We start from the raw sequence: 144,179 nt of genomic DNA, 5'->3' as shown, positions 1-144,179 counted from the left end.
GGCGAATGACCAGGGAGTCAGGAGTTTGTCTGGCGCAGAGAGGAACCATCAGACAGCCAAGTAAAATCAATGGATTTATTAGATGCAACGCGTTTCGCTGCGCATGCGCAGCTTCATCAGGCATGACAAGGGGAGGCTGGTAACAGGTATATATACCTCCAAGAATTAACCATTAGAGTTGGGGAACACTGTTGGGGAACACTGCCAGCCTATTGTGGAGGGAACACTGCCTACCTAATGTGGGGGGGGGGGACTATGCTGTACCTAATGTGGGCAGAACTATGCTGCACCTAATGTGGGGGGAACTATGCTGCACCTAATGTGGGGGGAACTCTGCTGCACCTAATGTGGGGGCCTCGTATCGACGTTCACTCACGTCGCGCTCCCAGAATTCAAGGTCCTGCGTTTCTAGGTCCTGATGCCGGCCCTAGAGCGTGACGTGCATGAACACCATGTCCACTTTGCTTGGGGCCCCCAAATTCCTTCAAACGGCCCTGCCAACCACGGTGCCTCCTGATGTTGCAAAGCTTCAACTCCCAACATGCCCAGACAGCCATTGGCCTATTTAGTCATGAATTAATATGCTTAAATACTGGCAGAAGTTTTCCCTTAAGTGCTGTCTTTTCTACATAAAGTGTTTTTTATGCTTTATTTTTAGTCCTTTTATAAAGTGCAGACATTAAACCACGAGCTGTGATCTGCTATAAATGTTTCCTTTCTTTTCCAGCACAAGAACAGATCCACTTCTCATTCCGATGCCCGGACTTAATGAAAAGCAGCGGGAGCAGAATAATAAGGTGCTAATGACGGCATTAACACCGCAACGAGCAGAATTAGAGAACGAATTAGAGACAATTACAGATCTGAAATCTATCATTGTCCTCGTTTCCAAAACGGGTGATAATAGGACTGGGGGGGGGGTTATCCGTCTGAACAGGGGAGAGGGGGGTTGCTGGAATTTAAATTAAATCTTAATCAAAGCATAAAATGTAGATATGGCTTATTACCTAAATATATTCCCTCTCATTCTATAGCGGCTTCAGATGCCGATGCATTTTAGATTCTAGGTACTGGAACTTTTTTGGCAATGCCAGGGCTTGGTTACTTAGTTGTAGCAGGCTTCAACTTACTCAGGATACTGACTAGGCCTCAACTTTTTATGTGACCTAGCAGACCGGCCCATCTCTCCACTATTCTGGCCAGGCTTAGCCAGAGACTTCGAGTGTGCGGCCACCGTCAACTGTATCAGTCCGTAGGTGAGATGCTAGGACCTTGCAGACATTGATGTCCCCATAGACGACAATGTCTGTAGAGAGGCAATTCCCCAGAACATTGCCTCGAAAACTGTGCGCGGTGCAGCGGAACCCCACTGCTGTACCGAAATTTTAGAGCGGACTTTAAAAACGGAATTCCGCTCAGAAATTCCGTAGTGTGAACCCGGCCTTAGGCCGGGTTCACACCACCGAAATTCTGAGCGGAATTCCGCTTAGGAATTTCAGTCAGAAACGCCGCTGATTGAAGCCTAAACCCTTAAGGACGCAGCCCATTTTCACATCTAGGACGCAGCCCTTTTTTGCACATTTGACCACTGTCACTTTAAACATTAATAATGCTTTTACTTATCAATCGGATTCCGAGATTGTTTTTTCGTGACATATTCTTCTTTAACATAGTGGTAAATTTTTGTGGTAACTTGCATCCTTTCTTGGTGAAAAATCCCCAAATTTGATGAAAAAATTTAAAATTTAGCATTTTTCTAACTTTGAAGCTCTCTGCTTGTAAGGAAAATGGATATTCCCCAAAAAAAAAAAAATTTTTCACATATACAATATGTCTACTTTATGATTGCATCATAAAATTGACAAGTTTTTACTTTTGGAAGACACCAGAGGGCTTCAAAGTTCAGCAGCAATTTTACAATTTTTCACAAAATTTTCAAACTCGCTATTTTTCATGGACCAGTTCAGGTTTGAAGTGGATTTGAAGGGTCTTCATCTTAGAAATACCCCACAAATGACCCCATTATAAAAACTGCACCCCCCAAAAGTATTCAAAATGACATTCAGTAAGTGTTTTAACCCCTTAGGTGTTTCACAGGAAAAGCAGCAAAGTGAAGGAGAAAATTCAAAATCTTCATTTTTTACACTTGCATGTTCTTGTAGACCCAATTTTTGAATTTTTACAAGGGGTAAAAGGATAAAATTTATACTTGAATTTGTAGCCCAATTTCTCTAGAGTAAGGACATACCTCATATGTCTATTTAAATTGTTCGGCGGGCGCAGTAGAGGGCTCAGAAGCGAAGGAGCGAAAAGGGGATTTTGGAGAGTACGTTTTTCTGAAATGGTTTTTGGGGGGCATGTTGCTTTTAGGAAGCCCCTATGGGCATACCATTTTGGAAACTAGACCCCTTGAGGAACGTAACAAGGAATTAAGTGAGCCTTAATACCCCACAGGTGTTTCACGACTTTTGCATATGTAAAAAAAAAAAAAAATGTTTCACTAAAATGTGTGTTTCCCCCCAAATTTCACATTTTTGCAAGGGTTAATAGCAGAAAAATCCCCCCTTAAATTTGTAACCCCATCTGTTCTGAGTATGGAGGTACACCATAAGTTGACCTGAAGTGCATTACGGGCGAACTACAATGCTCAGAAGAGAAGGAGTCATATTTGGTTTTTTGAGAGCAAATTTTACTCGGGGGGCATGTCGCATTTAGGAAGCCCCTATGGTGCCAGGACAGCAAAAAAAAAAACACATGGCATACCATTTTGGAAACTAGACCCCTTGAGGAACATACCAAGGGATTAAGTGAACCTTAATACCCCACAGGTGTTTCACAACTTTTGCATATGTAAAAATATGCAAACATTTTTTTTTTACCAAAAATGCTTGGTTTAGCAAAAATTTTACAGTTTTAAAAAAGGTAATAGAAGAACATACCCACCGAAATTTGAAGCCAAATTTCTCCCGTTTCAGAAAACACCCCATATGGGGATGAAAAGTTCTCTGGTGGCGCACTACAGGTCTCAGAAGAGAAGGAGTCACATTTGGCTTTTTGGAAGCAAATTTTGCTCTGGGGGCATGCCGCATTTAGGAAGCCCCTATGGTGCCAGGACTGCAAAAAAAACCCCACATGGCATACCATTTTGGAAACTAGACCCCTTGGGGAACATAACAAGGGGTAAAGTGAACCTTAATACCCCACAGATGTTTCACGACTTTTGCATATGTAAAAAATTTTTTTATTTTTTACACTAAAATGCTTGTTTTCCCCCAAATTTTACATTTTTACAAGGGATAATAGCAGAAAATACCCCCCAAAATTTGTAACCCCATCTCTTCTGAGTATGGAAATACCCCATACCCCACAACTGATCACGGCATCTATGGGGTTAATGCTGCCGGGACTGGCGCGATCGCGGCCTCGGCAGCTGCGGTGGGACTCCGGCTGTGATTGACAGCTGAGTCCTGCCGGCGATCTCCTGCGCTGCCCGCTGCAGAGCAGGAGATCGCTGGGACGTATGCATACATCCATTTGCGCGAACGTGTAGTTCGCCTGGACGTATGCATATGTCCAATAGCGAGAAGGGGTTAAAGGGGTACTCCGGTGAAAAACTTTTTCTTTTTTTTAATCAACTGGTGCCAGAAATTTGAACAGATTTGTAAATTACTTCTATTAAAAAATCTTAATCCTTTCTGTACTTATTAGCTGCTGAATATTACAGCGGAAATTCTTTTCGTTTTGAAACACAGAACTGTCTGCGGACATCACAAGCACAGTGCTCTCTGCTGACATCTCTGTCCATTTTATGAACTGTCCAGAACAGCATATGTTTGCTATGGGGATTTCCTTTTACCCTGGACAGTTCCTAAAATGGACAGAGATGTCAGCAGAGAGCACTGTGCTCATGATGTCAGCAGAGAGCTCTGTGTTTCAAACGGAAAATAATTTCCACTATAGTATTCAGCAGCTAATAAGTACAGGAAGGATTAAAAATTAAAAAAATAAAAAAAAAGGTTTTCACCGGAGTACCCCTTTAATATGCAGGTGAATGGGTTTTCTGTGAACCTATTCACACTGCAGAATTTTCAAACAGTATTTTGCCACGGAATTCTGATGTGGCAGCCTCCCATTGTTTTTGATGGGATTCTGCTGCACACTGTGAAAGATCCATGGCAGAATTCCTCTCCGAAATTCTGTAATGTGAATAGCTGAATATCCTAGCACCAACTTGTACTGCCGGCCCCTGCTGTCCACAAAATGCCAGCCCGGAATTTTGCCAGGCAGAGATTCCGTAGTCTCAGTGGGCCCTTACTCTGGTCTACTTAACAGAATCTGGGAAACACCATTTGGTTCCAGACCCCTGGGCAAAAAGCTTCTCAGGCTTTCTAGAAGCTTCTGCATAGAAACTAGCTGAGAATAGTCACATGACCAATGTTCCATGGATTCTTATTCATACATAGGCTCATCAGTGGGGGCAGGAAAGAGAAAAATGTTAATCCTTTACACATACTTAATACCTTAGTGTATAGAGCCACCCAACAACTGTGCAGGGTCAACTTGCAGGTACACAGCCTAGGCTACCTAAGGCTCTCTGTCCCTGTCTCCTGTACACAGCACATGCTAAGCCTCGCCTCTATTTTCTGTGTTCCATCCTGATTTCGCTGTTACTAGAGACAAATTTCTTATAACAACAGGCAGTAAACAGCAGATTGCAGAAAGGGGAGACACCTAGTGGCAAAGACTTTTGAGCAGTATTTCTGGAGTAAGGAGTCATTTTCGGTAAATAAAGTGATTTATAAATATTTTTTTAATCACATAGGCTATCAAAGGGATGCACGTTGCTTAAGATGACAGTGACCACTTAAGTCTTAGTATATATTTAACACTTAAGTGCCCACTTAAGTCGTTTTGTAGTCTTATTGTAGCCCTTGAGGGTGGTGCAATTTGAAAATGTTTAAAATAAAGTTGTGCACTTCTGCCATAGCATTTGCAAGGATCTTTATGATGCATATGCTTCTTTTATGGAGCTTAGAGGAACACTCAAAGATAAACTGATACATTGGCCCTGATTTTCTAAAAGTGGAGTGTAGTTTTCTTTGTGAGTTTTAATTCCCTACATGTTTTTTTCTACGGTATTTACTAATATTTCCCTACATTTTGCACTTTTCCCTACATTTTGCTTTTTTTAACAACCGTTCTGATCTGCAGGGTTTTCCAGAGCTCAAATCCATCACATTTTCTGTGGAAACCTTAATAAATACCGTATTTTTCATCATATAAGACACTCCGGCATATAAGACGCACCTAATTTTATAGGATAAAAATCTAGAAAATAAAGATTCTGAACCAAATACAATGTAAAGTATAGGACAGTGATCTTCAACCTGCAGACTATGCTGGGAGTTGTAGTTTTGCAACATCTGTTAATACTCACGTGTCCCGCAGCTCCGGACCTGTCAACGCTCGTCACCACTGCCCTGGATGTCGCCCTCCATCGCTGTCGCCGCGTCCCCGGGGTGTCCCTGTCACTCCGGAACATCTCTGCTGACGGGTATCCTCGCTCTCCGTCGCCACCATGACGTCGCTACGCTATTAGATGACAGGACTGCGTGCGTGACGACGTGATGACAACGAAGGAAAGCGCCGGCCATTCAGGGGATCCCGGCACGGAGCAGACACGAGGAGGCCGGTAAGGTCCCTCCCGGTGTCCTGTAAGCTGCACAGACACAATTTGTGGCGCAATGCGCCAAATTCTGATGCACAACCCGACAAAACAGGTAGTAAATCAGGGCCATTGTGTTATTGTTAAAACAGGTTTTCCGGGATGGTACCTTTAAAAATTTACAGCTAGGAATTACTTTTGCGCAATGAAAACAACCGGGCGCCATCCAAAACTCTTCTGAAATACAGTACTAACAACAAAAATCAGATGCCAGACAGATCTCCTATGATACGTGGGCATCCTGAGCAGCCTGTTCTCTCAGCCCAGCAGCACATCACAATAATATATTTTTACACTACAAGGAAAGTCGTGGGTTGACCTTTCTAGCTAAAAAATCTATAAAGTATCTTGTGGTTGCTGAAATTTAGCTGAAAACCATGCGGTGTTCGATCAGACAGAATTCTCTTCAGACGCAACGGTTCATCTTATCAGCTTGAACATCGGAAATGGATAAAAAAAAGTCCTTCTAGTCAGAATGAGCTGTCGTTTATCCAGCAACAAGAAAATATATATGTTGAGACAGGAATGGTCATTGTGATCGCTATATTTCCTGAAGATACTTATATATAAACACCAGGTTTCAGGACCACATATTACATCCAAATTAGGTCACATATGGGACATCCAGTAATAGTTAATTCCTTGGCGACACTGGACTTTTGTTACATTTTTTTATCAGGTTTGGATTTTTATGGGATAAAAGGCAGGGTTGGTAGGGGGGGGCCTTTCACCCCATTCCTGGGCCACTCCAGGTTTTTAGACTAACCCAGATCAGCACAGGTGCTGAAAAAAGCTCAACACTAGGCTTTAACCCCTTCCCGACCTACAACGTACCAATACATCATGGTTCAGGTGAGGGGAATATGACTCGGACCTGCAGGTCGGGTCTGTGTCATAACCGGCAGATCCCTTGTCAGGGTCTGGACTGGTAAACAGCGAGGACACTGGTGGTGGATCCTCTGTCAGGGAGGGATTGGCGTGGACCGTACCGGTGGACCGGTTCTAAGTTGCTACTGGTTTTCACCAGAGCCCGCCGCAAAGCGGGATGGTCTTGCTGCGGCGGTGGCAATCAGGTCGTGTCCACCGGTAGCGGCTCAACCTCACTGACTGCTGAGACTGGCGTGGTACAGGAGGACTAGACAGAGGCAAGGTCAGACGTAGCAGAAGGTCAGGGCAGGCGGCAAGGTTCGTAGTCAAGGGCAACGGCAGAAGGTCTGGAATCACTGGTAAAGGCTCTCACAAAACGCTTTCATTAGGAACAAGGCAACAAGATCTGGCAAGGACAGGAAGGGGAAGTGGGTTTTTATTCTCATGGAGCAGGGAAGCTAATTGACACTGATTGGGCCAGGCACCAATTAGTGGTGCACTGGCCCTTTAAATCTTAGAGAGCCGGAGCGCGCGCGCCCTAGAGAGCGGGGCCGCGCGCACCGGGACATGACAGCCGGGGAACGGGACAGGTGAGTAGATTGGGATGCGACCCGCGGGCGGGCGCGTCCCGCTACACGGATCGCATCCCCGCCGGCAGTGACAGTGCAGCACTCCCGGTCAGCGGGTCTGACCGGGGTGCTGCAGAGAGGAGAACGCCGCGAGCGCTCCGGAGAGGAGCAGGGACCCAGAGCGCTCGGCGTAACATCCCTGCTGATATCAGCAGCTGACATCTGCCGGTAATGACTGAAATTGGAGCTCAGGGTCCCGGGACCCATTTGCTGCTCTGTGATGTAATCGCGTGCTGCAGATGGGTTGCCGTTGAAGAACAGGATCGACAATTGCTTAAAGGGGTACTCCGCTGCTCAGCATTTGGAACAAACTGTTCTGAACGCTGGAGCCGGCATCGGGAGCTTGTGATGTTATATCCCCGCCCCCTCACGACATCAAGCCCGTGCCCCCTCAATGCAAGTCTATGGGAGGGGGCGTGACGGCTCGAGCTCCCGGCGCCGGCTCCAGCATTCGGAACAGTTATTTCCAAATGCTGAGCAGTGGAGTACCCCTTTAAGGCTGCATTTGGCAGCCCTAAGCAATAAAGTGCCGAAAACATAGATCATAATACAATAGCATTACATTGATCTATGTAAGCCATCTACCATCTGGCTTTTGATATTTTTCACACATCTTTATGGGTAAAAAAGATGTGAGAAAAAAATAGAAATAAAAAAAAGTTTTAAAAAATATTAAATAAAAAAAAAAATCCTCCCCCTAATAAAAGTTTAAATCACCCAAAAGGGAAAAGGGTCCCACTGTTTAAATAAAACACTGTAAAAAAATAAAAATAAATTAAAGATCATATTTGGTATCGTCGCGTGCATAATTGTCCGAACTATTAAATGATGATGTTCCTGATGCTGCGCGGTAAAAGGCGTAAACGCGAAAACAACAACAAAAGGGTGTTTCCCAGCTTCCAAACAACAAAATTTTTTTTTGGGTCACATCACGTCCCAGAAAAAAAACGTAATAAAAAGTGATCAAAAAAGTCATATATATTCAAAAGTGCCGTTAAAAAATACAGCTCATGGCGCAAAAAATAACATAGCTCTGTAGGTTGTATGTTATAGGGGTGAGAACATGGCATAAGTTATAGGGGTCAGAACATGGCATTGAGCAAACTTTTTTCTTTTTCAAGTTTTCAAATTTTTTTTTTACCTTAAATTGCAACTAAAATTACCCAAGTTTGATATCATTGTAATCGTATTGACCCACAGAATAAAGTTAGCATTTACCATGTTTTGAACCCTGAAAAATATATTGCCCCACAATATTGCGCAATTCCATATTTTTTTTTCAATTCTGCCTTACATATATTTTTTTATGGCTCCGTCATACATTATATGATAAAATAAAGTGAAAGTGAAGCCAATGAAAAGTTCAACTTGTCCAACAAAAAAGAAGCCCTAAAACAACTTTATCAGTGGAAAAATGAAAAAGTTATGGGTCTTTGAATGTAAGGAGCAAAAAAAAAGTGAGCCAAAAATAAAATTGCTTGGTCATGAAGGGGTTAAAGAAGGTGAGAGTCAGTTTGCACTGAGAGGCTGGGAGGAACATCTGATGAAAGTTGGAGTTCCTGAGTTGTGCGGTCTCAAAGGGGACATTTGCCTGATGTGAGTAACCCATTGTTAATGGCTGTTTTGTTGGGTGGCTGGTAGTAAGCCACGTAATTAGATAGGGAAGATTTTCGTGTAGATAGAGTAGGGTAGATTTTTTTTAACCTACCTGTAATCTAATTTCTGGGTATCTTCTTTTCCTTCTCATTGTGTATGAACAGATGTCCTTAGCCTTTGGTGTTCACAGAGAAGAAGGACAGAGCAAAGATTAAAAAAAAAAGGCTCCTTCAGGTTCTAGGAGCTTGTAGACACCAATGCATGTTTAACCAACTAGGACGTTCTAGTACCCTCTGTTACCTTTAAACTAGCAGTGCAGCCGTGAAGCCTATCAACGCCACCAGTGCTGTGCTTGTCTGTGTCCCGGCTGCAGTCTGAGTCAGTATTCATTTATTGGGTGAAAGCACCAAAAGTCCCAGCAAGGCAACAGGGCTACGCTGCATCCTCTCATTCTGCATCATACTGTCTGTGTAATACCATCTGCACCTGCTCAGGAAAGAAAGTTATCCGTAACCTGACGTCCGTGTGTTCCTTTACTCTCCGTGTCTGCCCCAGGAGAAGCTGTCCCCAACCTTGGACCGTGTATATGATAACAGTGCCCTGGCGTCACAAAGTGATAAGTTATTTTCATAGCAGCCCTGTGTGATGGGGGGGCAGTCCGTGAAAGGGGGAAAAAGAACAGCCCGTGTAAGAGGGGACATAAAAAGCAGTCCTTTACAGTACAGTGACCCCCGACATACGATCATTTCAACATGCGATGGCCTCTCAGAGGCAGCATCAACATACGATGCTTTTGTATGTCGGGGCCATCGCATAAACGGCTATCCGGCAGCGCAGACTGCTTCAGCTACCACCGGATAGCCGTTTACGGTGCCCCGTGTGGTCCGCTTCCTCTTCGGGATCCCCTGCATTGTCGGCGCTCTCCATCACGTCACTGCGCACGCCGTCCCGTCATCCAATAGGAGCGGCGTGCGTAGCGACGTGATGGCGGTGACGGAGAGCGAGGATGCCGGGGAAGCAGAGGCCTTGCTGGAGCATCGGGGACACCTCGGGGACATAGCGACAGCGATGGAAGTCGACATCCAGGGCAGCGGTGACGGTCCGGAGCGGCGGGGAAAGGTGAGTACAACTTCCTCTAACAGTGGTCTACAACCTGCGGACCTCCAGATGTTGCAAAACTACAACTCCCAGCATGCCCGGACAGCCGTTGGCTGTCCAGACATGCTGGGTGTTGTAGTTTTGCAACATCTGGAGGTCCGCAGGTTGTAGACCACTGTCCTATACCTTACATTGCACGGATCCCTCAACATACGATGGTTTCAACAAACAATGGTTCATTTGGAACGGATTACCATCGTATGTTGAGGGACCACTGTATGTGGAAGGAGGTACATGAAGAGCAGTATGTGTGAGAAAGGAGGGAACGTGTAACTGTCTAAGAGAGGTAGAGTACCATAGGAGCAGTCTGTGAGAGAGAGAATGTAAAGAGCAGTCTGTGAGAGAGGGAATGTAAAGAGCAGTCGGTATTCCAGGCCAAAACTTTTTTTTATATATATCAACTGGCTCCAGAAAGTTAAACAGATTTGTGAATTACTTCTATTAAAAAATCTTAATCCTTCCAATAGTTACAAGCTTCTGAAGTTGAGTTGTTGTTTTCTGTCTAACTGCTCTCTGATGACTCACGTCTGAGCTCTGATGACTTCTCCCATCATGCACAGCTCCTGGGACGTGACATCATCATTGAGCAGTTAGACAGAAAACTTCAGAAGCTAATAACTATTGGAAGGATTAAGATTTTTAATAGAAGTAATTTACAAATCTGTTTAACTTTCCGGAGCCAGTTGATATATATATAAAAAAAGGTTTTGCCTGGAATACCCCTTTAACTCTATCTGTGCAGGGTATTTGGGCCTCTATATCAAATAGTAAAGGTCTATGATAAAATGAATGCAGCAAGTACTGTAGTAGTACTGAGTTTGTCACTTGGCACAATTCAGCATATGACACATGTACTCCTATATGGTATCAGGTGTTTCCTCCCTGGGACAGAAAGACCCAGTGGCCCTCATTTACTAAAGGAGAACCAATTTTTCTTCTCGGTTATTGCGCCCAAAATTTTGTCGCATCCCGAGTGCGACCAAATCTGCGCCCCAAATTTAGGCGCACAACCTACATTTTCACAAACACTCGGAGAGTTTAAAGGGGTACTCCGGTGAAAACCTTTTTTCTTTTAAATCAACTGGTGGCAGAAAGTTAAACATATTTGTAAATTACTTCTATTAAAAAATCTTAATCCTTCCAGTACTTATTAGCTGCTGAATGCTACAGAGGAAATTCCTTTCTTTTTGGAACACTGATGACATCACGACCACAGTGCTCTCTGCTGACATCTCTGTCCATTTTAGCAACCATGCATAGCAGATGTATGCTAAGGGCAGCATGGTGGCTCAGTGGTTAGCACTGCTGCCTTGCCGTGCTGGGGACTTGGGTTCAAATCCCACTAAGGACAACAATAAATAAAGCATTATTATTATTATAATAATGTCAGCAGAGAGAACTGTGCTCGTGATGTCATCAGAGAGCATTCCAAAAAGAAAAGAATTTCCTCTGTAGTATTCAGCAGCTAATAACTACAGGAAGGATTAAGATTTTTTAATAGAAGTAATTTACAAACATGTTTAACTTTCTGCCACCAGTTCATTTAAAAGAAAAAAGCTTTTCACCGGAGTATCCCTTTAATTTAACCTACAAAATGGGCGTGGTTTACTAAAAAATGGGCGTTAACCCGACAAAATGGAAAAATCACCCTGAAAAACCGAAAATGGAAAAATGGAGTGTTTCTGAGGAAGGGACAGCTGACCATTGTGGTTCATGATTAAATTACTTGTTTTATACTTTAAAAAACCTAACCGACACTCCAGTCTTTGTAAATGAGGGCCAGTGTCTCTATCCTTCTCTATATGATTTTCATAACCCTACTTGGTTATAACCCTACCCCTTGTTTGTCCCTTTGGAGTCCTCAAAGTTTAACCCCTTAAGGACGCAGCCCATTTGGGCCTTAAGGACACAGGCAATTTAATTTTTACGTTTTCGTTTTTTCCTCCTCGCCTTCTAAAAATCATAACTCTTTTATATTTTCTTCCACAGACTAGTATGAGGGCTTGTTTTTTGAGCGACCAGTTGTCCGTTGTAATGACATAACTCATTTTACCATAAAATGTATGGCGCAACAAAAAAAATACTAATTGTGTAGTGAAATTAAAAAGAAAACCGCAATTTTACAAATTTTAGAAGGTTTTGTTTTCACGCTGTACAATTTACGGTAAAAATGACGTGTTCTTTATTCTTTATAAAATGATACCCATGGAGACCCCCGTGATCTTGCATGCAGCACCCCGTTACAATCAGTCCTCGGAGCATGTTCGCTCCGGGTCTGATTACTGGCGATCACGGGGCCTGGGCATTGTGACGTCACACGGAGGCGGGATAGGGGATAAGATATCTTAGCGCCGGAGTACCCCTTTAACCACCCAGAAGTCATCAGGGAGCATCCTCCTCTTTCCAAAGGCCTTATAGTAGTCTCATGGTCAGCCTTTATGACACCTATGCCCTTGGTTGCAGGTAAACCTTTTACTTTGGTGCACTATTATGAGTTAAAGGGGTACTCCGACCCTAAACATCCTATCCAAAGGATAGGAGATAAGACGTCTGATTGCGGGGTTCCCACCGCTGGGGACCCCCTGTGATCTCCCTGCTGAACCAAGCGTTCTTTTAGAGCATTGGGTGTAGCGCCCAAGGCTCGTGACGTCACGACCACGCCCCCTCCTGATGTCACGCCCCCGCAATGCAAGTCTATGGGAAGGGGCGTGACCGTGACATCACAAGCATCCGCCCCGCATCACCAGTCATCCGGGATGGAGCTAAGTTTTCTCCATGTACCGGATGTTTGTGGTGCCACAGCCAAGATGGGGGGGCCCAAAATCGCAGCCAAGCAGCGGGAGCCCCATGATCAGGCATCTTATCCCTTATCCGGTGGATAGGGATTAACCCCTTCATGACCCAGCCCATTTTCACCTTCATGACCTGGGCATTTTTTGAAAATCTGACCACTGTCACTTTAAACATTAATAACTTTGGAATGCTTTTACTTATCATTCTGATTCCGAGAATGTTTTTTCGTGACATATTCTACTTTATGTTATCGGTAAAATTTCACTGATATTTGCATCCTTTCTTGGTAAAAAATCAAAAAATTTCATGAAAATTTTGAAAATTTTGCATTTTTCTAACTTTGAAAGTCTCTGCTTGAAAGGAAAATGGATATTCCAAATAAATTACATATTGATTCACATATATAATATGTCTACTTTGTGTTTGCATTAAAAAAATGACAAGTTTTTACTTTTGGAAGACACCAGAGGGCTTCAAAGTTCTGCAGCAATTTTCCAATTTTTCTCAAGATTTTCAAAATCGTAATTTTTCAGGGCCCAGTTCAGGTTGGAAGTGGATTTTAAGGATCTTCATATTAGAAAGACCCCATAAATGACCCCATTATAAAAACTGCACCCCCCAAAGTATTCAAAATGACATTCAGTAAGTGTTTTAACCCTTTAGGTGTTTCACAGGAATAGCAGCAAAGTGAAGGAGAAAATTCTAAATCTTCATTTTTTACACTCGCATTTTCTTGTAGACCCAATTTTTGGATTTTTACAAGGGGTAAAAGGAGAGACATCACCCTAAAATTGGTAACCCAATTTCTCTTGAGTAAGGAAATACCTCATATGCGTATGTAAAATGTTCGGTGGGCGCAGTAGAGGGCTCAGAAGGGAAGGAGCGACAATGGGATTTTGGAGAGTGAGTTTTTCTGAAAGGGTTTTTGGGGGGCATGTCCCATTTAGGAAGCCCCTATGGTGCCAGAACAGTGGACCCCCCCACATGTGACCCCATTTTGGAAACTATACCCCTCATGGAATGTAATAAGGGGTGCAGTGAGCATTTACACCCCACTGGCGTTTGACAGATATTTGAACAGTGGACTGTGCAAATCAAAAATTTTATTTTTCATTTTCACAGACCACTGTTCCAAAAATCTGTCATACACCAGTGGGGTGCAAATGCTCACTGCACCCCTTATTACATTCCATGAGGGGTGTAGTTTCCAAAATGGGGTCACATATGGATGTTTATTGTTTTGCGTTTGTCAGAACTGCTGTAACAATCAGCCACCCCTGTGCAAATCGCCTCAAATGTACATGGTGCACTCTCCCTTCTGGGCCTTGTTGTTCGCCCCCAGAGCACTTTGCGCCCACATATGGGGTATCTCCGTACTCAGGAGAAATTGCATTACAAATTTAGAGGATCTTTTTTCCCCTTTTACCTCTTGTGAAAATGAAAAGTATAGAGCAACACCAGCATGTTAGTGTAAAAAATTTATTTTTTTACACTAACATGCTGGTGTAGACCCCAACTTCACCTTTTCATAAGGGGTTAAAGAAGAAAAAGCCCCCCAAAATTTGTAAGGCAATTTCTCCCGAGTACAGCGATACCCCATATGTGTCCCAAAACTGTTGCCCTGAAATACGACAGTGCTCCAAAGTGAGAGAGCGCCATGCGCATTTGAGGACTAAATTAGGGATTTGCATAGGGGTGGACATAGGGGTATTCTACGCCAGTGATTCCCAAACAGGGTGCCTCCAGCTGTTGCAAAACTCCCAGCATGCCTGGACAGTCAATGGCTGTCCGGCAATACTGGGAGTTATTATTTTGCAACAGCTGGAGGCTCCGTTTTGGAAACAGTAGCGTACCAGACGTTTTTAATTTTTTGGGGGGAGGGGGGCTGTGTAGGGGTATGTGTATATGTAGTGTTTTTTACTTTTTATTTTAGGTTAGTGTCAGTGTATTGTAGTGTTTTTAGGGTACAGTCACATGGGCAGAGGTTCACAGCAAGTTTGCCGCTGGAAGTTTGAGCTGCAGCGCAAAATTTGCGCCATCTCAAACTTGCAGCACTCACTGTAAACCTCCGCCCATGTGAGTGTACCCTGTACATTCACATTGGGGGGGAGGGGGCAAACATCCAGCTGTTGCAAACTCCGAGCATGCCCTTTGGCTGTCCGTGCATGCTGGGAGTTGTAGTTTTGCAACAGCTGGAGGAACACTGGTTTGGAAACACTAAGTTAAGTAATAAACTTTCAAGTGTTTTGCAACCAAACTTAGTGTTTCCAAACCAGTGTGCCTCCAGCTGTTGCAAAACTACAACTCCCAGCATGCATGGTCTGTCAGTGCATGCTGGGAGTTATAGTTTTGCAACAATTGCAACAGCTGGAGGCACTGAGGTAGGAAACAGACAATGTTTCCCAACTAGTGTGCCTCCAGTTGTTGCAAAACTACAACTCCCAGCATGCCCAGACTGCCCAGGCATGCTGGAAGTTGTAGTTCGGCAATATCTGAAGGATCAGATGTTGCCGAACTACAACTTCCAGCATGCTTGGGCAGTCTGGGCATGCTGGGAGTTGTAGTTTTGCAACATCTGGAGGTCCACAGTTTGGAGACCACTGTATAATGGTCTCCAATCTGTGCTCTTCCAGATGTTAGAGAACTACAACTCCCAGCATGCCTGGACAGACTGAGCATGCTGAGATTTGTAGTTTTGCAACATCTGGAAGAGCACAGATTGGAGACCATTATACAGTGGTCTCCAAACTGTGGACCTCCAGATGTTGCAAAACTACAACTCCCAGCATGCCCAGAAAGCCAAAGGCTGTCTGGGCATGCTGGGAGTTGCAGTTTTGAAACTCTCAGAGGCAGCAGTGAGATCGCTTTACGGCGATCTCACTGCTGCCAATGAAGATGCCGCCCTGCTGCCGGAAACTCACCTCCGGGACGCAGCGCAGCCAGGACCGCATGGAGGACGCCGGGACCGCACGGAGGACGCCGGGACCGATCGGGACACCGCTCCGACGGGTAAGTGACGCCGGGGGACGGGACAGGGACACTTAGCAGAGCGGTGTGTGTCCCGATCCCCGTGATCGGAACTCACACACCGCGCTGCTAAGTATTCTGATAGCGAAACGCTGCTATCAGCTAGTCAGATTTGACCAGCTGATAGCAGCGATCGCTGGGGGGGGGTGGGGGACGAAACCCCCCTTGGTCGCACGGTAAGATGGCTGGCTATCAGTGATAGCCACCATCTTTCCGGGCGCTGCGGGATGCCGCGAGTAGCGGCAGTAATGTCCATGACGTACCTGTATGTCATGGGTCGGGAACACCTTGCCACCCATGACGTACAGGTATGTCATAGGTCGGGAAGGGGTTAAAGGGGTACTCCCGTGGAAAACTTTTTTTTTTTTTTAAATCAACTGGTGCCAGAAAGTTAAACAGATTTGTAAATCACTTCTATTAAAAAATCTTAATCCTTCCAGTACTTTTTAGAAGCTGTATACTAAAGAGAAATCCAAAAAAGAAATGCATTTCCTGTGATGTCCTGACCACAGTGCTCTCTGCTGACCTCTGCTGTCCATTTTAGGAACTGTCCAGGGCAGAGGAAAATCCCCATAGCAAACATATGTGTGGTAGCCTTGGGGGGTGTAGGGTAGTTGGGATGTTGTAGTAGGTAAGGGGTTAATGTTAACCCTGTGGTTCGTGACGCCAGGCTGAGGGCTAGTATACTGAGGTAATCCTCCGGCCTATCGCCGCCCTTCCCAGAAACGATAGGTGCATGTAATAAAATGACTGAAGGTCCACAAGGTACTTGAACTTTAACTTGGATAACTTTACTTAAATGCTTGCGATGCATCCAATGAACAGTAACAGTCTCAGGAATACAGTCTCTATATAGCTCAATGACTGACAACTGTTGCGGACCTTGAAATAGACTAAAGTATCTGAATTTAGGGTAATTATTGCAGATCCGTCCGGATTGAGGGGATAGATAAGGTCCGGTGATCCTGCAGAGTGCGTGGGGATTGATACACTCAGAATTTAGAAGTTATCGGCCGTCGCCGCAAGGTTCAGGTTTAGACTCACTGATCTCAGCAGCGCAGATGCTTCTCGCTTGCTTGCACAGGAACAAGAGAGAGAACATGGCCGCCGCTCCCTTATATGGGCAGGGGGCGGGGCTAATTTGACTGGTCCGAACACCCGTCACTCACCGTTACACAGTGTGATGGGATTGACTACGTCACAAGGACCTCCAAAGGTCCTCAAGCAAAAATACCATAGAGTTCACCTGACCACGTGACCCGCAGGTCCTGCTACGCTATGGACAGGCAATTAACCATTTATTTACATGTATACAATCTTACACATACAAATCCTAAATGGCTACAGGATAAGCACTATAGGGATGAGAGGTGACTAGGGGTGGATAAGACAATAGGGACCCCAACGTCCTAGGGTCTCTGGCTATGGGGACCCACAATAAAAGGTACCGGATAGGATACGGTACCGGGACACCCCATATGCTGCTCTGGACAGTTCCTAAAATGGACAGCAGAGGTTAGCAGAGAGCACTGTGGCCATGACATCAGAGGAAATGCATTTCTATTTTGGATTTCTCTTTAGTAAATAGCCCCTAAAACTGGAAGCATTAAGATGTTTTAATAGAAGTGACTTACAAATCTGTTTAACTTTCTGGCACCAGTTGATTTAAAAAAAAAAAAAAAAAAAAAACATTTTCCATGGGAGTACCCCTTTAAGATGTCAAGGGGCAGAGTACAAGGGCTTGAGTCCTGCTTTTTCCAGAGGAGGAACACTGTCCCTATTACATTTGTCATGCAGGACCGTCCTCTGAATTATTCTTACCCTCCCTCCGTCTCCTCCCCTGGCCCGGACTGCTAGATGCTGGAGATGTAGGACCTGTAGGACCTGTGATGATTTCACCATCACATATTGGGGGCGGAGCTTAGCTGTGGAGGAGAGGAAAGATCGTGGTTGAAGGACCTGTATGATGCTGTGGAGGAGGCGGGGCTGAGCTGGAGGAGACATGTCACATGTCACCCCAGTAAGGTAATTACATGGAAGGAGATTTGTTACAGTGTGTCATCTCCAATAGTAAGGAGATTACATGAGGAGGGGGTTTGTTACAGTGTGTCACCCCAGTAGTAAGGTGATTACATGAGGAAGAGGTTTGTTACAGTGTGTCACCCCAGTAGTAAGGAGATTACATGAAGAGGAGGTTTGTTACAGTGTGTCACCCCAGTAGTAAGGAGATTACATGAGGAAGAGGTTTGTTACAGTGTGTCACCCCAGTAGTAAGGAGATTACATGAAGAGGAGGTTTGTTACAGTGTGTCACCCCAGTAGTAAGGAGATTACATGAAGAGGAGGTTTGTTACAGTGTGTCACCCCAGTAGTAAGGAGATTACATGAAGAGGAGGTTTGTTACAGTGTGTCACCCCAGTAGTAAGGAGATTACATGAAGAGGAGGTTTGTTACAGTGTGTCACCCCAGTAGTAAGGAGATTACATGAAGAGGAGGTTTGTTACAGTGTGTCACCCCAGTAGTAAGGAGATTACATGAAGAGGAGGTTTGTTACAGTGTGTCACCCCAGTAGTAAGGAGATTACATGAAGAGGAGGTTTGTTACAGTGTGTCACCCCAGTAGTAAGGTGATTATATGAGGAGGGGGTTTGTACGTACACCCCAGTAGTAAGGAGATTACATGAAGAGGAGGTTTGTTACAGTGTGTCACCCCAGTAGTAAGGAGATTACATGAAGAGGAGGTTTGTTACAGTGTGTCACCCCAGTAGTAAGGTGATTATATGAGGAGGGGGTTTGTTACAGTGTGTCACCCCAGTAGTAAGGAGATTACATGAGGAGGAGGTTTGTTACTGTGTGTCACCCCAGTAGTAAGGAGATTACATGAGGAGGAGGTTTGTTACAGTATGTCACCCCAGTAGCAAGGAGATTACATGAGGAGGAGTTTTGCTACAGTGTGTCACCCCAGTAGTAACATTATTACATGAGGAGGAGGTTTGTTACAGTGTGTCACCCCAGTAGTAAGGAGATTACATAAAGAGGAGGTTTGTTACAGTATGTCACCCCAGTAGTAAGGAGATTACATGAGGAGGGGGATTGTTACAGTGTGTCACCCCTAGTAAGGAGATTACATGTGGAGGAGGTTTGTTACTGTGTGTCACCCCAGTAGTAAGGAGATTACATGAGGAGGGGGATTGTTACAGTGTATCACCCCAGTAGTAAGGAGATTTTATGAGGAGGGGGTTTGTTACAGTGTGTCACCCCAGTAGTAAGGAGATTACATGAGGAGGGGGTTTGTTGCAGTGTATCACCCCAGTAGTAAGGAGATTTTATGAGGAGGGGGTTTGTTACAGTGTGTCACCCCAGTAGTAAGGAGTGACATGAGGAGGAGGTTTGTTACAGTGTGTCACCCCAGTAGTAAGGAGATTACATGAGGAGGGGGATTGTTACAGTGTGTCAACCCAGTAGTAAGGAGATTACATGAGGAGGAGGTTTGTTACAGTGTGTCACCCCAGTAGTAAGGAGATTACATGAGGAGGAGGAGGAGGTTTGTTACAGTGTTTCATCCCAGTAGTAAGAAGATTACATGAGGAGGAGGTTTGTTACTGTGTGTCACCCCAGTAGTAAGGAGATTACATGAGGAGGAGGTTTGTTACAGTGTGTCACCCCAGTAGTAAGGAGATTAAATGAGGAGGGGGTTTGTTACAGTGTATCACCCCTAGTAAGGAGATTACATGTGGAGGAGGTTTGTTACAGTGTGTCATCCCAGTAGTAAAGAGATTACATGAGGAGGGGGTTTGTTACAGTGACCCCAGTATAAATAGTATTAGAAATCTTGGATGAGTTCCCACCCTTTTTTTCCAGGACTTGACCCCTGCAGAGTACCCCTTAAAACAACAAATCCGTCTCTGCTACATTAATAGTACATACAAATACAAACCATGTTTTCTGGCATTGAGTGATTTATTTTGTTGTGTTATCGAGCTGCGTCTAACTACACATAATAAAACTTTTTAATGTAAGTGTCACGATGCCGGCTGGCAGGTGGTGGATCCTCTGTGCCAGAGAGGGATTGGCGTGGACCGTGCTAGAGGATCGGTTCTAAGTCACTACTGGTTTTCACCAGAGCCCGCCGCAAAGCGGGATGGTCTTGCTGCGGCGGTAGTGACCAGGTCGTATCCCCTAGCAACGGCTCAACCTCTCTGGCTGCTGAAGATAGGCGCGGTACAAGGGAGTAGACAGAAGCAAGGTCGGACGTAGCAGAAGGTCGGGGCAGGCAGCAAGGATCGTAGTCAGGGGCAACGGCAGAAGGTCTGGAATCACAGGCAAGGAACACACAAGGAACGCTTTCACTGGCACTAGGGCAACAAGATCCGGCGAGGGAGTGAAGGGGAAGTGAGGTGATATAGGGAAGTGCACAGGTGTAAACACTAATTGGAACCACTGCACCAATCAGCGGTGCAGTGGCCCTTTAAATCGCAAAGACCCGGCGCGCGCGCGCCCTAGGGAGCGGGGCCGCGCGCGCCGGGACAGAACTGACGGGGAGCGAGTAAGGTACGGGAGCCGGGGTGCGCATCGCGAGCGGGCGCTACCCGCATCGCGAATCGCATCCCGGCCGGAGGTGGTAACGCAGCGCCCCGGGTCCGTGGAACCGACCGGGGCGCTGCAGTGAGGGAAGTGTAGCGAGCGCTCCGGGGAGGAGCGGGGACCCGGAGCGCTCGGCGTAACAGTACCCCCCCCCTTGGGTCTCCCCCTCTTCTTGGGGCCTGAGAACCTGAGGATCAGACTTTTGTCCAGGATATTGTCCTCAGGTTCCCAGGACCTCTCTTCTGGACCACAACCCTCCCAATCCACTAAAAAAAAAGTTCTTCCCCTGACCTTTTTAGAGGCCAAGATCTCTTTGACAGAGAAGATGTCCGAGGAGCCGGAAACAGGAGTGGGAGGAACAGATTTAGGAGAAAAACGGTTGAGGATGAGAGGTTTAAGAAGAGAGACGTGAAAGGCATTAGGGATACGAAGAGAAGGAGGAAGAAGAAGTTTGTAAGAGACAGGATTAATTTGACACAAAACTTTAAAAGGACCAAGATAGCGTGGTCCCAACTTATAGCTCGGGACACGGAAACGGACATATTTAGCGGAGAGCCATACCTTGTCTCCAGGGGAAAAAATGGGAGGAGCTCTTCTTTTCTTATCTGCGAATCTCTTCATGCGAGAAGAAGCCTGTAAGAGAGAATTTTGGGTCTCTTTCCATATGGTGGAAAGATCACGAGAAATTTCATCCACAGCGGGCAGACCAGAGGGCAAGGGGGTAGGGAGGGGGGGAAGAGGGTGACGGCCGTACACCACGAAAAACGGAGATTTGGAGGAAGATTCAGAGATTCTGAAATTATACGAGAATTCGGCCCAAGGTAGAAGATCTGCCCAGTCATCCTGGCGGGAGGAAACAAAATGTCGTAAATAGTCACCCAAGATCTGGTTAATTCTCTCTACTTGTCCATTGGATTGAGGATGGTATGCAGAAGAAAAATTTAATTTAATCTTGAGTTGTTTACAGAGAGCCCTCCAGAATTTAGACACAAATTGGACGCCTCTATCCGAGACGATCTGTGTAGGCAACCCGTGAAGACGAAAAATGTGTACAAAAAATTGTTTAGCCAACTGAGGCGCTGAAGGAAGACCAGGAAGAGGGATGAAATGTGCCATTTTGGAGAATCGATCAACGACCACCCAAATAACAGTGTTGCCATGGGATGGGGGTAAGTCAGTAATAAAATCCATACCAATCAGAGACCAAGGTTGTTCGGGGACAGGTAGAGGATGAAGAAAACCAGCGGGCTTCTGGCGAGGAGTCTTATCCCGGGCACAGATAGTGCAGGCTCGCACAAAGTCCACCACATCAGTCTCTAGAGTCGGCCACCAATAGAAGCGAGAGATGAGTTGCACAGATTTCTTGATGCCCGCATGACCTGCGAGATGGGAGGAGTGACCCCATTTGAGGATCCCAAGGCGTTGGCGTGGAGAAACAAAGGTCTTTCCTGGAGGAGTTTGCCTGATGGAGGCTGGAGAAGTGGAAATCAGGCAGTCAGGAGGAATGATGTGTTGAGGAGAGAGTTCAATTTCAGAGGCATCTGAGGAACGAGAGAGAGCATCGGCCCTAATGTTCTTATCAGCAGGCCGAAAGTGAATTTCAAAATTAAATCGGGCAAAGAACAGAGACCACCTGGCCTGACGAGGATTCAGCCGTTGGGCAGACTGGAGGTAGGAGAGGTTCTTGTGATCGGTGTAAATAATAACTGGAAATCTTGATCCCTCCAGCAGATGCCTCCATTCCTCAAGTGCTAATTTAATGGCTAGAAGCTCTCGATCCCCGATGGAGTAGTTCCTCTCCGCCGGAGAGAAGGTCCTGGAAAAAAAACCACAAGTAACAGCATGCCCGGAAGAGTTTTTTTGTAGAAGGACAGCTCCAGCTCCCACTGAGGAGGCATCAACCTCCAATAGGAAGGGTTTAGATGGGTCAGGTCTGGAGAGCACGGGAGCCGAAGAAAAGGCAGACTTGAGTCGTTTAAAGGCGTCTTCCGCTTGAGGAGGCCAAGACTTGGGATCGGCATTTTTTTTTGTTAATGCCACAATAGGAGCCACAATGGTAGAAAAATGTGGAATAAATTGCCTGTAATAATTGGCGAACCCCAAAAAACGTTGGATGGCACGGAGTCCGGAGGGGCGTGGCCAATCTAAGACGGCAGAGAGTTTATCTGGGTCCATTTGTAGTCCCTGGCCAGAGACCAAGTATCCTAGAAAAGGAAGAGATTGGCATTCAAACAGACATTTCTCTATTTTGGCATAGAGTTTATTATCACGAAGTCTCTGAAGAACCATACGGACATGCTGGCGGTGTTCTTCAAGATTGGCAGAAAAAATCAGGATATCGTCCAGATATACAACAACACAGGAGTATAGGAGATCACGAAAAATTTCATTAACAAAGTCTTGGAAGACGGCAGGGGCGTTGCATAGACCAAAGGGCATGACCAGATACTCAAAGTGTCCATCTCTGGTGTTAAATGCCGTTTTCCATTCATCCCCCTCTCTGATGCGGATGAGATTATAAGCACCTCTTAAGTCCAGTTTGGTAAAAATATGGGCACCTTGGAGACGATCAAAGAGTTCAGAGATGAGGGGTAGGGGGTAGCGGTTCTTAACCGTGATTTTATTAAGACCGCGGTAGTCAATGCAAGGACGTAGAGAGCCATCTTTTTTGGACACAAAGAAAAATCCGGCTCCGGCAGGAGAGGAGGATTTACGGATAAAGCCCTTTTTTAAATTTTCTTGGACGTATTCAGACATGGCAAGAGTCTCTGGGACGGACAGAGGATAGATTCTGCCCCGGGGTGGAGTAGTGCCCGGGAGGAGGTCAATGGGACAATCATAAGGCCTGTGAGGAGGTAGAGTCTCAGCTTGTTTTTTGCAAAAAACGTCCGCAAAGTCCATATAGGCCTTAGGGAGACCGGTTACATGAGGAAGCACAGGGACACGGCAAGGTTTACTGGGAACCGGTTTTAAGCAGTCCTTGGAACAAGAGGGCCCCCAACTCTTGATCTCCCCAGTGGACCAATCCAGGATTGGGGAATGGAGTTGAAGCCAGGGAAGTCCAAGAAGGATTTCAGAAGTGCAATTGGGGAGGACCAACAGTTCAATCCTCTCGTGATGAGATCCGATGCACATTAGAAGGGGCTCCGTGCGGAAACGTATAGTACAGTCCAATCTTTCATTGTTTACACAATTGATGTAGAGGGGTCTGGCGAGACTGGTCACCGGGATGTTGAACCTGTTGACGAGAGAGGCTAAGATAAAATTTCCTGCAGATCCAGAGTCCAAGAAGGCCACAGCAGAGAAGGAGAAGGCAGAGGCAGACATCCGCACAGGCACAGTAAGACGTGGAGAAGCAGAGTAGACATCAAGGACTGTCTCACCTTTGTGCGGAGTCAGCGGACGTCTTTCCAGGCGGGGAGGACGGATAGGACAATCCTTCAGGAAGTGTTCGGTACTAGCACAGTACAGGCAGAGATTCTCCATGCGGCGTCGTGTCCTCTCTTGGGGTGTCAGGCGAGACCGGTCGACCTGCATAGCCTCCACGGCGGGAGGCACAGGAACAGATTGCAGGGGACCAGAGGAGAGAGGAGCCGGGGAGAAGAAACGCCTCGTGCGAACAGAGTCCATATCCTGGCGGAGCTCCTGACGCCGTTCGGAAAAACGCATGTCAATGCGAGTGGCAAGATGGATGAGTTCATGTAGGTTAGCAGGGATTTCTCGTGCGGCCAGAACATCTTTAATGTTGCTGGATAGGCCTTTTTTAAAGGTCGCGCAGAGTGCCTCATTATTCCAGGATAATTCTGAAGCAAGGGTACGGAACTGTACGGCATACTCGCCAACGGAAGAATTACCCTGGACCAGGTTCAACAGGGCAGTCTCAGCAGAAGAGGCTCGGGCAGGTTCCTCAAAGACACTTCGAATTTCCGAGAAGAAGGAGTGTACAGAGGCAGTAACGGGGTCATTGCGGTCCCAGAGCGGTGTGGCCCAAGCCAGGGCTTTTCCAGACAGCAGGCTGACTACGAAAGCCACCTTAGACCTTTCAGTGGGGAACTGGTCCGACATCATCTCCAAGTGTAATGAACATTGGGAAAGAAAGCCACGGCAAAACTTAGAGTCCCCATCAAATTTATCCGGCAAGGATAGTCGTATTCCAGAAGCGGCCACTCGCTGCGGAGGAGGTACAGGAGCTGGCGGAGGAGATGATTGCTGGAGCTGTGGTAGTAACTGTTGTAGCATAACAGTCAGTTGAGACAGCTGTTGGCCTTGTTGCGCAATCTGTTGTGACTGCTGGGCGACCACCGTGGTGAGGTCAGCGACAACTGGCAGAGGAACTTCAGCGGGATCCATGGCCGGATCTACTGTCACGATGCCGGCTGGCAGGTGGTGGATCCTCTGTGCCAGAGAGGGATTGGCGTGGACCGTGCTAGAGGATCGGTTCTAAGTCACTACTGGTTTTCACCAGAGCCCGCCGCAAAGCGGGATGGTCTTGCTGCGGCGGTAGTGACCAGGTCGTATCCCCTAGCAACGGCTCAACCTCTCTGGCTGCTGAAGATAGGCGCGGTACAAGGGAGTAGACAGAAGCAAGGTCGGACGTAGCAGAAGGTCGGGGCAGGCAGCAAGGATCGTAGTCAGGGGCAACGGCAGAAGGTCTGGAATCACAGGCAAGGAACACACAAGGAACGCTTTCACTGGCACTAGGGCAACAAGATCCGGCGAGGGAGTGAAGGGGAAGTGAGGTGATATAGGGAAGTGCACAGGTGTAAACACTAATTGGAACCACTGCACCAATCAGCGGTGCAGTGGCCCTTTAAATCGCAAAGACCCGGCGCGCGCGCGCCCTAGGGAGCGGGGCCGCGCGCGCCGGGACAGAACTGACGGGGAGCGAGTAAGGTACGGGAGCCGGGGTGCGCATCGCGAGCGGGCGCTACCCGCATCGCGAATCGCATCCCGGCCGGAGGTGGTAACGCAGCGCCCCGGGTCCGTGGAACCGACCGGGGCGCTGCAGTGAGGGAAGTGTAGCGAGCGCTCCGGGGAGGAGCGGGGACCCGGAGCGCTCGGCGTAACAGTAAGGCGTGGGATGTAAAAATAGAACCTGAAAGACTCATAAAATTACCCTGGTAAATTATGTTCCAGAACGTTCCTTTAATTAGAGAGAATTCATTTCTTAAGGGGAAACAGAGCTGCCGAGGAGGTTCATCTCTGGTGAGAGCTAAATGCAAGATTGTTGGGAATAGTGAGCGGTATCAACACAAACACAACTATAGGAGATTAATGCAGGGCTGCCATCAGAAAATTTGGGGGCCCCTTACACAGCTCAGGCCTTGGCCCCCTGGATACACCTCCCGGTCCCACCCATTGCACATATCACGTTGCCCATCATATGACGTACAACATGATACCAGTATCAGCATTACATAGTAACATAGTTCATAAGGTGGAAAAAAGACCAGAGTCCAGCAAGTTCAACCTATATCCCTAATGAGTCCCTATTGAGTTGAGTTGATCCAGAGGAAGGCAAAAAAAACCTCATACTAGAGGTAAAAATTCCTTCCCGACTCCAAATATGGCATCAGAATAAATCCCGGGATCAATGTTCTGTCCCTATAAATCTAATATACATAACCTGTAATGTTATTATTCTCCAAAAATGCATCCAGCCCCTTTTTGCACTCTATTACAGAGTTCCCCATGACCACCTCCTCAGGCAGAGAGTTCCACAGTCTCACTGCTCTTACAGTAAAGAACCCCCGTCTGTGCTGGTGCAGGAACCTTCTTTCCTCTAGACGTAGAGGATGCCCCCTTGTTATACATACAGTCCTGGGTATAAATAGATCATGGGAGAGATCTCTGTACTCTCCCCTGATATATTTATACATAGTTATTAGGTCGCCCCTAAGCCTTCTTTTTTCTAAACTAAATAACCCTAATTCTGATAATCTTTCTGGGTACTGTAGTCCTCCCATTCCCATATTACTCTGGTTGCCCGTCTTTGAACCCTCTCCAGCTCCACTATATCTTTCTTGTACACTGGTGCCCAGTACTGTACACAGTATTCTATGTGTGGTCTGACTAGTGATTTGTACAACAGTAGAATTATTTCCTTGTCGTGGGCATCTATGCCCCTATTGATGCACTCCATGATTATATTTGCCTTGGCAGCAGCTGCCTGACACTGGTCACTACAGCTAAATTTACTGTTAACTAAGACTCCCAAGTCCTTTTCCATGTCAGTCATCCCAAGTGTTCTCCCATTTAATACATAATCCCAGCCCGGATTTTTCTTCCTCATGTGCATTACCTTACATTTATCAGTGTTGAACCTCATTTGCCACTTCCCAGCCCAAATCTCCAACCTATCCAGATCCATTTGTAACAGTGCACTGTCCTCTATTGTGTTTACCGCTTTACAGAGTTTAGTATCATCTGCAAAGATTGCTACTTTACTATTCAACCACTCTGCAAGGTCATTAATGAATATATTAAATTGGACAGGACCCAAGACGGACCCCTGTGGTCCCCACTAGTAACAGTCCCCCAATCAGAATAAGTACCATTAATAACCACCCTCTGTTTCCTATCATTGAGCCAGTTACTTACCCACTTGCACATATTCTCCCCCAGCCCAACCCTTCTCATTTTATGCACCAATCTTTTATGTGGCACCGTATCAAATGCTTTGGAAAAATCCAGATATACAACATCCATCGATTGCCCCTGGTCCGGTCTGGAGCTCACCTCCTCCTTGTGTAAACACGATTCCTTTTTGGAGGCAGCTGTCTTCTGGTGTTTATATGCACACATAGGTATCAGGAGCAGCAATGATTTTCCAAGTAACAAGTTTTGTTGCTGGAAAGTTAACCAGCAATGGCTTTTTCCAAGCTATACAAAATGATTCCCATTTTGGGGTGCAGCAATGTAACGGAGCTGGATGTGGATCCTCTAACCTGTGTGGCTTATGACTTGGACCGTATCGGGCTTGCTGTGGCAGGCGACACCCAGGTCACTACACCCGACACGGCTTGACTACATAGGTAGCTGGGCAAGGCGAGGTACAGGAGGATAGGTCAAGAAGTAGCTTAGTCAATGTAGCAGAAGGTCAAGGCAGGCGGCAAAGGTGCGGAGTCAAATAACGTAGCAGAAGGTCTGGATACACGGGTAAGGTAAACAGGCTATACGGAACGCTTAATCTCAGGCTAGGGGCACTGAAGATCCAGCAGGGAAGTGTGGGAGGTGCGGGGACTTTATAAGATAGTGTCAGGTGCAAACAGTAATTATGGGCGTACTGGCCCTTTAAATTTCAGAGCTCCGGCACGCGCGCACCCTAGGAGACGGACACGCTCGCCGGAGCTGAGACACAGCAGAGGAGGCAGCAGCCGTACAGGGTAAGTGACGGGATGGGATTCGCATGCGGGCACGTCCCACAATGCGAATCCCAGCCCCGCCAACAGCCGGGGAAAAGTGAGCACTGCGCTCGCAGCCAGTGCAGGCGGCCAGAGCGCAGGACACAACAAGCAATAGGATTGGTGATCTAGAAAGTGCACAAAAGTAAAACAAACCTTCTATGCACAACTTTTTCACAATTTGTGTAAGACAAAAAACAAAACAAAAAAGACTGGTGCACCTACCTTCAAATGAAAACTGATTTTGCAGTAACAGAGCAGGTGCAGAACACGCTCTGCTGCTTTACAAGAAATAATATATATGTGTGGCTCCTACTTCTGTCTTTGTTATTCACTGCTCACTGTCCCTCACAGAGATCTTCACCTAAAAATGGTTCACCTGAAATGGTTGCTGAAGCTATGTGCATAGGTTTCATAGTTGTCACGATGCCGGCTGGCAGGTAGTGGATCCTCTGTGCCAGAGAGGGATTGGCGTGGACCGTGCTAGTGGACCGGTTCTAAGCCACTACTGGTTTTCACCAGAGCCCGCCGCAAAGCGGGATGGTCTTGCTGCGGCGGTAGTGACCAGGTCGTATCCACTAGCAACGGCTCACCTCTCTGGCTGCTGAAGATAGGCGCGGTACAAGGGAGTAGGCAAAAGCAAGGTCGGACGTAGCAGAAGGTCGGGGCAGGCAGCAAGGATCGTAGTCAGGGGCAACGGCAGAAGGTCTGGAATCACAGGCAAGGAACACACAAGGAACGCTTTCACTGGCACTAAGGCAACAAGATCCGGCGAGGGAGTGAAGGGGAAGTGAGGTGATATAGGGAAGTGCACAGGTGTAAACACTAATAGGAACCACTGCGCCAATCAGCGGCGCAGTGGCCCTTTAAATCGCAAAGACCCGGCGCGCGCGCGCCCTAGGGAGCGGGGCCGCGCGCGCCGGGACAGAACTGACGGAGAGCGAGTCAGGTACGGGAGCCGGGGTGCGCATCGCGAGCGGGCGCTACCCGCATCGCGAATCGCACCCCGGCCAGAGGCGGTATCGCAGCGCCCCGGGTCCGTGGAACCGACCGGAGCGCTGCAGTGAGAGGAGTGTAGCGAGCGCTCCGGGGAGGAGCGGGGACCCGGAGCGCTCGGCGTAACAGTACCCCCCCCTTGGGTCTCCCCCTCTTCTTGGAGCCTGAGAACCTGAGGACCAGACTTTTGTCCAGGATATTGTCCTCAGGTTCCCAGGACCTCTCTTCTGGACCACAACCCTCCCAATCCACTAAAAAGAAGGTTTTCCCTCTGACCTTTTTAGATGCTAAAATTTCTTTGACGGAGAAGATGTCCGAGGAGCCGGAGACAGGAGTGGGAGGAACAGATTTGGGAGAAAAACGGTTGAGGATGAGTGGTTTGAGAAGAGAGACGTGAAAGGCATTAGGGATACGAAGAGAGGGAGGAAGAAGAAGTTTATAAGAGACAGGATTAATTTGACACAAAATTTTGAAAGGACCAAGATAGCGTGGTCCCAACTTGTAGCTAGGGACACGGAAGCGGACATATTTAGCGGAGAGCCATACCTTGTCTCCAGGGGAAAAAACGGGGGGAGCTCTTCTTTTCTTATCCGCGAACTTCTTCATGCGTGAAGAAGCCTGTAAGAGAGAATTTTGGGTCTCTCTCCATATGATGGAAAGGTCACGAGAAATTTCATCCACAGCGGGCAGACCAGAGGGCAAGGGAGTAGGGAGGGGGGGAAGAGGGTGACGGCCGTACACCACGAAAAATGGGGATTTGGAGGAAGACTCAGAGACCCTGAAGTTATACGAGAATTCGGCCCATGGGAGGAGATCTGCCCAGTCATCCTGGCGGGAGGAAACAAAATGTCGCAAATAATCACCCAAGATCTGGTTAATCCTTTCTACTTGTCCATTGGACTGGGGATGATATGCAGAAGAAAAATTTAATTTAATCTTGAGTTGTTTACAGAGAGCCCTCCAGAATTTAGACACGAATTGGACGCCTCTATCCGAGACAATCTGCGTAGGCAACCCGTGAAGACGAAAAATGTGTACAAAAAATTGTTTAGCCAACTGAGGCGCAGAAGGAAGACCAGGAAGAGGGATGAAATGTGCCATTTTGGAGAATCGATCAACGACCACCCAAATAACAGTGTTGCCACGGGAAGGGGGTAAATCAGTAATAAAATCCATACCAATCAGAGACCAAGGCTGTTCGGGGACAGGCAGAGGATGAAGAAAACCAGCGGGCTTCTGGCGAGGAGTCTTATCCCGGGCACAGATAGTGCAGGCTCGCACAAAGTCCACAACATCCGTCTCCAGAGTCGGCCACCAATAGAAGCGGGAGATGAGTTGCACAGATTTCTTGATACCCGCATGACCTGCGAGATGGGAGGAGTGACCCCATTTGAGGATTCCGAGGCGTTGGCGAGGAGAAACAAAGGTCTTTCCTGGAGGAGTCTGCCTGATGGAGGCAGGAGAAGTGGAGATCAGGCAGTCAGGTGGAATGATGTGTTGCGGAGAGAGTTCAACTTCTGAGGCATCCGAGGAACGAGAGAGAGCATCGGCCCTAATGTTCTTATCGGCAGGACGAAAGTGAATCTCAAAATTAAATCGGGCAAAGAACAGAGACCACCGGGCCTGGCGAGGATTCAGCCGTTGGGCAGACTGGAGGTAGGAGAGGTTCTTGTGGTCGGTGTAGATAATAACAGGAGAACTTGATCCCTCCAGCAGATGCCTCCATTCCTCAAGTGCTAATTTAATGGCTAGAAGCTCTCGATCCCCGATGGAGTAGTTCCTCTCCGCTGGAGAGAAGGTCCTAGAGAAAAAACCACAAGTGACAGCATGCCCGGAAGAGTTTTTTTGTAGAAGAACAGCTCCAGCTCCCACTGAGGAGGCATCAACCTCCAATAGGAAGGGTTTGGAAGGGTCAGGTCTGGAGAGGACGGGAGCCGAAGAAAAGGCAGACTTGAGTCGTTTAAAGGCGTCTTCTGCTTGAGGAGGCCAGGACTTGGGATCAGCATTTTTTTTGGTTAAAGCCACGATAGGAGCCACAATGGTAGAAAAATGTGGAATAAATTGCCTGTAATAATTGGCGAACCCCAAAAAGCGTTGGATAGCACGGAGTCCGGAGGGGCGTGGCCAATCTAAGACGGCAGAGAGTTTGTCTGGATCCATCTGTAGTCCCTGGCCAGAGACCAAATATCCTAGAAAAGGAAGAGATTGGCATTCAAACAGACATTTCTCAATTTTGGCATAGAGTTGGTTGTCACGAAGTCTCTGAAGAACCATACGGACATGCTGGCGGTGTTCTTCTAGATTGGCAGAAAAAATTAGGATATCGTCCAGATATACAACAACACAGGAGTATAACAGATCACAAAAAATTTCATTGACAAAGTCTTGGAAGACGGCAGGGGCGTTGCACAGTCCAAAGGGCATGACCAGATACTCAAAGTGTCCATCTCTGGTGTTAAATGCCGTTTTCCACTCGTCCCCCTCTCTGATGCGGATGAGGTTATAGGCGCCTCTTAAGTCCAATTTAGTGAAGATGTGGGCACCTTGGAGGCGATCAAAGAGTTCAGAGATGAGGGGTAAGGGGTAGCGGTTCTTAACCGTGATTTTATTAAGACCGCGGTAGTCAATGCAAGGACGTAGGGAGCCATCTTTTTTGGACACAAAGAAAAATCCGGCTCCGGCAGGAGAGGAGGATTTACGGATAAAGCCCTTTTTTAGATTCTCCTGGACGTATTCGGACATGGCAAGAGTCTCTGGGGCAGAGAGAGGATAAATTCTGCCCCGGGGTGGAGTAGTGCCCGGGAGGAGGTCGATAGGGCAATCATAAGGCCTGTGAGGAGGTAGAGTCTCAGCTTGTTTTTTGCAGAAAACATCCGCGAAGTCCATATAGGCCTTAGGGAGACCGGTTACTGGAGGAACCACAGAGTTACGGCAAGGGTTACTGGGAACCGGTTTTAGACAGTTCTTGGAACAAGAGGACCCCCAACTCTTGATCTCCCCAGTGGACCAATCCAGGGTAGGGGAATGAAGTTGAAGCCAGGGAAGTCCAAGGAGAATTTCCGAGGTGCAATTGGGGAGGACCAAAAGTTCAATCCTCTCATGATGAGATCCGATGCTCATAAGAAGGGGCTCCGTGCGGAAACGTATGGTACAGTCCAATCTTTCATTATTTACACAATTGATGTAGAGGGGTCTGGCGAGACTGGTCACCGGGATGTTGAACCTGTTGACGAGGGAGGCCAAAATAAAATTTCCTGCAGATCCAGAGTCCAAGAAGGCCACTGTAGAGAAGGAGAAGGCAGAGGCAGACATCCGCACAGGCACAGTAAGACGTGGAGAAGCAGAGTAGACATCAAGGACTGTCTCACCTTTGTGCGGAGTCAGCGTACGTCTTTCCAGGCGGGGAGGACGGATAGGACAATCTCTCAGGAAGTGTTCGGTACTAGCACAGTACAGGCAGAGGTTCTCCATACGGCGTCGTGTCCTCTCTTGAGGTGTCAGGCGAGACCGGTCGACCTGCATAGCCTCCACGGCGGGAGGCACAGGAACAGATTGCAGGGGACCAGAGGAGAGAGGAGCCGAGGAGAAGAAACGCCTCGTGCGAACAGAGTCCATATCTTGGCGGAGTTCCTGACGCCTTTCGGAAAAACGCATGTCAATGCGAGTGGCTAGGTGAATAAGTTCATGTAGATTAGCAGGAATTTCTCGTGCGGCCAGAACATCTTTAATGTTGCTGGATAGGCCTTTTTTGAAGGTCGCGCAGAGGGCCTCATTATTCCAGGACAATTCTGAAGCAAGAGTACGGAATTGTACGGCATACTCGCCAACGGAAGAATTACCCTGGACCAGGTTCAACAGGGCAGTCTCAGCAGAAGAGGCTCGGGCAGGTTCCTCAAAGACACTTCGGATTTCCGAGAAGAAGGAGTGTACAGAGGCAGTGACGGGGTCATTGCGGTCCCAGAGCGGTGTGGCCCATGACAGGGCTTTTCCGGACAGAAGGCTGACTACGAAAGCCACCTTAGACCTTTCAGTGGGAAACAGGTCCGACATCATCTCCAGATGCAGGGAACATTGGGAAAGAAAGCCACGGCAAAACTTAGAGTCCCCATCAAATTTATCCGGCAAGGATAAGCGTATCCCAGGAGCGGCCACTCGCTGCGGAGGAGGTGCAGGAGCTGGCGGAGGAGATGACTGCTGAAGCTGTGGTAGTAACTGTTGTAGCATAACGGTCAGTTGAGACAGCTGTTGGCCTTGTTGCGCTATCTGTTGTGACTGCTGGGCGACCACCGTGGTGAGGTCAGCGACAACTGGCAGAGGAACTTCAGCGGGATCCATGGCCGGATCTACTGTCACGATGCCGGCTGGCAGGTAGTGGATCCTCTGTGCCAGAGAGGGATTGGCGTGGACCGTGCTAGTGGACCGGTTCTAAGCCACTACTGGTTTTCACCAGAGCCCGCCGCAAAGCGGGATGGTCTTGCTGCGGCGGTAGTGACCAGGTCGTATCCACTAGCAACGGCTCACCTCTCTGGCTGCTGAAGATAGGCGCGGTACAAGGGAGTAGGCAAAAGCAAGGTCGGACGTAGCAGAAGGTCGGGGCAGGCAGCAAGGATCGTAGTCAGGGGCAACGGCAGAAGGTCTGGAATCACAGGCAAGGAACACACAAGGAACGCTTTCACTGGCACTAAGGCAACAAGATCCGGCGAGGGAGTGAAGGGGAAGTGAGGTGATATAGGGAAGTGCACAGGTGTAAACACTAATAGGAACCACTGCGCCAATCAGCGGCGCAGTGGCCCTTTAAATCGCAAAGACCCGGCGCGCGCGCGCCCTAGGGAGCGGGGCCGCGCGCGCCGGGACAGAACTGACGGAGAGCGAGTCAGGTACGGGAGCCGGGGTGCGCATCGCGAGCGGGCGCTACCCGCATCGCGAATCGCACCCCGGCCAGAGGCGGTATCGCAGCGCCCCGGGTCCGTGGAACCGACCGGAGCGCTGCAGTGAGAGGAGTGTAGCGAGCGCTCCGGGGAGGAGCGGGGACCCGGAGCGCTCGGCGTAACAATAGTGGTTTTGATATCCCCCTATACTGCCTCCTGAATGGCTGGGAGAGCTGATTGAAAAACATTATGGGATTCCCTTTGCTCATTTCTACCTATTATAATGGACCAATCCAATAAACTGTCCCAACTGAATTTTAGTTAACTGTGGAAGGAACCATTGTACAGTCACTACTTAAAATAATTGACTGATCCAACACAGCAGCATATAAGCTTACTCATACTATCTAGAACGTCTGATGGGGGTAGTCATCCCCTTCTGCTTGATCAATTTCAGATGTAAAATTTAAGACAAATTTGTGATCGGGGCTCCATACGTGTACTAGTGACAGGAAAGATTGCCTACATACCTATACAAGATCTTACCCTAGCATAGCGGTCTGAGTTGTGCCATAACCGCGCAATGAGGGCACACCTATAGAGGGCATGCACTATAGTGAAGCAATAAGATAAGGGAGGGTTCCACAAACGACACGTGCTCCGCCCCTGTAGCAGAGGGGGAAGTTATATACACACGCCCCCACCTGTTCCCAATAAGCCCCACCTGGAAGTGCAGGGAGCGATAATTACTTCCGCCCCTTGCACAAATACAGCCCATCAGGCTTTATACTTGTGATCGGGGCTCCATACGTGTACTAGTGACAGGAAAGATTGCCTACATACCTATACAAGATCTTACCCTAGCATAGCAGTCTGAGTTGTGCCATAACCGCGCAATGAGGACACGCCTATAGAGGGCAAAAAGCAACCATGCTAGGATGAATACAATTCCTGAAATAAAACATCCTACATCCAGCATCAATCTTCACATATCCGAAGTAGACTATACCTAGTGTGCTGAAAGAGTAGCTTTGACCAATTAGTGACTACTAGAGGTGGTAACCATACCTTTGAAACCGTGGTAGTAACGTCCATCTGTAAAGAATCAACCTGAGAATAACCTTCCCAGCCAAATATACTAACTGAACTATACCTATCACCATCCCTACTTGTGACATTACTTCAAATGGACACGGAAAGGCTAACTTCATGGCAGGTCTGACAAGCACCAATCCCCTGCTATTTAAGAGGCAAAAACTAAACTGACAGGTAAATGACAAGAAATACCTATCTACCTGATAGACCGTGTGGGTCATGTCACCTGACAAGGTTCACGAAGGCACCTTACCTGATTGAGACAGTAACAACAGACATACCTAACTAGCCACTGTACTGACCCAACTGGACTTGGAAGTGATGACCCGTTGCAGATGACAGCTCCCTGCGAGAGCAACGTACCTGTAGACGTGACCAGTGTTTAGGTGAACCATCATGCCTGTAGACCTGACAGGTCTTTGTGACACCGTCGTGCCTGAACCCGTCACAGGTCCCCGCGGAACCATCGAGCCTGTAGACATGACAGGTCTTTGTGAAATCATCGTGCCTGTAAATGTCACAGGTCTTTGTAAACCACTTTTTTTTTTTTTTTTTTAAATACGTAAGTGTGAAATGCCATATTGAGATTGTATGCTATCTGAAACGTGTCAGATTACCTACATAACCATGTCAAATCAATTGCTCTGAAATGAGACAGCAGCAACCACGATTCAATCCCCGATCCTAAAGAAATGAGTCATGTAACTGTGTATTAAATGCACAATATATCTGCAACTAAATGCTGGCCCTCCTTAAAAGAGAACGTGCAATTATGCCGGATAGTTGAATCTGTGTACTATAACGAAATGATAACGTCATCGAGAAATACAACAGACGAGGTTGTATCTGACCTGAAAACGTGTCAGGTCATAACAAATATAACACACGACAAAATTGCTCTGAAAACGAGTCAGTAGCAACTGGCATTACCCCTTTTAACCTGAAGAGGAGTCAGGCAACAGGGTAACATCATGAGTATTCATGACAAGATACCTGTATGAAGCTGGCGTGTTGTTCTGAAGGCGTGTCAGTAACAAAAATTACCAATTGTGTCCAATACCCTAAGCAAATGATCTACATCCCCTGTGTGCACCGCATGAAACATGTTAACCATATGTACGGCATAACCTGCTAACAGTATACCCAACTACAAGTCGCTACTCAATATGTTATTGCTCTTAGACATGTCTGTAACAATAACCTATGTGGTGCATCCCCCCCTGCAGACGTAGGAGGTTTAAGAATATGTGCTCGATATATCTGCAATGAATGTAAGCACCGTATGAATACTGTAATCGTGTATTGTAAATATATGTACAGCCAGAGGTGCAACTGCTATTCAACACTAGGAACAAATGCACATAATAACCTACCCGCATACAACTATGGTAGTATGCAACAAATGCTGTGTACTGGTGCATGTATCATACATAAGCTGGGAGCGTAAGTACCGTGAAAACGTAAGGAACGTTATGAATTTATGCTCTTACACCATTATGAGTACCGCATACATGCCTAGAAAATAAAGTGTAAACATATATCTAAAAAGATAAAAGACAACGTGCAACTATGCCGGATAGTTGAATATGTACTATAAGTAACTGATAACGTGGTCGTGAAATACCACGGAGGAGGCCGTATCTGTCCTGAGAACGTCTCAGGTCATGACAATGAACCACAATGTAATTGCTCTGAAAATTCGTCGGTAGCAACCGACATTAACTCCTTAAGCTGAAGGAGTCAGGCAAATAGGGCAACATCCTAACAAAGCTGTATAAGCTTTCCGTATAAACACTATGCATGAATATGCAGTATGAAAGCTATGAGCATGAGTACAGTAAAGCTACGGGAGCATATGTGTAGTGTAGACTCTAAGGATGGAAATGCAGAAAAACTATTACCCATGTGCAGTACAACAAAATAAAGCTATGAACGTAACCAGACTATGAGCGTAACATGCAACTATGCCAGATAGTTGAATCTGTGTACTATAACGAAATAACGTAATGGAGAAATACAACAGACGAGGTTGTATCTGACCTGAAAACGTGTCAGGTCATAACAAATACACCAACAGCAAAATTGCTCTGAATACGAGTCAGTAGCAACCGACATTACCCCTTAACCTGAAGAGGAGTCAGGCAACAGGTTAACATTGTGAGTATTCCTGAAATTGGTTGCTCTGAATGTGAGTCAGTAACAACCGCGATTCAACCCCTGAAGGAACGAGTCAGGTGACCGGGCATTGAACAGCCGATTAGTGCCACTAAAATGATGACCACCCTTGAACGAGTACCTGTGCCGGATAGTTGAATATGTGTACTATAACTAACTGATAACGTAGTCGTGAAATACAACAGAGGAGGTTGTATCTGACCTGAGAACTTGTCAGGTCATGACAATAAACAACAATGCGATTGCTCTGAACGAGTCAGTAGCAACCGACATTGACCCCTTAACCTGAAGAGGAGTTCGGCAATAGGGCAACATCCTGACAAACCTGAGTGAACTTTCCGTATAAAAGACTATGCACGAATACACAGAATGAATGCTATAAACATACATACAGTAAAAGCTACGGGAGCATGTGTGTAGTGTAGACGCTATGGATGAAGATGCAGAATAAATACCATTACCCATGTACAATAAACGCTATGGATGTTAATGCAGAGAACATAACAGAATGAATGCTACATGTACACAGAATAAGTACTACAACGTGTCAGCAGGATAATTACTACCATCGTATGTACAGAATGAATGCTACGAATGTCCGTGTAGTGTATTGCTACAATTCTATGTGCAATATACATGACGTGAACATGTCTGTGGTATGAATACAAGCGTATATGTGGTATAAATGCTATGAGCGTATAGTGGTATGATACTATGAGCAGTATAATGCTATGAGTATACTTGCGGTATCAATGCTAAGAGCGTATGTGCCTGATGTAGGCCATGTGTATGTGTAGTATAAATGCTACAAGTACATGTGCAGTATAAGCGTCGAGCATATGTGCTACGAATTAATATGTGGTATGATGCTATGAGGTATGAGTACTATGAGCAGTATAATGCTGTGAACATGCTATGAGCGCGTGGCCACAACTGCACGAAACAGCATGACACTGTGTATGAATGCGGTGAACATCAAAACCATGACCGTGTAACCAATATAACTGCCATGAGCGTATGAACCCTGCGTGTTTGAATGCGATGAACGTGTGAACAACAAAACCATAATCGTGTGACCAATATAACTGCCATGAGCGTATGAACCCTGCGTGTATGAATGCGATGAACGTGTGAACAACAAAACCATAACCGTGTGACCAATATAACTGCTATGAGCGTATGAAACCTGCGTGTATGAATGCGGTGAACATGTGAACAACTTAAGAACCGTGAGAGTGTGACCACTATAACTGCCATGAGTGTATGAACCGTATAATTGCTATAGGCAGTGTACTGCCGTAACCAGTATGAAATACCATTAACATATGAACCGAATGATACTTTGAGCGTATGAACCAGTGATAATTACAAGGTGTTTGATTGCCATGAACGTAACATGGTAGAAAGAACGTAAGACCATGAACATGCCAAGAATATGTGAACAGCATAAATGCCAAGTTTGTGGACCATGTAAAACACCAGCGAGTGAGAGAATAACCATGAGGTGAACAGCATAAACGAGTTTGCACAGTATAAATGCTGTGAATGTATCGTCAGTGAGTATATGTACCGTATATAATGATATTAGCACATGAAACTGTATACATACTATGCGCGTACGAGCAGTGTGCCATAAGCGTATGAATTAACCATGAGAGTAAGGATGATAAGAAACTCATGGAGTTATCAAACCGTGAAGATGCTCTACTCGTGTGCACCTTGTACCAGTAATGCGTGTATGCCCATTATAAACCAAGAGTATGAACCGTATGGATACAATGATCGTGCAAATAACGAGTATTACACTGTGTATACTATGATTTAATTTGATGTAGCCCGTTATATCTCTACAGAGCATTGCACTGTATACTATATTGAAACAAGACAGTCTGCAGAGCACTGCATCACCACACACAGCATATGCTACCCTGCAACGTGATCCTCTGCAGAGTATTGCACCACACCAAACAGTAAATGCCACCCTGTGTTGCAACGAGACCCTTCGCAGAGCATTGCACCACACTGGACATGCTTACTGTAACGACCCTCTGCAGAGGATTGCACTATGCCCTATATAATATGTTGTATTGAAACCATCCCATCTGCAGAGCATTGCACTAACTGTATAAAGTTTGTTTATAATGAGACCATCTGCAGAATATAGCACTATACTGTATATAGTATATATTACATTGTAACAAGACCATCTGCAGGCATAGCACCATAGCTGTATATCATGTATACTATATTGTAACAAGACCATCTGCAGATTATTGCACCATAACTGTATATCATGTATACTATATTGTAACGAGACCATCTGCAGAGCACTGCACTATACAGTACATGTTATATTGTAACGAGACCCTTTGCAGAGCATTACACTGTACCGTATACTGCAAGGGCACCGTATACCCCGCAGAGCACCGCAGCACACAGCAAAAGTTATATTGAAACGACTCTTTGCAGAGCATTGCACCACACTGTATACAGCAAACGTTATATTGAAACAACCCTCCGCAGAGCATTACACTATACTTTAGATTAACGATAGCAGACAAGCTGACAGGACCGCCTAACGAGGACTGGGCAGCTGCCGCAACCTGTCCCAAGAGCATAGACAATTGTAGCTGTGCGGGTGGCGGGCGGGCCACATTTCGCCATGAGGCAGCTAGCGGGCTGCGCGAGATGCTGATGCCGCACCACCCCCAGCACCGATTTAACTCACCTGCTTGCCGCTCCTGGCCCCCAATACCACTGCGGGCAGAGCCAGCCAGCACCATACCTGCCCAATAGTACCTTATAATCAGAGTGAGACACAGCATCCCCAGATAAGACAGCCAGCAGAGCTGCCAGGATGCCGCGCCTGCACCCCCCAGACTCATGATCAGCGAGGCCTCCGCACCGTGAGCAGCAGCTCTGAAGATTTTTGTGGGAGATTCAAACACCAGCCACAGGAAGCAGAGATTCCACAAACGACACGTGCTCCGCCCCTGTAGGAGAGGGGAGAGTTATATACACACGCCCCCACCTGTTCCCAATAAGCCCCACCTGGAAGTGCAGGGAGCGATAATTACTTCCGCCCCTTGCACAAATACAGCCCATCAGGCTTTATACATACCAAGGCATTTTCAAGCTATCTTAAAGGGGTACTCTGCCCCTAAACATGATCGCGGAGGTCCTGCCACTGGGAATCTACGTTGCGGCACCCCTGTCATCTGTTGAATGGAGCAAACTCTGCTCTGTGCCGGATGAACGTCGACCATAGTTGTCACGCCGCCTCCATTCATATCTATGGGAGGAGGCGTGACGGCTATGAAGCTCCAAGCTTCCGTGTTCAGAATGCCGCAGTGCTGGCCCAGAGATCACGTGGGGTCTCAGCTGCAATCAGAAATCTTATCCCCTAGGATAGGATAGAGAGTAAGATGTCTAGGGGTGGAGTATCCCTTTAAAGCCAGTTAAAGTTCTTATGTTTTCCTATGGGGCCCTTGTGCAGCTTATCTCCAAGGCTTGTCCTCTAAATCCTTCCCTCTACATTCTAAGCTTTCAGGTGGCACCAGGTTGAGGTAACGACCAGGACAAGCTCCTCCTTTACTTCTGGAAGGTTCCTAAATAAGTCTTAACCTCTGCTCCTGGCACCAATCGGCATAAGGTCAAAAAATTTAGCACAAAATCTGCGGTTTGTGAAAAGATTTATGGCTTTTTACCGATCTGTACTATACTCTCCAAGTGGGTGGCATGACACAAAAGGGCATGCATTTACATGAAGGGGGCGTGGGTGCCCCTGCCAGCTGAATTTATTACAATTTACACCTGCTAGCAGAAATTTATGTCAGCTTCTATTCACATATATACACGGGCACCATTATTTTTGCAAACTATTAAACATTCTGTCTCTGTTTTTCCGTTTTTCTGTATTTTTGGGCACTTTTTTCCCAGGAGCATCGTTCTGCCACTTTCTCATTTTTTTCGGTGGAAATAAATGTCCTCATGCACAATAGCCCGGGACAATGCTTCCCTCTGAGCGCTGGCAACTGCAGAAGACAAAGTGAGCGCTCGTGACTTCTGACATTCACAATTCTTGACTCCTTAAAAGTGACATTTTCTTCCCACTCCCCCCTTCTGAGTACAACGTTTGTCAAGCTGCAGAGAACTGAATGTTGCGCTGTTTCTCCAAGGTCAACAGGAATGGAAGCTTTCCCAGTTCTCTCATACATCAGAGAACATTGCCCAAGACTGGCTTGTAACCTTCTGCCATCATCTTACTATAATGATTTGTAGAAACTAGCTTTCTACCCGAAAATGGTACAAATTGTATCTTGTTAAAGGGGTAGTCCAGTGGTGAAAAACTTATCCCCTAAGGATAGGGGATAAGTTTGAGATCGCGGGGGGTCCGACCGCTGGGGCCCCCTGCGATCTCTCTGTACGGGGGCCAGGCTCTCCGGCCAGATAGCGGGTGTCGACCCCCGCACGAAGCGGCGGCCGACACGCCCCCTCAATACATCTCTATGGCAGAGTCGGAGATTGCCGTAGGCAGCGCTCCGGCTCTGCTATAGAGTTGTATTGAGGGGGCGTGTCGGCCGCCGCCACGTGCGGAGGTCGACACGCCCCCTTCCCGCGGGCTTTCGGGGCTCCGTACAGGAGATCGCAGGGGGCCCCAGCGGTTGGACCCCCCGCGATCTCAAACTTATGCCCTATCCTTAGGATAGGGGATAAGTTGTTCACCACTGGGTCACCACTGGACTACTCCTTTAAACAGATTTGTAAATTACAAAAATATAAATATATATCACCAGCGCTGGAATGGTTTTATTCCGGCAGCCACAGTATCGCTGAGAGGGTCCTGGCAACTCCTCATAAAAGTATAAAGTAAGTATATATGTGGTTTAAGCGAAACGGCACACAGAACACAAAAATGGTAGCAAGGACTGACTGAATGTACGGCAATCTGCCGTATCCTGGATGTGGAAGAAGTTGAGTGCTGAGAACAGGTCTATACTAAAAAGATAGATGGACAAATATATTTGTCGGTGTATACAGGCACTATTAGTATCAGACGTTCGTAACTGAGTTATATGTACGGACACAGGTATTGAAAAAGACACAAAGTGTCACTTACTTCCGGCTACTGTGCATGTATCCTGCGGTGAAGTTCGGCTGTCTGCTTGTACTGGTCTGTGAGTTTGCAGGTACAGACAGCGCTCAGTATGTGGGTTCCTCCGAGTGGTATCGTGGTCCGGGGTTCGCGATGAACAGGAGTTGTCCGTGATGGAGATGATTCAGTCCGGAGATGGTAGCGGCTGCACGCGCCGGGAGGATCGCTCCGGCCGGGAGCATCTCACCGGTGCGGCGCACGCTAAACGGCAAATGAGTTGTGGTTTTGCCTGGGCGCTACTAAGTGACGTCACTAGTGTCGTAGGGCACAGGGGCCAGATTAGATCCTATGCATTTCAGATAGTACGCTATCCTTCCTCAGGGAGATTTGTAAATGATTTAAAATCTTAATCCTTTCAGTACTTATGAGCTGCTGAAGTTGAGTTGTTATTTTCTGTCTAAGTGCTCTCTGATGACACGTGTCTCGGGAACCGCCCAGTTTAGAAGCAAATCCCCATAGCAAACCTCTTCTAAACTGGGCAGTTCCCGAGACACGTGTCATCGGAGAGCACTTAGACAGAAAAGAACAACCTTAACTTCAGAAGCTCATAAGTACTGAAAGGATTAAGATTTTTTCAATAGAAGTAATTTACAAATCTGTTTAACTTTCTGGAGCCAGTTGATATATAAGAAATACTTATACTCAGTACTCAGTACTTGTGAGCTTCTGAAGTTAAGGTTGTTCTTTTCTGTCTAAGTGCTCTCTGATGACCCCTGTCTCGGGAACCGCCCAGTTTAGAAGCAAATCCCCATAGCAAACCTCTTCTAACCTGGGCGGTTCCCGAGACACGTGTCATCAGAGATTACTTAGACAAAAAAACAACCTTAACTTCAGAAGCTCATAAGTACTGAAAGGATTAAGATTTTTTAATAGAAGTAATTTACAAATCTGTTTAACTTTCTGGAGCCAGTTGATATATATATAAAAAAAAGTTGTTTCCTGGAATACCCCTTTAATGCCAGTACCATATATAATCATTGTTTATTTTCAATAATTTATTTTCAATATTCTCTATATTTTAAATAAATGTAATAAATATTATTAGGCACGGTAAGAAGGCAGCTGGGTGGCTCTACTACTCAGGCGTCACAATCTATGCAAAAATGCCCTTCATCGAAAGCTCCGTGAGAGGGAAAATATATTGGGGGTGCACATGACCAGAAAAAAAAGCAACAAAATGGCAAAAAATAAGAGAAATGATGCCAATGGCACTCACCCATAAAAACTTTTACTTTATTTCTTCATTTAACCCCTTAAAGGACAACTACGGGATTGAAAAATGTATCCCCTATCCTAAGGATAGGGGATAAGTTTCAGTTCGCGGGGGTCCGACCGCTGGGGCCCCCATACGATCTCCCGTACGGGGCCGCGGCTCTCTGCATAGAGAGCGCGTGTCGACCACCGCACGAGGTGGCAGCTGACACGCGCCCTCCATTTACTGCTATGGGAAAGCCGAAGCGCTGCCTTCAGCAATTTCCGGCTCCCCCATAGCAGTGTATAGTGGGGGCGTGTCGGCCGCTGCTTCGTGCAGGTAGTCAACACGCCCTCTCTAACCAGAGAGTCGGGGGCCCGTACGGGAGATCGCGGGGGGCCCCAGCGGTCGGACCCCCTGCAATCTGAAACTTAAGGATAGGGGATACATTTTTCAATCCCGTAGTTGTCCTTTAAGGACCGAGGGTTTTTCCGTTTTTGCATTTTCGCTTTTTCCTCCTTGCCTTTAAAAAATCATAACTCTTTAAATTTTGCACCTAAAAATCCATATGATCGCTTATTTTTTGCGCCACCAATTCTACTTTGTAATGACGTCAGTAATTTTGCCCCAAAATTTTGCCCAAAAATCATAACTACATGCAGGAAAATTTATACGTTTAAAATTGTCATCTTCTGACCCCTATAACTTTTTTATTTTTCCGCGTATGGGGCGGTATGAGGGTTCATTTTTTGCGCCGTGATCTGAAGTTTTTAGCGGAACATTTTTGCATTGATAGGACTTATTGATCTTTGAACTTTGGCATTTTTTTGCGCGTACGCCATTGACCGTGCGATTTAATTAACGATATATTTTTATAATTTGGACATTTCCGCACACAGCGATACCATATATGTTTATTTTTATTTACACTGTGTTTTCTCAGGCACTGAGCAGTCATTCGGCGATCGGACAGCGAGGAGGCAGGTAGGGACCCTCCGGCTGTCCTGTAAGCTGTTTGGGATGCCGCGATTTCGCTGCGGCTGTCCCGAACAGCCCACTGAGCTAACCGGCATACTTTCACTTTCATTTTAGACGCAGCGTTCAATTTGAACGCCACGTTCAAAGGGTTAATAGCGTGCGGCACCGCGATCAATGCCGCACGCTATTAGCTACGGGTCTGACCCGCTATGGCCCCGCATTATAGATCGGGAGCGGACACATGACGTTCCAGTACATCATGTGTCCTTAAGGAGTTAAAACGCATTGGCAGACAATAGGCAACTGTTTCAGGGTCAAACACCCGCTTCCTCCGGAGTCCGGAGGAAGCGGGTATTTGACCGCGAAACTGTTGCCTATTTTCTCACCACTACGGCTGATGGCTGATGCGGTTCTCAGTCCTTTCGATTCCCCACTGTCTGCCGATGTGTTTTAAATAAAGAAATAAAGTAAAAGTTTTTATGGGTGAGTACCATTGGCATCATTTCTCAATTTTTTTGCTATAATAAATATTAAACAGCTAAAACAAGGGAACTTTCATTTTGGAGAATAGCGGGCCATTGGAAAAAAGCACCTTTAAAATGACAATCGCTTCACACAAAATGAAAAGGAGAGAAGTCCGAAGGGGCTTTAGTAACATCGGACGGTATACAGTGGGTCCCCTGCAGGGGAAATGATGTCATCTAGCCGCAACATTGGCGGTTCAGGGGATGAGTGCAACACTAGTTACCAGCGAGGGGCGCTAATGACCCAGATCCATGCTGGATCATTGTCCCTTTAACACAGAGGTTTACAACAGGGCCGGCGCTTCCATTGGTTGGCCTATGCGGGATGGGCCTATGGGGCATTCAGAAACCTTGGAGGCTGGGACCGGAGCACTTTATTCCTAGTCAGCTCAGTGGTCAGGTACTACACATGGAACCCACGGTGTTTAGTGTTGAGAGCCTGGGTGCTGGCAGGGCCTCTTGTCTGTGGAGAGGCTGGGTGCTGGCAGGGCCTCTTGTCTGTGGAGAGGCTGGGTGCTGGCAGGGCCTCTCGTCTGTTGAGGGGCTCTTCCTTTAAAGTGCCTTAGCCTGTTGTCTCCCCCTGGTGGTGGGCTGATGCTGCCACATTAGTCTTTTGTTTTGTGCTGTAGGTAAATGGTAATATAGGGCTTGCAGGCGCTGAAGGGGCTTTAGGGGTTTGTGTGGCTGAAAAGTCTTGTTTCATTTGTATCGTGTGGTATATGTTTTTGTTTATGTGTATATTGTTGTAGTTTAACCCCTTACAGCAAATGGACGTTTATAAACGTCCAATGCATTTTCTATCACCATGTCCGTATACCATGTCCATGTCCGTTGGCATGGTGATAGAAACGTCATCGCAGCTGTTCTGGACAGCTGACCGATGACACTATGCAGCTGGGGACCAATCAGTTTGGTCCCCTGCTGCTGATCATTGTCATTAGTCAGTCAGTAAGTGACTGACTAATGACAAGGACTTGCGGGGTTCTGGGCTGATCGGGTCTCTGGTGACCCGATCGCCTGGAAAATAAAGATGATTGGAGCTGTCAGAGACGGCCCCAATCATCTTAAGGGATAGGAGCGAGCTCCTAAAACCCTGCCATTGGTCGTTAGGACTAGCGACCAATGGCAGGAGGGGGGCGGGGGTTTAAAATTGAAATCCCCGCTCTGCCCCGCCCCTGGATGTCGGGGCAGAGCGGGGGGAAGATGGCGGAGGGTCCCGGGACCGGCAATCATCGCGGCAACGGCGGAGGCATCGCGGGACCGGCGGAGGAAGTGGCGGACTCAGCAGTAAAGATCAGCGGTAATGCTGGGAGTTGTAGTTTTGCAACATCTGGAGGGCCACAGTTTGGACACCACTGTGCAGTGGTGTCCAAACTATAGGCCTTCCAGATGTAGCAAAACTACAACTCCCAGCATGCCCAAACAGTCCAGGCATGCTGGGAGTTGTAGTTCTGTAACATGTGGCTCTTCAGATGTTGCAGAACTGCAACTCCCAGCATGCCTTGACAGTCTGGGCATGCTTGGAGTTGAAGTTTTGCAACATCTGAAGAGCCACATGTTACAGAACTACAACTCCCAGCATGCCTGGACTGTTTGGGCATGCTGGGAGTTGTAGTTTTGCAACAGCTGGAGGAACACTGGTTGGGAAACACTGAGTTAAGTAACAAACTCTCAGTGTTTTGCAGCCAGTGTGCCTCCAGCTGTTGCATAACTACAACCCCCAGCATGCCCTTCAGTTGTCACTGCATGCTGAGAGTTGTAGTTTTTGCAACGGCGGAAGGCACACTGGTTGCGAAGTTTGTTACCTAACTCAGTGTTTCGCAGCCAGTGTGCCACCAGCTGTTGCAAACTACAACACCCAGCATGCACTAATAGACCATACATGCTGGAAGTTGTAGTTTTGCAACAGCTGGAGGCACACTGGTTGCAAATCACTGAGTTAAGTTACAAACTCTCAGTGTTTTGCAACCAGTGTGCCTCCAGCTGTTGCATAACTACAACCCCCAGCATGCACGGACAGCCAAAGGGCATACTGGTAGTGGTAGTCTTGCAACAGCAGGAGGTTTGCCCCCCCCCCCATGTGAATGTACAGGGTACATTCACACGGTCGGGTTTACAGCAAGTTCTTGCTACAAGTTTGAGATGCAGCAAATTTTCCGCTGCAGCTCAAACTCGCTGTGAACCCGCCCATGTGAGTGTACCTTAAAAACACTACACTACACTTACACATAATAAAGTTTAAAACACTACATATACATATACCCCTACACAGTCGTCCCCCCCAAATAAAAAAAAATTCTCGTATGACACTGTTTCCCAAACGGAGCCTCCAGCTGTTGCAAAACAACTCCCAGTATTGCTGGACAGCCATTGACTTTCCAGGCATGCTGGAAGTTTTTCAACAGCTGGAGGCACCCTGTTTGGGAAACACTGCCGTAGGGTATTTTTGGTATTGGAGGCAAGTGTAATTCTTGCATCCGGGTCCGTCCCTATGCAAAGCCCTTATTTTGGCCTCAAACGCGCATGGCGCTCTCTCACTTCGGAGCCATTTCAAGTCCACGGTTTAGGGCCACATATGGGGTATCTCCGTACCCGGGAGAAATTGTGTTAAAAATTTTGGGGGGCTTTTTCTCCTTTTACCCTTATGAAAAGGTATAGTTGGGGTCTACTCCAGCATGTTAGTGTAAAAAAAAAAAATGTTTTTACACTAACATGCTGGAGTTGCCCCATACTTTATATTTTCACAAGAGGTAAAAGGAAAAAAAGACCCCCAAAATTTGTAACGCAATTTCTCCTGAGTAAGGAAATACCCCATATGTGGGGCGCAAAGTGCTCTGCGGGTGCACTACAAGGCTCAGAAGAGAAGGAGCGCCATTGGGCTTTTGGAGAGAGAATGTGTCTGGAATTGAAGGCCATGTGTGTTTACAAAGCCCCTCTGGTGCCAGAACAATGGGCCCCGCCACATGTGACCCCATTTTGGAAACTACACCCCTCATGGAATGTAATAAGGGGTACAGTGAGCATTTACACCCCACAGGTGTCTGACAGATTTTTGGAACAGTGGTCCGTAAAAATGAAAAATTTTATTTTTCATTTGCACAGCCCACTGTTCCAAAGATCTGTCAAACACCAGTGGAGCGTAAATGTTCACTGTACCCCTTATTAAATTCTGTGAGGGGTGTAGTTTCCAAAATGGGGTCACATGTGGGGGGGTCCATTGTTCTGACCCTACAGGGGGCTTTGTAAAGGCACATGGCCCCCGACTTCTATTCCAAACAAATTCTCTCCCCAAAAGCCCAATGGCGCTCCTTCTCTTCTGAGCATTGTAGTTCGCCAGCAGAGCACTTACATCCACATATGGGGTATTTCCATACTCAAAAGAAACGGGGTTACAAATTTTGGGGGGCATTTTCTCCTATTACCTCTTGTAAAAATAGTAAGTTTGGGAAAAAACAGCATTTTAGTGAAAAAATTTTTTTTGTTTACACATCCAATTTTAACGAAAAGTCGTCAAAAACCTATGGGGTGTTAAGGCTCACTGTACCCCTTGTTACGTTCCTTGAGGGGTGTTGTTTGCAAAATAGTATGCCACATGGGTTCTTTTTAGCTGCTCTGGCACTATAAGGGCTTCCTAAATGTTACATGCCCCCAAAAACCATTTCAGAAAAACTCACTCTCCAAAATCCCATTGTCGCTCCTTCACTTCTGAGCCCTCTACTGCGCCCCGAACACTTTACATACACATATAAGGTATTTCCTTACTCGAGAGAAATTGAGTTACAAATTTTGGGGGGATTTCTCTCCTTTTATCCCTTTCAAAATTCAAAAACTGGGTCTACAAGAACATGCGAGTGTAAAAAATGCTGATTTTGAATTTTCTCCTTCACTTTGCTGCTATTCCTGTGAAACACCTAAAAGGTTAAAACACTTACTGAATGTCATTTTGAATACTTTGAGGGGTGCAGTTTTTATAATGGGGTAAATTATGGGGTATTTCTAATATGAAGGCCCTTCAAATCAACTTCAAAACTGAACTGGTCCATGAAAAATTCCGATTTTGAAAATTTTGTGAAAAATTGGAAAATTGCTTCTGAACTTTGAAGACCCCTAATGTCTTCCAGAAGTAAAAACATGTCAATTTTATGATGCAAACATAAAGTAGACATATTGTATATGTGAATCAATAGATCATTTATTTGGAATGTCTATTTTCCTTACAAGCAGAGAGTTTCAAAGTTAGAAAAATGCAAAATTTTCAAATTTTTCATGAAATTTTTGAATTTTTCACCAAGAAATGATGCAAGTATCAACGAAAATTAGCTACGGGTCTACCACTATGTTAAAGTGTCTCGGAATCAAATTCATAAGTAAAAGCATTCCAGAGTTATTAATGCTTAAAGTGACAGTGGTCAGATGTGCAAAAAATGCTCCCTTCCTTAAGGTGAAAATGTGAAAATGGGCTTGGTCCTTAAGGGGTTAATTGTATATTTTACATATATATTGTATGTATATCTTGTATGTATATAGTATATATTGTATGTATATTGTATATATATAAATATATATATATATATATATGTGTATATATATTGATTCTTTTATTTTTGTGAATATGGCTACTGGGCCAGGGAGTTTATATTTAACCCTTTCATTACCAGGCACATTTTGATCGGTGGCTTACATTTTAACTCTTTTGTTTTTCCACTAACAAAGTTTTATTAGGACTTTTTTTGTTGTACAAGTTGTACTATTCATTAGCGCACCTTACTTTATAATGTTTAACGAAGCCAGAAAAAAATTATATGTAGGGCAAAAAAAAAAAAATGAAATATGGAAGTGCAAAATTTAGTGGGGCAATAACTTTGATTCGCTGTTTGCAATACGGACTTTGTCCATGCTTGTGCTTCAGCTTGGAAATGATTTTATAAGCCATGATTTCTGTAAAAAGGAAATAACATTTTCTTATGAAGTATATTAGAAAGGTTAAAGGGGTATTCCGGCTTTATACATCTTATCCCCTATCCAAAGGACAGTGGATAAGATGTATGACCCCTGCGGTCCCGCTGCTAGAGACCCTGCGATCTCGGTGTAGCCTCTGAGACCGTGACGTGACATCACGGCCACGCCCTCCATTCATGTCTATGAGAGGGGGCGTGACGGCCAACACACCCCCTTCCATAGACATGAATAAAGGGGCGTGGTGTGACATCACGTGGGGGCGTGGCCGTGAGGAGATAAGGCGAGGGGATATGTATAAAGCCGGAATATCCCTTTAATGTTATGCCAAGATTTACAACATATGAAACGTTTTTAAATCTGATAGTGCCCATTTAAAGGGGTATTTAGCTGGAAAACATTTTTTTTAAATCAACTGGTGCCAGAAAGTTAATCAGATTTGTAAATGACTTCTATTTAAAAATCTTAATCCTTCCAGTACTTATCAGCTGCTGTATGCTCCAGAGGAAGTTCTTTTCTTTTGACTTTCCTTTCTGTGTGACCACAGTGCTCTCTGCTGACACCTCTGTCATTTTAGAAACTGTCCAGAGTAGAAGCAAATCCCCATAGCAAACCTCTCATGCTCTGGACAGTTCCTAAAATGGACAGAGGTGTCAGCAGAAAGCACTGGGTTCAGACAGAAAGGAAATTCAAAAAGAAAAGAACTTCCTGTGGAGCATACAGCATCTGATAAGTACTGGAAGGATTACGATTTTTAAATAGAAGTAATTTACAAATCTGTTTAACTTTCTGGCACCAGTTTATTTAAAAAAAAATTTTTCCAGGGGAGTACCCCTTTAAAGGAATTAATCTACGAAAAGCACAGTGCCAGTCACACAGGTCATATCCCAGCTAGATGGACATTGGTTGATTAGACAAATAAATTGATTAGACATCCAATTTAGATGGACAGAAAGATATTACCGTATTTTTCGCCGTATAAGATGCACTTTTTCTTCCACATAACTGGTGAGGAAAAGTTGGTGCGTCTTATACGGCAATTACACATTAAAACCCTGTCCTATCGCGGCGGTCCCTGCGGCCATCAACAGCCTGGACCTGCGGCTAATACAGGACATCAGCGATCGCGGTGATGCCCTATATTAACCCTTCAGACGCGGCGATCAAAGCTGACCGCCGCGTCTGAAGCGAAAATAACACTAACCCGGCTGTTCAGTTGGGCTGTTCGTCACCGCGGCGTCCCGAACAGCTTACAGGACACCGGGAGGGACCTTACCTGCCTCCTCGGTGTCTGCTCCGTGCCGGGATCCCCTGCATGGCCAGCGCTCTCCTTCGTCGTCATCACGTCGTCGCGCACGCCGTCCCGTCATCCAATAGGAGTGGCGTGCGTAGCGTCGTCATGGCGGCGACAGAGAGCGAGGATACCGGGCAGCAGAGACGTTCCGGAGCGATGGGGACACCGGTGACAGCGATGGAGGGCAACATCCAGGGCAGCGGTGACGAGCGGTGACGGGTCCGGAGCGGCGGGGACACGTGAGTATTACCTCTTATACCAGTGGTCTTCAACCTGCGGACCTCCAGATGCTGCAAAACTACAACTCCCAGCATGCCCGGACAGCCAACGGCCGTCCGGGCATGCTGGGAGTTGTAATTTTGCAACATCTGAAGGTCCGCAGGTTGAAGACCACTGTCCTATACTTTACATTGTATTTGGTTCAGAATCTTTATTTTCTCGATTTTTATCCTATAAAATTAGGTGCGTCTTATATGACGAAAAATACGGTAGATAGTAAAATAAGTAATTGTTAACCAATTTCTAAAAACTCTTTCCACCTGCACAATAGATGGCACATTCCATCGCCTGAGGCTGAAGACCATTGATAATGTGCTACAAATAAGAAGCAGGGTTCTCTGTGTCCATCTCCACAGGACTTCTTTAGATTGCTCCGCTTTCTGCAGACTGAAAGGAATTTGGGCTGGAGGTCTAAGAAAGGACAGATTAGGTGAAGAATGGAGCAGGAATCTCAAGCACGCAGCACACTTCAAGGAGCCACCACAAAAGGACCATAAGCCCAGACCCATTGACGGGGAGAGGCCACTGGGACCACTCCAAGAGTTACACACATTCCCAGAATTCTAATCTCCCATGTGGCACTGTCATGTCCTTCAGCTATTCTTACCAAAGTATATTAATATTCAAGTCTCTTCCCATTGCCAAGTTTTGGAAAATTCTAAGTTATTTCTTCAGGGAACCAAAAGTTGTGTCTTGTTCCCCCAATGGAGACCTCTACCAAACCTCTACCAATTGGATAGTTATGGTATTTCCATGGTTGGAAGACCTTTTTAAGGAGCTGTAGACACAAGTGTCCCTCTGGTTCAGGGTTTAAAGGCCTACTGGAGAAATGCTAAAATGCAGCGTTCTCTAACCAATACCTTGGGAGCCATATTGGACTCTCAGGAATCTCCCTGTAGCTCCCTAGCTGTTAAAGGGGTTATCCAGGAAAATACTTTTTATTTTTATATATATATATATATATATATATATATATATATATATATATATATATATCAACTGGCTCTAGAAAGTTAAACAGATTTGTAAATTACTTCTATTAAAAAATCTTAATCCTTTCAGTACTTATGAGCTTCTGAAGTTAAGGTTGTTCTTTTCTGTCTAAGTGCTCTCTGATGACACCTGTCTCGGGAAACGCCCAGTTTAGAAGAGGTTTGCTATGGGGATTTGCTTCTAAACTGGGCGGATCCCGAGACACGTGTCATCAGAGAGCACTTAGACAGAAAAGAACAACCTTAACTTCAGAAGCTCATAAGTACTGAAAGGATTAAGATTTTTTTAATAGAAGTAATTTACAAATCTGTTTAACTTTCTGGAGCCAGTTGATATATATAAAAAAAAAAAAAGTTTTTTCCTGAGGGAGGGCTCAATATTCGCGAATATGCGCATATATTTTTGCATATGCGCATAAATTATGCAGAAATATAACAAATATGTGAATTTTGCAAATATATGACGAATATTCGTCCATATATTCGCGAAATATCGCAAATTCGAATATGGCCTATGCTGCTCAACACTATGTTCTAATTGTAATAATGTTTTTAGCGTGAGGGTCATATAACAAAAACTTCACACAATTTTTTTATGACACGTGTCTCGGGAACCGCCCAGTTTAGAAGAGTTTTGCTATGGGGATTTGCTTCTAAACTGGGCGTTTCCCGAGACACGTGTCATCAGAGAGCACTTAGACAGAAAAGAACAACCTTAACTTCAGAAGCTCATAAGTACTGAAAGGATTAAGATTTTTTAATAGAAGTAATTTACACATCTGTTTAACTATCTGGAGCCAGTTGATATATATAAAAAAAAGTTTTTCCTGGATAACCCCTTTAATTTAAATAAAAAGAAAACTCTCATTTTAAAAATGTCATTCCCTTTATTTCTCCATTTATTTTTTATTTTTTTTAAATCCCCAAAAATAAACATAATTGGTATGGTTGTATGTGAAAATGTCAGAACAATCAACACATAGGGCCTCATTTGGGGTTTTTACTAGTGGGAAATTTTGTTTCAGACTTGCAGGATTCCTTTCTAATTACTATTGGGAAACATTTTCTGACCAACTTTTTCTAGGTGGAAATTTCCAGCCATTTATCCATAGGATTTTCTTTGAATTCAATAGTAAATTGGTCGGGGTGTGAAACCACGCCCCTTTTTGGGTCGACCGAGCCCCCTTTGCGACAGACCATTCCTCTTTTCCGGCTTTTCACAGTGCAATGTCGGGTTTGTTGGTTTTTCCACTGTCGCACACTGGCGCAGACTGGCACAGACATGTCGCAGACACCCTGCGCCAAAATAACCAGACAAAAACTGGTCAGTTTCAGCTTAGTAAATGAGGCCCATCATTTAATTGGTCCCACAAGGTTAGAAACATCCATCACAAACATCCCAGAAAAAATTGAATTAAAAGAGAAGAAAAGGTCCTATTTACTTCCAAAAAATTTTTAAGTAGTAAATTTAAACAAAAACTACATAAATTGGGTATTACTGTAGTTGTACTGACCTGCAGAATACCGTATTTTTCGCCCTATAGGACACACCGGCGTATAAGACGCACCCAATTTTTAGGTGCAAAAAAATCTAAAAAATTAAAGATTTTGAACCCAATAGTGGTCTTCAACCTGCGGACCTCCAGATGTTGCAAAACTACAACTCCCAGCATGCCCGGACAGCCGCTGGCTGTCCGGGCATGCTGGGAGTTGTAGTTTTGCAACATCTGGAGGTCCGCAGATTGAAGACCACTGCATAGGAGGTAATACTCACGTGTCCCCGCCGCTCCGGACCCGTCACCGCTGCCCTGGATGTCGCTCCATCGCTGTCGCCGTGTCCCCGTCGCTCCGGAACGTCTCTGCTGCCGGCCGGGTATCCTCGCTCTCCGTCGCCGCCATCACGTCGTTACGCACGCCGACGCACGTACGCGACGACGTGATGACGAGGAAGGAGAGCGCCGGCCATACAGGGGATCCCTGAACGGAGAAGACACCGAGGAGGCAGGTAAGGTTCCTCCCGGTGTCCTGTAAGCACTAACCCGGCTATTCAGTCGGGCTGTTCGGGACCGCCGCGGTGAAATCGTGGCGGTCCCGAACAGCCCGACTGAACAGCCGGGTAAGTGTCACTTTCCCTTCAGACGCGGCGGTCAGCTTTGATCGCCGCGTCTGAAGGGTTAATACAGGGCATCACCGCGATTGGTGATGTCCTGTATTAGCCGCGGGTCCCGGCCGTTGATGGCCGCAGGGACCGCCGTGATAGGGGTGTATTCGCCGTATAAGATGCACCGACTTTTTCCACCCAGTTTTGGGGAAGAAAAAGTGCGTCTTATACAGCGAAAAATACGGTAAATGTTACAGGATTTACCTGGCAGTGAAAAACAAGTTTAGTCTTCTTTCTTCTTTTTACCTAACCTCACATTACATAACCAAGCATTGGTTAGTTACTAGTGTTGCTCGCGAATATTCGCAATACGAATTTTATTCGCGAATATCACATATTCGCGAATTCGCGAATATTCGCGAATATAGCACCATATATTCGTAATTACGAATATTCTTTTTTTTTTTCTTTTTTTTTTTTTCACAGTAAACATCACAGTGATCATCCCTCTCTGCTTCCAGCTTGTGTGGTGTAAAGAAGGCTCTAATACTACTGTGTGAGACTGGTGTGCGAATTTTCGCATATGTGAAAATTTGTATATGCTAATTTTCCAATGAATTATCAGCTGCGCTGTCCCCCCATCATGTCACCGCAATCGCTCCTCTGCTCATCCTCCTATGAGTTGCGGTCCGCCGGCGCTAGAAATCTGTACTGTACTACAAATAGCGTTTCCCGGGCTCTGGTACTGTCTTCGCTGTCCTGCGCTGCAGTCTTCTTGCTATTTCCTTGGGACGGGAAAGTCACAGAGCCGCCAGCCTATCATCGGCCGGGGTGGGACATTGCTGCGGCCGGTGATAGGCTGACAGCTCTGTGACGTTCCCATCCGGGTAACGGGGAACATCGGAAGGTGAGTTAGGGGGCGTTCCCACAGGGCGTATACGCAGCGTATTTGACGCTACGCAAAATTTACGGCAGCAGCGGGAAATACGCTGCATATTCCTTGCTCACTATACACACAAGGCTTTCCGGCGGCAGCCCTATGTGTGTAGTGCGTTTTGGAGGCGGGGCCGTGTGCCGGGGTGTCTGTGACGCGCGACTCTGCCTCCGAAACTCACTGCACACATAGGGCTGCCGCCGGAAAGCCCTGTGTGTATAGTGAGCAAGGGATACGCAGCGTATTTCCCGCTGCTGCCGTAAATTTTGCATAGCGTCAAATACGCTGCGTATACGCCCTGTGGGAACGCACCCTTAAAGTTTATTTTGTTTATTTTGTTTATTTTTGCAGCCCGGGCAGCATTATTTGTAGTACAGTACAGATTTCTAGCGCCGGCGGCCCACAATTAATAGGTGAATGAGTAGAGGAGCGCTTGCGGGTGACATAATGCGGGGACAGATGTGGGGACTGCGCAGCTGATAATTCATTGGGGAGCAGAAGAAAAGCAGAACAGCGCTCACATATGATTAGTTCCCCGATGTGGGGACAGCGCGCTGCAGCGGATAATTCAAGGGGGAAGGGGCCCAACTGGTATCGTCAAATGGGCAAAATTCATATCGTGCAGGAAAAAAATGTCAGTATTCGGTATGAACCGGTATACCGCCCAGCATTATATGACTGCAAACAGGTCCTGAGTTGAGTACTGGTTTTCTTGGTTTCACTGTTTATTTTGTTAAAGGGGTAGTCCAGTGGTGAACAACTTATCCCCTATCCTAAGGATAGGGGATAAGTTTGAGATCGCGGGGGGGTCCGACCGCTGGGGCCCCCTGCGATCTCCTGTACGGAGCCCCGACAGCCCGCAGGAAGGGGGCGTGTCGACCTCCGCACGAAGCGGCGGCCGACACGCCCCCTCAATACAACTCTATGGCAGAGCCAGAGCGCTGCCTCCAGCAATCTCCGGCTCTGCCATAGAGATGTATTGAGGGGGCGTGTCGGCCGCCGCTTCGTGCGGAGGTCGACACCCTCTATCTGGCCGGAGAGCCTGGCCCCCGTACAGGAGATCGCAGGGGGCCCCAACGGTCGGACCCCCCGCAATCTCAAACTTATCCCCAATCCTTAGGATAGGGGATAAGTTTTTCACCACTGGACTACCCCTTTAAACGTTGCTTCTCCGGTATACTGTTAATTCTCAATTATAATACTAAGAGCTACCTCTATACATGCATGATATATTAACACTTTACTTTGGTGTATCATATACCTGGCCCTATTGGCGGCTTTACTTCTACTTGTGGTTGAGCGTGCCGAGCCCGGCAAACCCGGTTTCTACCTGAACTTTCAGGAAACCATAGCTCGTCAATTCGGAAAGTCAGGATTCGATGTGTAGTATACTTGATGTCGTATGTAAGACTGCTTCCCTCTTCCTGGATTCTTTTTGTTTCTATAGACCCCTTTTAGTGTTGTTCTTCTTTCTAATAAAATCATCTTTATATGAAATATAAAAAATATTACACAGAAGAATGAAAACAGTGTCGCCACACACAGGAGATGGGTTTATTTCCTTTTATCAGATTACATTCAAAAAAAGATATTTCTTTATATTAAGTACAGTGGTCCCTCAAGTTACAATATTAATTGGTTCTGAGACGACCATTGTATGTTGAAACCATTGTATGTTGAGACTAGAGATGAGCGAACTTACAGTAAATTCGATTCGTCACGAACTTCTCGGCTCGGCAGTTGATGACTTTTCCTGCATAAATTAGTTCAGCTTTCCGGTGCTCCGGTGGGCTGGAAAAGGTGGATACATTTCTAGGAGACTCTTTCCTAGGAATGTATCCACCTTTTCCAGCCCACCGGAGCACCTGAAAGCTGAACTAATTTATGCAGGAAAAGTCATCAACTGCCGAGTCGAGAAGTTTGTGACGATCGCAATTACGAATATTCGTTTTTTTTTTTTGTTTGTTTTTTGCACAGTACACATCACAGTGATCATCCCTCTCTGCTTCCTAATACTACTGTGTGAGACTGGCATTCGAATTTTCGCATATGCGAAAATGTGCGGGGACACGTGAGTATTACCTTCTATACCAGTGGTCTTCAACCTGCGGACCTCCAGATGTTGCAAAACTACAACTCCCGATATGCTGGGAGTTGTAGTTTTGCAACATCTGGAGGTCCGCAGGTTGAAGATCACTGTCCTATACTTTACATTGTATTTGGTTCAGAATCTTTTTTTTTTCAAGATTTTCCTCCTTTAATATTGGGTGCGTCTTATATGCCGAAAAATACGGTAGTCTTAAATTTAAAAAAAAGATACCCTATTTGGACACAAGCTCCATGCAGACCTATGTGTCTCCATGGTTACAGACTACATCCTCAGTGTAGTCTGATCCTTCAGTCTAATTACTGTTTGTGGTAACCTACTTAAAGGGGTATTCCAGGCAAAAACTTTTTTTTATATATCAACTGGCTCCGGAAAGTTAAACAGATTTGTGAATTATTTCTATTAAAAAGTCTTAATCCTTCCAATAGTTATTAGTTATTAGCCAGTTGATATATATAAAAAAAAGTTTTTGCCTGGAATACCCCTTTAACCCCTTAAGGACCAAGGGCGTACAGGTATGCCTTTGCTCCCTGGTACTTAAGGACCAAGGGCGTACCTGTACGCCCGTGGGAATTTCGGTCCCCGCCGCGCGCATGCCTAAACAGCAAACAGCTGTCTCTGCATGCTTGGAGTTGTAGTTGCGATCCCTCCAGCTGTTGCATAACTACATCTCCCAGCATGCCTTTCGGCGATCAGTACATGCTGGGAGTTGAAGTTTTGCAACAGCTGGAGGCACACTGGTTGGAAAATACTGAGTTAAGTAACAGAAACTAACTGAAGGTTTTCCAACCAGTGTGTCTCCAGCTGTTGCAAAAGTACAACTCCCAGCATGCACGGTCTGTCAGTACATGCTGGGAGTTGTAGTTTTGAAACAGCTGGAGGTTTGCCCCCCCATGTGAACGTACAGGGTACATTCACACGGGCGGGTTTACAGTAAGTTTTCTGCTTCAAGTATGAGCTGCGGCAAATTTTTCACCGCAGCGCAAACTCCTAGCGGTAAATTTACTGTAAACCCGCCAGTGTGAACGTACCCTAAAAACACCACACTACACTTACACATAATAAAGAGTAAAACACTACATATACACCCCCTTACACTGTCCCCCTAATAAAAATAAAAACGTATTGTACGGCAGTGTTTCCAAAACAGAGCCTCCAGCTGTTGCAAAACAACAACTCACAGCATTTCCGGACAGCCACTAACTGTCCAGGCATGCTGGGAGTTTAGCAACAGCTGGAAACACCCTGTTTGGAAATCACTGGCGTAGAATACCCCTATGTCCACCCCTGTGCAATCCCTAATTTAGTCCTCAAATGTGCATGGCGCTCTCTCACTTCAGAGCCCTGTCGTATTTCAAGGAAACAGTTTAGTGCCCCATATGGGGTATCTCCGTACTCGGGAGAAATTGCACTACTAATTTTGGGGGCTTTTTTTCCTTTTACCCCTTATGAAAAAGAAAAGTTGGGGTCTACACCAGCCTGTTAGTGTAAAAAAAAATTTTTTTTTACACTAACATGCTGGTGTTGTCCTTTACGCAATTTGTCCTTGTCCTTGTGACGCAATTTCTCCTGAGTACGGAAATACCCCATATGTAGGCGTAAAATTCTCTGCGGGCTCACTACAATGCTCAGAAGAGAAGGAGCGCCATTGGGATTTTGAAGAGAAAATTTGTCCGGAATTGAAGGCCACTTGTGTTTACAAAGCCCCCATGGTACCAGAACAATGGACCCCCCCATATGTGACCCCATTTTGGAAACTACACCCCTCATGTAATGTAATAAGGGGTACAGTGAGCATTTACGCCCCACAGGTGTCTGACAGATTTTTGGAACAGTGATCCGTGAAAATGAAAAATTGAATTTTCCATTTGCACAGCCCACTGTTCCAAAGATCTGTCAAACGCCAGTGGGGTGTAAATGCTCACTGCACCACTTATTAAATTCTGTGAGGGGTGTAGTTTCCAAAATAGGGTCACATGTGGGGGGTCCACTGTTCTGGCACCACGGGGGGCTTTGTAAATGCACATGGCCCCTGACTACCATTCCAAATGAATTCTCTTTCCAAAAGCTCAATGGTGCTCCTCCTCTTCTGAGCATTGTAGTTCACCCGTAGTGCACTTAAGGTCCACTTATGGGGTACCTCCATACTCAGAAGAGATGGGGTTACACATTTTGGGGGGTATTTTCTGCTATTAACCCTTGCAAAAATGTGAAATTTGGGGGGAAACACACATTTTTGTGAAAATTTTTTTTTTCTTTTACATATGCAAAAGTCGTGAAACCCGTGTGGGGTATTAAGGCTCACTTTATTCCTTGTTACGTTCCTCAAGGGGTCTAGTTTCCAAAATGGTATGCCATGTGTTTTTTTTTTGCTGTTCTGGCACCATAGGGGCTTCCTAAATGCGACATGCCCCCCGAGCAAAATTTGCTCTCAAAAAGTCAAATATCACTCCTTCTCTTCTGAGCATTGTAGTTCGCCCGTAATGCACTTCAGGCCAACTTATGGGGTGCCTCCATACTCAGAAGAGATGGAGTTACAAATTTTGGGGGGTATTTTCTGCTATTAACCCTTGCAAAAATGTGAAATTTGGGGGGAAACACACATTTTTGTGAAAAAAATATATTTTTTTTTACATATGCAAAAGTCGTGAAACACCTGTGGGGTATTAAGGCTCACTTTATTCCTTGTTACGTTCCCCAAGGGGTCTAGTTTCCATAATGGTATGCCATGTGGGTTATTTTTGATGTTCTGGCACTATAGGGGCTTCCTAAATGCAACATGTCCCCCAAAAACCATTTCTGAAAAACGTACTCTCCAAAATCCCCTTGTCGCTCCTTTGCTTCTGAGCCCTCTACTGCGCCCGCCGAACACTTTACATAGACATATGAGGTATGTGCTTACTCGAGAGAAATTGGGCTACAAATATAAGTATACATTTTCTCCTTTTTTGTGAATTTTCTCCTTCACTTTGCTGCTATTCCTGTGAAACACCTAAAGGGTTAAAACACTTACTGAATGTCATTTTGAATACTTTGGGGGTGTAGTTTTTATAATGGGGTCATTTGTGGGGTATTTCTAATGTAAAGACCCTTCAAATCCACTTCAAACCTGAACTGGTCTCTGAAAAAAAGCGAGGTTCAAAATTTTTGGAAAAATTGGAAAAGTGCTGCTGAACTTTGAAGCCCTCTGGTGTCTTCCAAAAGTAAAAACACATCAATTTTATGATGCAAACATAAAGTAGACATATTGGAAATGTGAATAAAAAAAAAATATTTTGAATACCCATTTTCCTTACAAGCAGAAAGCTTCAAAGTTAGAAAAATGCTAAATTTTCAAATTTTTCATCAAATTTTGGGATTTTTCACAAGGAAAGGATGCAAGTTACCACAAAATTTTACCACTATGTTAAAGTAGAATATGTCACGAAAAAACAGTCTCGGAATCAGATTGATAACTAAAAGCATTCCAGAGTTATTAATGTTTAAAGTGACAGTGGTCAGATGTGCAAAAAACGCTCTGGTCCTAAGGTGTAAAATGGCCAGGTCCTTAAGGGGTTAAGTAGGTTACCACAAACAGTAATTAGACTGAAGGATCAGACTACACTGAGGATGGAGTCTGTAACCATTATTTATTTCCAAAGTTTCTATATTTTAAATTTTAGATGCATTTGAGCTATAAAAAAAAATTAAAAGTGTACATGGCATCATAGTTAATAGGTAGAGATGAGCGATTCAGTTGAATGAATGAATCTGATATGGTCTTAATTTTGCAAAAAAAAAAAATTCAGATTCATTACAAACTTTTTGTGATTCCTTTCAGACTTATTTCATCCCTGATCACCAAGCGACCTAGAGGTTAGCGGCGGTGCTTTACGTATCACAAATTCTATTCACTGCATTCGCTGGGCCATTCACTGTAAAGAAGCAGGGACTCCTGTCTTTGACACAAGTCTCTGCTCCTGGATTTACTTTCGGTGGGCAATCAGGACACTTCTGTATGGGAATTAGGGGTCTGAATCAATGACAAATCTGTCAGATTAGCAGAATTGGACCCAAAATTATTCTCGGGAAATTCACTCATATTTATTACTAGGAAATTAGCATAGCAACTAATATGGTCTCCATTATTGTGGTCATGGTGGTTGTCACTCATCTTTCTCACCTGTCAATAAGAGGCAAAGGAAATCTAAATTACAACCCCTGTGGGGGGGATCTTGTTAACTGTGACTTGTTATTCCCAGAAATGATGGAAGAAGTAGCTGAATATTTGTTACCCTTAAACAATGACTAGGACACTGGGACTTGTAACCAAATTAAAACGACCATATTGGACCAATATCAGAAGGATGAGGTGTTCCACCAATATAGGTGATAAAGTTCTCATTGAAGTCAATGGGCTGTAACTGAAGTGCATAGACATCCTGGGTCCTCAACAGTGAGTAACCAAGACCTGAGTGGTGACCCCTTAGGAAGAGTTCAGAATTCCCTAAATGGATATTCGGAATAAGACAACTTGGGGATCAAAAATACTGACTTAGGCTGGTCTTAGTCATGTGCTGGCTGAACCTCCCAGTTTAAGTGGGGGGCCAGCCAATGTAACATTCCCTTCCATCTTGCCCCCGACAGCAGATGTCGGGGAAACAAGAGTCAGGCATGTTAAAATTCAACTCCTAGAGACAATTTTCTTCCTTTTGAATGACAACTAATCTGTATAACATTTCCAAGGGATCATTGCCTGTATGAGTCTTTACACCAGCTAGTGGTCTCCATATGAAGAAATAGGACCTCCCAAGAACTTATATTAGGTCACCAAGGAAAACACTCAGTAGAAGGGGTCATAAAGGGCCATATTACTTACACTTTTGGGCAGCATTTGTGATGGATTGATTTAAAGGGGTACTCCAACCCTAGACATCTTATCCTCTATCCAAAGGATAGAGTAAAAGATGTCTGATCACGGGGGCCCCGCTGCTGGAACCCCCCGATCTCGGTTGTAGCACTGGGGACATCCGGTGCATGGAGCGAACTTTGCTCTGTGTCGGATGACTGGCTATGGGTGGCAGAGGCTTGTGACGTCACGGCCATGCCCTGCTCGTGACATCACATCCACGCCCCCTCAATGCAAGTCTATGGGAGGGGGCGTGGCGGCCATCACGCCCCCTACCATAGACTTGCATTGAGGGGGTGTTGCCGTGACATCATGAGCGGGCGTGGCTGTGATGTCATGAGCCTCCGCCATTGCATCCAATGCTCTAAACAAACACCTGGTGCAGCAGGGAGATCGTGGGTGTCCCCCCAGCAGCGGGAGGACCCCCGCAATCAGACGTCTTATCCCCTATGCTTTGGTGGGGATAAGATGTCTAGGGGCGGAGTACCCTGTAAAGATCTAACATGCATATGTGTACTTTGTTGAGGGGTTCAATGAAAAATATGTAAAAAATTTGATTATCCGCCTACAAATAACTGAGTTGCATTGTACTAATTTACCAGTACAACAATTACTGTCTAATCCTCCATGTAAACTCTTGCCCTTTGTGTACGTTGAGTGAGGAGGTTATACCCAGGCTCCGGGCCATTCTGCCAAGTGCAATAAAAAAAAAATCATTAAAAAAATGAATTAATGTTTTTATTTACTTTTTCTAAAAAATATCTTAATTTTCCTTTCACCTTAATGCCATGACTATAAAAGCACAGTAACTCACATGCACCAATAAAAACAATAAAAAAAAGATTTATTTATTTATTAATTACAACTTATGCTAAATATTAAATACTATAACAAAACAAATTTAATTAAATTTTTTATTTTTGTATCCAAATAAATAAAATCTGGGAATTTCCAGTAAATTTGCGTTACATGGAAGATTTCAGTTCAAACATGCTTTCATTTTATATGATTTGCAGCATCTTTTACAATCACTAGGAGGTGATGTAGAACCTTTACATAAGACATTTTAACTCTTTAGGGAAGATTTACTATTTTAAATGCACCAAAATTCTGTTTGTGCCGAACAATGGGTGAACACACCTTTCATTAGAAACATTTTTGGGTTGTTGACACTTTTTTCACCTCACTGGACAAGGGAACGTGGTTTTACAGAAAGGGGTGTTGCCAGGGTGTAACATGGTGCATCAAAATTTGTGCCAAAACTAGGTTGATGACCACTAAATGGGCTGGTGAGACATTGTAATACACCATTTTGTCCATATTGGCTGTTATACATGTTTAAACTGACATCCCTGATCACTGAAACCCGATGAATGATGAATAATCTTTCATAAAAAATCTTTCTAAGACTACGGCCACCTTAAAAAACCTTCCTGAATGAAAGAAGTTTCATCCAACGATCGGACGAAGCTTTTAAACATGGCCATCTTCAACCCAGGCAATCACAGACGGTCGTGGGTTGGCTAAAAATATTTCTCAGTGTTAGATTTCACCCAAATTGTTATGGTGGAAATCATCCATTTGTATGAACTATTGTCCAATGTATATAAGCACCTTGAGACAAAAAGTTAGATAATCCTAAAAAGGGGGCTTCATAATTTAAAAGGTACCACCAATGTTATTGCCTCTTGCCGGAAATTTACAGTAGCTGTTCAGGTTTACAAAAACATCTGTTTTCTCCCAAAAATAGTGCCACACTTTGTTGTGTTGTGAATGGTATTGTAGTTGTTCCCTTTGAGAGGTGAAGAAAGCAACAGAAAAAGGAACCTTGCATGCGGGCGCTGCTCTAAGTTCCAATAATACCAAACCGGATGCTGAAGGCTTGGTATTATTGGAACTAAGAGCAGCGCCCGCATACAAGGTTCCTTTTCCCGTTGCTTTCTTCACTACTCCATGGGAGAAGATTCTTTCCTCTCCAATCTGACCTTTGGCTTGGCAGTTCGTTCCTACAAGATTATTAATACCCCAGTGGGGTGATATGCGCGATTATTCTTCTACCTGGTGAGCGGCCATCTTGAAGAGACGTCGCTTTTCAGTCCTTTTCGGGACACTGGTGTCTTGGGTAATACATGAGACGCTGTCCTCTTGTCTTTTCAGTTTTTTCTACAGGTTCCCTTGAGTGGGCAGAGCTCCAATTGGAAATACAAACCATAGACAGTTGTGGTTCAGGAAGAAAACAGCCAACTTTTTGTAATCCTGGACAACCCCCAATCTGATCGCATGAGATTCAGACAGTAAATTAAGAGGTATTATTGCTGAGGTAACTGAATGACTCTCAAAGCTCCTAGACAGGAGCTTTGCAGGAAGGATTTGGTTTGTTTTACAAATGCTCTGGTGGCAGGATAGATGTAAACCAGACGGCACTCTCGTAGCCCAAGACTTGGCCCGACATGAAGCAATTACAAGTAAAAATGGCGGAAATTCCATGCAAAGTCTATGGGACTTCGGGCATTTTGTCTCGTGATGGCGTCATGTCGGGCCAAGCCTCGGGCTACGAGAGTGCCGACCCAACTTTTTAAGCTTCAGGGGGGAGAAAATAATCATGTTGGAGATACACAATTCTTTTTAGAAAGGGCGTTTTGGGATAAGCCAAAAAAAAAAAAAAAAGGCAACCCTTTTCGTTCTAGTAATATAGCTGGAAACCAATGTTAGGAACCTACCATTTGTGGAAAAAACATCTACCCACTGTTTTATAGAGATGGTGAGATACATCTAGACAATGTTTTGAAATTTCCTTTATGTTCTTGTGTCGAGAACCACAGCTGTTAAAATTGGTGCCAAGATTAAAATTCTAAATCTCCAACGTTCTCCGGCAAAATAACTTTGTTTATTGGGCCCCATGTTTATTTCCAACAAAATAAATGCAAATTTATTTTTATTCTGGCTTTGATTCTTCTGAAAGTTTCTAAAACTTCTTCCAAACTGCCAGTGAGAACTTCCCTTTCCCAAAAAAAAAAAAAAAAAAAACATGTATTAAAAATAATAAAACATAAATAAACTGCTGGTTCAATGAATTCAACAAAAATGACATCTTTAGGCTTTGTTCGACAGTGTATTTTCAGGGGTCATTTATTTTTTTTAAATACGTCCGTAAAGTTGTAGAAAATGTATATCTGTATTTGCAAAATAATGTGCTCTATGAAAGTTTATGGGAAAATAGTTGTCTATGCACATGGTATATATTTAAAAAAAAAAAATTAAAAATGTTTTCATCCTTGTGAATAAGTGCCATGTCAAGTGACAAAGAGCACATTAATATTGCAAATACGGATTTTTACATTTTTTGCGGTTTTGCAGACGCATTTTATGTGAACATAGCTGAATACTACATTTAATATTCCATCTGTGCTCTGTACATCCTGAGATTAAAAGCTACTTACAGGAAAAATGGATAGTTAAAGTTTTTTTTTTTAATCAACTGGTGCCAGAAAGTTAAACAGATTTGTAAATTACGTCTATAAAAAAAATCTTAATCCTTCCAGTACTTATTAGCGGCTGTATACTACAGAGGAAATTCTTTTCTTTTGAGATTTCTTTTCTGTCAGGACCACAGTGCTCTCTGCTGACACCTTTGTCCATTTTAGGAACTGTCCAGAGCAGCACATGTTTCCTATGAGGATTTTCTTCTCCTCTGGACAGTTCCAGACATGGACAGAGGTGTCAGCAGAGAGCACTGTGGTCGTGACAGAAAAGAAATCCAAAAAGAAAAGAATTTCCTCTGTAGTATACAGCCACTAATAAGTACTGGAAGGATTACGATTTTTTTAATAGAAGTAATTTACAAATCTGTTTAACTTTCTGACATCAGTTGATAAAAAAAAAAAGTTTTCCACCAGAGTACCCCTTTAAAACTAAAATAAAAACTAAAAGGCTTTTCTCATTAACATCAGCAAAAAAAGAAACAAAAAAAAAACATTCAGTAGGAAAATAGCAATTTATAAAAAAAAAGACACATTTGCAGTCTTAAGGCTAAATTCACACTACATAAAAATAAAATACAAGCATATTTTATTTACCAGACTTTTTTTTTTTTGCTGTAATCTGCAAAATTTAAATGAAAAAAAATAAATGGCCACAAAAAAAAAAGAAAGAGGGGCTGAAAATGTAAATAACAAGTCAATAAAATATACTCGTAATTTTTACACAGTGTAAATTAGCCTTATCATGAAGCTGGAAAAAGTGCATATTATATATTATGGAGCAATGGGCAACCTTCTGATTCCCATTCAGCCTTTAAAGAAAGCCCCCAATCAATATGTGACTTTACGTGACAGTCTTCATTAGCTATGCTGAGGCTTCCAAGGAAGGAACAAAAGGCAACAACTTCATCCGTCGATACATGTCGGGTCCAATTCGTTTACTTATTAGTAGAATGAAAGAAGCTAAAGTCAAAATGCTCCCATTGTCATTCCATGTTGATGGACTCTCTCGTCTAGTTTGAAAAGCGAAGAAAAAAGATACGGTCACATTGGCTGCACAGTACATTCATTAATTAGCCTTTCGTATAACCAAAGAAAATTCTTGGAAATGTTTTGAAATTTTGGTTAGTAGAAGCCTACTATCCGTCTCTGCAATCTATATAATTTCCTTTGATCCAAAAGCAGATTTGCGCGTACTTAAGAGGTGTTATACGCACAGCTACATTAAAATCCTGTTTGTCACCATTTTTGTCCACCCATTGGTGCCCGGAAAAAATCCCAATAATCTTCCGCTCCCATCTCTGTTTGTCCCGTTTCCACATCCTGACATAAACTCCAGAACCGCTAGCTCCAGGCTGGGCATCGCATTGCTGGTAAAGTAGGTCGTAGGTTTCTTCCTTGACATCGCAGAATCGGTATACTAGGTTCCCTGGTCTATCGTTGTCAAAGCCAGAGAAGTGGATTTTTCCACCAGGTAACTGTCGACCAGTGGGACTGACACCGATCATCATGAATTTTCTTTTGTGGGGTTTTTTGAGTTCCAACAAAGCATAGTCGTAATCCATGCCGATATCGTTGGCATTGCCTTTAATCCATCCTTTTGGGACATGGGTTCTTTTCACCCGAATCCATTGGAATTTCATTTTTTCCAAATTCGATTGGCTGACACCTTTACCACCGTCTTTGAATTTTGGTTTTAGGAATCCCACTCTTAGCTTCTGTGCCCCCTTGACATAATTTTTACCATCGTGAATACAGTGGGCAGCTGTAAGTACATGCTTCTCCGCCACCAATGTGCCGGTGCAACCCGTGGACAACTTTACTGATGTTGAAAAGGGATAATTGAGTAAGAAGTTTTTCCCATAAATATTAAATCTGCTGTCGTACCCATAGATTTGCCTTTTACGACGGGATTTAGCATTGCTTCTTTCACCATCTGCATTGTTGGCCAAGACATAAATTCCCACTTCCGTTAAAGTGCGGCTCCCGTTGGCATACAAGGTTTCGTAGGCCATGTTGTCTTTCAGTTCATTCAAAGTAGGCATGGGGAAGTGCTTGTGGCATTGTGCACCACATGAGCCTGGTACATCAAGCCTTGGTTCTGCATTAAACAGAGGTTTCTCCAGACCAGTGGTCGACTGAGGAAGAACAACAGGAACTTTGTATGTTGGCCAAGTTGGTTTCAAATTGGATCCCTGAGAGTCCACATAGGAGATCAGGAACAGGAGGACACAAGCTGCAGACACTTTTACTGCCATGTTTATGTCTTCAATCTACAAATAATGAAAGTAATTTGTTAATATTATAGGAATAAACTATAATAGTATTATTAATCAACAAAGACATTAATGACATTAAGTAAACGAGTAAACATTGGCAAAACTACAAGGTTAGAAGGTTCCTAAGAAACCAAGAAATTAACCCCTTTCCAGATGGAGGTCAGGTGCCGTTATTGGTGACTATGGATGATAACAGGTTGGGCATGGACAACTGAATGAGGTTCCATGTTATGGTATGAAGCTCCCTAGTTACTTGACACAGCCTGTCTGTGAGAATTATCCCCAATTGTGACATTGCCTGCATCTGTGTGCTCTCTATGGTGCGACATGACTGCATGCATGATCTCTATGGTCTGACGCCACTGTGTGCATCATCACTGTACTGACACCACTATGTGCAAAATATCTATGCCGTAACATCACTGTGTGCATTATCCCTAATAGTGCAACATTATATTGTGTATTATCTGTGTGATTGGACACCACTGTGTGCATTATCTTTATGGTGTAATATCACTTTGTGCACCAACTTTTTAGATACATTTTACATTCATTTATTACATTACAGAATGAATTAACCCCTGTACTCAGTCATCACGACTAGTGTTGCTCACGAATATTCGCAATTCGAATATTATTCGCGAATATCGCATATTCGCGAATTCGCGAATTTCGCGAATATAGCGCTATATATTCGTAATTACGAATATTCGTTATTTTTTATTTATTTTTTTTTTTTTTCCACAGTACACATCACAGTGATCACCCCTCTCTGCTTCCAGCTTGTGTGGTGTAAAGAAGGCTCTAATACTACTGTGTGAGACTGGCGTGTGAAAATTCGCATATGCGAAAATTAGCATATGCTAATTTTCGCATATGCGAATTTCCGCGTATGTTAATTTTGTATATGCTAATATGCACATATGATAGTTTTCGCATACGCGAATTTGCGCATACGCGAAAATAAAACGGGAGTATAACGAATATGCGAATATTCGCGAATATATGGCGAATATTCGTCCATATATTCGCGAATATTCGCGAATTCGAATATGGCCTATGCCGCTCAACACTAATCACGACCTGCAACATATCTATGATGTGATATGGCTGTGTGTATTATCCCTGTACTGCCACATCACCTTGTGCATTATGTGTATGCTGTGACATCACTGTGTACATAGACTCTGTGTCATGCATAATGCTTATACATGCGGAACTCATTGCTGGTGTACTGAGGCTCCATTCCTAATTTTGCTGTTAGGTTCCATGGTAACTTGTTATTTAAATGGCATGTGATGAAGAACTGGTGTAGATTGCTAAACTTATAAAATCAATAAAGAGTCAAGGAGGTGGAGCCTAGCTGCTCAAGTTCCACAGCCTTGCATGCCTCCTCACTTGCCCATACTTCTGAATCCTACTGTGATTGACATACAGTGACTTGTACATTAATCAAGGAGGGACTGAGAGGAAAGGGCAAGTGAGGAGGTGTGAAAGGATGTGGCACTTGAGCAACTAGGCTCCACCTCCTTGACACTTTGCTGATTTCTAAGTTTGGCAATCACCACAAGCTCCAGTTACAGTTTCTTGTATGCCCTAACAGCTATCCAACCCTATTTACAGCTCTTAGCAGCAAATAAAGGTGGCAGGTTCCCTTTAAAGGGGTACTCCGCTGCTCAGCATTTGGAACAAACTGTGCCGAACGCTGGAGCCGGGAGTTCGTGATGTCATAGCCCTGCCCCCTCATGACATCACGCCCTGCCCCCTCAATGCAAGTCTATGGGAGGGGGCGTGGTAGCTGCCACGCCCCCTCCCATAGACTTGCATTAAGGGGGTGGGGCATGATGGCATGAGGGGGTGGGGCTATGACATCACGAGCTCCAGCGTTCAGAACAGTTTGTTCCAAACGCTGAGTAGCAGAGTACCCCTTATTGGTCTACATAGTAAAAAAAAATTCCTTGCTTGCACACCTTCTGCCTTCTCGCCCCAGGGTCTTTTGTTGTACCAATCAAACATTGATGTCTTACACTTGTCCTTGTCCTTGAGACCTACTTTATCAAGGAATATGAGGGCTAGTCCGTAAAGGGGTTGTACAGAATAAGAATAACATGTCTTCTCCAGAAACAGCGCCACGCCTATTTAGAGGTTGTGTGCGGAATTGCAGCTCAGCACTATTAATATAAAGGGACCTAAACTGTAATATTGCACACAATCTATAAACAGGCATGGCGCTGTGTTTGGAAGAAAGCAGCCACGTTTTTTTCTAATCACGTAGTTGTGATTTTTTAGAGAGCGTTTTGCATAGGGGTTAATGCAATGACATACGATACGCGCCAACTGCAGCATCACAACCTCTGTTCACGTATGTAAAAAAAATCACATTCCGGGTATTTTTTTTCTTAAGTTCTGTGCTCTAGGTCAAACTTTTGGAGTGTTGACATTTGTACCTCGAGGCCATGCTCCCATGTTTACAGCCCACCAACAGAGCACAAAATTGTATGTATCCTTCAGACCAGAGGTTAATGGGCGCATCATATGGCGCAGCTACGCCTGACACAGGGCACGATTTATGGCCGTGTTATTACTCCATTACATGGGAAAGTCAAGAGCGGGAGGCTCCTAGGATCAGAGGGTCTATAGGATGTTAAAAAAAAGGGGAACGTTAAGGGGGATATTTATTATTTTCAGTGTTTTGGTGTGCCATGATGCACGTATTCTGCGCAATTTCAACCCTTTAAGGACCAAGCCCATTTTAACCTTAAGGACCAGGCCAATTTTATTTTTGCGTTTTTGTTTTTTCCTCCTCGCCTTCTGAAATCCATAACTCCTTTATATTTCCATCTACAGACCCATATAAGGGCTTGTTTTTTTGCGTGACCAATTGTACTTTTACCATAAAATGTACGGCGAACCCCCACAAAAAAATTTTAGCGAGGAAATTTTAATGAAAACCACAATTTTGTACATTTTGGAGGGTTTTGTTTTCACACTGTACACTTTACGGTAAAAATGACGTGTTCTTTATTCTGTGGGTCAATACGATTAAAATGATACCCATGGCTAGATACTATCATTTTTCCATTTATAGGGCGGTATGAGGGCTTATTTTTTGCGCCGTCATCTGTACTTTTTATCAATACCACATTTGCATATATAAAACTTTGAGATAATTTTTTATTAATTTTTTTTAATAAAATGTGACAAAAAAAGCTGCATTTTTGGACTTTTTTTTATTTTTTCCGTTTACATCATTCACCATGCGGTTAGTTTTTTATTTTTTTTTTACGTTTACGTCATTCACCATACGGATAGTTCAGACATTTACGCATGTGGCGATACCAAATATGTTTATAAAAAAAAAATTACGCTTTTTGGGTAAAATGGGAAAAACTGACAATTTTCATTTTTATTGGGCGAGGAGATTTTTCACTTTTTTTTACATTTTTCAACTTTATTTTTTACACTTTTTATGTCCCCATAGGGGACTATCTACAGTAATCCTTTGATTGCTAATACTGTTCAGTGCTGCATAGGACATAGCACTGGTCAGTATTATCGGCTATCTTCTGCTCTGGTCTGCTCGATCTCAGACCAAAGCAGGAGACGCCGGGAGACGGCCGGAGCAAGGTGAGGGGACCTCCGGCCGCCATGCTGGATGATGGGATCGCCGCGGCAGCGCTGCGGGCGATCCGATCATCCATTCAAAGTACCGCACTGCCGCAGATGCCGTGATCTGTATTGATCACGGCATCTGAGGGGTTAATGGCGGACATCCACGCGATCGCGGATGTTGGCCATTACCGGCGGGTCCCCGGCTGCTGCTAGCAGCCAGGACCTGCCGTGTATGACGCAAGCACCGTTCCAATGCTCTCGGTCATACACAGGACGTAAATGGTCGTCCTGGTGTGCGAAGTCCCGCCAAACCAGGACGTACATTTACGTCCGTGGTCGTTATGGGGTTAAGGGTCTATCAGGGACTAGAGTTACCTATGAGTGATACGCCTTGTAGTACATTATAGCCAATTGTAAAGTGTGATATTACGTTGCAGTTTGGTGCTCAAAACTGTGCAGGGGGCGCACATGCTACACTTTCACAGCTATGGGCAAAAAAACAAGCAGAATTTGGGAGATTATTAGCCCCCTTATATGGAAAGTGACTGTGGGGAGGACACCTTGGAAAGTGGAGATGGTGGTAAAGCCCCAGGATCAGGAAACCATTACAGAACCAATGGCTTTTACCAGTAAGAACATGTGACCAAACCCCCAAAATGAAGCTGCTGATGAATCCTCCTTTTAACCCCTTTTTGGCTGTGTCCACACGAGGCGTTTGATTAGAGGTACTGCCACTAGTTACTTCACAATTTTACAAAACTGCGTTAAAAATGTCACTATTGGCTGTAAAAATTGCACAGTTTTTACCACGATTTTGCTGGTAATTAGTGTGAACACAGCCTCAAAGGAGTTATCCAGAACTTATCTTCCATGCTGTAGATGCAGAGAACCCGTTTATAGTAAAGTCTATAGACCATTCAACGAACGGCAAAGTCTCAGACATTTGCAATAGTCAATGAAAACAAGTTACAGGTTCTCTGTTAACAGGGTTTATTACTTTAAAGTAAACATTGTCAGGGGGGGGCGTGGGATTTGCACGATTTTAGACATTTTGTGGTCTCTAAACTGTGGACCTCCAGATGTTCCATAGGCTGGTGGTCTATAAACTGTGGACCCCCAGATGTTCCATAGGTCAGTGGTCTCCAAACTGTGGACCTCCAGATGTTCCATAGGTCAGTGGTCTCTAAACTGTGGACCTCCAGATGTTCCATAGGTCAGTGGTCTCTAAACTGTGGACCTCCAGATGTTCCATAGGTCAGTGGTCTCTAAACTGTGGACCTCCAGATGTTCTGTAGGCCAGTGGTCTCTAAACTGTGGACGTCCAGATGTTCCTTAGGTCAGTGGTCTCCAAACTGGGGACCTCCAGATGTTCCATAGGTCAGTGGTCTCTAAACTGTGGACCTCCAGATGTTCCATAGGTCAGTGGTCTCTAAACTGTGGACCTCCAGATGTTCCATAGGTCAGTGGTCTCTAAACTGTGGACCTCCAGATGTTCCATAGGCCAGTGCTCTCTAAACTGTGGATGTCCAGATGTTCCTTAGGTCAGTGGTCTCCAAACTGGGGACCTCCAGATGTTCCATAGGTCAGTGGTCTCTAAACTGTGGACCTCCAGATGTTCCATAGGTCAGTGGTCTCCAAACTGTGGACCTCCAGATGTTCCTTAGGTCAGTGGTCTCTAAGCTGTGGACCTCCAGATGTTCCATAGGTCAGTGGTCTCCAAACTGTGGACCTCCAGATGTTCCTTAGGTCAGTGGTCTCTAAGCTGTGGACCTCCAGATGTTCCATAGGTCAGTGGTCTCCAAACAGTGGACCTCCAGATGTTCCTTAGGTCAGTGGTCTCTAAGCTGTGGACCTCCAGATGTTCCATAGATCAGTGGTCTCCAAACAGTGGACCTCCAGATGTTCAATAAGTCAGTGGTCTCCAAACTGTGGACCTCCAGATGTTCCATAGGTCAGTGGTCTCCAAACTGTGGACCTCCAGATGTTCCATAGGTCAGTCGTCTCCAAAATGTGGACCTCCAGATGTTCCATAGGTCAATGGTCTCCAAGCTGTGGACCTCCAGATGTTGCAAACTGCAACACCCAGCATGCCCGGACAGCCAACGGCTGTCCGGGCATGCTGGGAGTTGCAGTTTTGCAACATCTGGAGGTCCACAGTTTGGAGACCACTAGCCTTAAACCTTACAGATCTAGACTCTATAGGGTTATAGGCTTTATTTTTTTGTAAAATCCCCTAAAACCGGACAATCTTTCATTTCATAAGCCCAGACCCTAATTCCACTGCCCCCTCATGTCCGTATGAGTCACTTCAGCTTCCATGAGAAAATTCATGTGAAAAATGAATGGAAATTCCCTTCTACATATCTCTAAAACTATTATATCCTAAAAAAAAAAAAAATTCTAGAATATTATTTGCAAAAATACCAAATATCGGTGAAAAAACTTCCAGTGCCCCCTGGGGCTCCAACCAGGCTTAGACTATACAGGGAACGTCTTAAGACACTCAGCAATTACACTGTCAATGTGGTATAAGATGATTATACAGACACAAGATGATCTCTGACAAGTTCGGCTACAGATATAGCATAATAGTTATTATAAATAATATAATAGTTGTTTTCTGGCCCATAGGGGGTGTGATTATAGGAATTATCGTCAATGGGATAGCATTAGAGTAGTTAGTACCGGTATTAATTTTAGTTTTATGGGACATTTATCTAAATAGATTGGAAAAGTATTATGTATGTGTTTTTTTTTTACAGAGGTGTGTGGTGTATTTAGAAAAATTTACAATTGCATTACTAACAAAATATATGGCAATACCTACATTACCCTGTAGGGGGCAGCAATGCACACAGAAGTTAGAACATTTTGATGCAATCATGTCCCCCTCAATGTGATTGACAGCTACCTAAACAGAGGGCCAGGACTCTGCCGGACAATGGAGATCTCCCTGTCATCCTATGTTAACCCTTTTAATCTCACGATCAAAGTTGATCATGGGGTCTGAAGGGGCTAAAATTAAGTGGCCGGTCGGTTGTAGGGGCAGATGGGGACCTCCGCAATTAAATCAAGGGGTACTGATTATTGAAGACCGAGACCGGAGGGGTTCTACCTGCCTGTATGTCGTCAGATCGGCACTCGGAAAATACAGACAGCCTTGGCAGCCTGTAAAAGTAGAGCCCCAATCACACTGATCAATGCTGTTATATGGCAGACTGTATAAGTAGAGCACCGATAACACTGATCAATGCTGTAAAATAGCCGGTTAGTTGTAGGAGTAGATCAGGACCTGCGCTATTAAATCACGGGGTACTGATTATTGAACATGAAGGCCAGAGGGTTCTGCCTGCCTCCATGTCATCAGATCAGCGCTCTGAACACACAGGCAGTCTTGGCAGCCTGTATAAGTAAAGCCCCGATAACACTGATCAATGCTGGGATATGGCAGCCTGTATAAGTAGAGCACTGATAACACTGATCAATGCTGTGCTATGGCAGCTTGTATAAATAGAGCACCGATAACACTGATCAATGCTGTGCTATGGCAGCCTGTATAGAGCACCGATAACACTGATCAATGCTATGCTTTGGCAGCATGTATAAGTAGAGCACAGATAACACTGATCAATGCTGTGCTATGGCAGCCTGTATAGAGCACCGATAACACTGATCAATGCTATGCTTTGGCAGCCTGTATAAGTAGAGCACAGATAACACTGATCAATGATGTGCTATGGAAGCCTGTATAGAGCACCGATAACACTGATCAATGCTATGCTAAATAATAAAAAAAAAAAACTAAAATAAACATAAACACATGTGATGTTAATGAAACCGCATGATGAATTACGCAAACATAAAAAAAATACCATAGAGTCCAGAATTGCTGATTGTTTTTATCACCTATATAAAAAAAGGGCTGTCTGGGCTTGCTGGGAGTTGTAGTTTTGCAACAGCTGGAGGCGTGCTGGTTGGGAAATACTGCCCTATTGACTTTGGTCATAAACATCTGGCTGCAGTATTTTTGAACTAAAAAAAGAAAGAAAGAAACAACTAAACACTGCAAATAAAGTGTATTTTATTTATTTATGTATTTATTTACTTATTTATTTGTTTGTTTGTATTTATTTACTCATTTATATTCATTCATTTAATTATTTATGTTTTTTTTATGTACTTATATTTATTGATTTATGTTTTAACAAATTCCCCCATATACAAGCTTTATGTACTTTAAGTAAAAAATCAAGCTAAGAAGCAGAGGGTCCCGGGCACGATAAACGTCTTTGCTAAGTCAACACAAACTTTAGTAATAAATCCTTGAAATTGAGGCTCACTTTGCTATAAATGTATTCTTATTGTTATTGTAAAGCCGCTGGTAAAATTCCAGGGGGGACGTTCCGTGGCGGATGTATAGGATGTTGCTGAGTAAACTTCACGCCTATTAGATACAATAAAGTATCTTAATGAGATCTTCTAGAATAGTCTCCAATAACCCAATAACCTGCTGGCAGGAATTTCCCCCGACCCCGAGCGTAGCGAATCATTTCTCTGCCTTGTTGCTTTTCTGCCGGACACAATAGTTTTTTCTTTCCTAAAATGTCATGTAAAGTCATCCAGGCGTCACTAGACTCTAGAATGGTGGACATCACAGCATAGGTCTACAACCACCAGAATAGGACAGGATAATGGTCTCCATTCTAGGCCTCTCAATCAGGTGCAAAACTAAAACTCTAATCAGCACAGACGGGGGTTCTTTACTGTAAGAGCAGTGATTATGGGGAACTCAGTAAAAGAGTTAAAAAGGGCCTGGATGCATTTCCTTTTTATGATGATTATTTATTTATTTATTTATTTATTTATTTTTAGAACCCTTAGACAGGGGCTGTAAAGTAAGTGAAGTTCATAATATAGTGTCTGTACCTGTGTTTGATAACTGATCTCAGAATTCTTATGTGATCTTTGCCCCGATGTTCATTTTTAGCAGCATACAAAATGAGTGCTATATCGGGCCTGTCCCAGGTTGCAGTGCAATCAGGGCCGGCCTTAGGGGTGTGGGAGCTGTGCGGCTGCACAGGGCGCCATAGCAACAGGGGTGACGGGCGGCTGACACAGCTCGCACCAGGAAAATGTAATTTGTATTGCCCGACGTACAGTTCCGGTGTGAGGTGCCAGGCAGGTAACTTCTTAAGACATTCAGCGTTGCTTCGGGCAAGCAGCGCTAAATGCCAGTGTAATGAAGAATACTGTGCCCTGTATAGCAGAATGTGACCCTCCGCACAGGGACACAGTTTTCTGCTTTGCTGGCCGCTCCCTCTCATTCCATTCCCACTACCCTCCCTCAACTGTGTCCCTATGCGGAGGGTCACATTCCGCTTCAGGGCACAGTTTTCTTCATTACACAGGGAGGTTTCACTTACCCCGCCCTCCTCCGCATCTCTGGTTGGCTGGCCAGCCCGAGTCTGAAGAGGGATGTCGCACATGTCAGGCCGACACCGGAGAGGAGAATGCAGTGCAGGACAGGTAAGTGTGTCTATGTTTGTGTTTGTGTGTGTGCATGTGTGGGTGTCTGTGTGTGTGTGTGTGTGTGTGTGTGTGTGTGTTTGTGTGTGTGTGAGTCCGGGGGGGGGACCTGCTTCTACCTAATGTGGGGAACCTGCTTCTACCTAATGTGGGGAACCTGCTTCTACCTAATGTGGGGAACCTGCTACTACCTAATGTGGGGAACCTGCTACTACCTAATGTGGGGAACCTGCTACTACCTAATGTGGGGAACCTGCTTCTACATAATGTGGGGAGCCTGCTACTGCCTAATGTGGGGAACCTGCTACTACCTAATTTGGGGAACTATACTGCACCTAATGTGGGGGAACTATACTGCCAACCTAATGTGGGGGAACTATACTGCACCTAATGTGGGGGAACTATACTGCACCTAATGTGGGGGAACTATACTGCCAACTATACTGCACCTAATGTGATAGAACTATACTGCACCTAATGTGGGGGAACTATACTGCACCTAATGTGGGGGAACTATACTTCACTTAATGTGGGGAACTATACTGCACCTAATGTGGAGAGCTATACTGCACCTTATGTGGGGGAACTGTACTGCATCTGATTAAGGGGGCAGGGGACTGGTGAAGGGGTGCATCGGACTGATTAAGGGGGTAGGGGAATGATTAAATATAAAAAAATATATATTTGTCACAAACATTTTTTTCCTCTTTGTGTACATTTATGGGGGGCGCCACAGGGCTAGCTCGCACAGGGCGCCTGAACACCTAAGGCCAGTCCTGAGTGCAATGTCCGAGACTTTACATTACAAGTCAGGTGTTGAAAGGGAGCGTGTCTGTGCTTCAGTGGGTGGAGCGACTGCTGGGTAGGGGGAGATATCATTCTCTACAGGGCTGCAGGGAATTGTAGTTTCAATTACAGCACGCATGGAAGGGAGCTCAGCTGTGCTGCCAGTACGATGGGAGGGGTGGCTAATGTGTGGAAGGGAGAAAAGTGCCTCACACTTACAAACAAGGGATCCTGGGACTTAAAGTTGGAGGGAGGGAACTCCAATAGGAAATAGCCATTTTACTAATGGAAAGCAGCAGAGTTATGGTGGACTCACAACACAGTCATTTAGTCCCAAGAGAAGCACGGATCCTTCCTAAGCATGTCCATTACTGTCTGGCAAGTGAGTTCTAAAGTCACCTTATGGTGGAGAACTCCTTTAAAGCAACAAATCTGCAGTCTGGAGAAGGCCCCTTCACACATGAGACAGCTGGAGCAATATCTTATGAGGAGCGGGCCAAGATACCTGGAGACAGGTGCAGAATTTCATCGTGAAATCTCTAGATTCCACTGACTGCCCCCAAAATATTACATTCAGGGGAACCATCATTTTTGTCCAGGACAGTTCCATTATTTTGTTTTTCAGAATTATTCTGTTGAACCACAATTCACAAGCAATGTCTGATTTCCATCAGGTAATTTTTTTGTAAAAAAAAAATTTTCAATGGAAGGTACCAACCATTTTGTCCATCTTTGTAAGTGTCTGGCCTGCTTGAAGCGCTCAGACCCTCATCATCTGAGACAAACTAGCCTCGAGAGAGGCGGCCCATTCTGCCAATCACCGGCCACTGCAATGTCGCCCCCTCAGCCAATGATTGGTGGAGCGGGCTGTCAGCTTAAACCGGGAGTGATCAGCTGTGATCTATGAGGTACAAGATCAGCAAGTGCTCTCTTTCCCTACAGTGCCTCCACAGGATAAATGAGGTATTACAGGCATTTCCAGTTAAATCAGTTGTGTTTATGTGTAACACATAGACATGTTGGATCCTCCAGAGAGAGATAGGGAGAAATTACTTTTAGCTGCTATATATATACTAGCTCAATGTTTTTTTTCAAACAGTGTGCCTCCAGCTGTTGCAAAACTACAACTCCCAGCCTGCCCGGACAGCCGAAGGCTGTCCGGGCAGGCTGGGAGTTGTAGTTTTGCAACAGCTGGAGGCACACTGTTTGAGAATCACTACTTTACTTAATAAATGAAAAGGTAGCCCCCTTTATAAACTTAGCATTCCCCAATGGGTTTTCTAAGAAGGTATAAAGCCTTCAGACATACAGTCCAGACAATATTTGTTTTCGCTATGAAGAATGTCAAACAGGTAGAGTAGGGCGGAAAAAGACAGGATCTAGTTATTGTTCAGGGATATCAATACCGATATGACGTAGTCAAGGTCAGTCTGAATAGTTATCAGGAATGTACAGGGGACAAAACAGACCTGGAGAAGATAAAGTCATGGACACAGCGACAATAACACCGTCATGGCTGGATGTCATTGTATAGTACACAGAGAACCCTACAAACTGCAACATAACCTGAACACTAGACGTGACTATAATTCTAATTTATTACGATAATATTAAACATAGAACACTACAATTACATACACTCAACATGGCCATAATACAATTCTATTATACTATATACATAAAACACTACAACCCCCAACATGATCCAGACACCCAGGATAATACAATTCTATTATACTATATACATAGAATACTACAACCCCCAACATGATCTTAACACTGAACACGACCATAATACAATTCTATTATACTAAATACATAAAACACTACAACTCCCAACATGATCCAAACACTAAACACGACCATAATAAAAATCTAATAAACTATATACATAGAACACTACAACCCCCAACATGATCCAGACACTCAAAACAACGATAATACAATTCTATTATACTATATACATAGAACACTACAACCCCCAACATGATCCAAACACTCAACCTGGCCATAATACAATTCTAATAAACTATATACATAGAACACTACAACCCCCAACATGATCCAAACACTCAACACGACCATAATAACATTCTAATAAACTATATACATAGAACACTACAACCTCCAACATGATCCAAACACTCAACACGACCATAATAACATTCTAATAAACTATATACATAGAACACTACAACCCCCAACATGATCTAAACACTGAACATGACCATAATACAATTCTATTACACTAAATACATAAAACACTACAACCCCCAACATGATCCAAACACTCAACCTGGCCATAATAAAATTCTAATAAACTATATACATAGAACACTACAACCCCCAACATGATCCAAACACTCAACAGGACCATAATAACATTCTAATAAACTATATACATAGAACACTACAACCCCCAACATGATCTAAACACTGAACATGACCATAATACAATTCTATTATACTAAATACATAAAACACTACAAACCCCAACATGATCCAAACACTCAACACGACCATAATAAAATTCTAATAAATTATATACATAGAACACTACAACCCCCCATGATCTAAACACTGAACACGACCATAATACAATTCTAATAAACTATATACAGTGGCGCAAAAAAGTATTTAGTCAGCCACCAATTGTGCAAGTTCTCCCACTTATAAAGATGAGGGAGGCCTGTAATTTTCATCATAGGTTATAACCTCAACAATGAGAGACAGAATGAGAAAAAAAATATATAAAATCACATTGTCTGATTTTTATGGTTAATTATGGTGAAAAATAAGTATTTGGTCACCTACAAACAAGAAAGATTTCTGTCTCTCACAGACCTGTAACTTCTTCTTTAAGAGTCTCCTCTGTCCTCCACTCATTACCTGTATTAATGGCTCCTGTTTGAACTTGTTATCAGTAGAAAATACACCTGTCCACAGCCTCAAACAGTCACACTCCAAAGTTCACTATGGCCAAGACCAAAGAGCTGATGAAGGACACCAGAAACAAAATTGTAGACCTGCACCAGGCTGGGAAGACTGAATATACAATAGGCAAGCAGCTTGGTGTGAAGAAATCAACTGTGGGAGCAATTATTAGATAATGGAAGACATACAAGACCACTGATAATCTTCCTCGATCTGGGGCTCCACACAAGATCTCACCCTGTGGTGTCAAAATGATCACAAAAATGGTGAGCAAAAATCACGTAACCACACAGGTGGGACCTAGTAAATGACCTGCAGAGAGCTGGGACCAAAGTAACAAAGGCTACCATCAGTAACACACTATGCCGCCCGGGATTTAAAGCATGCATTGCCAGACATGTCCCCCTGCTTAAGCCAGTACATGTCTGGGCCCGTCTGAAGTTTGCTAGAGAGCATTTGGATGATCCAGAAGAGGATTGGGAGAATGTCATATGGTCAGATGAAACCAAAGTAGAACTTTTTGGTAAAAACTCAACTTGTCGTGTTTGGAGGAGAAAGAATGCTGAGTTGCATCCAAAGAACATTTTGAAGGATTGGGGTGGAAACATCATGCTTTGGGGCTGTTTTTCTGCTAAGGGACCAAGATGACTGATCCGTGTAAAGGAAAGAATGAATGAGGCCACGTATTGTGAGATTTTGAGTGAAAACCTCCTTACATCAGCAAGGGCATTGAAGATGAAACGTGGCTGGGTCTTTCATCATGACAATGATCCCAAACACACCACCCGGGCAATGAAGGAATGGCTTTGTAAGAAGCATTTCAAGGTCCTGGAGTGGCCTAGCCAGTCTCCAGATCTCAACCCCATAGAAATCCTTTGGAGGGAGTTGAAAGTCCGTGTTGCCCAGCAACAGCCCCAAAAATCACTGCTCTAGAGGAGATCTGCATGGAGGAATGGGCCAAAATACCAGCAACAGTGTGTGAAAACCTTGTGAAGACTTACAGAAAGCGTTTGACCTCTGTCATTGCCAACAAAGGGTATATAACAAAATATTGAGATGAACTTTTGTTATTGACTAAATACTTATTTTCCACCATAATTTGCAAATAAATTCTTTAAAAATCAGACAATGTGATTTTATGGATTTTTTTCTTATTATGTCTCTCATAGTTGAGGTATACCCATAATGACAATTACAGGACTCTCTCATCTTTTTAAGTAGGAGAACTTGCACAATTGGTGGCTGACTAAATACTATGTTGCCCCACTGTACATAGAACACTACAACCCCCAACATGATCCAAAGATTTTACACAATCATAATACAAATTTATTATACTCTATAGATAGAACACTACAACCCCCAACAAGATTCAACCTGACCATAATACAATTCTTTTATACTATATACATAGAGCACTACAACTCCCAACATGAGCCGACCGCTGGCCAAGACCTTAATACCATTTCATTGGAGTTTCTTTCGAAAACAGCGCCACACCTGTCCTCTGGTTGTGTGTGGTATTACAACTTGGCTCTATTCACTTCAAAGTAACTGAGCTGCAATACAACAAAAAACCTGTGGACAGGGGTGGCGCTGTTTTTGGAAGAAATTAGCTCTGTTGATAGGGGGAAATTCAAGGCAACATCTGCAAGCGACGGTCCGTACCCTATAAATAAAGTGAGTCATCTGCCGGCCCGGCACAGCAGTACGGTGATGTACTTTCCTGGCAGACTTCACGGAGGATCAGGTTGGCAGCCAAGTAGCTGAACAATACTTCAGCCCAGAACAAAGGTTTAAGAGGAGACAAGTTGCGCTGTTACCTAAAATGTGGAAATCCTTCCCCGAGGCGCAAATGTGGCAGCGCAGCATGAATATACTGTGAGGTAATACTTCCTGAGTCATTCACCTCTCCCCAGTCTGGAAACAGAGCATATAAAGGGGAACCCCAGGTCTAAAGAGTTATTCTTATTGCCTTTATACATTATGGCAGTGTTTCCTAATCCGAGCATGCGACAAAAAATGGCAATTCTTTAGTTTTATTTTTTATTTTTTTTACACCATTCACTGTATGGAATAAAAACCAAAATGTCTATTTTAATAGTTTGTTTCCGTGGCAATACTAAAGTATTTTTTATTTTATTTATTGATTAATTATTTTTTTTTATTTAAAATATATGGGAAAAGAATGTGATTTTAAGAAATTTTTAGGGGAGGAATTTATGTTTAAAAAGGTGAGGATTTGCATAGATCAATAATACAAGTGAATATATAAGAAACTTTGTGATATATTTTATTAGACAAAAATGCTTCTTTCTCCTGTTATCAAACTTTTAATCTCTCCTGTGAGACTGTATTCCACTCTGAAAATCAGCTCAGCTTTGTTCTGTGTCTGCAAGACAAGCAATGTAAGTCTATGGAGGAGGAAGAAGGGAGCTACACTCGTCAGCTCTGGGAGAACTGCAAATTAGAGATAAAGCATACAGAGCAGAAATCAGTTAAAAGATATATACAAGTTATATAAGGGGCAGAAATAGTGCTGCTTCTCATGTACACACACAGGACCTATCCTGCTTATCCTGAAAAGTCACCTGAAATGACAGGAACGCTTCAAGAGCCTATTCCCCACAGTAATGAATAACAGCAGTTTATGGGTCTCTTCTAGGAATGACCGTACCGGCCTATAATATCCTACAATAAATACCAAGTATATTAGGGCAAAAGTTGAGAGAGAGGGCAAAAGTGTTAAAAAAAGGCTAAATATACCTCGTCTGATAATGGAAATAAAGGAGCGCCTCTGACTGGAAACTCTTTATGCTAGGAAAATAATGTTTCCTTCTATGAAACCATCTTGTCCCAAAATTGACTTTTTCCATCACATCAAAGGTCCCAAAAAATACACCCTCCTGACCCTGGAGCTACACAGACTGCATCAATGCTAAAAATATACAGAGTGCTTAACCTCTTAAGGACCAATGACGTTGTGGAACGTCATGGCACCCTGGGCTTTAAGGACCAATGACGTTCCACAACGTCATGGCATTTTCCGGTCCCTGCCGCACGCCGGGCAGAGATCGGAACCGGATGCCTGCTGAAATCCTTCAGCAGGCATCCAGGGCAAACGCCCTTGCAATCTGCAGCGATACCGGGCTGATCGGGTCTCTGGGACCCGACCGCCCGGTAATTTTGCATGATCCCGGCTGTCACAGACAGCCAGGACCATGCTGGAGGCTAGGAGCGAGGTGGCAAGCCTGCCACCTTCTCCGATCCCCTGCGATTCTTCGGTTAATTAACCGACCAATCGCAGGGGGGGGGGGGGGGCGGTTACTTCCTCTGACCCTGCCTGGCCCCTGGAAGTCCGGAGAGGACAGGAGGAAGACCGGAGGACGCGGCGGGGGACGGGGGAGTGCTGGGGACCGGCCCCGGTACTTACCTCGTCCCTGAACACCCGGATCCAGACGATGAAGACGGCGGCGGTGACAGGTGAGTTGAACTTCAGCCGCGGTCGGGCCCTTTACAGCAATGCACGTCGCCGTAAAGCGACATGCATTGCTGTATTGGGACCCTGTATACTACAACTCCCAGCATGCCCAGACAGCCCTTATCATCTGGGCATGCTGGGAGTTGCAGTTTTGCAACATCTGGAGGTCCACAGTTTGGAGACCACTGTGCCCTTCCAGATGTTGCAAAACTACACATCCTCAGCATGCCCTTACTGTCCAGGCATGCTGGGAGTTGTAGTTCTGTAACATCTGGCCCTTCAGATGTTGCAGAACTACAACTCCCAGCATGCCTGGACAGTTTTGGCATACTGGGAGTTCTAGTTTTGCAACATTTGGAAGGGCACAGATTGGGAACCAATGTATTAGTGGTCTGCAAACTGTAGTCCTCCAGATGTTGCAAAACTACAACTCCAAGCATGCTGGGAGTTGTAGTTTGTCAACATCTGGCTCTAAAAATGTTGCCGAACTACTACTTCCAGCATGCCTGAGAATGTTTGGGAGTAGTGGTTTTGCAACAACTGGAGGCACACTGGTTGGGAAACATTGTCTGTTTCCTAACTCAGTGTTTCCCAACCCGTGTGCCTCCAGCTGTTGCAAAACTATAACTACCAGCATGCACTGATAGACTGTGCATGCTGGGAGTTGTAGTTTTGCAACAGCTGGAGGTTCCCCCCCTGTGAATGTACAGGGTACATTCACATGGGCAGGGGGCTTACAGTGAATATCAGGCTGCAAGTTTGCGATGCAGCAAATTTTGCGCGGCAGCTCAAACTCGCAGCGGGAAACTCGCTGTAACCCCCCGCCCATGTGACTGTACCCTAAAAACACTACACTAACACAAAATAAAATAAAAAGTAAAAAACACTACATATACACATACCCCTACACAGCCCCCCTCCCCAATAAAAATGAAAAACGTCTGGTACGCCACGGTTTTCAAAATGGAGCCTCCAGCTGTTGCAAAACAACAACTCCCAGTATTGCCGGACAGCCGTTGACTGTCCAGGCATGCTGGGAGTTTTGCAACAGCTGGAGGCACCCTGTTTGGGAATCACTGGCGTAGAATACCCCTATGTCCACCCCTATGCAAAACCCTAATTCAGGCCTCAAATGCGCATGGCGCTCTCACTTTGGAGCCCTGTCGTATTTCAAGGCAACAGTTTAGGGCCACATATGGGGTATCTCCGTACTCGGGAGAAATTGCCTAACAAATTTTGGGAGGCTTTTTCTCCTTTCACCCCTTATGAAAAGGTGAAGTTGGGGTCTACACCAGCATGTTAGTGTAAAAAAATTAATTTTTTACTCTAACATGCTGGTGTTGCCCCATACTTTTCATTTTGACAAGAGGTAAAAGGGAAAAAAGCCCCCCAAAATTTGTAATGCAATTTCTCCCGACTACGGAGATACCCCATATGTGGGCGCAAAGTGCTCTGGGGGCGCACAACAAGGCCCAGAAGGGAGAGTGCGCCATGTACATTTGAGGTGATTTGCACAGGGGTGGCTGATTGTTACAGCGGTTTTGACAAACGCAAAAAAAAAAAAAAAAAAAACACATGTGACCCCATTTCGGAAACTACACCCCTCACGAAATGTAATGAGGGGTGCAGTGAGAATTTACACCCCACTGGTGTCTGACATATCTTTGGAACAGTGGGCTGTGCAAATAAAAAAATTTGTACAGCCCACTGTTCCAAAGATCTGACAGACACCAGTGGGGGGTAAATGCTCACTGTACCCCTTGTTACGTTCCTCAAGGGGTCTAGTTTCCAAAATGGTTTGCCATGTGGGGGTTATTTTGCTGTCCTGGCACCATAGGGGCTTCCTAAATGCGACATGCCCCCCAAGCAAAATTTGCTCTCAAAAAGCCAAATATTACTCCTTCTCTTCTGAGCATTGTAGTTCGCCCGTAGTGCACTTCAGGTCAACTTATGGGGTACCTCCATACTCAGAAGAGATGGGGTTACAAATTTTGGGGGGTATTTTCTGCTATTAATCCTTGCAAAAATGTGAAATTTGGGGGGGAAACACACATTTTAGTGAAATTTTTTTTTTCTTTTTTACGCATGCAAAAGTCGTGAAACCCCTGTGGGGTATTAAGGCTCACTTTATTCCTTGTTACGTTCCTCAAGGGGTCTAGTTTCCAAAATGGTATGCCATGTGGGTATTTTTTGCTGTCCTGGCACCATAGGGGCTTCCTAAATGCGACATGCCCCCGAGCAAAATTTGCTCTCAAAAAGCCAAATATCACTCCTTCTCTTCTGATCATTGTAGTTCGCCCGTACTGCACTTCAGGTCAACTTATGGGGTACCTCCATACTCAGAAGAGATGGGGTTACAAATTTTGGGGGGTATTTTCTGCTATTAACCCTTGCATAAATGTGAAATTTGGGGGGAAACACACATTTTAGTGACATTTTTTTTTACATTTTTTTACATATGCAAAAGTCGTGAAACACCTGTGGGGTATTAAGACTCATTTTATTCCTTGTTACATTCCTCAAGGGGTCTAGTTTCCAAAATGGTATGCCATGTGTTTTTTTTTCCTGTTCTGGCACCATAGGGGATTCCTAAATGCAACATGCCCCCCAAAAACCATTTCAGAAAAACGTACTCTCCAAAATCCCCTTGTCGCTCCTTCCCTTCTGAGCCCTCTACTGCGCCCGCCGAACACTTTACATAGACATATGAGGTATGTGCTTACTCGAGAGAAATTTTTTTCTCCTTTTACGCCTTGTAAAAATTCAAAAATTGGGTCTACAAGAACATGCGAGTGTAAAAAATGAAGATTGTGAATTTTCTCCTTCACTTTGCTGCTATTCCTGTGAAACACCTAAAGGGTTAAAATGCTGACTGAATGTCATTTTGAATACTTTGGGGGGTGCAGTTTCTATAATGGGGTCATTTGTGGGGTATTTCTAAGATGAAGACCCTTCTAATCCACTTCAAACCTGAACTGGTCCCTGAAAAATGGTGATTTTGGAAATTTTGTGAAAAATTGGAAAATTGCTGCTGAACTTTGAAGCCCTCTGGTGTCTTTCAAAAGAAAAAACTCGTCAATTTTATGATGCAAATATAAAGTAGACATATTGGAAATGTGAATAAAAAAAATGTATTTGGAATATCCATTTTCCTTACAAGCAGAGAGCTTCAAAGTTAGAATGCAAAATTTTTAATTTTTTCATAAAATTTTGGAATTTTTCACTAAGAAACAATGCAAGTATCGACAAAATTTTACCAATAACATAAAGTAGAATATGTCACGAAAAAACAATCTCGGAATCAGAATGATAGGTAAAAGCATTCCAGAGTTATTAATGCTTAAAGTGACAGTGGTCAGATGTTCAAAAAACGCTCTGGTCCTAAGGTGTAAAATGGCCTGGTCCTTAAGGGGTTAAAGGGGTACTCCGCCCCTAGACATCTTATCCCCTATCGAAAGGATAGGGGATAAGATGTCAGATCGCGGCGGTCCCGCCGCTGGGGACCCCCGGGATCTCTGCTGCAGGACCCACCTGTTGCGGCTTCCGGAAACGCTGGAGGCTTCGGCTCCCGACCACGGTGACGTGAGATCGTGGCGTCACGACCCCGCCCCCATGTGACATCACAAGGGGTGGAGTCGTGACGTCACGATCTCCCGTCACCGTGGTCGTGAGGTGTTAGGATGAGAGCCTCCAGCGCTGCCGTAAGCCGCGATCTGACATCTTATCCCCTATCCTTTCAATAGGGGATAAGATGTCTAGGGGCGGAATACCCCTTTAATTGTCACCTGAGATCCTTAGTTTTTTTCCATTTAGGGTAGGCCAACTTTTTAGAAAAATTTTTTTTTAGATTCTGAAGAGGGGTAGACTGTCCATTTGGGCATTATGGTTATGACCAGAAGAGGGTGGTATCAAATACAGGAAATGCTATAGCGTTAAAGGTGTACTCTGGAGGAAAAAAGAAATAAAATCAATAGGTGCCAGAAAGTTATATGGATTTGTAAATTACTTCTTTATAAAAATCTTCATCCTTCCAGTACTTATCAGCTGCTGTATACTCCACAGGAAGTTGTGTAGTTCTTTCAATTCTAACCACAGTGCTCTCTGCTGACACCTCTGTCCTTGTCAGGAACTGCCCAGAGTAGGATTAAATCCCCAAAGTAAATCTCTCCTACTCTGGACAGTTCCTGACATGGACAGAGGCGGCAGCAGAGAGCACTGGGGGCATATTCAAAGACTTGTGTTATTAGGGCTCTTTATTTTGCACCTCAAAAAGTGTTAATGGAGCCTCATTTTCAGAAGTGTGTTTGTTGTTTTGAAAATTTGGGGTAAATAGCACAAATAAATCATTTAAAATGAGGTATACTTGGTTTTAGCTGCGATACTTTGTGCACCAAAAAGTGACAGCCGTCACGCCCCCTCCCATAGACTTGCACTGAGGGGGCGGGTTGTGACATCATAAGGGGGCGGGGCTATGAGGTCACGAGTTCCCAGTATCGGCTCCAGCATTCGGAAGCAGCGGAGTACCAATTTGCATTGGTCGGTGTCACCCCTCCTATCGTTAGTTATTGCTGAGCACTTTGCTTCCCGAATAGGCACTTAGTTTGCCTTATTGTAGGAGACAGCCTCTGTTAGAAGTCTATAACTAAAGATCGGAGGGGACTCAGCACTGAGACCCCAACTAATCTAAACTGTCTATAAAAAATGTTTTTATAACTGTTACGCTTTAACATTGAGCTCCAAGAACATCATAGAGCTCTGGAGTTTGCAAGATGTAAAGGGGTACTCCACTGCCCCAGAGTTCGGAACATTTTGTTCTGAATGCTGGGTGCGGGCTGCGGGGGTCGTGATGTCACAGTCACGCCCCCTTGTGACATCACACCACGCCCCCTCAATGTAAGTCTATAGGAAAGGGCCTGGCGACTCCCATAGACTTGCATTGAGGGGGTGTGGCGTGGCATCACGACCCCTGCAGCACACACCCATTGCTTGGAACAAAATGTTCTGGGTGCGGGCTGCGGGGCCACGCCACACCCCCTCCCATAGACTTGCATTGAGGGGGCGTGGCGTGACTTCATGACGGGCGTGGCCGTGGCATCACGATCCCCACAGCACGCACCCAGTGTTCGGAACAAAATGTTCTGAACGCTGGGGCAGTGGAGTACCCCTTTAAATAAAATGACAACAGTTGAAAAGGGAAAATTGAGAGGTTTTAGCCCCGGGTATGCCCTGAAGCACACGTGAAATGCCCAGTAATGTGCCGAAATATCCACTTTTGGGTGAGATTTGCCTAACCGTTGCCCCCTTGGTTTTCCGAGTTCTGAGATTGTCCAGAGTCAGGACAGGTGGCAAGAATAAAAATCCTGTCCCAGTTACGAGCACCTTACCACTGGTATTTATGGGGGTTACTGTAGTTAACTTGTGCATAGTCCTAGCTAGGCCAATGTAGAGTGGCACCCATCTGTACCCAGCACCAAGGGCAAATGTATACCAGCAAATATCTGCCCACCCGCCCAATGTGCGGTATGTGGTCACTGTTGTGGCAATTATGGAACCACTCTTGCAGGTTTTTCTTTGGACGTTGGATGAAGCCTACTAGCTCTATATGGGTAGTTTTTTCTCACATGCCAACAATTGCATACAAGTGTAAGGGTTAAAATCTGCAGCAATGTATCAAATGAATGATGCCTTGGTCACGTGATCCTACCTAAGCCAATGACTGTGGCAAATCCTGTCCTGCCACCAAGCTACTGTCCTGTTCCTCTCCACGCTGTGAGAATAAAGAGCTCATGACTTCATTCCCAAGAAGGAGTTTCTATGTTTTTTGTCAGAGGAGGATAAAAAGACTGGACAAGGGTCTCTCTGCAATAAACTAATCTCTCCATTGGTCCCTGGTCAAAGTTAATGACTAATAAAAGTATTGCACCCATATTGCACCATAGTGAGCAAGCCTGTGAAGATTCTTATTCCTCTCGAATAACTGTGGCCCTCCAGATGTTGCAAAACTTCAACTCCCAGCATGCCCAGACAGCCGTTGATTGGGAACTTTGGGGAGTCAGGCCGGGCCTAGATTGTCCTATTAGACCAGTGGTCTCAAACTGTGGCCCTCCAGATGTTGCAAAACTTCAACTCCCAGCATGCCCGGACAGCCGTTGGCTGTCCGGGCATGCTGGGAGTTGAAGTTTTGCAACATCTGGAGGGCCAAAGTTTGAGACCACTGGTCTAAACAAACTTCTAGTCATTCCAATAAGACTATTATATTAGGGGGCTGCCAGCTCATCGGTGCATAAAAGTAGCTTTAAAATTCTCCGAAAAGTTTTTTAGTTCTCTCTATTGAGGGTTGCATTGATCGCCTACTCTTTTATTTTAGTTTTTTTTCTTCCAGCTGCTTTCCTCGCTCCTACCCCTAAGTTCTAGACGCTTGAAGAACAATCCAAATAGACTTGATAATGATATACACGGCAACAAAAGGCAAAAAAGTATAAAAGGTGCCGGGGGAAGATTGATTGACAGAGACCCAACTCCGCAAATAAGAAAACCACACAAAAGAGTCTTTTAAACACAAAAAAGCCGAATAACCGAAGATTTTCCCTTTTTGTCGGCCGGGCGACTACTGAAGCGAGGCAGAATGGTCCTCACAATGGACGAACAATCGCCCGTCTCCAGTCTGGGGCAAATAAAGTATTTTAGTGCATTAGGTTGTGTGTGAATGGCACGGACTGTGCACAAGGTATTCAGCAGCACTGCAGCGAGAAGGGGCGGCATACCGGAGGGGGGGAGGGCGGTGCACTGGATGACAGGCTGTCCCTTTAAGAATTTACAGGTAAGGCATGCCGCCGCAGGGGGAAGGAAAACGCTTAGCTCTGTGACAACCTTTCAATGGGTAATTGAAGGAGTCAGGGAGTGCGGGGTTCTCCTTTGAAATCTGACAAGGTGGAACTGATAGCTTTAAGGTCACACCTATAGGCAAAGTCCTTGAACTAAGATTAGTCAAGATTGAAGGGAGAATAACGCTTCCTTGGATTCAAGTTTACAGAAGACTGGGGTTTAACCCTTTAAGCTTAATGGAGTTCACAAATGTAATCTCCACATACACTATTAACTCATTTACTAGACAACATATCCACATACACTACCCACTATCTCCACATATACTACCCACTCACCTACTACTAACATCTCCACATACACTACCTACTCACCTACTACCAACATCTCCACATACACTACCCACTCATCTACTACCAACATCTCCATATACACTACCCACTATCTCCACATATACTACCCACTCATCTACTACCATCATCTCCACATACACTACCCACTCACCTACTACTAACATCTCCACATACACTACCCACTCATCTACTACCATCATCTCCACATACACTACCCACTCATCTACTACTAACATCTCCACATACACTACCCACTCACCTACTACTAACATCTCTACATACACTACCCACTCACCTACTACTAACATCTCCACATACACTACCCACTCACCTACTACTAACATCTACACATACACTACCCACTCACCTACTACCAACATCTCCACATACACTACCCACTCATCTACTACCAACATTTCCACATACACTACCCACTCACCTACTACCAACATCTCCACATACACTCATCTATTACCAACATCTCCACATACACTACCCACTCATCTACTACCATCATCTCCACATACACTACCCACTCATCTACTACCAACATCTCCACATACACTACCCACTCATCTACTACCATCATCTCCACATACACTACCCACTCATCTACTACCAACATCTCCACATACACTACCCACTCATCTACTACCAACATCTCCACATACACTACCCACTCATCTACTACCATCATCTCCACATACACTACCCACTCATCTACTACCAACATCTCCACATACACTACCCACTCATCTACTACCAACATCTCCGCATACACTACCCACTCATCTACTACCATCATCTCCACATACACTACCCACTCATCTACTACCAACATCTCCACATACACTACCCACTCATCTACTACCAACATCTCCGCATACACTACCCTCTCATCTACTACTAATATCTCCACATACACTACCCACTCATCTACTACCAACATCTTCACATACACTACCCACTCATCTACTACCATCATCTCCACATACACTACCCACTCATCTACTACTAATATCTCCACATACACTACCCACTCATCTACTACCAACATCTTCACATACACTACCCACTCATCTACTACTAATATCTCCACATACACTACCCACTCATCTACTACCAACATCTTCACAAACACTACCCACTCATCTACTACCATCATCTCCACATACACTACCCACTCATCTACTACTAATATCTCCACATACACTACCCACTCATCTACTACCAACATCTTCACATACACTACCCACTCATCTACTACCATCATCTCCACATACACTACCCACTCATCTACTACTAATATCTCCACATACATTACCCACTCATCTATTACCAACATCTTCACATACACTACCCACTCATTTACTACCATCATCTCCACATACACTACCCACTCATCTACTACCAACATCTCCACATACACTACCCACTCATCTACTACTAACATCTTCACACACACTACCCACTTATCTACTACTAACATCTCCACATACACTACCCACTCATCTACTACCAACATCTCCACATACACTACCCACTCATCTACTACTAACATCTCCACATACACTACCCACTCATCTACTACCATCATCTCCACATACACTACCCCCTCATCTACTAACAACATCTCCACATACACTACCCTTTTATCTACTGTGGTTTAACCCTTTAAGGCTCAATTGAGTTTGTAAATTTTAAAGGGGATTTTTGGTTGTTGAGGAGACATAACCTTATGACAGTTTTTGGAAGAAGGCAGCCATGTTTTTCTGATCTCACATGACTGGAAGGATTTTTTTTGTTTCTGAGGCACTGACAAATTTGACTTTCTAGGGTTACAATTGTATTATTTTATATGTTTTTTATGTATTTTTTATGTATTCAATGCAATATTGACAGGCATCTGTTGGGACATACCTATGGTATATCCAGACAGTAACTAGCTATGTCTTATTAATCCTGGATAACCCCTCGCAGGACAAGGACGTGTCTAATCTAGATCCGTCACATCTCAGCCTCACTGGGTCTATTGTACTGGGAGAAATCCCTCCAGGATTTACTCTCTTCTCTACAACCTTCAGAGGATAAAGCCGTCACCTGATTGACAGATAGACGAGGGGCCTCTGCCGAGGCCTGGTTATAAAGTGTCACTCACATCAGATCCAGGACAAGAGGCGGCCAATGTCTGCTAGACTGAGCATAGATGCAGTAAGATGCCTTTAATCTAGAATCAGTGGAACTACATAGGATTAAAGGGGTCTATCTAGTTATACCCATCCCCTCCAGCTCTATCTGTATATGGCTGCTGCTGTCTCTATAAGATCAGGATATATAATAGTTATACCTCTCCCCTCCAGTTATCTCTATGAGATCAGTATATAAAGTAGTTATACACCTTCCCTCCAGCTCTATCTATATACTGCTACTGCTATCTCTATGGGATCAGGATATAAAGAAGTTATACACCTCCCCTCCAGCTCTGTCTGTATACTGATGTTGTCTCTATGGGATCAGGACATATAGTAATTATATACCTCCCCTCCAGCTCTATCTGTATACTGCTGCTACTATCTCTATAGGATCAGGATATATAGTAGTTATACGCCTCCCCTCCAGCTCTATCTAAATACTGCTGCTGTAATCTCTATGGGATCAGGATATACAATAGTTGTATACCTCCCTTTCAGCTCTATCTGTATACTGCTGCTATCTTTATGAGATCAGTATATATGGTCGTTATACACCTCCCCTCCAGCTCTCTCTGTATACTGCTGCTGTAATCTCTATGGGATCAGGATATACAATAGTTGTACACCTCCCTTCCAGCTCTATCTGTATACTGCTGCTATCTTTATGAGATCAGTATATATGGCAGTTATACACCTCCCCTCCAGCTCTCTCTGTATACTGCTGCTGTAATCTCTATGGTATCAGGATATATAGTAATTAAACACCTCCCCTAAGGCTGTGTTCACACGTTGCTGCAGTTCTGTTTTTTTCTGTGATTTTGCCAACATTGTGGCAAAATTGTACTGGAACTGTTATTTTTACCACGATTTTAGCCAAAATACAGTGAAAATGTGTGAAAAGTGCAGTAAGAATTTAATGTGTGAACACAGCCTAAAGACTTAAAATCTTCATAAACACAGCCTAAAGGCTTAAAGGGGTTGTGCGCTGCCCTGCCTTTCGGAGCTTTCCGGAAGTTCATTACTCCGAACGGTCGCGCCCCCTTCCCATAGACTTTCGTTGAGGGGGCGGGCGTGACGTCACGAGGGGGCGCCCGCGAACACGAAAGCCCGCACACAGCGTTCGGAGTAATGAACTTCCGGACGCTGCGAGCGAAGCTCCGAAAGGCAGGGCAGCGCACAACCCCTTTAAAATCTTCATAAACACCTCAGTTGTGATTGTAAGTAAATGCACCAAAACTGCATGAAGTGTAAATGGACACCGACCCACTTATGAGTCTAATCAGTTCACCTGGGTGATCTCCAGCACTAGCAGTTTAATTAGATGACCAGTTGCAGTGATCAAACGGCTGACCCTCAGCCAGAGGATACATGGGTGGCTTTACAGAACCCACAGCATTGTGCATTTGCAAACCATAATATAGCCAATCCCATGGCTGCCATATCAGCTAAAACATGCAAGTAAAAGGTATATACAAAAACCTCTACATTATTTTCTAATAATACCCTAGGTTGTACTATATAAGCAAAAAATAAAAAATTCCGGAATGTTTCTTTAATAGTAAGGTTGGATATCAAAGGGAAATGTTCCCCTAGTCTTCCCTCCACCTGTCAATCCCTGTTCTCCCTGGAGTCATTCGTGCCCCCATCACCTCGCTCAGCCTGGATTCAGAAATGACTCTGAGTGAAAGAGATATAGTAAAGGTTTTCCTTTATGTAGAAGACAAAAAAAAACAACACAAAATACTTGTCAAAATGATAACAAAAAAGCTTTTTTTTCCCTCCAGGTGGGATTACATGTTGTCAACTAATGGGAGGAGAAGAAAGCGTCTCATTACATCTCGTGTCACCAGATAAAGTTACATCGGGCCAAGGACTCAAAATACAACATGGTCAGAGCCAATAATGCTGAGCGTGGTGGACAACGGGTGACTGTGCCCAACTAGTCATATATAGAAACAAAAATATCATTAATAATTATACATTATAACAAGTAACAAAAAAATCTATAAAAGACTAAAGAAGTGTGAGGGCAGATTAAGCTATTGCAAGAAAGGGTCCTAAGCCATACGCTGCCCCCCAACCACCATCTCCATATACTGCCCACCCATCATCTACCTTCATATATACTGCCCCCCTCCAATCACCCATCTCTATATACCGCCCCCCCATCAACTACCTTAATATATACTCCCCCCCCCTTCAACCACCACCAGGAACAATATCTACATACTGCCCACTAAACAATTACCTTCATATATATACTGCCCCCCCCCCAACCACCACCAGGAACCATCTAAATATACTGCCCCCCCCATCAACTACCTTCATAAATACTGCCCCCCTCCAACCACCACCAGGAACCATCTATATACACTACCAACTATATTCTACTATCTACCTATATTTTCCACCCATTAGCTGCCAAGACCATCCCTCCTACCAGCACCCATCTACCGCCCATAACTAAACATGTACTATCCAACCACCTACTAGCAACATCTTCCTCATCCATCTGCTGATGGCATCATTCCTCATATACTGCCCATCAATCAACTTTCCAACTACCAACATATACAGACACATAACCCACTCATCTAGTACCACAATCTCCACCCACACACCTACTACTAACATCTCCATATACACTACTCACTGATACTACCATCATCACCAAACACATTGCCCTTTGATCTATTACCCCATCTCTACCAACATTACCCTCCCATCTACTATCAATAACCCAAAATGCAGTACATACTCATACAACCAACATCTCCACATGCATTACTCACCCATCTACTAACAGCATCTTCACATACACTACCAATATCTACATATCTCCACATATACACTACTAACATATCTCCTACCAACATCTTCACATACACTACCAATATCTACATATCTCCACATATACACTACTAACATATCTCCTACCAACATCTTCACTTACACTACCCACTAATCTTATACCACCATCAGCACATACAATACACACCCAACTACAGCCAACATCTCCACTTACATTGTCCACTCATTTACTACCATCTACACATACACTACCCACTCATCTACAACCCACATCTCCACATACACTACCCACTCATCTACAACCAACATCTGCACATACACTACCCACTTACCGACTACCAACATCTCCACATACACTACCAACTCACCTACTACAATCATCTCCACATACACTACCCACTCATCTACTACCAACATTTCCACATAGACTACCCACTCATCTACTACCAACATCTGCACATACACTACCCACTCATCTACTACAAACATCTCCACATACACTACCCACTCATCTACTACCAACATCTGCACATACACTACCCACTCATCTACTACAAACATCTCCACATACACTACCCACTCATCTACTACCAACATCTTCACATACACTACCCACTCATCTACAACCAACATCTCCACATAGACTACCCACTCATCTACTACCAACATCTTCACATACACTACCCACTCATCTACACTACCCACTCATCTACAACCCACATCTCCACATACACTACCCACTCATCTACAACCAACATCTCCACATACACTACCCACACATCTACTACCAACATCTCCACATACACTACCCACTCATCTACAACCAACATCTCCACATACACTACCCACTCATCTACTACTAACATCTCCACATACATTGGTCACTCATCTACAACCATCATCTCCACATACACTACCCACTCATCTACAACCATCATCTCCACATACATTACCCACTCATCTACTACCAACATCTCCACATACACTACCCACTCATCTACTACTAACATCTCCACATACACTACCCACTCATATACTACCATCATCTCCACATACACTACCCACTCATCTACTACTAACATCTCCACATACACTACCCACACATCTACAACCAACATCTCCACATACATTGGTCACTCATCTACAACCATCATCTCCACATACACTACCCACTCATCTACAACCATCATCTCCACATACACTACCCACTCATCTACTACTAACATCTCCACATACACTACCCTCTCATCTACTACCATCATCTCCACATACACTACCCACTCATCTACTACTAACATCTCCACATACACTACCCACTCATCTACAACCAACATCTTCACATACACTACCCACACATCTACAACCAACATCTCCACATACATTGGTCACTCATCTACAACCATCATCTCCACATACACTACCCACTCATCTACAACCATCATCTCCACATACACTACCCACTCATTTACTACTAACATCTCCACATACACTACCCACTCATCTACTACTAACATCTCCACATACATTACCCACTCATCTACTACCATCATCTCCACATACACTACCCACTCATCTACTACCATCATCTCCACATACACTACCCACTCATCTACTACTAACATCTCCACATACATTACCCACTCATCTACTACTAACATCTCCACATACACTACCCACTCATCAACTACCATCATCTCCACATACACTACCCACTCATCTACTACTAACATCTCCACATACACTACCCACTCATATACTACCATCATCTCCACATACACTACCCACTCATCTACTACTAACATCTCCACATACACTACCCACACATCTACAACCAACATCTCCACATACATTGGTCACTCATCTACAACCATCATCTCCACATACACTACCCACTCATCTACAACCATCATCTCCACATACACTACCCACTCATCTACTACTAACATCTCCACATACACTACCCACTCATCTACTACCATCATCCCAACATACACTACCCACTCATCTACTACTAACATCTCCACATACACTACCCACTCATCTACTACCATCATCCCAACATACACTACCCACTCATCTACTACCAACATCTCCACATACACTACCCACTCATCTACAACCATCATCTCCACACACACTACCCACTCATCTACTACTAACATCTCCACATACATTGGTCACTCATCTACAACCATCATCTTCACATACACTACCCACTCATCTACTACCATCATCTCCACATACATTACCCACTCATCTACTACTAACATCTCCACATACACTACCCACTCATCTACTACCAACATCTCCACATACACTACCCACTCATCTACTACCAACATCTCCACATACACTACCCACTCACCTACTACCAACATCTTCACATACACTACCCACTCATCTACAACCCACATCTCCACATACACTACCCACTCATCTACAACCAACATCTCCACATACACTACCCACACATCTACTACCAACATCTCCACATACATTACCCACTCATCTACTACTAACATCTCCACATACATTACCCACTCATCTACTACCAACATCTCCACATACACTACCCACTCACCTACTACCAACATCTCCACATACACTACCCACTCACCTACTACCAACATCTCCACATACACTACCCACTCACCTACTACCAACATCTCCATATACACTACCCACTCATCTACTACCAACATCTCCACATACACCACCCACTCTTCTCCTACCAGCATACTACCCACATGTCCATGTAAACTACCTACTCATCTACTTCCAACATCTCCATTTAGACTACTCACCTATTCAGTTGAAAGGTCCGTCACACACCACCAGTATTATGCCTCATACAGCTCCACCGACTTACAACTTTAATATGTCCACTGTTTACCACACCAGCTACTTCACTACCTATTAAATCTGCTACATCTTCATAGGGTTCGAGGGGCTCCAGCGTCTGCCGCTAACATTCTTTCACATAAAATGTCCCCATTCTCCTGCCATCCCAGCATTCCATTATATAGTATTTTCACCCACTAATTCCTCTGCGTTGCCAACATTCTTTCTCATGGAGATATTTAATCATCTAAGCCCGCATTCCTTGTAGGGTTTAATATTCACGTAATGGCACACGTAATGGAGACATTAATGGGTTTTACATAGATCTGATAAAACATACTTCATTATTATGATTTACCACTACTACTGCTTCACTCATATTGGGCAATGCATTCTGTAATAAGCAGATAAAGAAGAGCTGAATTTGTCATTTGGCACACATAATGGAGACATTAAAGGGGTATTCCAGGAAAAAATATTATTTTACATATCAACTGGTTCCAGAAAGTTAAACAGATTTGTAAATTACTTCTATTAAAAAATCTTAACCCCTCCAATAATTATCAGCTGCTGAAGTTGAGTTGTTCTTTTCTGTCTGAAAACACTGCTCTCTGCTGACATCTCTGCTTGTCTCAGGAACTGCACAGAGTAGAAGAGGTCTGCTATGGGGATTTGCTTCTACTCTGGACAGTTCCCGAGACAGGTGTCATCAGCGAGCATTTTGACAGAAAAGAACAACTCAACTTCAGCAGCTCATAAGTACTGAAAGGATTAAGATTTTTTTTATAGAAGTAATTTACAAATCTTTAATGGGTTTTACACAACTCTCATAAAACATACTTCATTATTATGATTTACCACATACTTCATTATTATGATTTACCACTACTGCTGCTTCACTCATATTGGGCAATGCAATCTGTTATAAGCAGATAAAGCAGAGCTGAGTTTGTTATTCGGCTCACTTCATGTTTATTTTGACATGCTAAAGCCAAACCTTTTATGCTTAAAGGGGTTATCCAGGAAAAAACTTTTATATATATATATATATATATATATATATATATATATATATATATATATATATATATATATCTCAACTGGCTCCAGAAAGTTAAACAGATTTGTAATTGACTTCTATTAAAAAATCTTAATCCTTTCAGTATTTATGAGCTGCTGAAGTTGAGTTGTTCTTTTCTCTCTAAGTGCTCTCTGATGACACCTGTCTCGGGAACCGCCCAGTTTAGAAGCAAATCCCCATAGCAAACCTCTTCTACTCTGTGCAGTTCCCGAGACAAGCAGAGATGTCAGCAGAGAGCACTGTTGCCAGACAGAAATCAACAACTGAACTTCAGCAGCTGATAATTATTGAAAGGATTAAGAATTTTTAATAGAAGTAATTTACAAATCTGTTTAACTTTCTGGAGCCAATTGATATATATTTATATATATATATATATATATATATATATATATATATATATATATATATATATATATATATATATATATTGGGATCATATCACACCGATATCGCAGGAACGCGAGATCTACTTAGTGATCAGAGAGTTATCAAGCTAATAATGTCGCGCAGAAAGAGTTAAGTTATGCATTCAGCTCTGCTACATCTGTATTTTGACAAGGGCTTTTTTATCACGTGCAGATAAGCAGAACTGGGTTTGTCATTTGGCACAATTTATGGTAAGATATGTGTTATCATGTTACAAGACGAGCGCAACGATCTAGCAGCGATGGGTTTGTCATTCGGCACACATCACACCGATATCACAGGAACGCGAGATCTACGTAGTGATCAGAGAGTTATCAAACTAATAATGTCGCGCAGAAAGAGTTAAGTTATGCATTCAGCTCTGCTACATCTGTATTTTAACAAGGGCTTTTTTATCACGTGCAGATAAGCAGAACTGGGTTTGTCATTTGGCGCAATTCATGCCGACATCTGTGTTTTTACATGTTTAGAAAAACTTCGACTACATCATGTCCTGATGCATGACCGATGCAAAGACAAAGTATAGCTGAGTTTGCTTTTTGGCATAATCCATGTTGAGCTCTGCGGTTTGCAGGTGATTCAGGTAAAAACATGATGTATTGCCCAAAGATGTAGCAGAGCTGGTAGAGTTCATTCTGCAAAACAGTGGTCTCCAAACTGTGGGCCTCCAGCTGCTGCAAGACTACAACTCCCAACATGCCCGGACAGCCGTTGGCTGTCCGGGCATGCTGGGAGTTGTAGTCTTGCAACAGCTTGAGGGTCCCAGTTTAGAGACCGCTGCTGTAAACTATTTTAACCAACTGCAGTATTGAGTGCTGTGTCATGTGACACATCTTGCAGTGATATTACCATTGCGGCTACTTAAAGAGTTAAATGACAAACTCCCATCTACTTCATCTGTATAGTAGCCAATACTTTTAATTAGATTCAGATGTAGCGTGGCTGAGTTTGTCATTTGGCACACTTTACCATAGCAATGTGTTATTTATGGCTGTCCGGAGACTGCAGGAGGAACTTAAAGGAGTACTCCAGTGGAAAACTTTTTTTTTTTTTAAATCCACTGGTGCCAGAAAGTTTAACAGATTTTTCAATTACTTCTATTAAAAAATCTTAATCCTTCCAGTACTTATTAGCTGCTGAATACTACAGAAGAAATTATTTTCTTTTTGGAACACAGAGCTCTCTGCTGGCATCACGAGCACAGTGCTCTCTGCTGACATCTCTGTCCATTTTAGGAACTGTCCAGAGCAGTAAATATTTGCTATGGGGATTTTTTCCTACTCTGGACAGTTCTTAAAATGGACAGAGGTGTCAGCAGAGAGCTCTGTGTTTGAAAAAGAAAAGAATTTCCTCTGTAGTATTCAGCAGCTAATAAATACTAGAAGAATTAAGATTTTTTAATAGAAGTAATTTGCAAATCTGTTTAACTTTCTGGCACCAGTTGATTAAAAAAAAAAAAAAAAATTCCATGGGAGTACCCCTTTAACCCCTTAAGGACACATGACGTACTGGAACGTCATGTGTCCACTCCCGATCTATAACGCGGGGCCACGGCGTGGCCCCGCGTCATAGCGGGTCGGGCCCGGCCTCTAACAACGGCCGGGACCCGTGGCTAATAGCGCGCGGCATTGATCGCTGTGCCGCGCGCTATTAACCCTTTAGACGCGGCGTTCAAAGTTGAACGCCGCGTCTAAAGTGAAACCGAAAGCATCCCGGCTAGCTCAGTGGGCTGTTCGGGATAGCCGCGGTGAAATCGCGGCATCCCGAACAGCTGACAGGACAGCGGGAGGGCCCCTACCTGCCTCCTCGCTGTCCGATCGCCGAATGACTGCTCAGTGCCTGAGATCCAGGCATGAGCAGTCATCCGGCAGAATCGTTGATCACTGGTTTCTTATGAGAAACCAGTGATCAACATAGAAGATCAGTGTGTGCAGTGTTATAGGTCCCTATGGGACCTATAACACTGCAAAAAAAAAAGTGAAAAAAAAAAGTGAATAAAGATCATTTAACTCCTCCCCTATTAAAAGTTTGAATCACCCCCCTTTTCCAATAAAAAAAAAAACACAGTGTAAATAAAAATAAAAATAAACATATGTGGTATCACCGCGTGCAGAAATGTCCGAATTATAAAAATATATCATTAATTAAACCGCTCGGTCAATGGCGTGCGCGCAAAAAAATTCCAAAGTCCAAAATAGTGCATTTTTGGTCACTTTTTATATCATTTAAAAATGAATAAAAAGTGATCAATAAGTCCTATCAATGCAAAAATGGTACCGTTAAAAACTTCAGATCACGGCGCAAAAAATGAGCCCTCATACCACCCCATACACGGAAAAATAAAAAAGTTATAGGGGTCAGAAGATGACAATTTTAAACGTATTAATTTTCCTGCATGTAGTTATGATTTTTTCCAGAAGTCCGACAAAATCAAACCTATATAAGTAGGGTATCATTTTAATCGTATGGACCTACAGAATACATATCAGGTGTCATTTTTACCGAAAAATGTACTACGTAGAAACGGAAGCCCCCAAAAGTTACAAAACAGCGTTTTTTTTTTTCAATTTTGTCGCACAATGATTTTTTTTCCCGCTTCACCATAGATTTTTGGGCAAAATGACTGACGTCATTACAAAGTAGAATTGGTGGCGCAAAAAATAAGCCATCATATGGATTTTTAGGTGTAAATTTGAAAGAGTTATGATTTTTTAAAGGCAAGGAGCAAAAAACGAAAATGCAAAAACGGAAAAACCTCCGGTCCTTAAGGGGTTAAATGAGTTGTTCTAACAATGCTGTTTCTTAAGACCGAAATGGCAAGTTCAGCTCTGCACCACCTTCATAGTGAGAAATTCTTAAAGGGGTTATCCAGGAAAAAACTTTTTTTTTATATATCAACTGGCTCCAGAAAGTTAAACAGATTTGTAAATTTACTTCTATTAAAAAATCTTAATCCTTTCAATAATTATCAGCTGCTGAAGTTGAGTTGTTCTTTTCTGTCTGGCAACAGTGCTCTCTGCTGACATCTCTGCTTGTCTCGGGAACTGCACAGAGTAGAAGAGGTTTGCTATGGGGATTTGCTTCTACTCTGGACAGTTCCCGAGACAGGTGTCATCAGAGAGCACTTAGACAGAAAAGAACAACTCAACTTCAGAAGCTCATAAGTACTGAAAGGATTAAGATTTTTTAATAGAAGTAATTTACAAATCTGTTTAACTTTCTGGAGCCAGTTGATATATATAAAAAGTTTTTTCTTGGAATACCCCTTTAAGATTCTATACAGATGTAGCAGAGATGATTTTGCTATTATGTACAATTCAAGGTGATATCACAATGTGTTACCTAATCTTTTATTATCAAGTTGCTACTAGATACAGTTCAGCTCTGCTACATCTTTATAGATGGAAATTCTTAAGATTCTATACAGATGTAGCAGAGCTGAGTTTGCTATTTGGCACAATTCAAGATGATATCATAATGTGTTACCTAAGTTTTTATTATCAAGTTACTACTAGATACAGTTCAGCTCTGCTGCATCTTTAGAGCGAGAAATTCTTAAGATTCTATACAGATGTAGCAGAGCTGAGTTTGCTATTATGTACAATTCAAGGTGATATCACAATGTGTTTCCTAATCTTTTATTGTCGAGCTATTACTAGATACACATCCGCTCTGCTACATCTGCCAAACCAATTAATGGTCTCGAAAATGTGGCCCTCCAGATGTTACAAAATTAAAACTACAACCCCCAGCATGCAAAATACAGATGTAGTAGGGTTGAATGTATATTTTAACTCTTTCTGCGCAACATTATTAGCCTGATGTGTGCAATCGCAGTAAAATAGCGAAAATTACGTAAACTTGCTTAGCGCAAATTAAAGACATAACTCAATGTTAACAAATTCAGCTCTGCTACATCAGCACTTTTTATTGTAATCTTACACTATTATCCTATATACTGAATTCTCTGTAATGTTTGATTTCCAAAATGACGTCCATGGTGCTCTGACGTAGTGCGGTTCCTATGGTAGATGAGTATATACAGACATCACATGTGACCGCACGTAAATTCTACCATTATCTATATCCTTCAGAAATTCCTCCGGCCTGAGGACTGTGACCTTTATACTCCAAGCTGTACTTATTTTATAGGTTCTTCTGGCCCTCGCCCAATAGTTGTAAATATTTTTTGCAAACGAAATTCCACCAACATTGGTGCCTCACCTGTATCTGTGGCTGTATACTGTATTCTACAGGCATGTAGCAGAGCTGAGGGTGTCATTAGGCTGCGGGTGTGTGGCTTTTCCATAAGACAGAAAGTCACCCAGCTGCATTATCTCAAAGGAGATATAGATTAGGAAAAAAACGAGCTTTATTCCTCTCGAGCACAGCGCCACTCGTGTCCTCAGTTTGTGTGTGGTATTGCAGCTCAGTTTTATTGAAGTGAATGGAGCCAAGTTGTAATACCGCACACGGCCTGAAGATGTGGTCCTGTTTTTGGGAAGAAATTATCTCTGTTTTTTTAAATCCTGGATAACCCATGTAATTCACACTGTGTGCAAAAGAAACAGTGCAAAGTCAGCTCTGCTACATCATTATTTATATGTGAGCACATGAGGATAGAGGATAGGGTGGAGAGGAAGAGATAGATGTGAGATAGATAGATAGATAGATAGATAGATAGATAGATATGAGATAGATAGATATGAGATAGATAGATAGATAGATAGATATGAGATAGATAGATAGATAGATATGAGAGAGATATGAGATAGATATGAGATAGATAGATATGAGATAGATATGAGATAGATATGAGTTAGATAGATAGATAGATATGAGATAGATAGATATGAGATAGATAGACAGATAAATAGATAGATATGAGTTAGATATGAGTTAGATAGATAGATAGATAGATAGATAGATAGATAGATAGATAAGAGATAGATAGATAGATATGAGATAGATAGATATGAGATAGATAGATATGAGATAGATAGATGGATAGATAGATAGATATGAGATAGAGAGATATGAGAGATAGGAGATAGCTAGATATGCGACAGATAAATAGATATGAGATAGATAGATATGAGATAGATAGATATGAGATAAATATATAGATATGAGATAGATAGATAGATATGAGATAGATAGATATGAGATAGATAGATATCAGAGATAGACAGATAGATAGATATGAGATATATAGATATGAGATAGATAGATAGATAGATATGAGATAGATAGATAGATATGAGATAGATAGATAGATATGAGATAAATATGAGATAGATAAATATGAGATAGATATGAGATAGATAGATAGATAGATAGATATGAGATAGAAAGATATATATATAGATATGAGATAGATAGATAGATAGATAGATATGAGATAGATATGAGATAGATAGATAGATATGTGATAGATATGAGATAGATAGATAGATATGAGATAGAAAGATAGATATATAGATATGAGATAGATAGATAGATATGAGATAGATAGATAGATATGAGATAGATATGAGATAGATAGATAGATAGATATGAGATAGAAAGATAGATATATAGATATGAGATAGATAGATATGAGATAGATATATAGATATGAGATAGATAGATATGAGATAGATAGATAGATAGATATGAGATAGATAGATAGATATGAGATAGATATGAGATAGATAGATAGATATGAGATAGATAGATATGAGATAGATAGATAGATATGAGATAGATAGATAGATATGAGATAGATATGAGATAGATAGATAGATAGATATGAGATAGAAAGATAGATAGATAGATATGAGATAGATAGATATGAGATAGATAGATAGATAGATATGAGATAGATATATAGATATGAGATAGATAGATATGAGATAGATAGATAGATAGATAGATATGAGATAGATAGATAGATATGAGATAGATATGAGATAGATAGATATGAGATAGATAGATAGATATGAGATAGATAGATAGATATGAGATAGATAGATAGATAGATATGAGATAGATAGATATGAGATAGATATGAGATAGATAGATAGATAGATAGATATGAGATAGATAGATAGATAGATATGAGATAGATAGATAGATAGATATGAGATAGAAAGATAGATATATAGATATGAGATAGATAGATATGAGATAGATAGATAGATATAAGATAGATATATAGATATGAGATAGATAGATATGAGATAGATGGATATGAGATAGATAGATATGAGATAGATAGATAGATATGAGATAGATAGATATGAGATAGATAGATAGATATGAGATAGATAGATAGATAGATATGAGATAGATATGAGATAGATAGATAGATATGTGATCGATAGATATGTGATAGATAGATAGATAGCTCTAGGTATAGTAGAGCTGAATTTGTCACATCCCTTTGGTCAGGCTGTATTGTTTGTCCATCCCCGGCGGGGCTCCCTGAGATAAATGGGGTGTCAGCTGTAGAGTTCCCCCATTCTCTTGCCCCATGGAGCTCCGATTCTCTACAGCACCACAGGCGTCCACTAAAAACAAAGGACGGCCATGGATTTCCATGTGTATCCAGTGATGCTTTGTTTTGGCCCTTACAATGCGGTCCCCTCATAGATGTCAGCTGATCCCGGGGGCTTAAGACCTTCTGCCATCAGCTGCTGATTGGGGGGGGTGCAGTCCCCATGACGACAATGGATAATACATCTGTACCTGCAGTTAGTGTTGCCACCTTTCTCGCATAAAAATTCCAGCCATGCTAATTTGCATAACCCATTATATATGCGTGACATCACAGGATACATATACGGGGGAAATGTCGTATTCTGACCCTATAACTTTTTTTTATTTCTCCTTATACGGGGCCTGTATGAGGCTCATTTTTTTGGTCCCCTGATCTGTAGTTTTTAACAGGACCATTTTTTATGTGACTTTTTGATAACTTTTTTTAATTAAATTCGGGAGTTGCAGTTAGTTACTAACTACAACTCCCAGCATGTCCTGATACAGCCTGTGGCTGAGCAGCTGCCCCGAACGAAAACTACAAGTCCCAGCATGTCGGACTATATAGTAGTATATACTATAGGTCAGTGTTTCCCAACCAGAGGTGCCTCCAGCTGTTGTAAAACTACAACTCCCAACATGTCAGTCTATCTAGTAGTATATTGTATAGGTCACTCTTTGCCAACCAGGGGTGCCTCCAGCTGTTGCAAATCTACAACTTCCAGCATGTCAGACTATATAGTAGTATGTAGTACAGGTCAGTGTTTCCCAACCAGGGGTGCCTCCAGCTGTTGCAAAACTACAACTCCCAGCATGTCAGTCTATCTAGTAGTATATAGTATAGGTCAGCGTTTCCCAACCAGGCGTGCCTCCAGCTGTGGCAAAATTACAACTCCCAGCATGTCAGACTATCTAGTAGTATATACTATAGGTCAGTGTTTCCCAACCAGGGGTGCCTCCAGCTGTTGCCAAACTACAACTTCCAGCATGTCAGACTATATAGTATAGGTCACTGTTTGCCAACCAGGGGTGCCTCCAGCTGTTGCAAAATTACAACTCCCAGCATGTCAGACTATCTAGTAGTATATAGTATAGGTCAGTGTTTCCCAACCAGGGGCACCTCCAGCTGTTGCAAAACTACAACTCCCAGCATGTCAGTCTATCTAGTAGTATATAGTACAGGTCACTGTTTGCCAACCAGGGGTGCCTCCAGCTGTTGCAAATCTACAACTTCCAGCATGTCAGACTATATAGTAGTATATAGTATAGGTCACTGTTTGCCAACCAGGGGTGCCTCCAGCTGTTGCAAAACTACAACTCCCAGCATGTCAGACTATATAGTAGTATATAGTATAGGTCACTGTTTGCCAACCAGGGGTGCCTCCAGCTGTTGCAAATCTACAACTCCCAGCATGTCAGACTATCTAGTAGTATATAGTATAGGTCAGTGTTTCCCAACCAGGGGCACCTCCAGCTGTTGCAAAACTACAACTCCCAGCATGTCAGTCTATCTAGTAGTATATAGTACAGGTCACTGTTTGCCAACCAGGGGTGCCTCCAGCTGTTGCAAATCTACAACTTCCAGCATGTCAGACTATATAGTAGTATATAGTATAGGTCACTGTTTGCCAACCAGGGGTGCCTCCAGCTGTTGCAAAACTACAACTCCCAGCATGTCAGACTATATAGTAGTATATAGTATAGGTCACTGTTTGCCAACCAGGGGTGCCTCCAGCTGTTGCAAATCTACAACTCCCAGCATGTCAGACTATATAGTAATATATAGTATAGGTCAGTGTTTCCCAACCAGGGGTGCCTCCAGCTCTTGCAAAACTACAATTCCCAGCATGCCCGGACAGCCAACGGCTGTCCGGGCATGCTGGGAATTGTAGTTTTGCAACAGCTGGAGGCGCTCTGGTTGGGAAACACTGGTATAGTATACGGTGCAACATTCCGGGAGTTGGAGGATTGGTTAGATAAATACCGGCCATTGCAATGCCGGTATTTTTAATATAAAAATACCGGCAGGGTGGCAACCCTACCCGCAGTCGTATATTTAAAGTGCCAACTCAACTCTGCTACATCTGACATATAGGTGGCATGGCCATGTGGATCACAGTGAACTTTTTTTTCTTTTCTTTTTTGTGCGCTAAAGAAACAGTTCAATGCCAAATTCAGCTCTGCTACATCTGCCTTGTTTTATGCCCCTTGTTATCCTGTGCCCATTACTACCAGGCTACAGATGTCGCCCTCAGGACTCACCAGTAATTTCAGTGCAGGGGACTCCGCAGGAACGCCTGGATCATGTCTCCAGATCCCTCCAAGTGCCAGGGAGACTTTATTCCAGGTCACAGTGCTGCTGAGTGCCCATGTAGGCAGGGGTGTCTGGCAGCGCCCATAGAGCTGGGTGGGCAGTGTCTGGCAGGTGGCTCTTGTCTCTGACCCTTCGCTGCTGCTGTTCCTGATCTCTGAAAACTTTTTCTGAGTTGCAGGGAGAAGTTTTTCCCTCTGTGAGGATCACGTGATCCCTCCCACCCACAGGATCCAGAACAAACATTTCCAGTGGGAGCCGCCTGTGGCCCAGCCTGACACTGGGGCTGCCTGTAATGTGCCCCTTTAAGCCCCCAACAATGAGACCCCCCCCTAGTACACCGCCTGGCTGCACACAATGGAGCTGACATATGGCAGGACAGACTATTATAATGCATATGGTGCTGCCAGGATGCCACCACTGTGCCCATTGTCTGCCAGGGAGATGGTGTGAACACGTAGGGCAGTGTTTCCCAACCAGTGGTGCCTCCAGCTGTTGCAAAACTACAACTCCCAGCATGCCCGGACAGCCAAAGGCTGTCCGGGCATGCTGGGAGTTGTAGTTTTGCAACAGCTGGAGGCACCGCTGGTTGGCAAACACTGACCTATACTATATACTACTATATAGTCTAACATGCTGGGAGTTGTAGTTTTGCAACAGCTGGAGGCACCCCTGGTTGGCAAACACTGACCTATTCTATATACTACTATATAGTCTAACATACTGGGAGTTGTAGTTTTGCAACAGCTGGAGGCACCCCTAGTTGGGAAACACTGACCTATTCTATATACTACTATATAGTCTAACATACTGGGAGTTGTAGTTTTGCAACAGCTGGAGGCACCCCTAGTTGGGAAACACTGACCTATTCTATATACTACTATATAGTCTAACATACTGGGAGTTGTAGTTTTGCAACAGCTGGAGGCACCCCTGGTTGGCAAACACTGACCTATTCTATATACTACTATATAGTCTAACATACTGGGAGTTGTAGTTTTGCAACAGCTGGAGGCACCCCTAGTTGGGAAACACTGACCTATTCTATATACTACTATATAGTCTAACATACTGGGAGTTGTAGTTTTGCAACAGCTGGAGGCACCCCTAGTTGGGAAACACTGACCTATTCTATATACTACTATATAGTCTAACATACTGGGAGTTGTAGTTTTGCAACAGCTGGAGGCACCCCTGGTTGGCAAACACTGACCTATTCTATATACTACTATATAGTCCAACATGCTGGGAGTTGTAGTTTTGCAACAGCTGGAGGCACCCCTGTTTGGGAAACACTGACCTATACTATATAATACTTTATAGTCCAACATGCTGGGAGTTGTAGTTTTGCAACAGCTGGAGGCACCCCTGGTTGGCAAACACTGACCTATACTATATAATACTTTATAGTCCAACATGCTGGGAGTTGTAGTTTTGCAACAGCTGGAGGCACCCCTGGTTGGCAAACACTGACCTATACTGTATACTATTATATAGTCCAATATGCTGGAAGTTGTAGTTTTGCAACAGCTGGAGGCACTCCTGGTTGGCAAACACTGACCTATACTATATACTACTATGCAGTCCAACATGCTGGGAGTTGTAGTTTTGCAACAGCTGGAGGCACCCATGGTTGGGTAACACTGACCTGTACTATATACTACTATATAGTCCAACATGCTGGGAGTTGTAGTTTTGCAACAGCTGGAGGCATCCATGGTTGGGAAACACTGACCTGTACTATATACTACTATATAGTCCAACATGCTGGGAGTTATAGTTTTGCAACAGCTGGAGGCACCCCTGGTTGGGAAACACTGACCTATACTATATACTACTAGATAGTCCAACATGCCTGGAGTTGTAGTTTTGCAACAGCTGGAGGCACCCCTGGTTGAGAAACACTGACATAGGAGCTCAGTGGGCATATATTGGTACCTCATGGGTAACCAGTTTACTACATCACTGCGCTTTAACACTACGGAGTTGATCAAATTAAGGGGGGCCACTTATGCCACATTCATCGATGCCAGTCATATTTGGGCACCAGTATGTGGCACAGGTCAGGAGTAGGGGAGAAGGGGGTACTGTGGGGGGCCTTATAGTTACCATTGTGGCAGGACATGTAGGGCAACTGGGGTATGTTCTACTTTTATGGGTACAGTTTCTCTGTTTCTATTATTGGGGCACTTACTGGTGTCACCATGGGGCACACCGCCAGTCACTAATATGGAGGTGCTCTGGCTGTCACTAGTATAGAGGCATTTTGGCTCTTCTTTACTACTATGGAGGCACTGTGGCTGTCTCTCTGTTTGCGGCTTTACTAGTTATGGTGTCTCTTGCTGTCACTATGGAGATACTGTGTTTTTCACTATTATGGAGGCACTGTGGCTGCCCTTGTTATGAAGATACAATAGCTGTCACTTATATTGAGGCACTGTGGCTGTCACTATTATGGAGGCACTGTGGCTGTCTATATTATGAAGCATTGTGACTGTCTGTGTTATGACTCCTATGAGAAGTTGTGGTTTTCCCTATTATGGAGTCACCAGTCTGTAGCTGTCACTTTTAGGGAGGCACTCTGACTGTCACTATTATGGAGGCACTCTGACTGTCACTATTATGGAGGCACTCTGACTGTCACTAGTATGGGGGCACTTTAGCTGTGACTATTATGGAGGCACTCTGACTGTCATTATTATGGAGGCACTTTAGCTGTGACTATTATGGAGGCACTCTGACTGTCACTATTATGGAGGCCCTCTGACTGTCACTATTATGGAGGCACTCTGACTGTCACTATTATGGAGGCACTCTGACTGTCACTATTATGGAGGCACTCTGACTGTCACTATTATGGAGGCACTCTGACTATCACTATTATGGAGGCACTCTGACTGTCACTAGTATGGGGGCACTTTAGCTGTGACTATTATGGAGGCACTCTGACTGTCACTATTATGGAGGCACTTTAGCTGTGACTATTATGGAGGCACTCTGACTGTCACTATTATGGAGGCACTCTGACTGTCACTATTATGGAGGCACTCTGACTGTCACTATAATGGTGGCACTCCTGCTGTCTCTCCTGTGAGGAGTTGTCGTTTTTCTGTTATGGAGTCACTAGTCTGTAGCTGTAACCGTTATTGAGGCACTGCGGCTTGCTATTTTTATGGTACCAATGTGGCTGCCATTATTGTGGTTGTTCCTATTATGGAATCACTGTCATTGTCTCTATTATGGGGGCACTGTGGCTGACTGTATTATGAAGTACTGTGACTGTCCCTATTCTGAAGGCACTGTGCCTGTCTCTATTATGAAGTGCTGTGACTGTCCCCTTAATGGTGGCACTGTGACTGTCACTATTATGGAGGCACAGTGACTGTCTCTATTATGGGGGCACTGTGCCTGTCTATCATGGGGGCACTGTGCCTGTCTATTATGGGGGCACTGTGCCTGTCTCTATTATGGGGGGCACTGTGACTGTCCCTATTATGAAGTACTGTGACTGTCCCTTTAATGGTGGCACTGTGACTGTCACTATTATCAAGTACTGTGACTTCCTTTTATAGAGGCACTGGGACTGTCTCTATTATGGAGGCACTGTGACTGTCTCTATTATGGAGGCACTGTGACGGTCTCTATTATGGAGGCACTGTGACTGTCTCTATTATGGAGGCACTGTGACAGTCTCTATTATGAAGTACTGTGACTGTCCCATTAATGGTGGCACTGTGACTGTCACTATTATGGAGGCACTGTGACTGTCTCTATTATGAAGTACTGACTGTCCCATTAATGGTGGCACTGTGACTGTCATTATGACACCATACGTGAATTACTATTATCATTGCCCCCATTACTGAGCTTGTAAACGTAACCAGAATATTGTGCTTAGATTCTGGGCCACTAGAAGGCACTGTGTTGGGAGTGTATACTCCCTGATCTACTCCCAGAAATAACACTGATAGCATCTAGAGGTCAGGTACACACTGGTGGCTTTATTCCACCCAAAGTAGCTGATAAGATTCTCTAGCGCAGTGTTTCCTTACCAGGGTGCCTCCAGCTGTTGCAAAACTACAACTCCCAGCATGCTGGGAGTTGTAGTATTGCACCTGCTGGAGGCACCCTGGTTGGGAAACACTGTTCTAGTAAAAATGGCATTGACTTTCTGAGTAACTTCCTATAGGTGGCGCCAGAGAGACAGCTTCCTTCCTTCTGGAGGAGAGCTAATTTGCATTATTTTTTTTCCCATGAATCATTGTGTCAGGTGAATCTCCTCAATGAAAACAAGTACTCCCCCCAAATAAACAAGATAAGCCCCCAAAATTGCTTATTTCTTAAGTTACGGGTGAAAGAACTAGGTAATGGGGAACTGTCCCACCATGATAACCATCAGTTCCAAGGATTTATGATGGATTTGGTTGCACCCACTTTTAAATGTATTGCTTATGTAGGCTGTTTATTAGAGAACAGAGCTAATTTCTTCAAAAACATCCAAAAACAGTGCCACCCCCAGTCCTTAGGTGGTGTGTGGTATTACAAATTTGCTCCATTTACTTTAATGGGGTATTCCAGGAAAAAACTTTTTTTATTTTTATTTTTTTATATCAACTGGCTCCAGAAAGTTAAACAGATTTGTAAATTACTTCTATTAAAAAATCTTAATCCTTTCAATAATTATCAGCTGCTGAAGTTGAGTTGTTGTTTTCTGTCTGGCAACAGTGCTCTCTGCTGACATCTCTGCTTGTCTCAGGAACTGCACAGAGTAGAAGAGGTTTGCTATGGGGATTTGCTTCTAAACTGGGCGGTTCCCAAGACAGGTGTCATCAGAGAGGACTTAGACAGAAAAGAACAACTCAACTTCAGCAGCTCATAAGTACTGAACGGATTAAGATTTTTTTTATAGAAGTCATTTAGAAATCTGTTACACTTTATTGAGCCAGTTGAGATATAAAAAAAAGTTTTTTCCTGGATAACCCTTTTAATTAAACTGAGCTGCAATACCACACACCACCTGAGAACAAGAGTGGCGCTTTTATGTATTTAATTAAATTTTTTGAAGAAATCAGCTCTGTTTTATTGACGCTTTAAAGGAAACTTATACAATGGAACCCTGGCTACAGTAATGAAATCAAATTGTAGTCAGATCATTTTTATATATACAGTGACCCCTCGACTTATGATGGCCCCGACATATGATCATTTCAACATATGATGGCCTCTCAGAGCCCATCGTATGTTGAAGGCAGCATCGACATATGATGCTGCTGTGTGTCGGGGCCATCGTACAAACAGCTATCTGACAGCGCTGACAACTTCAGCAACTGACAGATAGTTGTATAATGTCCCCGTGTGCCCCGTTCTGCCTCCTGTTACTCACATGCTGTCCTGCTAACTCACGCAGGCTTCCACTGTGAGCTCCGTGTAAGCCCCGCCCCCCCAGTGCAGCCATAGCCAATAGCCTGCAGCATCTTGCTGCAGGCATCCAATGAGCTGCTGGCTGCCCTCCCCTCCCTTTCCTATAGAGCTGTAGTCGGCAGGATCATAATGGAGGACATTCTGTCCCCCCTGAAGGTATTTAAAGAACTGTACAGTACTGTATGCGATGTCACACATCACATACAATACATAGACACACTATACACCCCATACATCAATGTTTCCCTATCAGTGTGCCTCCAGCTGTTGCAAAACTATAACTCCCAGCATGCCCAGACAGTCAATGGCTGTACATACATGCTGGGAGTTGTAGTTGTGCAACAGCTGGAGGCACCCTGGTTTGTTAAACACTCCCCATACACTCCACATACAATGGTCATCCCAGAACCAATTAGCAGTTTCCCATAGAGATATGTATTCAACATACAATGGTTCCGAGGCCCCAGAACCAATTACCATTTTTACATAGACATATGTACTCGACATATGATGGTTTCAACATATGATGGTTCTCCTGGAACCAATTAATATCATATGTTGAGGGACCACTGTATATATATGGGCACCTGTGTCGCGGCGGTGGTGGACGCCGTCCGGTGCTACGCCATTTTATGCTAGGGACGTTAGGGACCCACTCTGAATAGGTGGCCTTGACGTGGCGAGTGGGCTTGTACTTTTTGATCAAAAATGTATAATAACAACCTGTTAGTTTTTGATATTATGCTGCGAAGCAATCAGATCATTATACAATATTGTAGATTTGCGCTATGTCTGTATTCTACTCGAATTCATATATATATATATATATATATATATATATATATATATATAAATTATGGGCGGAGCTTAGAGATCACATGACAGCTGACACCAGTATATTGACAGAAAACAAACACACAGGGGGGATGTTTAAAAAATAAAAATGTGTCAAAAAGTTCCGTCACAAGTTGATACATTGTAGAAACCATACTGTAAGCACAAAGTATTACAATAGGAAATACCATATATTTTTGACTGCGAAATATATATACCAGTGGTCTCCAAACAGTGGACCTCCAGCTGTTGCAAACCTACAACTCCCAGCATGCCCGGACAGCCGTTGGCTGTCCGGGCAAGCTGGGAGTTGTAGTTTTGCAACAGCTGGAGGTCCACTGTTTGGAGACCACCGTCATATACTATTCCTTTAGATCTATTCACTGATTTTATTTTTATTTTTCTACAATACAAAGAGGTTTTTTTTATGTTTTTTTTTCCCAGACAGAGTCAATATTTGCCTAATCTGCTTCCGTCGAATGTTCGACAAGGTATCCAACCCTCGTACGTGCGCCTGCCGGGGAGACGCCAAGTCCATATAGATCGTGCTTTATCAACCAGAGGAAAAGTTGCTGAGTTGCCCAATCAGATCGCTTCTTTCATTTTAAACAAGGCCTCTGCAAAATGAAAGAAGCGATCTGATTGGTTGCTATGGGCAACTCAGCAGCTTTTCCTATGGACACGTTTTGATAAATCTCCCCCTATATACATGTGATGTCCCAGTAAAGGATATAGGGGGAGATTTATCAAAACCGTCCAGAGGAAAAGTTGCTGAATTGCCCACATAGCAACCAATCAGATCGCTTCTTTCATTTTCCAGAGGCCTTTTCAAAAATGAAAGAAGCGATCTGATTGGTTGCTATGGGCAACTCAGCATCTTTTACTCTGGACAGGTTTTGATAAATCTCCCCCATAGTCCCATATAGTACTTAGGCCCTGTCAGGTTGAGTCCCTCTGTGTCCTAGGGGCCCTCCTGCAGTGTCTCCCCCATAATAATATATGTAATGTATAGTTTTATGTGTGTTATGTATTAAGGACCTTTAACCTCTTAAGGAGCCAGCCATTTTACACCTCAGGACCCGGCCATTTTACACCTCAGGACCCGGCCATTTTTTTGAACATCTGTCACTTTAAACATTAATAACTCTGGAATGCTTTTAGTTATCATTCTGATTCCGAGATTGTTTTTTCGTGACATATTCTACTTTAACATAGTGGTAACATTTTTGTGGTAACTTGCATCCTTTCTTGGTGAAAAATCCCCAAATTTGATAAAAAATTAGAAAATTTTGCATTTTTCTAACTTTGAAGCTCTCTGCTTGTAATGAAAATGGATATTCCAAATATTATTTTATTTTATTCACATATACAATATGTCTACTTTATATTTGCATCATAAAATTGATGAGTTTTTACTTTTGGAAGACATCAGAGGGCTTCAAAGTTCAGCAGCAATTTTCCAATTTTTCACAAAATTTCCAAACTCCCTATTTTTCAGGGACCAGTTCAGGTTTGAAGTGGATTTGAAGGGTCTTCATATTAGAAATACCCCACAAATGACCCCATTATAAAAACTGCACCCCCCAAAGTATTCAAAATGACATTCGGTCAGCCTTTTAACCCTTTAGGTGTTTCACAGGAATAGCAGGAGAAAGGAGTGAAGGAGAAAATTCACAATCTTCATTTTTTACACTCGCATGTTCTTGTAGATCCAATTTTTGACAATGTCAATGGCAATGCCTTATATATAGTCAAATCTTCTTCCTCACCATCTCGGGGGACATTCCTGCCCACTGGGATGTGAGGATATGAAGTTAGAAAGTTTTCCCCTGCCGGCCCCGTAAGAAGTCCCCTGGGCGGGGAGCTATACTCACCTAGTCCCGGTGCTTCGGGTGTAATCGCACCCCCTTAATGTGATTGACAGCCCGCGTCACTGTGATGTCCCAATACAGGACATGGTCCTGTACTACCCTTAGGCCCTGTCAGGTTGAGTCTCTCAGTGACCTAGGGGCTCCCCTGCAAGGTCTCCCCCTGATGGTTTTATAAAGGTGTGTGTGTCACTTTAATGCCTAGACAGTATCCTTATGTATAGATAGTATAGAGGACCTGTAAGTCTGTCACATGTTATGCAGTCACATGATTTGTTGTCACATGTTCTCCCAGAGAGCACCAGCTTAACCTATGACCCGCAGCTTGACCAATGGGCTTTAGTCCAGCCCCCACTTTATAAAGGGGCGACCATTACAATTCATGCTCTTGTACCATCAGTCTTTGCTGAGGCAGCAACCACCAGAGATCTCAGTGCAAGTGATCAGCATCTGGAAGGACACAAAAGCTACAGTCATTCCAGTAAGTCACAAGTCTATGTCTGCTGTCACTGAAACTAGTCAAGTCCTGCATATAGTCAAGTCTAATTTCAAGTCAAGTTAACTACAAGTATATTGGTCCAGCAAGCTGCGAGGTCCTCTGGGTCCTGGCCACCTCTCTGGGAATTCTGGCCTTAGCTGTGAAGATAATTCCATCGGTCTTATACTCAGTAAAGCCTCCGTTTGACCTGAACTAGTTGTGGACTCTCATTTCACTTCAAGCTATTGGGATAGCGGAGAATCCGGGTGTGTGGTTTTCCGGAAACCGAAAACCACACTGGCGTCACGAACAATAATGGTTAATACCATCTGATCCCACCACTCACACCGCTACACCCGTGGTCCCGCCATACACACGGTGGTCCACCACATGACCACTCTGCTCCCTAAGCAGACGGAGTAGATCGATGAATTAGGCCGTGCCCAGGCTGCCAATCATGCCGAGTAAATATAGCCCCTGGCACAGGGGACTACTTATGGGGCTGGCACTTTTAAAATGGATATCCTCAGGGTATTGCACATGGAATGGGGAAAATTTCTCCATTTGCTTATTATATTGAAAATGCAATATTTACCTCCATAATCGCAATCGCACATCTGTCTCATATCGTGTAGCCCTAATATATACTGTTTGTTCCACTGCCATCATATATACCATCTGTGCCACCATATATACAGCCTATGCCACCATATATACTATCTGTGCCACCATATATACTGTCTTTGCCTCCATAAATACCCTCTGTGCCACTGTCATTATATATACTGGCTGTGCCACCATATATACCATCTGTGACACATATATACAGTCTGTGTCCCTATATATATCATCTGTGCCACCATATATACAGTCTGTGTCACCATATTTATCTCCTGTGCTACCATTTATGTTGTTGGTAGCACCATATATACTGTCTATGCCACCATACAACCCGTCGATACCACAATATAATGACAGTACCACCATATATACCACTTGTGCCATATATACCGTCTGTGACACTATATATACCATTTTTGCCACTGCCACCATGTATACCATCTGTGCCACCATATATATGATTTGTGCCACTGCCACCATATATAACGTCTGTGCCACCATATATACTGTCAGTACCACCATATATCCCCTCTGCGCCACCATATATGCAGTCGGTACCACCATATATACAGTCTATGCCTCCATACATAACCTCTGTGCCACTGTCATTATATATACTGGCTGTGCCACCATATATACCATCTGTGACACATATATACAGTCTGTGTCCTTATATATACCATCTGTGCCACCATACATCCCGTCGATACCACAATATATTGACAGTACCACTAAATATACCACTTGTGCCATATATACCATCTGTGCCACCATATATATAATTTGTGCTGCAGCCACCATATATACCGTCCGTGCCACCATATATATAATTTGTGCCACTGCCACCATATATACCGTCCGTGCCACTATATATACCGTCTGTGACACCATATATACTGTCAGTACCACCATATATCCCCACTGCGCCACCATACATACCACTATATATACTATATATCCACCACCAAATATACCATTTGTGCCACTGCCACCATGTATACCATGTTTTTACTTGCGTGGGAAGGGAGGGTGCCAAATATTTCATCCACCCCAGTTGCTAAATGCTCTATGTCCCCTCTTATTGTGGGGTTTACAGAGGGACCTGACCTGATCATCCAGAATACCAGATAAGTCACTACACAGTGTTAACAATGCTGAATTTAGGAAATCGGAATAGCAGAGTTTCCCTTTAAATTTAGGTCCTTCCGATCCTTGTATACAGCAGTGGATGCAGACAGCATCTGTTTTTGACACTCCGTGAGGTCTCCTTACAGTTACTGAGAATTTCCTGCAGCCGAGGAAGCGCTGACCTCACCTATGAGTCCTGCGGCTCCTTTGCTCTTGGTGTGGGGTGGGGGGGGTATTGGCCCCCTATGGATTATGTCACAACAAATACATTATGTCACAACTAAATACATTCTATGTGACCTGTGAAGTCTTATATAAGATCGTAACACATTACATATGTGGCTTTTATGTAACTTGTTTTATGTCTATTATATATATGAGATTGTAAACCATACTTGTCCAACCCGGAAAAGCTAGTATATCTGCCAGATTATTAATTTTACGCATAAAAGGCCTCAGGCTGGCGTGAAAAATAAAAAAATTAAAAAGATGTACTCACCTTCCCCCGATCCCCCCACTGTTGTGCCGGTCGACACTGAAAGCAATTCTAGTTCTCCATCCCGACATATAGGGAAATGCCTGTTTATGCCACCTTGAGGTCTTCTATGTATAAAATGTAAAGTATACTCACCTAGCCCAATTCCCACACCCCTCTTTTCTTCCAGGTGCTACCACATATAATATTCTGTGTCCAAGAGGAGTGCAGATACAAGGTGAGGTGAGTATCTGTATACCTGGATTGTGAGGGCTGGGGGGTAAAATAGTAGGGGATTGGTGAGAATATTTAGTCTGGTCTGAGGTCTGTATAGTAAGAGTATGGTCTGAAGAGGGTGGGGGTGGGCTGTATTTATTGAGGTGGTCTGTAATTGTTTATTGGGCAGGATTGAGTATATATTTGTTTAGGGTTCTACAATTTTTTTGGGGGGGCTTGCATTTATCTTTAGGGTCTAGTGTAAAGGCTGTATTTTTTGGGGAGTCTGGTCTGGCGTCTAGATTTGTTTAGGGGGTTTAGTGTGGGGTCTGTATTTGTTTAGAGGGCCTCTGTTAGTTAATGGTGTCTGGTGTGGGGTCTGTATTGTTTTAGATGGTCTGGTCTGGGGTCTATATTAATGTAGGTAGCCTGGTCTCGGGTCTGTCTTCATTTAGGAGTGTGGTCTGGGTCTGTATTAGTTTAGGGGTCTGGTCTAGGGTCTGTATTCTTTTAGGGGGTTTGATTGCTTCTTTAGTTTTTAAAGAGGCCTGTGAAAAATAAATGAAGCAATCTAATTGGTTACTATGGGCAACTGCACCACTCCTCCTTTGCACAGATTTTGATAAATCTCCCCCTACAGTGGGGATCAAAAGTTTGGGCACCCCAGATATAAATTTGTATTAATGTGCATAAAGAAGCCAAGGAAAGATGGAAAAATCTCCAAAAGGCATCAAATTACAGATTAGACATTCTTATAATATGTCAACAAAAGTTAGATTTTATTTCCATCATTTACACTTTCAAAATAACAGAAAACAAAAAAATGGTGTCTGCAAAAGTTTGGGCACCCTGCAGAGTTAATATCTTGTACTGCCCCCTTTGGCAAGTATCACAGCTTGTAAACGCTTTTTGTAGCCAGCCAAGAGTCTTTCATTTCTTGTTTGAGGTATCTTTGCCCATTCTTCCTTACAAAAGTCTTCCAGTTCTTTGAGATTTCTGGGCTGTCTGTCACGCACTGCTCTTTTAAGGTCTATCCATAGATTTTCAATTATGTTGAGGTCAGGAGATTGTGAAGGCCATGGCAAAACCTTCAGTTTACGCCTCTTGATGTAATCCTCCGTGGATTTCGAGGTGTGTTTAGGATCATTATCCATTTGTAGAAGCCATCCTCTCTTTAACTTCAGCTTTTTCACAGATGGCATCAAGTTAGCATCCAAAATTTTCTGAAATTTTATTGAATCAATTTTTCCTTCTACTCGTGAGATGTTCCCTGTACCACTGCCTGCAATACAACCCCAAAGCATGATTGCTCCACCGCCATGCTTAACAGTTGGACAGAGGTTCTTTTCATTAAATTCTGTTCCCCTTCTTCTCCAAACGTACCTTTGCTCATTCCGGCCAAAAAGTTCAATTTTAACCTCATCGGTCCACAGAACTTGTTTCCAAAATGCATCAGGCTTGTCTATATGTTAATTTGCAAAGTTCAAACGCTGATTTTTGTGGTGAGGACGTAGAAGAGGTTTTCTTCTGATGACTCTTCCATGAAGACCATATTTGTACAAGTATCTCTTTATAGTGGAATAGTGTACCACAACTCCAGTGTCTGCCAGATCTTTCTGGGATTGTGCAGTCAAACGTGGGTTTTGAATTGTTTTTCTCACAATCCTGCGAGCTGTTCTGTCTGATATTTTTCTTGGTCTTCCAGATCTTGCTTTAACTTCCACTGTTCCTGATGACTGCCATTTCTTAATTACATTCCGAACAGAGGATATTGACATCTGAAAACGTTTTGCTTTCTTCTTATAGCCTTCTCCAGCTTTGTGAGCGTCAACTATTTTCAGTTTCAGATTTCTAGACAACTGCTTAGAAGAACCCATGGTGCTGCTCGTTGGGGCAAGGTCAGATGAGTCTGGGCATTTAAAACCTTTGAGATTGACATCACCTGGTCTTCCCAGATGATGATTGTGAACAATCCATGACACTGGCAGGTCTCAGCTTTGCAAAGGGGGCAGTGCATGCTATAAATTCTGCAGGGTGCTTAAACTTTTGCAGACACCATTTTTTTGTTTTCTGTTATTTTGAAAGTGTAAATGATGGAAATAAAATCTAACTTTTGTTGACATATTATAAGAATGTCTAATCTGTAATTTGATGCCATTTGGAGATTTTTCCATCTTTCCTTGGCTTCTTTATGCACATTAATACAAATGTTTACCTGGGGTGACCAAACTTTTGATCCCCACTGTATATGTGTGTGTATATTTGTGTGTGTGTATATGTGTGTATATATGTGTGTGTATATATATGTGTGTATGTGTATGTATGTGTGTGTGTGTATGTATAAATGTGTGTGTGTGCATGTGTGTATATATGAAACTTGTTACACGTTGCTTACAGCATATGTCAACTAAAAGTATAGGAAAGATAAATTAACCCTAACCTATCCCTATTTGAAAGGGTTGGAGTTTTTGTCCAAAGTCTCATGCAAATCTATGGGACTTCCATTACCTTACTCTACAAGTTCCGTTCTGCATCTCACGGTATGTGTGTTGGTCCAGCTTGCAAGCCATGCCCCTTCTATTTTCAGCCCTTTAATTGTTTTGGCCAAAAACACAATTTTCTCCCCTTACAGGTCATTCAACCACAATCTCTTCATCACAGCTCAGCCCTACCTTATTCCACAAGCTCCGCATCTCCAGGTGAATGTGTCAGTCCGGCTTGCAAGACAAGATATGAGGAGAGGATATTAAGTTAGGACATGAAATTGGGATATGAGGTCTGTATATGAGGATGGATATGAGGACAGGATATGAGGACTGGATATAAGGACGGAATATGAGGACGTGGTAATGAGGTTAGGATATAAGATCGGATTGTGAGGACGGGATATGAGATTGGGATATAAGGACAGGATATAAGTACAGGATATGAGGATGGAATATGAGGTCGAGATATAAGGACAGGATATGAGGTCGGGATATGAGGACGGGAAATGAGGATGGGATATGACAACAGGATATGAGGACGGGATATGAGGACGGGATATGAGGACCAGACATGAGGACGGGATATGAGGATGTGATATGAGGACGGGATATGAGGATGTGATATGATGACAGGATATGAGGATGGGATATGAGAAAAGGATATGAGGACGGGGTAATGAGGTTAGGATATAAGGTTGGATTGTGAAGATGGAATATGAGATCGGCATATGAGGACGGGACATGAGAACGGGGTATGAGGTAGAACTATAAGGTTGGGATATAAGGACGGGATATAAAGTTGGGATATGAGGACAGATATGAGAACGGGGTATGAGGTAGGACTATAAGGTTGGGATATGAGGATGGGATATATAAGGAAGGGATATGAGGTTGGGATATGAGGATGGGATATATAAAGACGTGATATGAGGACGGGATATATAAGGATGGGATATGAGGACGGGATATAAAGTTGGGATATGAGGATGGGATATATAAGGATGGGATATGAGGACGGCATATAAAGTTGGGATATGAGGTCAGAATATGAGGTTGACTTTGTAGAACACTTGCAGAAGCTTAACGTACTCATTTTCAATTGAGAACATATGCTTGAACGAGCCAAACATGCATGTGTATGAGGGGATCGGGAGAGACACCTGTCGACCGTGTAGGCCAGCTTTAGGTCAGGCAAGATGAAACCAAAGATGATCATTCGAGAACTGATAGTGGCGGCTGGAGATGGAACCATAAGAAGAGGTCAGTAAACAGGACTCTGCAGCTTGTCACGTACCTTCATAAATAGAAGCTACAGAAGCCAAACAATTAAAACATTTTTTTATAAAAGTCCACTAAAATATTAATTTCATATTTTTTTCCAAAAAAAGAAAAAGTCCATAAATGAACCCTCTATAAATGTCCTTTATGATAGAATAAGGCGGCTCATATTTCGCAATCATCCGCCGCTTCCATTCCGTATCATTCCCGTTTTGCCTCTGTTACTGTAGATGAAATCCAGGTGCAGCAGAGCCCTTGTATTCATACTATGAAGGAGACGCAGGTGTGCTCTGTCCTATAGGACACCCCCCATTCACCGCCTGCACCATATTAATCCAAGCAGATCCAGAAATATGATCCCTGGAGGTTATTACAGGGCATTTCATGATAAGTTTCTAAAAATGTATTCAGCTTTCCTGCAGCCTCAAGAAGCAAATTTGCCTTTATCATTGCCAATACAGGCAGGAGTGTGCACAAGGGAGAGGGGTATTAAAGGGGTACTACGGCCCGATGACATCTTATCCCCTTTCCAAAGGATAGGCCATCATGCCCCCTCCCATAGACTTGCATAGTGGGGGCGGGGCAAATTCAAGATTGTGGGGGTCCACAACGGCCCTGCGTTCGCCCTGCCCCCGCTATGCAAGTCTATAGGAGGGGGCGTGATGGCTGTCACGCCCCCTCCCATAGACTTGCATAGCAGGGGCGGGGTGACGTCACACGGGGCGGAGTCGTGTTGTTACGATACTCCGGCCCCGTGGTCGCCCCCCCGGCAGTTTGTGAGCTGGCAGCACGGAGTGCAGCTCAAAGAGGTGGGTGCCGAATGCAAGATTCGGCATATCCACCATATCCAAGATTCGGATAATGGATAAGAGGTCTTAGGGCCGGAGTACCCCTTTAAGGGGGTACTCTGGTGGAAAAAAATATTTTCAAATCAATTGGTGGCAGAAAGTTAAAAATATTTGTAAATTACTTGTATATATAAATCCTAAGCCTTCTAGTATCTATCAGCTGCTGTATGCTCCAGAGGAAGTTGTGTAGTTCTTTCCAGTCTGACCACAGTGCTCTCTGCTGACACCTCTGTCTATGTCAGGAACTGTCCAGAGCAGGAGAGGTTTGCTATGGGGATTTGCTCCTACTCTGGACATTTGTTTTGGCTTGAAGGAACCAAATGACCAAACACACAACCCCTAGACAACCCAAATGGGCACCACACCCTGAAAATCCTTGTGATAATCCTTGAACTGTCTATGGGAGAGACAGAGATACAGGAGCGCTGTACATGTGTATCTCCACCTCTCCTATAGACAGTGCATGAAGGAGGCATGTCCATCACCATTGCTCTGTGTACGAGGACAGCCGGTGTCCTAAACACAAATCTTCAGAACGCCAGACAGGGGATTGTGCAATCAGACACTTATTCCCTATCCTGTGCATAGGGGATGAGAAGAAAAGTACCAGCATTCCCCTTTAAAGGGGAACTCCGGTGCAAAAAAAAATTTTTTTTTTAAATCAACTGGTGCCAGAAAGTTACACAGATTTGTAAATTACTTCTAAAATCTTAAAGGGGTTATCCAGGAAAAAACTTTTTTTTATATATCAACTGGCTCCAGAACGTTAAACAGATTTGTAAATTATTACTATTAAAAAGTCTTAATCCTTTCAGTACTTATGAGCTGATGAAGTTAAGTTGTTCTTTTCTTTCTAAGTGCTCTCTGATGACACGTGTCTCGGGAACTGCCCAGTTTAGAAGCAAATCCCCATAACAAACCTCTTCTACTCTGTGCTGTTCCCGAGACAAGCAGAGATGTCAGCAGAGAGCACTGTTGCCAGACAGAAAACAACAACTCAACTTTAGCAGCTGATAATTATTGAAAGGATTAAGATTTTTTTTATAGAAGTAATTTACAAATCTGTTTAACTTTCTGGAGCCAGTTGATATAAAAAAAAAGTTTTTTCCTGGAATACCCCTTTAACCCCTTAAGGACTCAGCCCATTTTGGCCTTAAGGACTCAGACAATTTAATTTTTACGTTTTCATTTTTTCCTCCTCGCCTTCTAAAAATCATAACTCTTTTATATTTTCATCCACAGACTAGTATGAGGGCTTGTTGTTTGCGCGACCAGTTGTCCTTTGTAGTGACATCACTCATTATATCATAAAATGTATGGCGCAACCAAAAAACACTATTTTTGTGGGGAAATTAAAATGAAAAACGCAATTTTGCTAATTTTGGAAGGTTTCGTTTTCACGCCGTACAATTTATGGTAAAAATGACATGTGTTCTTTATTCTGAGGGTCAATACGATTAAAATGATACCCATTATTACATACTTTTCTATTATTGTTGCGCTTAAAAAAAATCACAAACTTTTTAACCAAATTAGTACGTTTATAATCCCTTTATTTTGATGACCTCTAACTTTTTTATTTTTCCGTATAAGCGGCGGTATGGGGGCTCATTTTTTGCGCCATGATCTGTACTTTTTTTTGATACCACATTTGCATATAAAAAACTTTTAATAAATTTTTTATAATTTTTTAAAATAAAATGTATTAAAAAAGTACGGGATCATTAACATTTTATTTTAATAGATCGGACATTTACGCACGCGGCGATACCAAATATGTCTTTAAAATTTATTTTTTACGCTTTTTGGGGGTAAAATAGGAAAAAAGGGACGTTTTACTTTTTTATTGGGGGAGGGGATTTTTCACTTTTTTTTTACTTTACATTTTTTTACATTTTTTTTTACACTTGAATAGTCCCCATAGGGGACTATTCATAGCAATACCATGATTGCTAATACTGATCTGTTCTATGTATAGGACATAGAACAGATCAGTGTTTTCGGTGATCTTCTGCTCTGGTCTGCTTGATCACAGACCAAAGCAGGAGACGCCGGGAGCCGGACGGAGGAAGGAGAGGGGACCTCCGTGCGGCATTCTGAATGATCGGATCCCCGCAGCAGCGCTGCGGACGATCCGATCATTCATTCAAATCGCGCACTGCCGCAGATGCCGGGATCTGTATTGATCCCGGCACCTGAGGGGTTAATGGCGGACGCCCGCGAGATCGCGGGCGTCGGCCATTGCCGGCTGGTCCCTGGCTGCGATTAGCAGCCGGGATCAGCCGCGCATGACACGGGCATCGCTCCGATGCCCGCGGTTATGCATAGGACGTAAATGTACGTCCTGGTGCGTTAAGTACCACCGCACCAGGACGTACATTTACGTCCTGCGTTGTTAAGGGGTTAATCCTTCCAGTACTTATTAGCTGCTGAATACTACAGAGGAAATTCTTTTCTTTTTGGATTTCTTTTCTGTCTGACCACAGTGCTCTCTGCTGACATCTCTGTCCACTTTATGAACTGTCCAGAGCAGGAGAGGTTTGCTATGGGGATTTTCTCCTGCTCTGGACAGTTCCTGACTAGGACAGAGGAAAGCACTGTGGACAGTCAGAAAAGAAATCCAAAAAGAAAAGAATTTCCTCTGTAGTATTCAGCCGCTAATAAGTACTGGAAGGATTATGATTTTTTAATAGAAGTAATTTACAAATCTGTTTAACTTAAGGCACCAGTTGATTTAAAAAAAAAAAAAAAACTTCACCGGCTTTAATTCAAGAGCTATGGGAGGTCCGGATGCATCTTAAATATAAAGGCAATCGATCCAAGGTTCGCCTGACTCTGTGTGAAGATGTTACCTAACAACCTATTCCTAGTTTAGTTGTTAATAGTCTAAAATCATTCTATGATAGCTTATCTGAATAAACGGAGCTGCAGTGTAAAGCATGGGGGACAGAGCATCAGCCTGGACTTCTATTGAGACATGGGGACTACTTACCTAATACTCAATGGCTTACATACCATAGTGGTAGGCCATGCGTCTGCTATGGGGCCCTTAGAGAAAGAGACCCCCGTCCTGGTTGCTCCCATTCCTTTCTGCATTGGTAAGAAACTGTGCTGAACTCCTCTCTCCAGGGAACTGCATCAGAAGATTGATGGAGGGGGCAAGAAAGGGAAATAAATACCAGACCTTTCTGCCCTGGGGGGCAATATCAGACACCATAATAGGAGGCCCACACCAATATTTGCTATATGCATTGCTTTATGTACACTACTGCTAATACTCAACAAACAAGGCATTCATATTTATTTTATACGTTACCTTTGTAGAGGTCCCCATAGTCAGACTCCCTAGGACGTCGGGGTCCCTCTTTTGTAGTTTTCCCCTTGTCACTCCTCAGTTAGTCAGTGACTGTATAGAAGTTCATATAAGTATAAGTATATAAACATGTATATATTTAATTGTCTACCTATTCAAGCGTAGCAGGACCTGCGGGTCATGTGATTAGGTTAGAACTCTATGGTTTTGCTACAGGACCTTTGGAGGTTCCTGTGAGGTGTTCACCCACAATGCACTGTAACAGTGAGTGACAGTTGTTACAGACAAATCCAAAACAGCCGGCCCCTGCCCATATAAGGGACCTGCGCCATCTTGATCGCTCTCTTGGGTTGCTGAGTCTGGAAGAGGTAGGACCTCCGCAGCTTACAAGACAATTTACTAGGCCAAAGCGTTGCGGCCTCGGCCTCTAGCATAGCGGATAGACTAAGCAATTCCCTGCTACTCATCACAGGATCACTGGACCTAAACGCACCCCTAAATCCAGTGGATCTCTGCTATACAATTCTTAAGAAGCTAAATTGAGCTTAACTGATCCCAACCAACTGTCAATCGCTGCTCAGCTATATGCACAGAGACTCTGTTATCAGGACTGTTACTATTGCTGCATGTACAGAAATTCTTCAGTAAAAGTTCCTGCAAGTTTTCAGTTAACAGCGGTTGTGGACAATCTGCATTATTTCTGCATCACCTATTGCTCTTGGAAAGGGTGGCAATAGGCCTACCAAGAATACAACATTTAACCCTCACCCTGGCGTCACGAGTGACAAGGGTTAACAGCGCCCTTAACTATCCCGAACAGCAACACCCTAACTACCCTACACCCCCACAAGGCTTTATCCCAATTCCGCCACCACAACATCTTATCCCCTATCTAAAGGATAGGGGATAACATGTCTGACTGTGGGGGTCCCATCGCTGGGGTCCCCCGCAATCTTGCATTCAGCACCCACCTCGGGGAGCTGCACGCCGCGCTGCCAGCTCAGAATCTGCCGCGTGACGACCACGGGCCCGGAGTATCGTGACGTCAGGACTTCGCCACGTGAGCGTCACGCCTCGCCCCCTCCCATAGACTGGCATAGCGGGGGCGGGGCGTGACATCACACAGGGGCAGAGTCGTGACGTCACGATACTCCGGTCCCATGGTCGTCACACAGCAGCCCGAGGTGGGTGCTGAATGCAAGATTGCGAGGGTCCCCAGCGACCATACATCTTATCCCCTATCCTTTGGATAGGGGATAAGATGTCTTAGGGCCAGAGTACCCCTTTAAAAGCAGCCATAAGACAGCAGGTAAGCAAGAAAATGTGAGCAGCACATCTGTAACAAATCACCAGGCAGAGCAATATGTCAAATGGATGTGTCGCTGATGAGACCTCTGCAGTGCTGGATTCTTATCATTGACTTTCCCGAGATAGAAAGCAGATTGCGCTATACGTGATGCGCCCCATCATATAAGGGATTAACACAGATTTATACCTGCACTCCTCTGCTACGCGCTCCTCTGCCCGCTCTATGGCCCATATTTATCAAACTGTCGGAGACATACTGTTGGGATTTGTCCATAACAACCAATCACAGCTTCACTTTCATTTTGCCAGAGCAAGCTAAGATAAGAAAGCTGAGCTGTGATAGGTTCCTGGTTTTCTCTCAGACAGATTGATAAATCAGGGCCTATGAGATCAGGACGGCCCCATAGACTTACCTTGTTAGTCAATCCAAGTCAAGTGACAGAGAGCTGGAAGAGAATGGACTCAGCTCCTCCTCGAGATCGGTCGGCCCCGGCCTACAAGACTCTGGCCTAAGGCCGCAGTTCAAAGGGGACGGCAGAAATGCTGCCCCATGATACACCACATTCACAGCTGCCTTTCTGTATTCAGGGCCAGTTTTAGACAAAGTGTGGCCCTGGGAATAACTAAAAGTGGGGCCCCAAATGCTAAAATATTGTAACAACAATACAGTCACTTTCAGCCAATTCAGGTAGAGTGGCATGCTGGGAACTTTGCTATCGTCTTAAACAATCAGGGGCACACGCCACAAGAAATATGTCCCCTCTAAAAACACACAAAATATTTATATGCATAGTTATCAATAACACTACAGTGGTGTGGAATTCATATCACCTAATGCCGGGGACATGTAGTTCTTAAAGGAGAAGAGCACTGGCAGCACACACTGCAGTTGGGAGTGAACCTCTGCTGTTATCAGAAATCAGCTACAGCGAGGTGCACTCCCAAATAATGCAGGCTGCTGCTGATGCACTCTGCCCAACCCATGCGAGTCAGGGAAGCTGCAGGGGGCCCTCTGGTGGATGGGGGCCCTGGGCAAATGCCCTCTTTTCCTACCCCTAACACTGGCCCTGTCTGTATTATGTAACCACACAGGCCAAACTGGCAGCCACTAGAGTGCAGTTTTAATTTTAGGCCGGCTGCGGTGCTGCAGTTGCAAACGCACGGCTGCATGCGGCACATGTCATAGGCAGAGAGAGAGAGCTGATGAGCCATAGAGGATTCAATGCTGCCGCCCGGTCCAACCGTGGAGAAGTGAAGGCGAGACCACGACGAGTTGACCAACCCAGGACCTGTCTAAAAAGACCAACCCAAAGCTCTGGATGTGCAAAACGCTTTAATATCAAGACATCTATTAAAGGGCCATCTATTATCAACCATAAGGTGACTTTAATACTTACCTGCCAAAGAGTAATAGATATGCTTAGGATGGATCCCTACTTGTCTTGGAGCTAAATGGCTGTATATTTTCTTTTTGTGAAATAGCTATTTCCTGTTGGAGTTCTTTCCCTCCAACTACAAGTCCCAGGATCCCTTGTTTGTAAGTGTGAGGTCCCTTTTGTCCCTCCCACACATCAACCACCCCACCCATTGAAGCACAGCCAGGCTCCCTTCCATGCGTGCTGTGCTTGAAACTGCAATTCCCTGCAGGCCTGTGGAGAATGATCTCCCACCCAGTCACGCCACTCATTGAAGCACAGACAGGCTCCCTTTCAACACCTGACTAGTGATGTAATGTCTCGGGCTGCACTGCAACCTGGGAAAAGTCAGAGACAACACTTATTTTGTATGTTGGAAAAAGTTAACATTGGAGCAAAGATCACATGAGAATTGTGAGACCAACCATCAACCACAGGTACAGACACTATATTATAAACTACATTAACTTTACAGCCCCTGTAGCATAGTCAGATAAAAAAAATCCCGGAATACCCCTTTAATCCTGCTTGATTGCCTGTGGAAAAGGAAGGGGTAGGGTACATTTAGTTAAGGGGGAGGTACCTGAGTTTAAACAGGCAAACGGCTGCCCGGGCATGCTGGGAGTTGTGTTTTGCAACAGCTGGAGGTCCAGAGACCACTGAACTAGTCCCTTGTCTGATGTAGAGAATTAGCCAGATGGTCATGGAAAGGTGTTAAAAAAACTGTACAGTGACCCCTCGACCTACGATGGCCCCGACATACGATAATTTCAACATGCAATGGCCTCTCAGAGCATCAACATACGATGCTTTTTTATGTCGGGGCCATCGCATAAACGGCTATCCGGCAGCGCAGACTGCTTCAGCTGCCCCCGGATAGCCGTTTACGGTGCCCCGTGTGGTCCCCTGACGATCACTTACCTGTCCTCGGGGCTCCGGTGCGTACTCTTCGGGATCCCCTGCATCTTCGGCGCTCTCCATCGTCATCATCACGTCGCTGTGCACGCTGTCCCGTCATCCAATAGGAGCGGCGTGCGTAACGACGTGATGGCGGCGACGGAGAGCGCTGATGCCGGGGAAGCAGAGGCCTTGCCGGAACGTCGGTGACACCTCGGAGACGCGGTGACAGCGATGGACGGCGACATCCCGGGCAGCGGTGACGGTCCGGAGGGGCGGGGACAGGTGAGTACAACTTCCTCTAACAGTGGTCTACAACCTGCGGACCTCCAGATGTTGCAAAACTACAACACCCAGCATGCCCGGACAGCCAACGGCTGTCCGGGCATGCTGGGTGTTGTAGTTTTGCAACATCTGGAGGTCTTCAGGTTGTAGACCACTGTCCTATACTTTACATTGCACGGATTCCTCAACATACGATGGTTTCAACAAACGATGGTCCATTTGGAACGGATTACCATCGTATGTTGAGGGACCACTGTATTTTTATTCCGATATTGGGTCTGCCGTCCCTTTAAAACTGAGATTTAGCAAAAGAAATCGCCTTACAGCCGGGCGCTGTTCCTGGCAGCACATGATTCGGGTAAATCCCACAGCTAAACCCCCTTTGTTGGTGCTGACTAAGGAGCGTTCCGACACAACGTGAGAACCTAGTGATACGTTTATCAGATGTGAGAGCGATGGATTATTGCTATACTGCGCCTCGGCCTCCAAGGTGACTCAGAGGAAACTTTGTCTGCCCCCGCTCTCCCTCTGGTCTTCCCCTGTTTTTTAGGATGCAGTTGAGTCATATCTGTTTTTCCTACTTATTTGTTCAGTAAAATGTGGGAATCCAAAAAAAATCACAGCTGTCAGCGTCTAACATTTCCATGTAGGGAGGGTGAAGGCCATTTATCAAGGTTACACCTCCATTGGCATAGACTGTGATGCAGATTTTCCATACGTGGCCCTTATTGCCGGAGACCAAGTAACACACATTTGTTATCCATTATGAGGGGACGGAAAATGTGAAGCTCCATGAAATGCCGGTTATGGGTCACGATCTGGACTCGACATGGAAATCCTGATAGCTGCACGAGGCGGGAGACACGTTGACATGGAGAATTCTCATAATAACATTCTATGGGAAGTATGCAGAGAAGAATAAGTGCAAATGATTGGGGAAAAACATGTTTTAATAGGTGTTCCCCGACAGGTGCATATAGGAAAGAGTCAGCCTGCACTCACTATTCTGCTGGTGGGGTCACTGACGGAGATTTATCAAAACCTGTCCAGAGGAAAAGTTGCCCAGTTGCCCATAGCAACCAATCAGATCGCTTCTTTCATTTTCCAGAGGCCTTGTTAAAAATGAAAGAAGCGATCTGATTGGTTGCTATGGGCAACTGGACAACTTTTCCTCTGGACAGGTTTTGATAAATCTCCTCCGCTGTGTACATACATTACATTACTTATCCTGTACTGATCCTGAGTTATATCCTGTATTATACTCCAGAGCTGTACTCACTATTCTGCTGGTGAGGTCACTGTGTACATACATTACATTACTTATCCTGTACTGATCCTGAGTTATATCCTGTATTATACTCCAGAGCTGTACTCACTATTCTGCTGGTGAGATCACTGTGTACATACATTACATTACTTATCCTGTACTGATCCTGAGTTATATCCTATATTATACTCCAGAGCTGTACTCACTATTCTGCTGGTGAGGTCACTGTATACATTCATTACATTACTTATCCTGTACTGATCCTGAGTTGTATCCTCTATTATACTCCAGAGCTGTACTCACTATTCTGCTGGTGAGGTCACTGTGTACATACATTACATTACTTATCCTGTACTCATCCTGAGTTATATCCTGTATTCTACTCCAGAGCTGCACTCACTATTCTGCTGGTGAAATCACTGTGTACATACATTACATTACTTATCCTGTACTGATCCTGAGTTATATCCTGTATTCTACTCCAGAGCTGCACTCCCTATTCTGCTGGTGAGGTCACTGTGCACATACATTACATTACTTATCCTGTACTGATCCTGAGTTATATCCTGTATTCTACTCCAGAGCTGCACTCCCTATTCTGCTGGTGAGGTCACTGTGCACATACATTACATTACTTATCCTGTACTGATCCTGAGTTATATCCTGTATTATACTCCAGAGCTGTACTCACTGTGTACACCGAATGTAAATGAGGTTGGTTCCTTTCATTGACAACAAGCAGATATCTTGGAAATGATCAGGAATACACTGGATAGTTAGGATTTGCTGAGCTTTTCATTATACAATAATACGGATTTATTTATATGCAGTGTTGGCAGTAACACTAAACACAATAAAAAAAAAAAGGGAATTGATGATCCAGCGCACATGTTTTGGACTTTACAGGATGGAAGAACATTTACTATACCGTGACTGAACTTTACTTTTTTTTTTTTTTAATCAAAAATTTTTTATTGAATTTTTTTTTTTTTTTTTACAAAACAAACAGCACACAAAAAAAAAAAAACGAAACATAAACCCAGAAAACCCATCCCACCCATACAGAAACCTTCCCCCCAACCCCCGTGTCCGTCCTTCACAGCAGGGAAAACGAAAACAGTTTTGTTAGAAATAGTACAGTGCAATACAATGAATTGTCTCACAAGCGAAAAGCATGGTCAAGGCAAAAAACATAGCTTTTCACGTACAGGGAGGTTAGCGCTAGGTCCCGCGCCATTTGAGAAACCTTGGCATTGGTGTGCGGGCTCTGGTGTGTCCTTCATATAAGGATACACTGGCGAATGTCTTAATTTTAACATCAGTGTTAAAGGAGTACTCTGATTTAAAAATGTATACCCCCCAAATGTTCCCCTTGGCTGTACCTCTCTGCGCATGTACTTATTTCTGAAATCGGTCCAGCCATTCTCCCACTGCGGGGCCACATATTTTCTGCTACTTCCTGGTTATGGTGGTGTGGAGGATGACGTAAAAATAGTCATCCCCCATGCTGCCTTGCTACAATTTCCTGTCCCTCCGTGCCTCCCTCCTCCTCAACCCCTCCCCTCTCTCTTACCTAATAATTTTAATAAAAACGCCCCCGCTGCCGCACATACCCCTAAACACACCCCTTTCATCTTTGTCTCCCTCCCCCTCCACTCCCCTGCACCAATGAAAGGGAGCTCCACCGCTGCACTCGGCTCCCAGCGTAGATATAGCTGTATGATAAAAAAAAGTTACTAAGTCGTTTGTAGAATATCCCTGTTAGTTACGCCAGCGTAACTATCAGGGATATCATTGGCCTACAATTATCACGTCCGGTCCCGGCGAGATTGTATGTGCGCATGCGCGCCTGGATCGCGCTGATAGTATCCTACAGCTATCCCATGTCCGGTCCAAAGGAGATGGTATGTGCGCACGCACGGCCGGATCACGCTGATTGGCGGAGGATATTCTGATGCGTTTGCACAGCCCAGCCAATGACGGCTGTGCAAACGAAGACTATATGAATATGCAAAGGATGGGAGTGACTGGATCGCGGTGAGGGGGGCAGGCTTAGAGAGGAGAAGACTGAGAGTGGTGACGTTTTGTTACAAAGATGGCCGCGGTCGGGGAACGAAATTCATAATTCTGGCAGACAAGCTGTACTTCCGGATATCGTAAAAGTCAAGGATGCGTGCAAGCGAGACTACTGAGGTAATTGACTTTATTATATAACTTCGTGCTAGCTGTGCAATGCCATAAAATAACTTTGCTCCAAAGTACTCCTTTAAGGGATAGCCAATGTCATTGTATACATCTACCACAGTAGTGCACCTAAATTCCTGTATTGTATTATTCTATATGTTACACATCCACATCGTCTATCTGGTGTAGGATTCTATTGTGGCACTTGTAGTCCGCTGTAGGCATCCCCCATTGTATGCATTTTTATGCTGGGGATCGCCCCTAGCAACGGACTACAAGGGCAGGATCTGCTCCCCCAGTATAAATGCACAATTGCATTTGGGGTTGAGCACCTCCAGCCATTTGAGTAAAATTTATACTTGGAGGTGTGTAAACTCCATATGTAATGCGCCTTGAACATTTTTCAGGCAGCATTAGGGTTGCACCTGTGAGGCCATGCACCTATATCAGCCAACTTGGGTGGGGCTTGTAGCCTCTCTCCCCCCTTCCATTGTATGTGTGCTCAGTCACACTGGAGGTAACTGGGAGCAGGCTGTAAGTCGACCTAGTGCTGCTGTAATTGCCCACTGGCCCCTGGTTTTTGCTTTTCATGCACAGGTAGGTTAGCGTTAGGTCCCGCGCCATTTGAGAAACCTTGGCGTTGGTGTGCGGGCTCTGGTGTGTCCTTCATATAAGGATACACTGGCGAATGTCTCAATTTTACTTCAGTGTTGAGGGATAGCCAATGTCATTGTATACATCTACCACAGTAGTGCACCCACATTCCTGTATTGTATTACAAAAAACATATATAGATAAACCGTATGAACTTCACATGAGAAAAAGTGCAAGATCAAATAGCACACTTATGAGCTGATGAAGTTGAGTTGCACTTTTCAGTCTAAGTGCTCTCTGATTACACGTGTCTCAGGAACCGCCCAGTTTAGAAGCAAATCCCCATAGCAAACCTCTTCTACTCTGTGCAGTTCCTGAGACAAGCAGAGATGTCAGCAGAGAGCACTGTTGCCAGACAGAAGAGAACAACTCAACTTCAACAGCTGATAATTATTGGAAGGATTAAGATTTTTTAATAGAAGTAATTTACAAATCTGTTTAACTTTCTGAAGCCAGTTGATATATATAAAGTTTTTTTCCTGGAATACCCCTTTAAAGGGGTACTCCGCTGCTGACATCATAGCCCCCTCATTGCATCACACCCCGCCCCCTCAATGCAAGTCTATGGGAGAGGGCGTGGCTTCCATCACGCCCCCTGCCATAGACTTGCATTGAGGGGGAGGGGTGTGACATTGTGAGGGGCGGGGCTTTTACATCACGAGCTCCCGGCTCCAGTGTTCAGAATAGTTCATTCCAAACACTGAGCAGCGGAGTACCCTTTTTTACCCTTGTGAGACCCCCCAATCCCCCCAGAAACACCTCCATGGGATTTCTTCACAAGTAGGTGGATGGCAGACCAGGGGTATCAATCCATGGCCCCCATACGGACTCAAATTTATGCATGGCTTAAGATATACACCCTTTTCCAGTCTAATGATATGATTTAATTTTGCAATCAATTCCGATATAGTGGGTGGGGGGCACAGATTTAGTGGGTGGGGGGCACAGATATAGTGGGTGGGGAACACAGATATAGTGGGTGGGGGGCACAGATATAATGGATGGGGGGCACAACCAATGCTGTGCAATTCGCTTACGCACTTGGTACAATATCCTACTAATACCAATGTATAAGCCCCCGACCTCATCCAACCCATCCACAGACTGAGCTTCACTTACATTAACCCTTTCATGGAGAGAAGAGGCTTAGTAGAGCCGGTGGCACGATCCCAAGATCCCGTCCTTCTGATGACATGCGGGCCCGCCATATTCCTCCATGTCCCCCCCCGGACAGTAGGAGCACAGTTGTGTAAACACAATATCAGCATATGAGGCATGGGGAAAATATTTCTAGAAATACTGACATATTTGTGATAATCAAAGGAGCATGAGTCACTATATACAGAAGGATATAAAGTAACCAGCAAAACCAAGACCGATCCTATATACATCAACAATATCAGGGCGGAGATCACATCTACATCCAATAGAATTACTAGATATTTAGTGTTTATTATACATGGGCATAGATAGATATGAGATAGATAGATAGATATGAGATAGATATGAGATAGAGAGATAGATAGATAGATAGATAGATATATATGAGATAGATAGATATGAGATAGATAGATATGAGATAGATAGATATGAGATAGATAGATAGATACATATGAGATAGATAGATAGATATGAGATAGATAGATACATATGAGATAGATAGATAGATATGAGATAGATAGATACATATGAGATAGATATGAGATAGATAGATATGAGATAAATAGATAGATAGATAGAGAGATAGATAGATAGATACATATGAGATAGATAGATATGAGATAGATAGATAGATAGGTAGATATGAGAGATAAATAGATAGATAGATACATATGAGATAGATAGATATGAGATAGATAGATAGATAGATATGAGATAGATACATATGAGATAGATAGATATGAGATAGATAGATAGATAGATAGATAGATATGAGATAGATAGATATGAGATAGATAGATAGATATGAGATAGATAGATAGATATGAGATAGATAGATACATATGAGATAGATAGATATGAGATAGATACATATGAGATAGATACATGTGAGATAGATATGAGATAGATAGATAGATAGATATATATGAGATAGATAGATATGAGATAGATATGAGATAGATAGATATGAGAAAGATAGATATGAGATAGATAGATAGATAGATAGATAGATAGATAGATATGAGATGGATATGAGATAGATAGATAGATTTGAGATAGATATGAGATAGATAGATATGAGATGGATAAATAGATATGAGATAGATAGATAGATAGATATGAGATAGATAGATAGATATGAGATAGATAGATAGATTGATATGAGATGGATAAATAGATAGATATGAGATAGATAGATAGAAAGATAGATATGAGATAGATAGATAGATAGATATGAGATAGAGAGATAGATAGATATGAGATAGATATGAGATAGATAGATATGGGATAGATAGATATGAGATAGATAGATATGAGATAGATGTGAGATAGATATGAGATAGATATGAGATAGATAGATACATATGAGATAGATAGATACATATGAGATAGATAGATAGATAGATAGATATGAGATAGATAGATATGAGATAGATATGAGATAGATATGAGATAGATAGATATGAGATCCTTTTGCTGTATTTCAAGCTTGAGTTTTTGACCTGTGCTCCAGAATCTGCTTTGCACCCTACATTTTATATAACTTGAATTGGTTGTGTTGCTTTTCTACATTTTAGATAGACAGAGAGAAATACAGAGCATTGTCTAGACTGGATACAACTGTATCACTTCTCAGGTGAGAGCAGGACTAGCTATGTACAATGTATCAGTCTGGGGTCCAGGATGTTTAGCTCACAGAGCATTGTCTAGACTGGATACAACTGTATCACTTCTCAGGTGAGAGCAGGACTAGCTATGTACAATGTATCAGTCTGGAGTCCAGGATGTTTTGCTCACAGAGCATTGTCTAGACTGGATACAACTGTATCACTTCTCAGGTGAGAGCAGGACTAGCTATGTACAATGTATCAGTCTGGAGTCCAGGATGTTTAGCTCACAGAGCATTGTCTAGACTGGATACAACTGTATCACTTCTCAGGTGAGAGCAGGACTAGCTATGTACAATGTATCAGTCTGGAGTCCAGGATGTTTAGCTCACAGAGCATTGTCTAGACTGGATACAACTGTATCACTTCTCAGGTGAGAGCAGGACTAGCTATGTACAATGTATCAGTCTGGAGTCCAGGCTGTTTAGCTCACAGAGCATTGTCTAGACTGGATACAATTGTATCACTTCTCAGCTGAGAGCAGGACTAGCTATGTACAATGTATCAGTCTGGAGTCCAGGATGTTTAGCTCACAGAGCATTGTCTAGACTGGATACAATTGTATCACTTCTCAGCTGAGAGCAGGACTAGCTATGTACAATGTATCAGTCTGGAGTCCAGGCTGTTTAGCTCACAGAGCATTGCCTAGACTGGATACAATTGTATCACTTCTCAGCTGAGAGCAGGACTAGCTATGTACAATGTATCAGTCTGGAGTCCAGGCTGTTTAGCTCACAGAGCATTGTCTAGACTGGATACAATTGTATCACTTCTCAGCTGAGAGCAGGACTAGCTATGTACAATGTATCAGTCTGGAGTCCAGGATGTTTAGCTCACAGAGCATTGTCTAGACTGGATACAATTGTATCACTTCTCAGCTGAGAGCAGGACTAGCTATGTACAATGTATCAGTCTGGAGTCCAGGCTGTTTAGCTCACAGAGCATTGCCTAGACTGGATACAATTGTATCACTTCTCAGCTGAGAGCAGGACTAGCTATGTACAATGTATCAGTCTGGAGTCCAGGCTGTTTAGCTCACAGAGCATTGTCTAGACTGGATACAATTGTATCACTTCTCAGCTGAGAGCAGGACTAGCTATGTAAAATGTATCAGTCTGGGGTCCAGGATGTTTAGCTCACAGAGCATTGTCTAGACTGGATACAATTGTATCACTTCTCAGCTGAGAGCAGGACTAGTTATGTACAATGTATCAGTCTGGAGTCCAGGCTGTTTAGCTCACAGAGCATTGTCTAGACTGGATATAATTGTATATACTTCTTATCTGAGAGCAGGACTAGCTATGTACAATGTATCAGTCTGGAGTCCAGGATGTTTAGCTCACAGAGCATTGTCTAGACTGGATACAATTGTATCACTTTTCAGGTGAGAGCAGGACTAGCTATGTACAATGTATCAGTCTGGAGTCCAGGATGTTTAGCTCACAGAGCATTGTCTAGACTGGATACAATTGTATCACTTCTCAGCCGAGAGCAGGACTAGCTATGTACAATGTATCAGTCTGGAGTCCAGGATGTTTAGCTCACAGAGCATTGTCTAGACTGGATACAATTGTATCACTTCTCAGCTGAGAGCAGGACTAGCTATGTACAATGTATCAGTCTGGAGTCCAGGATGTTTAGCTCACAGAGCATTGTCTAGACTGGATACAATTGTAGCACTTCTCAGCTGAGAGCAGGACTAGCTATGTACAATGTATCAGTCTGGAGTCCAGGATGTTTAGCTCACAGAGCATTGTCTAGACTGGATACAATTGTATCACTTCTCAGCTGAGAGCAGGACTAGCTATGTACAATGTATCAGTCTGGAGTCCAGGATGTTTAGCTCACAGAGCATTGTCTAGACTGGATACAATTGTATCACTTCTCAGCTGAGAGCAGGACTAGCTATGTACAATGTATCAGTCTGGAGTCCAGGATGTTTAGCACACAGAGCATTGTCTAGACTGGATACAATTGTATCACTTCTCAGCTGAGAGCAGGACTAGCTATGTACAATGTATCAGTCTGGAGTCCAGGTTGTTTAGCTCACAGAGCATTGTCTAGACTGGATACAATTGTATCTTCTCAGCTGAGAGCAGGACTAGCTATGTACAATGTATCAGTCTGGAGTCCAGGATGTTTAGCTCACAGAGCATTGTCTAGACTGGATACAATTGTATCACTTCTCAGCTGAGAGCAGGACGAGCTATGTACAATGTATCAGTCTGGAGTCCAGGTTGTTTAGCTCACAGAGCATTGTCTAGACTGGATACAATTGTATCTTCTCAGCTGAGAGCAGGACTAGCTATATACAATGTATCAGTCTGGAGTCCAGGATGTTTAGCTCACAGAGCATTGTCTAGACTGGATACAATTGGATCACTTCTCAGCTGAGAGCAGGACTAGCTATGTACAATGTATCAGTCTGGAGTCCAGGATGTTTAGCTCACAGAGCATTGTCTAGACTGGATACAATTGTATCACTTCTCAGCTGAGAGCAGGACTAGCTATGTACAATGTATCAGTCTGGAGTCCAGGATGTTTTGCTCACAGAGCATTGTCTAGACTGGATACAATTGAATCACTTCTCAGCTGGGAGCAGGACTAGCTATGTACAATGTATCAGTCTGGAGTCCAGGATGTTTAGCTCACAGAGCATTGTCTAGACTGGATACAATTGTATCTTCTCAGCTGAGAGCAGGACTAGCTATGTACAATGTATCAGTATGGAGTCCAGGATGTTTAGCTCACAGAGCATTGTCTAGACTGGATACAATTGTATATTCTCAGCTGAGAGCAGAACTAGCTATGTACAATGCATCAGTCTGGAGTCCAGGGTGTTTAGCTCACAGAGTATTGTCTAGACTGGATACAATTGTATCACTTCTCAGCTGAGAGCAGGACTAGCTATGTACAATGTATCAGTCTGGAGTCCAGGCTGTTTAGCTCACAGAGCATTGCCTAGACTGGATACAATTGTATCACTTCTCAGCTGAGAGCAGGACTAGCTACGTACAATGTATCAGTCTGGAGTCCAGGCTGTTTAGCTCACAGAGCATTGTCTAGACTGGATACAATTGTATCACTTCTCAGCTGAGAGCAGGACTAGCTATGTAAAATGTATCAGTCTGGGGTCCAGGATGTTTAGCTCACAGAGCATTGTCTAGACTGGATACAATTGTATCACTTCTCAGCTGAGAGCAGGACTAGCTATGTACAATGTATCAGTCTGGAGTCCAGGATGTTTAGCTCACAGAGCATTGTCTAGACTGGATACAATTGTATCACTTCTCAGCTGAGAGCAGGACTAGCTATGTACAATGTATCAGTCTGGAGTCCAGGATGTTTAGCTCACAGAGCATTGTCTAGACTGGATACAATTGTATCACTTCTCAGCTGAGAGCAGGACTAGCTATGTACAATGTATCAGTCTGGAGTCCAGGATGTTTAGCTCACAGAGCATTGTCTAGACTGGATACAATTGTATCACTTCTCAGCTGAGAGCAGGACTAGCTATGTACAATGTATCAGTCTGGAGTCCAGGATGTTTAGCACACAGAGCATTGTCTAGACTGGATACAATTGTATCTTCTCAGCTGAGAGCAGGACTAGCTATGTACAATATATCAGTCTGGAGTCCAGGATGTTTAGCACACAGAGCATTGTCTAGACTGGATACAATTGTATCTTCTCAGCTGAGAGCAGGACTAGCTATGTACAATGTATCAGTCTGGAGTCCAGGATGTTTAGCTCACAGAGCATTGTCTAGACTGGATACAATTGTATCACTTCTCAGCTGAGAGCAGGACGAGCTATGTACAATGTATCAGTCTGGAGTCCAGGTTGTTTAGCTCACAGAGCATTGTCTAGACTGGATACAATTGTATCTTCTCAGCTGAGAGCAGGACTAGCTATGTACAATGTATCAGTCTGGAGTCCAGGATGTTTAGCTCACAGAGCATTGTCTAGACTGGATACAATTGGATCACTTCTCAGCTGAGAGCAGGACTAGCTATGTACAATGTATCAGTCTGGAGTCCAGGATGTTTAGCTCACAGAGCATTGTCTAGACTCGATACAATTGTATCACTTCTCAGCTGAGAGCAGGACTAGCTATGTACAATGTATCAGTCTGGAGTCCAGGATGTTTTGCTCACAGAGCATTGTCTAGACTGGATACAATTGTATCACTTCTCAGCTGGGAGCAGGACTAGCTATGTACAATGTATCAGTCTGGAGTCCAGGATGTTTAGCTCACAGAGCATTGTCTAGACTGGATACAATTGTATCTTCTCAGCTGAGAGCAGGACTAGCTATGTACAATGTATCAGTATGGAGTCCAGGATGTTTAGCTCACAGAGCATTGTCTAGACTGGATACAATTGTATCTTCTCAGCTGAGAGCAGGACTAGCTATGTACAATGTATCAGTCTGGAGTCCAGGGTGTTTAGCTCACAGAGCATTGTCTAGACTGGATACAATTGTATCTCTTCTCAGCTGAGAGCAGGACTAGCTATGTACAATGTATCAGTCTGGAGTCCAGGATGTTTAGCTCACAGAGCATTGTCTAGACTGGATACAATTGTATCACTTCTCAGCTGA

At 43.9% G+C, this 144,179-nt stretch overlaps 1 protein-coding gene across 3 annotated transcripts; it reads right to left on the bottom strand.

Moving 5' to 3' along the window:
* Nucleotides 1-66,152: 66,152 nt before the first annotated feature.
* PRSS23 (serine protease 23) lies at nucleotides 66,153-137,890 on the bottom strand. Of its 3 annotated transcripts, none has more exons than XM_056561392.1 (2): nucleotides 130,235-130,330; nucleotides 66,153-68,066 (listed from the first exon to the last, which is right to left on the bottom strand). In XM_056561392.1, exons 1-2 carry the CDS (start codon nucleotides 130,319-130,321, stop codon nucleotides 66,933-66,935), a joined length of 1,221 nt encoding a protein of 406 aa, XP_056417367.1. In that variant the 5' UTR covers nucleotides 130,322-130,330; the 3' UTR covers nucleotides 66,153-66,932. The 3 variants fall into 3 exon arrangements, with proteins under 3 accessions (XP_056417367.1, XP_056417369.1, XP_056417368.1); XM_056561394.1 differs by lacking the exon at nucleotides 130,235-130,330 and adding an exon at nucleotides 137,869-137,890 and having other exon boundaries at nucleotides 66,154-68,066; XM_056561393.1 differs by lacking the exon at nucleotides 130,235-130,330 and adding an exon at nucleotides 109,725-109,951 and having other exon boundaries at nucleotides 66,156-68,066.
* Nucleotides 137,891-144,179: the final 6,289 nt, after the last annotated feature.

This window comes from Hyla sarda, chromosome 2 (assembly GCF_029499605.1).
Source record: "Hyla sarda isolate aHylSar1 chromosome 2, aHylSar1.hap1, whole genome shotgun sequence".
NCBI classification, from domain to species: Eukaryota; Metazoa; Chordata; class Amphibia; order Anura; family Hylidae; genus Hyla; species Hyla sarda.
This window is presented reverse-complemented; position numbering and strand designations above follow the sequence as displayed.

Bases quoted from the DNA above. Each gene is read 5' to 3' on its own strand.
- PRSS23 (XM_056561392.1), bottom strand. From the start codon at position 130,321: ATGGACAAATCCCAACAGTATGTCTCCGACAGTTTGATAAATATGGGC. The intron at 68,067-130,234 runs GTATAAATCTGT...CATTATTTGTAG, and splicing joins CGCGTAGCAGAGGAGTGCAG to ATTGAAGACATAAACATGGC.